Source organism: Dromaius novaehollandiae, chromosome W (assembly GCF_036370855.1).
Source record: "Dromaius novaehollandiae isolate bDroNov1 chromosome W, bDroNov1.hap1, whole genome shotgun sequence".
NCBI lineage: Eukaryota > Metazoa > Chordata > Aves > Casuariiformes > Dromaiidae > Dromaius > Dromaius novaehollandiae.
Window position 1 is genome coordinate 64,475,427 of NC_088130.1, and position 144,179 is coordinate 64,619,605.

The following is a 144,179-nucleotide window of genomic DNA, read 5'->3' on the forward strand; positions in this document are numbered from 1 at the left end:
ATCATTTCTATAAGTAAATGCAGGCACCCATGACTGTATTTTTCCTATCAACACCATAATAAAATAAAATCTTACCCAGATACCACAACAATGGCTAGTATGATAGCATGACACCCAGCATGTTACAATGAACTAATCTTGGGCTAATAGAGAGCAGCTCCTACACTCCAGCCTCGGCTTTTAAAGGCAGCAGCTCCTCACTGATCTTGGAAAAATCATTTAACTCTTCTGCTTCTACACTTCGGGCCAGTTTAGGCCAGTAAGTCTATAAGAAATCATTTACCTCCATTTTGATTTCTGTACAGCATTTCTGTAGCCACTGTGATGGGAGGGGCAGTGAATAAATTCCTGGGTCTTCTAGCCAAATAGGGGTGCTTAAATCAAAAACCGAATCTGCTAGCTAGGCTTATAGGCATCTAATGGGTCACCTGGCCAGAGATCAAGATCTGATTACAGGAGCACTGACAGAGCAGCGGGTGTTTTATACAAAAAGTCAGAAGGATCTTTCCCTCTCTGACTAAATCACTATCGCACTTGTGCAAACGGGTGTGAGGGGCAAGGATTCATTATGGGTCAAGTGGAAACAGGGGTGGGTTTCACCTACTAGATGGGCCCCCGTGGACTACCGAAGAAGTGAGCAGAACTGCATGGATGTGTGCTCTTTTGTAAACATTCAGCATCATCCTTTTGTACTGCTAATGAGAGAACTGCATTTTGTATAGACTTGTTTTGCAAAGTGTTTCTTTGATTCAACTTCTACGTGTTCCTGAAAAGATTAATCATACATTTAAATGCCTGTGAGGCTGGAGTTCTGGGAAGGAGAGTAATTAATGTGCTGGACAATGCAAAAACTCAGGATTGAAGCATTTAACAGTAGGTATTTGTTTTCTAAAAGGTTGAGAATATTAAACTCTGCATGTACCCTAAGAATTCAGCATATAGAACCCCAAAATAGCATCGAGGTGACTTCCAAGGAAGGCTGTTTTTACCAGAGATGTAACACATCCTTGTTCTTGCTTTGCCTTCTCAGTGGGCTTGGTGAAGCCATTTAAAGTCCTCGCCTTAGCAATTCACTGATAAATCAGAAATGATAGTATTTCTCACCATCATAAGAAAATATAATAATGAAGAAGTCAATGTCTTTGTCAAAAATTCACCAGAATATAGCCATTCCCAATACAGCGGCTAGTCTGGGGAAGTGACACAAGACTTTAAACAGAATGAGACTCTAATCAAACTGCAGCAATATGGAAGTCATTTCTGTTTCTGGCTGAAGAGCTCTGTGCAGAAAGAGGGTCACAGTGAAATCATATTATCCCCATTATCGTGCTGACAGTCATATCCCAAATCCACAAGGCCAAGAGATGTGCGTGGTGGTGTTATTACAGTCATTACAAAGGGGTGATGCTGACAGAGAAATGGGTTTTGCCAATCAGAGCATAGGCATCCTTTGGACATAGGATTTTTTTCTCTGCAGCCGTCCTTGGCCAAGGGGGTTCATGAGCTGCAGATGACCAAATTTTTTCAGTATGAAGTATAAAACCTCATATTTGACTGTCATGAATAACAAACAGAAGAGCAAATATCCCTCTTCTCTCTTTCCACTCTCTGTATGCACAACTTGCAAGTCATCTGATTTGGTACCAGAGCCCATTAAAACAAAAAAGGAATCTGCACTTAAAAAACAAGCCAAAAACCCCCAAATAATTGCTTTTCATCCTGTGTCATGTTTTAATTAAAGATAGCAGCACCACAATCTACGATATATCTGGAAATTATTAGAAACCTTTTCCAGAGGCAAAAAGGATCAATACCTCTTTGTCTCAGTGGCATAAAACATCAGTGTGTTACTTCTTTCCTGCTGGCGAGAGAGAAAGTGGAAAGAGTCTGAGATGGGAATAACAGCAGTGCCAAAGTGGGGAGCCATGTGCCAGGTCAAATGAGCACACTTTTCCTTTTCTTTTTATTTAAAAAAATAAGCAGAGTGGTTTGCATTATCCGCTTCCACCCCTGTGATCAGCTTTGCTCCTTTTTTGTCAGGGGCATGAGCCAGCATGCAGAACTGCTTGCTTTGTTGATGAGCTGGAAAGAGTTAAGTCACTGAAGAAAGGAAATGTGACTGAGAGGTTAGAAGAGGAACCTGAGAGTCGAGTCCTGGCTTCCCTTCTTGACTTCACCATGGATGTGCTGCATGACACCGCTCAACTTGGAGGTGAAAAGATGGAGGTCTTGCACCCTGCACAATGATGCTTATGTCCTCCTGAGAGTAGTTTCTTGTTGACAGTACTTGTTTGCACAAACTGACACTGACTTTCACTGTATTGCCTTTCGAAGAACAACCTGACAACAGTGGCACTCAAAGCTAGCTGTGCCTCATTTGACAGAGAGTGGTACTTTGGCCTCTCTCGACCTATATGTATCAGGGCTGAGAGTCATCTGATGTGGTCATCTGTTTTTCTTCAGTTGTCAGTGGACACAAACAGGCATATCTAGGCTGAGACTGCAAATGAATCATGACCTAGAAACACATGATCTTTTCTCCTTATTATAAAAGGAGACAGCTGATGAGCTCAGATGTTTGCGTTGCACTAACCTGGAATTAGATAACAGGAAACCGTGCCTCAGTTACCTCATGTATCAACTGTAATAATGGAACAATACCACATCTAGTCAGCCCACTCTCACCCTCTCGCCTATGTGAGTGTGGAGCACCTGCTTGGGCAGGAGAACTTCTGTGAACATACAGCATGAGGGAAATGCTATTCACATATTGTACGTTGCCCCTTTCAGGCAGGGTTTCTTTACGGAAGTCGTTGAGTTTCCTTTCTCTGCTTAGGCTGCAAGACAAGGAGCAGACAGGACAGAACTAGATACAGTCCCTGGCATAGTTCCCCAGCTACACTAGTGTATTTCTGAACTGAAATGTAATTAAAAGCTAATGCTGTTTTGAAAATCATTAATTTCTAGAAGGCCCCCACCAAATACATGAGTGAGTAGTCTGAGGAGTGCCAGATCATTGACTGATAGATGTGAAGAGCAGAGGGGGCTGTTTTGACCATCAAGTTTGGTTTTCTGAGCAACACTGAATTCCCTTGCTTCACATTTGTTCAGCTGTCCTTCAGCTAGAACGTATATTTTAGAAGAAACCAAACCAGACTCTCAAATTCTTGGCTTCACAGCTCCACAAAAGACAATTTTCAGGAGTTCCCATCATTAATTAACTTTTGATTAAGAATGAAAATGTTAATATGTTTTGAAAAGATTTATCAACAAATAAATTCACTAGAGCAGCTGACCTTGCCATGGTGTATTTGGAGTCACCTTTCTCCTTGAATCATCCCTGGGCCTGAAGGTCTCAGGAAATTTCTCTCAAAGTCCCAGCTGGTGAATTTTCTATCCCCTCTCATTCATGGGGTGTGATAGGATAACAGCAGCAATACAGTTCTTATTGTCTGAATGTGCGGACAGCGTAGTAAGTGTAAAGTGTTATTATTATTGTAAGGAAATAATAATACTAATAAAACAAAATGAATCTAAGTCTTGTCTTCAGATGGTTATTTTAGCAATCCAGAAATCTAAAGCCCATGAAATAGACAATTAAGAGGGGTTAGATACTTAATATCAGTCGTTGTGTTTTGGTAGAATTTTGCAGTAACGCAGCTGCTATAATAATACGGATTTTTATTTCTCCTTACAGAAAGGAAGCACTTATGTTTTCCGAGAAGCCTCGAAGTCCTGCTGCAGAATGCGGAGCTCGGTGTTTGTGTGAGTGCCTCTGTATGTGCCTGAACCGTCTGCTCTCTCCTTTTGCAACAGCTCCATCTTTGGGAGACAGGGAGAGAAACCGGTTCTTTCCTTTAGCTGGCTTTGCAAACAAAAGAAACCTTGGAAAGCCTAACTCACCCTGGAATATCCTTCTTCCCTCCCCCCTACCCCAATCTTCCTCTCCAGCTCTTGATCAGTTGAGGAATTAAAAAAAAAAAAGGAAGAAACAAGACAATATCCCCTTTCTCTCATTTCTGACATAACTAAGGGCCAGGGACTCATTTAATTAGTCTCTCTCGTGTGGGTTACAGCCCTGTTCAAGGCAAACATTTACCCCTGGGTTTCAGCACTGTTGCTTAGCCACTGAATTTTCCCTTTTAATTTTTTGTCAGGAAAATGTGGTATCATGTTAATGGCTATTGGGGATCCTACGGCTAAATCATAATCATAATTGTCTACACTAATCATAATTGTCTTGCTGTTGCGGTGTGCGTCCCTCCCCCCCATCAGTTTGCAGTCTCTTCCTGCACACTTTGATTGCACGCTTAGATTGCATATGAGCGCTTCCACATCGGGGTTGACACTTCAGTCATTTTTGTCTATTTAAAAGCTGGGCCTGGGACACTGGGACTTAGAGACCCTATAGCAAAGCACTCTCTGTCTTCTCAGGATCCTCGTCCCAGAGCTCTCTCATGACAACAGTCACTTCTGTATATATTTAATAAGGCTCACTTTTTCCTTTTAAAGTGATGCTAGCTGAGGAAGAGGATTATAGAGACTCAGAACTAAGGACGTCTCTCAGCCACAAGCTGCTTTTAATCACTAAACTACATTTTACACTCTCATTTTCTAGTGTCATGAACCTTTCATTCCCTTCCTCGCAGTGGCCCATCTCCAGCAGCAGATAAAACAACTCCCCCTCACTGCCCCATAAACCTGAAGGACAGTGCAGGATCTGGGGAAGTGGGAGCTGTAGGTTTCAAAGCCTTTGCTGGAGGTAGACCCAGAACACAAGTCTCCTACTTCCAGGACGAATTGTCTCATCACTAGGCCAGTATGCAAAGAAGGGGCAGTCAGTCGTGAACGTCCCTTTCTGTCCTGGCTTCAGTGGTTATGAAAAGGAAAGTAACCTTACCACTGTTTTTGTGAAGGACCTGATCCAGTCAGCATGTGGTGGGCCAACTAGGTGAAGTCCTTCAAGGGACACAAAGCAGTACCTCGGATCCTGATTAGGCATTGACAGGGATTAAATGTCAAGGGCTTTCAGGCTGAGATGCCTGTGAGAAAGTCAGAGGAACTAGAGAACTTGCAGGTGAAAAAAGACGGGATTTGGTGTGTTCAGAGCCAGGTAATCACACAGTGAGGTTTAACTACGTGTGAGTGGGGTTAAATTACAAGTAATTCTTGAATTGTCAAGCCCAGGGTCACTTCTTTTGTGAAGACGGGGAGCAGTAGAGACCAAGAATACTGAAAGAAAGGGAAATGTCGATCCTAATAACTATGCAAAGGCATGGATAGAGATCTCAGAGTGCCCCTGTGTAACCTGTTCAAGACCAAGACAGCTCGGGGCAAAAAACAGGAAGCCAAAGCAATCATGGAAGAAGACAGGGTCCACAATAAGCTGGGAACAAGACTAGAGTGGGGTCAAGCAGATGTATCGCAAGAAAGGGTAAACACTGGAGCTTTTAGAGGCAAGTTCATAGCTGACAGAAACTAGATCCTTAATAATTTAGTACAGCTCAAGAAGTCTGGTACTGGCAACTCTGTTGGCTGTTGGCTGCTAGATGGATGTGGGGCAGGATTAGTGTGTAAAGCAGGACAGAGACCTTTTAACAATTTAATCCTATAGTTGATTAAGTTTCAATGTCCAGAAAATTTCCCCAGCCTTGTTAAACTTAGTAGTATAGATGTAATCATTATGATGTAGCCTGAAGTCACAGGGAAATCTTTAAATACAGATCTTCTGAAGGCCAAACTAGCTTTAGCACTCTTTGGTGTAAAGAAAATCATGAGTATTCAGAGTTCAATTCACCACATGGGTTTTGTGTTCTGAGACCCTGACTTTAATTTCACTGGAACAGCGACACGTGTTGTCCTATCCCCACTGCTATGCTGCATCCTAAGCACTTCATCTCCTCCAAATTCATGCTGATAAAATCTCATTACAGTTCTATAATGTACTTCTGATACACTTCCCACTTGCACTCTCATCTGCAGTCCCTGGCATTGACTGGGATTTGAAGAGAGAGTGTAAAAACAGCTGTGTGGAAAGATGGTATTTTTTTTTCCTTGCAGTATTTTAGTCACAGCTAGAAACAAAAGTTTCCAGAAATCTCCTGAGACAGCCTGTTCTTAAGAGAATCCATTGCTAAAACTAATTCACAGAAGTTTTATCTCCATTCATAGTGTTCCATAAAGAAATAATTAAGATTTCTTCAGTTCCAGGGTTTCTTTGCCTGTTAACTGCTGGGACTGCAGTAAGGTTCCAATATCTGAAACCAGTGCTTCGGGCTCACCTCTAAGCAGGGAGTCAGACTGACCATCAGCTATTCCCCACATTGACCTTCAAATTCTCACATTATATAGGACTGCCATGGGAGCACCATTTCAACTCCTCAAGAGCTACATCTAAGTCAGTCCAATTCTTAGACATTTCATAATAAATAAAAATATATATCCATAGTTAATTGCACCTTTCATTGGCAGGCCTCACAGTGAGCCTGTGGCACATCAGCTCAATCATAAGCTAGATATAGATTTGAGGTGACAATTCATAATTTAGGCCCTCTGATACAGTAAGAGGGAGAGTTAGCTACATATGCTGCTTAATATAGTAGAAATAACAGGGAAAGAGATGGTGGAGCATAGATATCTGTTCTTAGGGTGGAATGGGGTGTTTTGGGTGTTTGTGTCTAGTGAAAAGGCACAGATACGGATCTTCTGCTAGAATTGAGTACCTGAGCTAAGTTTGTCCTTTCTCTCAGAAAGCACCAAGGGTAGATTAAAAGTTTCTTCCTGAAGGTCTTTACTCAGTAGCTTAAAGATTTGAACACTCATCTGATCCATAAGAAACCCAGGGTCAAGTACCTTCTGCTTCAGTCTTGGTTTCCCACCTTTCTAACCATGGGACTATAAATTATCCTGAAATAATATTTGATCCTAAAATGATATGTGGCTTCAGTCTCCTCTGCATATTAGTAGGCAAAACAAGTCTCGTACATATTTGTAAAGAGTTTTAAAATGTAGATATGAGCCTTGATCTACATCTTTATCATTCTTTTTTTTTAGCTCAACATATTCCTCTGAGTAAACTATATCAAATAACGTTGAGTTACTGTAAACCACACTTTCCCTTCTCCTCCCTTTCAAAAGCCCTTCTGGGACTGTAAATATAAAATATGATTACCTGAATATTGTTTACATCCATCAATTCCTCATTCTTCAGAATGTCCCTGAGAGAAAAGTAGAAAATATAAACTGTGGTCTTGTCATGATAGGGGCTGTCCTCATTTCAGCCTCTGTTTACCAGTGTCACTGTGAGATATAGTCAGACAAGTGTTATCAAAAAGCTATCACACTGAATGGTTTAATTTTACCTCTTGGTGATATTATATGAAGATGTTTTAAGTTAGCTGTTAACTTTGCACTGCACCAGACTAGCAGTGATCCTGTTACTAGTTATCATACTGCACCCAAAGGGGAGGCAGCAGCTGGCTGCGGTCTGGTAATTATTAAACCCTTGCAATGGCTGTTCATTACGTCCATGGGATCATGCAGTGAACCTAAGGAAGGCTTTCATGTGCAACCATGAGTTGTACTTCAGTGTGGAACCAAGGTGGGTTGGGTTATCACTGTGCAAATCACCCTGCTTTCTCCGTGCACTGATTTGCACTGACCTGGTCATGTCCTTTAATGGTCACTAGCACTTGGAATCCCAGGAGGATACAGCACTGTCTGGGGACTGAAAAGACCTGCTGTTCTCAGACACTGTGTGGACCAGGGTGAATGACGCTGGCTGCCCAAACCGTGCTCCTCCTCTATATCTCCGTCTGGTTTGACTATAAGCTCTTTGAGATGCTGCACATTCCTCATCTACTCTGTGCTTGAAGAGCCAAGACTATGCTTACCCCTGTTGCATTTGATAGGTGGTACTTTAATGTACACAATAATCGGAATAAATCTTTGCAGGAACAGAAAATGGAATAAGAAATATTCTGTCGTCAGATTTTGTTCTCAAATATAGTCTGAAATTTCCAATTAATTTTTTTTGGGGGTGGGGAGAATATTTGTTACAGTCAATGAAACATTTTATTTAATTTCTATCGTTAACTAACTTTTAACTTTATGGTTAAATATAGCAAATCTATTTCTAAATTAAAAGGTTTTTAAAAAATTCTAAGGTATTAACAATTTCCATTTGATTTCACCTGCTTTTTTTTGTTACCAAAGTGAAATTTTACCCTAATTGACACATTCTCATGGAACTGACTTCCAGAAATCATCATTTCTAATAGTTAAAATGTTCTTTTGTAAACTTTGTAATTGGTCTTGCAGCAGAACGTCTTCCCCAGGCCTATCTCTAGACAAACCCAACATTAAAGGTGCTCTGCATTTATACATACCCTCGGTATGTATAAATTACCCTCGGTAATTTTGAAATGCTTGTCAGCAGCATCCTTTATACTTTTCAGAAATACAGTTGCACCTGGACTTCCACCTTAATGCCTCTAAAATGTTTGGTGCTTTCTTCCAAGAGGTGACTGAGACTTTAAGAACATAAGAGGCTGGGTAAGTATCATCAACCAAACATCCTGACAGGGGATGTGATGGCCCTCTTTTGTTCACATTGCTGATTCAGGCTGTGGGTAAGGAGGGAGAAGGAAAGCTTCTCATTTTGTGAATAAACTGTTTATTTTATGGCTCATATTTCCCAAGTAGATACCAGACTATGGTACAAGTTTAATGATCCAAGTCAACTCCACCCCTACCTTCTCTCCTAGCTGCTCTTCACCTTGCCCTGGCTTGTAATGCACCCACCTTTGCTGCACAAAGAAAGTTGAGATGGGTTTCCATGCACAGTTTAATACCAGGATCCATAACTGATGACATCTATAAACTTCAAAGTTGTCTTGGGGGCAGGAGGGAGAGAAAGAAAGAGGATGAAACAGAGAGAAAAGGGAAACCCTATTTGCAGTGGCCAGTTGGGATAAGGAGCTACAGTCTACCCAGGCGAGACTCCTCCTCTGGGCAGCCCCTCCAGTGCAGCAGGTGATGACAACAACCAAGTCAACAACAATGAAAAAACCTTTTTTTTTTTTGCTTTCTCCCTAGTACAATTATACTTTTCATCAAGACTTGCTCAATCTCCCCATTGGTAGTTACTGTTTATGACACTGTTAGTGCTGATTGGAGGATGCCTGATTAGCTGCAGGTGTTGCCCACTAATTGGTCATTAAGTTTTGGCATGTATATTATTGATAATATTTACTGGCTATTAAAATTGCTATTATTTGTTATCTAGTAGGCTCTGTTTGTTCTAATATGAAGCTACAGAGTAAAAGCTACAGGGTGAAGTGTGAAGAGATCTTAGCATGAAAGTAGAGACTAATAGCTGCAAGGTGAAACGGTGAAGAGGCAGAGGAGGAACAATATGCTTTAAACATCAGTGGCAATCATTTTTCAGGAGAAAGCCAACATAACAATGGGTCAGAGTCCACCAGTGCAAGACAGGATAAGGGCACCTGATATTCTGTGGTAAAGGCACTGCCACAGCAGCCTGAGGGGGTATAGAGAAAAGGTTACTGGGTTGCAAGTGAAAGGCAGGTTGCAGTATTGCAGCTGGATGGTCTTTAGCGTTGCAAGGATTGGGGCACCCGAGGCACCATGCAACATTTCGTCTATTAGGTTCCCTGATTTTTCTCATGCCAAGAACTGTTGTGGGGAGACACCATCAGGAGAAGAATTGGCAGCTTTCCTCAAGATGGGTGCTCAGGGAAATGAGGCAGCGAACGTGAAGCATTTTGGCTGCTGAGACTTATGAGACTCTGAGAAGATAAAAGTGTTCTGTTTCATTTTTGTAAGGGAAGAGTTTTAGGAGAGAAGAAGATCTTTAGTACTGCAGAAATTAGGGCCACTGTGTTGGAGTTTGCAGAGCATAGCTAAATACAGTGGAAATAGGTACAGATCACCAAAATTTCTACAGGTTATTGAAGATCATTTGGTACTTAGGGTCACCAAAGAATTGAATTATCCATGGGAGATCCCTACTTCTCTCCATTCACTATAGAGAAACTTTTGCCACTGAGTTTCTAAACTTATCACTGCAGTTAAATGTCCAAACTTATTCGGGATAATTCCAGGTATTTTTAAGCTGGGAAAATGAGTCACAGTGCAAATAAATGACTCATGAAAAGTCACACAAGAAGCTTACAGTCTGACCTGTTAAACCAGGAAAAATGAACTGGCATCTCTCAAATGTTAGAAGACACAAAAAGTGCTGAGCAAGACTTCCACCCTCTTTGCAACTCCCTAGGTTTAGTATGGTAGTTCCTAGCACAAGACAAAGCAGCTGAAGGGAATCTAAGTTTTTGCAAACATCACAGCTGATTTTTTTTTTCTTTTTAGTTGCTCTGTATCCTCCCACACTAGCAGTGATCATCTAAAACCTTCCAAAAATGGAAAATAATATCATTTTCCTTACTCTTCCTTATGGATTTTCTAGTTAAAAGGAGCCTTTTTCTGTAGCACCAAATGCAGTATGCAGCACAGGAGAACCCTCATCAGAATGGACATCTTGTAAAGTATACTATTTTTCTAGTGACCTTTCTCCTACCTTTCTCTCCTGCTTCCTTTTCTGAGAGCATTTTTTTGTTCTTCCTTTCTGACCTTTTTTGGCTTCTGTCTATTTTCACTTGATTCCCCCCTCCCCTTTCTCCTTCTACATCCTCCCCACAGGAATCTTTCACTATTGAAAAGGGAATCCCCAAATCCTTAATATAAATGTTTAAATTCACCATGTTCTAGTAAGTTCAACATGAACACTCTCTTATTTTGCTTTTACACTGCCCTGTCTTGCAGGAAGTTGTTTTTTCCTCTATGTGATAAGAGACAGCATATGTCCAGAATTGCAAATTGTCTTAATAAAGAATAAAAACTTATACTCCACAGCAAATCCAGAGCAGTAGAAACACGATTTACAGGGCGATCTTCTGTCACTAGTCCTCTTCTGCTCACTGTCAACAGACATCTGAGAAGCCATGTGTCACACAGATGTGTCTCCAAGGTGCTGATTTATGTTATGGGGACACACAGGCACATTGGGTGACCTGAAAGTTGTATAGGACAAGGAGTTGTGCAGGAGTCCTAAATGATCAGCATCCTTCTTCCAGTGAGATTCCTTTTAGCATGAGGTACATTAAGGCTGCTGGTCTCCTTGGTGTCTCAGTTCCCCTGCTCAAGAAATAGGAGGTCAGCAGAGTGTAGCCCTGTCAGGCAGCTATGGCTAGCATCTCTGGTCTGGGAGCAGCAGAAGTTGCATCTATGCTTTTCTATGAAAGCATAAGAAATTCAAGCTTCATAGTGGAAAAATATAAGGGGAGGACACATCTCAGGGGATTTGGTGACTTCTCAGGTCCGTACATACTGTGTCCATGTGGTCTTTCTTAGCAGTATCTTAGGTTCTCTTTTTTTCTGTAGAGATAGTATTCCACTGTTTGTGTTTGCTTATTCAAAATATCTATATATTTGCAGAAGTTATGTATTTCTGTGGTGACCCACAGCAGAATCCAAATCTCCATTTCCTTCCAACTCACACTGCCCTTGCATATCCTGTGAGCAAAATGCTCTCTCTCCAATTTCATGACGTAATCCTCATCATAACCTAGATGCCCACTGCAGGATCAGGGTTTGTATTAGTTTCCCTCTCAGTTTGTATCTGTATACTTCTGCTTAGCTTGGGGGAGCACTGTGGGGCCATTTGTGAAATGACAGTGCTATCTGCCGGGAAGATCATTACAGGCAGAATGCATTCCAGTGTGCAAATTACAGTCCTGCTTATAGGGAATTTGTTCTGCTTAATACAAAAAGGCTTTACAAAAGGAAGGTCTCGCCACACTTTCCCCTAATTTGGAGCTGCAAAGCTAACTTCCATGCTGTGCAGAAATGCACAAGGAGGGTTAAGTCAGTTTTAAAAGAGCATCAGTTGGGTGAAAATGTGTTTGACCTTCACAGGGTTCTTCAGTCATTCTTCAGCTTGAGTGGCTGAGTGAAGAGTGTGTCATTCTGTCATATAAAAAAAAAAAACAAAGAGAAAAAAAAATTAAAAATCGATCCTGTCTACCCCGAAAGCCTTAGTTTTCATTGGCATCTAACTGACATAAATAATATTTGGTCGGGTTTTCATTGCTATTTTTATTTAAATGTTCTGAGGTATGCCAGCTAGCAGCAAGGTCCATTTTTATAGCACAGTGAATTCCCACAGTTCTGGTAAATATAATCAGATAAGGGGAAGTTGAACTTAAACCTTCTGTTGCAGTCAATAAAAGTAAACTTCATAACCCAAGACTATATCCCTATTTATAATTGCTAATTATAGAAATCTATTCAAGGACACTTTAAAAACAGGATTTTAAATCCGTCTAATAAAAAAGCAGAAGAACAGAAAGTTAGAACAGGAGACAGGCAGTGAGAGCTTAGAAATGAAAAACCAGGAGAATGCAAAGTAATGTATTTACTTGAGCTTCTCAGGAGGCAAAATATTCCCCAGATACATTCTCATTTTTCATCAGTATCATAATTTCTCCATGACAGCGATCTTGCATTCCTGTGAGAGCCTGCTAGCCAAATGGATCTAGACTGGATATCCATTGGATAGATCATAGAAATGATGGGAAGCACAGTGTCTTCCAAGGAAAGACATACCAGAAGGAGGAAAACCATATGTTCCTTACAGTGCATTTAAGTTTTGAAGACAGAAGACAATGCCTGTTTTACTCTATTTGCTTCGCCAAATTATGCAGCGGGTATAAATACTACCAAATGTTAAGCATTAACTCTATATGGCAAGAGAAAAGTCCCCAGAGAGCAGTTCAGGAGCGGAACCTAAATGTTGTACTCTGAGCCATCCTCTGTATGCAACTGTTTTAAGCCCTCATGCATCAAAGTTAAATGCTTAAAATCAGTCACATGAACAAATCCCATTGTCTTCTTGAGTTTGTTTTCTTTAACCTATTTAGTATATAACTTGGAAGGAAAAATTTCTATATGCTAGGACAGTGCCAACTTCAAAACTAGGCATCTACCTTTCACAATACAAGGCGGAGAGATGCCTCAAAGTGCACCAGGAAAGTCACTGGCCCAGTATGTTCTGGATCATCACCTCTGCCAAATTTTGTAAAGATTGAGGTGTACGTTTCCTAGTAGTGTAGCTTCAGAGTAGAAGGCAGGATAGCTAAACAGCTACATCCTAGAGATACCAACAAGTTTTATTAATCATGGACAAAAAGATCCTTCCAAAGAAGCAAGAATATGAATGGCTTGACTATCCTCTACAGACAAAGACATGAATCTGATAATGGGGAATTGTTAAAAATGAAGATTTTCAGCTGGACTGTTTTAAATAGCCTAAAGTTGACGGACTGAAAACAAAAGCATAATAAAATATGTCATCTCTGTGGCAGAAGACAACACGCATGACTCGTAACCCTTTCTGCACTCTTGAGTGGGTGCCTCACAGCACTGTCTCACATCAGGCCATATGCAAATATCCTCTCTTTACCAACAGAATTCATGCTGCAGGTGCTCCTTGATGTGGGGTGTAGTGAAAAATTTGGTCTCAACAAGCAATAAAAGAGTATCAGGAAAAATGGGCATGATCCCAGCCCCAAAGCATGGTGCCACCCACCGAACTGTCCCCTGGAGCACCCAGATGAGCTGCCCCCAGCTGCGGGAACTCCAGAGAGCAGTGGGATCCCAGCTGGAGGAAGTGCAGCTGCAACCTCATACGATACAGCGTGGCTTAGTGATGTGACCCCTTCTCTTCTGGTAGGCTTTGGGTCAGATTTCCTATAGCTTAAAAGTGTCTTTAAATGCTTATAGTGCATCTCTTCTTCCCTGACATCAGTGATGAAGGGTTATACTCTGCAAGAGCCTTCTGGTTGCACTACTGCGATGCAGTGAACACTTACTCCTCGGGTGTCCTTTTATATCAACCCTTACTATATGTTATGGCTCTGAAAGAACTGAAAGCCAAGACAGCAGAATATATTGTGTTTCCTTTGTAATTACTCAACGCTATTTTGACGTCAAGGGAACTGATGGGTAATATTTGTGGTTTCGTTTTTTAAACTCATAGCTTAATGATTTTTAGGGCAGTCACACTGAAACACCGTAATATTTTTAAAAAATACATTCCCATCTTATTGGCTAAAAAAAAGAAAAGAATGCAGATAAGAACAGAACAAAAAAGATGGCTAAATAAAACCATAATCACTCATACTGTGTTTAAGATCACTTTTAGAGATTTTTTTTTTCTTTAATGCATACATTTTTTTCAGGAAAAAGAAAAAGAGAAAGAAAATAAAGTATGTTTAAGACCTGCTTGAAGACATCCGGAGCTAATAATGATATATACTATAGAAAGAACAACTGTGAGATTGGTGCAAAGTGCTGCAGACCCAGCTAATTAAAAATGAGGTTATTAGTTTTTAGTTACAAAGCAGTTACAGATACTGCTACAGAGAGCCTGAGTAAAAGCACATTTTATATTGTAGCAGGAATTGAATTTTATGTGGCATTTTATTTTATTTTAAAGGGTGCTTCTATTTAGAGACAGGCAGATTTCAATTATGAGTTAAAATGGACTCACTGGCTTTCCTGTATCTTTTTGGGGGGGATGGGGGTGTGTGAAAATTTTCCTTAAAGTTTGGCATTCTACCAAAAATAACTTTAAAACCAGAAACTTTAAAACCGTAAAACAGAGTTGCCAAGATGCCCAAAACTTTTGGAGATGACTGACATCTCCAGACTTTGTTTTCCAGGGTGATCAATAGAAATTATTCACCTGTTTTCAATTTGAAGATCCAAATATCATTCTCAATCTGATGCTAAGTGTTTTCCAGTAAATTTATGTCAAGATTAAAAAACAGCTCAGTTCCTATTTAAGGAAAGAAAATTGGCTTCATGTTTAAAAGTATTTAGCATGCTGAATGCTTTTAGAAATCTGGCTGTTATTTAAATTCTTAAATGGCTGCTGAGACCTTTGAACAAGTTCGTACTAAATCATATATACTGATAAATGAGTCTCTACATCTGAAGCTCTTTGCTGGGTATAGTTTTAACACTGAAAACTCTATGTAAGAATCATGAGTGAAATACTCTTGCCACTGAAGTCACTGATTGATTAAAAATTTCTTTGATTTCACTAGGATCACTCTAAGCATTTTGTCTGTTTGTAGAGCTTCAATCACACCGGGGATCCTGTATTATTTATAGTAAGAGACAATGTGAAAAGTAACTTTTTCTTAATGTTTCTTCAAAATATCCTTGGCTGAAACACCATTTTTTGCTAAGGGAGAAGGCTTCTTGAACAGCAAACAAAGGAAGATTTGAAAAATTCAACCAAACATATCAGAAGCTACTTTGAAATGCACTGATAACCCATCCCCTGAAAAACATCATTCAAAAAAGTATATAATCCATGAATTATAATTTCTATCTCCCCATTTATCTATTTATCCATTCACTTGTCGGGGGGCCTGCAGTGACATGCCATAAGATGCAGTGCTCCTGCCATAAGATCCAAACTAAAAATAATCATCTGATATAAAGGTTAATCTATTGAACCTAGCCTTTTGTCTAATGGCAGAGGTAAAGTGGTTTTACTTGTGCATAATATCAAGCAGAGTCCTTACATCTCAGTCACAAAGAGTCATTCTGGGAATTCACAAATGCATACTGCTTTTGAGCTGTATTGCTTGACAACATGTATATTTTTTCGAGCTGTAATTTTTGTTTAGGGAGAACAGTGTAGGGGACAAGTGTGGGACCACCTTCCTTCTACCTGGAGCTGTCAGCCAACAGGGCAAATACTAAATAAATACTAATACCTTAGGCTAATCTGAGGATAAGCCAGGGAGATGTTTCTCAGTGTGAAGCACAATAAGATCTACTTCCTTTTTTTAGTATTTGACCAAAATACGTGCAGTCCTGTTCCAAAGGACTATGCCTATACTTCTCAACTAAACACTGCCAGAAAATATTCCTGAGTCCTGCAGCATGATTGTCTATAAGGTTAAATTGTTAAAATTGCCCCTAGCAGTGTTTTGGCCTGGGCTGGACAATTTCTGGGAACAGTTCAGGAGGTAACACGGGCCAAAGACAATTCCCAATGGGCAGTTTGGATGTGGCCACCCAGTTTTGGAGGTTAAGAGAATTTCCTAGTGGGCAGGTAGGCCAGTCTGTGCCAATTGGCTTCTGTGTCAAAAAACAAGTATAATTTACTAGTGTAGATGTAGCTTTTCTTTCTGCATTGTACGTTATGTAATATCAAGGAACGAAACATGAACACGATATGAGAAGTAAATTAAAATGTGAATAAAAACTTCAATTAAATCAGGAATATTTTCTCCAGAATTTTGTTTTGTAACAAATTTAGAAGGGGAAACATTGTGTGCTTGGGTCCATTCTAGCTCAGGAAATATTTCAAAATTAAGAACTTAACTGTGAATTACAAAGTGTAACTCCATTCCAGTTCTAATTAGCAGAAACTCAGCAAGTTAGGAAAAACTAAGCATCTGTCAGTTGCTCACCACACAACACACATACATACACATACTCACACACATTATTCAATGAAAATAAACAACACCTAACACTTTGAAAAGGTCACTCAGTCTTTCTGGTGCAGACACTTTGCTCCCTTTGTGACCAGTTTCACAAAGAGCAGTCTTTCCAACTTCAGCAGTTTAAAAAGCTAACCTTTATGCTTTAGATTCCCCTCATCTCTGTTGACACACTCTCTTGTGCTGAGGGCTTTACTTTTCAGGAAAACATCTCCCGCTCCCTCCCACTCACCATGCTAATCTTGACACAAACATCAGAACCTTCATCTTCAGTTTAACATTTCAAATGGGAGTTTCTAAGCATCTAGTAGGAAAAAAGAAAGAATAAAAGAGAGAGAGAGAGAAAAAAAACAGCCTTGTGTCTATAAGCATAGCTAAACAGAACACAAAAACCTTTCCGCACAAGGGCAGTGTTCAAACATTTTATCAGTCCCAAGCGGATGGGCAGAGTGCTTGGCTTCCCTCAGGCAGGCATTCCCATCTGCAAGGTGGGGTTAAGCACAGGTACCCAGCGAAGGTACTACGCGTGTACGTTCCTGGGAGATGCCATAACTACCTAACCATCATGACGTAGGAAAAGAAAAAAACAAGCAATGGTAAGAGACCCAGCAGTTTATGCTCGGTATGACTGCAAAGATGATCTGGAGAGCATTAAGCAAGTCAGTGGAAGCTGCCTGAGTCTGCAGGCAGCCTGGGGTGCAGGCTGAGCACCAGTTATTCTTTTAGTCTGACTCAGATGATCACTCATACATTGATTGTACGGCTCGGTCATCTTTTCAATACAGGACACTCTGGAGGAGGAGAGGCAATGTGATCAGCCCTAGTCCTTTAAAACCACATCATATGTTTTATACTAAGAATGAGCATCCTCTCCCTCCGTTGCCTAATCTCTGGATAGGAGCCAAGCCAAGTGCTCCTCTGAAGGAGATATGAAGTCTCCTGGTTTTAGTCAAATGAGGAGAAGATAGTCTAATACTGTGGTGTACAACTTCTATGAAAAGAAAGGAGGCATACTTGGGGTGTGTTTATCTGGCTAATATGTAATGTAATACATCTCACAGAATCACAGAATGGTTGAGGTTGGAAGGGACTTCTGTAGATCATCTAGTCCAACCCCCTCTGCTCAGGCAGGGTCACCTAGGGCACGTTGCCCAGGATTGTGTCCGGACGGCTTTTGAACATCTCCGAGGTCCCTCTGCGTGGCAGCACAGTCCCCTTATTTTATGTAACACATAAAGACATATTTGTCTGTATGTTATGTCTCTGCTAATTTCCTTGGCTCCATTTAAAGTCAATGGAGAAAAAGAGGTACTTTGAGCATGGATTATCTCAACCTAAAGCATCCTAGGAAAGTGACTGCCTAGGATTTCCTGCTCCTCTCCACTGTCCATAAAGGAAGCCCTGGGTGACTGCAGATTTCCACACTGCTGCACCTTGTAACTTTGGTGAGATGAGTCTCACCATGGTCCTCCTGAAGGGCAGCTGTTAAGTATTATCTTTGAAATTGCACTAGGATATATTATCAATTGTTCATCAAGTGTTTACATGCAACTGTCCTGAGGTTTAAATCAGGGTAATACTTCCTGAAAAGTGCTGAAAAGACAATACTCTGGCCAGCAACTCATTGTAACAGAAGGTAGAAGAATGGGGTGGAATAAAGGTAAACCCAATATTTCTTCAGAGATCCTTGCAATCTACTGCATTAAGGCTGCAGAGTCTGTCAAGATTCATTCTGTAGTTTGGGGCCATACCATCTTTTAGGGAACTCTGCTTATCTTCACGGAGACTGGTTATTTCAGCACAGGATTTTGTACCTAAAACTGGTCAGAATATGCTCTACAACAGCATTTTTTTGTTCATTATAAACACTTTTTCTTTTCTTTCATACAAGAAATGTGTGGCAAAAAAATGACATCATTATTGTTGTAATCTTTCTATTTTATTTTAATTAATGTTTTCTTTGAAATTGTACACTTCTTTTTATCAAGTTCATTTTTAAGACCTTGCTTTTTCCTTATCTACTTAATGAAGTTCACCATATAATAAGAAAATGTGACTTCTGGTGATAAAAAATGATTTAAAAAGAAATTATTTTGTTACAAATATCTATTAAAAAGGACATGAATATCGACACAAAAAAATACCAATATAAACCCTGCAAAATGGATACAACTTCAAAACATAGTTCTCTTTTTTTTTACAGAGATGATTTCTTTGTTTATTTTTTTTTAAGCAGCTTCTTTGTCTTCTTGTTTTAGTATCAGAATGAAATGAGGGATGATGAATTGCAAAATAAATGAAGAAAGGTGCTTCATATATGGAACTTCATAAACCTCACCTATTTTGTTGTCTATTTTGTCTTTACTGTATTGGTTCAATACAAACATGAAACTTAAAGAAGCCCCTGAAGGTCATGAAATAGCACAACCAGTAAGATATACAACTTCCTTTCTTGAAGATAATGGAAGACTGACCCTTAAGAGGTCTCCTCCTAACATAGCTGCAATGAAAAATACCTATCAACCATACGTGAAAGCATCGGTTCCTCCTTTATGGAGCTGCACTGTGGCATGTTGGCAGAGCCATAGGAGATGTTGCCATTTCTAAAGATCAACAAAATTTGAACCACACTCTTTTCTGATACATTTCACCCTTGATTTATTACTTTTACTGAAAACTCAAACCACAATGGCTGCAAGCTAGAGGAAGTGAGAAGTGAAGACTGTGAAGCTGGTAGGTAGCATAGGGGCAGAAAAACAAAGATATTCCCTAATTCTATTTTTTTTTCCCCTCTGGAATCTGGGGAATTGCCTCAGTTCCATCCCCTCCTTCTTGGAAGCACTGTCTTTCAGCAGTATGTGTGGCATTGGAAATGAAGAGTTTTGCCCAAGATTAGAGCCCTGACAGAGGCAAGGAGAAGGGAGCATTGCTTGAGACCACATATATTATGTGTTATTGCAACCACTACATCCTTCAAAACCAACCTGTTCTTTGCAAGTCTCTAGTTTAAGCACTCATTCCTCACAAATCCGTTTAACTGATGAAATCTGACAGTATCACAGCTTGAGTTGGCCCAGCCTATTTAGCTTATGAGATCTGACAGGATCACAGCTAGAAGTGCCCCATGAGATCTGATGGGATCACAGCTTGAGAAGGTTTGCCTGTAGACACAGCATATGAAACTTAATCCGAAGATCTGCATAAAACAGATCACGTCCTAAAATTAATCTTTCCCCTCAGCTTCCAAAAAAACCCATATTCGAATATATCATTCCTCCTTCCCTGCCCCCCTCCCCTCCATATCCACACACACTCCCTCAGGCAAGGAAATAAAACTGCCAATGGACTACAGGATTCCGATGAGGTTTACAACCCAGTGTAGTGAACCTAAGGACCTGGAGAAACACAAAGGTTACTGACAGTTTATCCAGCCTTTAGAGTTTCTAAAATTTTTATAAGCCACTTTTGTGGGTGAGATAAAGCTCCCCCTTGCCAAAAAACAGATAAATCACATCTCAGGTCAGTTCTGGTAATCAGAGCAAAAGTGACTACTACTTTTTTGTTTCATTCAGTGTTTTTATCTCTTTTTTTTTAAAGTAGCATAAAAAGTAAACTTACTTAGACACTTCTTAGATTCATGACTAATGACTCCATTTGTATAGAGTGGAATGTAGGTGTTCACTGTAATAATATTGTCTTCCTCTTCTTCAGCATATTATTTTATTTTATTCCTAGACTGCCTAGAAACCTCCAAAGGTGGGACTTTATTGTGCAAAAGACCGTACAAACAGAACAAAAAGTATTTCCCTGACTTAGTGACCAGATCAGCTATTTTTCTCTCCATTTGGGCTCAAATTAACTCAGAAGGCTCCTTCCTCCTCAATACACCAAATTAATTTTCTTGATTTCATAAAAACTTTAGACTATTCTGATTCATCAACTACAAATAGCAATTCATGAAGTCTTCTTGAAGAATCCATATTAAAACAATCTCTTTTAGGACTTGTCTCACATGGAAAATATGGCTTGTAGAAATGCTGATTGGTTTGCTGATAGGTACTAAGGAAGTTTCTTCAAGTTAGCTTGTTTTCTACCATAAACTAAAATACCTCCTCAGCACTTGAAACTCAGCTAAAGTTCATGGAAATCAGGTCAAAAAGACTATCCTTGTCCCTTTATCTAAAGCAGTGTTCTTCAACCTTTTCAGGTTACTGACCCACCTTATTCAAAGTAAAAATTTTCTCTGACCCTCTTACATTAACTATGAAAATAGGTGTACATAATGTATTTATGATAACAATGATATGCCTGTATAATTTAGTGGTGTGCATGTTTCAAGAGGTCGATGGAGAATGCTTGACCTTGAAGAGGAAGGGTGTGTATAGAAGATTTTTCTTTGCCTTTGGCAATATAAAAATTTTCACTGCCTCATGACATTGCTTTTCTTCTGTGACCATTATGTCACAGCCCGGGAGGTAAGAAGCAACCTAGGGTGGTTAGAAAGTATTCCTCAGTAGTACAAGATATAAGCTGTTTGGGAAATGGTTTTCCTGTTCTATGACATATCTGAAAAATTTGGAAAAAAAATGTCCTTTTCAGTTGTGATAAAGTTTTTTTTTTTTTCCAACTCCCTTTGTTTTTTAGCCATACATTACTTAATGTTCAGATCCCAACCACTCTCCGAACAGCATCCTTTTAAGCCATGTTGTGAGGGAAGGGGAAAAAGGATTTAGCGAATGCAGTTTGGACATACAGAACACCAGCTGGTGATTAGATCAGATTAGAGGATCCAAGGGCAGGAAGGGTATTTAGATACAAGCCTTAACAGTGCCCTAAAGCCCGTATCTCCCTAACCCTGTCTATGTGTTGTAAAGCCTCTGAGTTGACCATAAGAGACTGTTAGGTCCTCCTCTGAAAATTCTGCTGAATATTAGGCCTGTCACATTCCTGCCCTGTGTACCATGTATTGCATTTGGAATATATAGTTGTGTTTGAATGTTTGCACAGAGAAAGATTATGAAAATCAGTCCCATAATTTCTTGTTTCTGATGTCCAGCTTTTCCAGATCACTATTCTCTCTTTACTGGGAAAGAAAAGCTGTCTGCAGATTTCTAGACTATTTCACAGACGAGAAGGATGAGATGGATGGTTTGCTTGCGCTGCACCTTTAGATTTCCAAGGGGGCCCAAGTGGCTTAGGTTCCTCAACTTCCTTGACTTGCGTACATACAGCCCAGGAAGTACCATAGTCAGCTAGATTAAAAAATAAATAGATAAATAAAGGAAAGAGAAGTAACTTAGCAGAATGGTAATTTTGAAGGCTAAAGATATTCAGGGGTTGATTAATGTCTTCTAACTTAGACATTCATAATGTAGGTGTTGATGTCTCAGTTAAACTCCTTAGGCTCTTTCGAGGTGCGATATATGTCAGCTAAAATACACAGCTAAAGTAGATCAGATGAATTGCTCCCTAAAAGTACTCAGCACCCCTGTTAACTACAAAGAGTGACTACAGAGCCTGAGGTGATGAGCTCAGACGTAGAGGTCTGAAGTTAGATGAGATGAATCCCGGACTGAGTTAGCCTACGAGAAAATATGGTTCAACTCCCAGCTCTGCTACTGACTTCCTGCTTTCACCTGCCAGTAAAAATGTCACCTACAGAAAATAACAGCTGGACTTCATCCCTCCTAATGTCTCGCATAGCAACGAAGGCCGCTGGAGTGGCCAGAACAAGGGTGGTCTGAACATCGCTTGCACAGGAGCCGCGCGAGTTCTTGAAGTGTATTGTTTGAAAAATGATGGTGCATAAGTTAGTGAGGCTCCAGGGCAGTAGCTTACCCAGTGTTAGCATAGCTGACATGCTGACAGTTTATATGGAATTTATGTGCCCATTTACTCTGCTTTTTATGGGAAAACATGTTGTTACCTTACAGCTGTCACATCACATGCTACTTATCCTGCCTCAGAGCTACAGAGCACCTTCCTCAAGGAAATATACATACATCAAGAGGTTATGTATTTTTTAACAACATTGTAAGGGGGAAATAATAAAATGTGCATTATTCTGCACACTTGCAGCTTTTAATTTTTCTATATAATTTATTTAGCAGATTTAACTTATTCCATAACCATTTGTAATTGTTCCTTCCCTTCTCATTCACATAGTGGAAGGAGATAAAGATGGGAGGAAGGAGATATTTTCAGTGGGAGAAAGGAACAGGATGAGGATCTGTTGAGATTCTACAATAGTACTGAAATAGCAAGAATCAATGCATGAAGCCTAGGTCATAAAGGAAGCACAACAACTTTGACTATGAGAGTATATCAAATGGTAACTGAGATAGTATAAGACTGGGCTTAGTGACACGAGTTACAATCCAGTCCTTGTATTCCAAAAAATGTCCCAAAAAGATAAAGAAATAATCCTACCACCATCGTAAAGTTATCTTACTGAAATCCTTCTTTACTCATCCCCTGTTCCTGCCTGGAAATATTCTATTTCCTCATTTCAGTAGGTGACTAAAAAATAGATTCCTGAATGTCCTGTTGTAAATTCTTGAAAAAGTTATTTTCTTTGTCCTACAGTAGTGTAGAGCAGCCTTAAAACCGGTTTCAGTAATGATATGGGTAATTCCTTGTCACCAATCTCAGCATGAAGAATAGCCAAAAAAGTTGCTGGTGCACTATTCCATTTTATTGAGTTGATGTTGGTGAAATTAGAACAGCTGGTGTAATTTAATATTAACCCCAACATAACTTTTATGTTTTGCAAGGGGCTGAACCAACACTTCATTTAGCTGAGACCTGGAAAGTGTAAATGAAAGTGCATCTTCCTGTCTCTTCCACGGCTCCACAAGATGAGAAGCCAAGAGCAACTTTTATATTTTGACTGGAAAATCATCTTACAATTCAGTTAAAACACAGAACCCAGGATTTCCCATGTGCCCAGCACCAACTGTTGGTACAGAAGCCTTTTATATGAGGATTGTTTGAACTGAGTTGGCTAGAAGGTTCCCTTTCTTTTTCTCTACCTTGACAAGAATGCAAAGCTATGTTAGTGTTTACAACTTCTGGTTGAGGAAAGTGAAAGTATAAAGCTGAGTTACACATTTGGATTTGAAAGTGGCAGTGGTTACTAGCTACGTGAAACAGCACACTTAGCTGCTTTCCGTGTAACAGCACTAGGCTTTTCTGGAGAAAACGGCCAGTGCTGGGTCACCCTCACTGACAACAATGCTGAGTCCTAAGGGATCATGTCCACATCAGTTGGACCCACACAGACAGAAGATCATCAGCCCTTACTGTAGTTTGAAAATGGAGACTGCAGAAAATTCATACACCTGGACACAATCCAGTTTCTAAGAGTGGCAAAAATCTACAAAAGTTTCAACAAAGTGGGGGAGGAGGGGAGGAAAAAAAATTGCTGGGAGGATGACATTGTCACTATTTCAAGGTAGCTCCAGCTGTGCCCATGTCTCTGCCTAGGTGCACATCTTCCTCAAGCCCTCAGGACTGTATCGCTCTGAAAAACACCTACTTTACCAAGGAAAATCCAGAATTTAGGAAGGCATCTAAATTTATGTCAGGCTGGGGACTCGAAGGCCTGTTTTTCCTCTGTGGTAAGGATTGTGTTCTCCCACCTCCTGGAGCTCCTTCTCCTTTTTTTCTAGTAGGGTTTTCTAGTAGGGTTTTCTAGTATGTAATCTGGTCTCTGTCTCTCAAGAGAACAGAACTTTTGATGACAGTGTGTATATTCCTCTGCAGTCACTGCTGTAGATGTTTCCTCAGCTAAGTGTTTTAGGATTTAGGACTTCACCCTACATAAGTTCCAGAGGGCAACCAGAGAGACAGATGACAGACTGAGAGCAGCCATGCGAGGTGTAAATATAACCTATGTTAATATACAGCCTATTTCACACAAATACCTTTGTTTGTCTTCTGCTGCTTGGGGCAACTGACTTGATTTTTCAAGTGAAACATCAGTGGCATTTTTTTATATATATTATTATTTTTAAGTGCAGAAATTCCATAGTTCTAACCATGCTCTCAGAACAACCAGGCAGCAGGTCGCAAATGACTCTAACATATGTTTCATTTTTCATAAACTTTTAAAAGTCTATCATCTGTGAGATACTAGAGAACAGTAAGGATGTTTAAGTCCATAATTAATTTATTCCTGACTCAGAGTGGAGAAAGGCTACATAATCTCTGATTCCCAGGACCGAAGGTGGGAATGGGTGGGAATGTTGAGAATCAACTTTATGAGGGACAGTAAGTAATCTAGTTATTAGAGTCCCTCTAAATCAGAGGGAACTTAGGAGGGAGACTGTTGTTGATAGAGCAGATGAGGTTCTTCAAACCAAAACCTCACATAAAACCCTGAAGCATAAAGGTGAAGCAGAAAGGCAGGACAAAATGGAGCAAGGACAGGTAAAATAGATATTACTACAGGTGGTATCATGAACCCTAAGGAAAAGGTAAAGAAAGCAGATGAGACTATGGTTTAAACTTGTCTTTAGATTCTTGAACTCTACGCATTGCCTGCCAAGGGTGACCAGTTCCCTTCAGCTTCAGAAAAAGATGATTTGTCACACACACCCTTTTCTCCCAATTTGCAAGTCTTTATCTTGTCTGCTTAATGATGCAGGGACTTTTCTTCATCTCAGGACTCAAGCAATGAAGTACCACTGATGTTTGTCCTGCAGGTCAGAAATTCGTTATGAACCTTCCCAACATCCGATGAATTTTGCCATCCAGCCTCTAGTCAGCTATTAATTATACACCCCTTCCCTCTCACAACAGCTCCTGCTGCAGGAACATCATGACATCCATTTCACAGACAGAGCTTAAGCACAGGGAGATTACATGTCTTATCTCAAGCCAAAAGTTGAGTGTATGTGTGACACATCTCTGCCCAGCCCATAGGTCTTAAGATTTGTCATCCCTTGCTTTACACTGGTGTCCATTAGCACTCCACTAACCAATAGGCCAGGACAGATAAATCAAAAAGCCAGTGCAATTCTGTCACATCCCTCTCTGTGCCTTGGCAGGGGCCCAGCACAATATCTGTGTCAAGAGCAAGCAAAAGCACTGACAGAAGCACCTTGCTGAACCCAAACCAAGCATAATGCTCTTTGGCTACTCATGGAAGCTTTCTGGGAGGTCCCACCACCTAGTCAGGTAACTGCTGCTAATAATGACACCTTTGTGGAGAATCTGTATTGCTGTCCCAGTTCTGTGTGACTGACTCTGGTTAAGTGTTAGAAAAAGGAGGTAATACAGAACTGGTGAAGAACATAATTCTATACTGGTGAAGGACATAATTCTATACAGGTTTATTTTGTTTTGTTTCCCTGAGAAAATAAATTGCATAAGAGCAAAGACTTCCATGTCACAAGAAGACTGTTTAAATGAGATCAGATTCATTTTACATCACTAGAAACTGAATTTTAAGGATTCACAACACCTGGGAGAGAGACCAAGGGAATAGAAGGGCAGTTCCAGGTCTGGGGAGGCCCAAATGAAGAGGTGGAGGCTTAGGCTAACATGCTGCAGGCTGGCGGAAGAGAGCTCCAGACTGAGCTGAAGTCACAGTCTCAAAATAAGCCGTGATGGTGGAGCATATCTGGCTGAAATCCAGGACTTCCAGTGTTTTGTTACCCCAGAGAGGCAGAGTCCCATTTGCTTCCCATTTAAGCTGGAAGGAGAAATTGTCCCTTTAAGGGGATCAAAGTTTAAATGGAGCCGTATGCACACTGCAAAAGATAAGCATGCTTTCATTAACTTTTCTAGCATAAATGAGATTCCTCAATGAAAAAGTGATAATAAAATAGCTCCGTTTAAAGTTTTTTGTTGTCCTTGTTTTATTTAGCCTATGAGATGCAACATATCACACGAGAGTCTTTTTAATCAACATGTACCCAAAATTGCCAATGTTAAAACAAAACCATTTGTGAGAAATGCATGAAGAAGGTTGAGTCATCCGTAAAATTTCCCAAATGAGTCATTTTTAACTCCTTCAAACTCTTGAATGGATTCACTTGCAACTTTCCAGACAGTTAAATCTTCACCTTAAGATTAAGTGATCTGACTTGCATTAAGTATGACCTGAATTTTGAAAAAATGAATAGTAATTTGAAATACTTCATTTTTTTTTCACTTGCATATATTCCCATGTGGTGAAAATCTGGCTCATTTAAGTAGTCTTGACTATCTACCTAGAAATGAAAACAGCAAAAATCAGTAGCCCATTTTCAAAATTTAGGTCTAAGCTTGCTTATACTTTTTTAAAAAAGAACTGAATATATTTCATTAAGGTTTTTTACTGAAAACTGAATTGAATCTTTACTTGGAGGCTATAACAACATTCTTGGTTCATAGATGTTATCTTGTCATTTCCTCGTCTGCGTCTGTCAGACTGTTACTCGTTAAATTCATTCTCTACACCATTTGAGAAGGGCCTGCCTTTTGTTCCCTGTTGTACACTTCCTGCAGCGGAATTGTGACTTGTGAATAGAGCCCATAGATGCAAAAAGTAATCAACACTCCTAATGCTATAATGATAAGGGTGATAATACTTTTCTAAAAGGAGCAACTTATATATGAGGTTAACCAAAAAATGAAAGACTGAATCCTGGCCAACTTGGATTATAAATAGACCATGATGACCTGTTTGCTCAAGTTAATTAGTCACTGCATGATATGTGTTACAGGAGCTAGTATTTCCTATAGAATAGGGAAAAAAATGGCTATCTTAATTTCAAGAAGACCTGTGTTATGTTTTCAGAGATCTCCAATGTTTAAAGAAACTTAAAGCATAATCCATGCTGAGTCCCTGAACATTAATGGACATTTTATGATTTTTTAGAGTCATAATATAATATATTCTTTGTTCAATAACTTAGGAGAAAGCAATCAATATATGGACACTACAGAATCCTGGAGTCAGGGCTCCCCAAGGGGCTTTTGGCTTTTTCTGTAATGGGCTGTGTTGTTTTTAGTGCTGCAGTGGCATTGTTTAACTTAACATGACACTTCCTTCACTCATCTGCTGCGAGGATGCTTGCCAGTCAAGAGGAGAAACATTAAACGGAATAAAACTAGAAGAGTTAAGATGGAAAGCATTTCCCAAAGGCACAAGGAGAGGTTTCTAAGAATACAGCAGACTAAGATTTAGGGGGATAGTCAGCCTGTATCCAGATTAACCTGAGGAAAACAAAACAAAAGACAAAATGAGTTCAAATGTAACTTGCATAAAGCTCCATTTGTGCTTCTCAACAGGACAAAATAAGCAAGAGGCCTGAGAGTTGCTTCATTTCTTTTGGGGCCTTTCCAATCAGTGGAAACCTAGATTAAGAGCTTAACCTCCCCTTCAGTGTCAACCTCTGGCGAAGGGATTACAGAAAAGGGGAGGACGGCAGAGGAAAAGGACAGGAGGGTAGGGCAGAACACATGCACAGTAAGAGTGGGAAACTTATTCCCCTGAAACCAGTTAATTCATCCTTACTGTCTACAGTCCATAAGGAATGCATTAGAGAAAGGGATTGGAACAATTTATCAATACCAGAAGTTAAAGAACTCTCAATTGGCAGATACTCAAGCAGTGAGATGATTTGGTCTGTGCAATTAATTTTTAAGTGATGGTTATGAAGGCTGAGGGACTTAGCATCAGTAATTTGCATTTCAATAAACACCAGTTCAGAAATTCTTAAGTGTTGCTGGAGAGCAATTGATGGCTTAACAAACTTTATTAATTTTCAGTCAAATGTTCAGTGTGGTTCCACTCTGAAATAGGATATAGATCAGTGCTTACTTGGAAATGGTCAGAACTAAAAATGTTGGATTCATATAACTACAGAAGCTTGAATATGTGTCCAAAGCCTATTTGACAGTCTGGTTCTGATTCTGATGTCCCTGGTTCTGTTAAACTGGGCTGTAATCATTATTATCTCACTATTCTCTATTTACAGATACTTCTTAGGCGTTGCCATGCATTTTCCTATTGGTTATCTTCTGATATGTGCCTATTATAGATTATTGATGTGTGAGCTTGTTAGCTATGCACCAAACACATATGCAGACTCCCATCAGCATTAGGCACCTGCTTTAGCCATTAAGCCATATTTCCATAAATGCTACATTTGGACATTTTCCAGGCTACATGTTTTCATTTTAAGATATCCTTTATGGCTAAATCAAACTACAAATGTACGGATCAACCCATAGGTATCATCTATAGATATGAATGTCTTTTTGATAGGTTGTGGGCATCTTGTACATTACTCTGTTGTGCAGCTTCTTGTTCCTTAAGATCCTTAAGAGCTGCACAGGTGATTTAGGCAGGCTCCCTATTTCTCTGTAAAACATTTCTCCAGCAAGCCTGTGGACCACTTCTTTCAGCTGCATGTAGGTACAGTTACCCTATGCACCAACATGGCCAGTACTGGCCTTTGAAGGTAAAGACTAATCCCATAGTTAAAACTCAGGAACCCCAGTTCCATTTCTTTAGGGTGTATTTCTCCATTGCTGCTATGAACTTGCATTTTTCAAATCACGTTTATATGCCAGAAGCAATTAAGCAAGCATTCGTTTCATACATGGTACCCATAAAATCTCCAGCATCACTGAACTGCATTATTATTTCCCCCAGGAAACAATTCTTGAAAAATATACAAATGAAAACCACAATCTATATATTTACATTATTTATAAGTTCTCAAGGATTATTTCCCTGTACTAAAAAGAATGGAAATAGTGCTACATGGGAAATCTCAGAAACTTTCTTTTCTTTTATCCAATTTCTGAAAAAAGAAACAGCACTCTCTAGTAATGCACAACTATAAGCTGTGTATTGGTGGAGTGGGGAAACATGATGGTTCTTTCATTTTTTATAGATTTTTTTTCCACCTATAGAGTAAGATTTAATTTTGATCATATTTGGCAAATATAAAACTACATTTTCAAAAGACTTCAACTCTTAATATGATAAACTTTTAAAAAGAGCTGACCGTCATTGCATGAACTGATTTTGGGGAAAAGAGGAGAGATGAGAGGGTATGAATATGAAAATACATAATCACATGTACAAATATAGTTCATGCATAAACAGGTATATATATGTATATGTATATATGCACACTATCTTGAAAGTCTCTTTTAATACATATATATATGTATGAAGTATACATACATGCATACACTAAGTTGTCAGATGCATTTTTTATTTGTGATGAAGATTTCATCTCAATATAATCAAAGTGTGACTTAAAGTAATGACGTTCCTTTTCATTCAGAAAAAAATATAAACGCTTCATCTTTGTTCTGTACTGCAGAGGTTCATGAGAATCAAACTATGGTAATCTGCTGTTACAATATGCCTTAAAGGCAGAATATAAACAAACATCCTAATGGGTAAATTGAAAATTAGAGTTCTATTTTTTCCCCGTTAATGAATGCAATTTCACCGGTAGGTATTCAGCTTCATATTCAGATTCAGCTCAGTGAAAACAGAACCGGAACATCGGATAGACAGATGACTATTTTGCCTTACGCTATGGATGGTGCAGAGGACTGTGTTGCTGGGAGAGAAGCTTCCCTCATGGAGTATGGACAGGTACTGCCAACTCCTTTCGAAGGCTACGCAGAGGCAGTGTCTTCTAGACAAGACTCACAGCACCATGAACCATCACAATCCACTGCCACTGCAGGAGTATGAGAAAAAACACAGCATTAGTACTGCAGAATTTTTCATTTGACCCAAAGAAAGAGAGAGGGGCAGCGATGAGAAGGCAGAGAACAGGACTGGGCAAAACAGCTGAAGTGGTGCCATGTCTGTGTCCTTGTCCCTCATCCTGGGCCATCTGCCTGACACGTCACAGCCAGCCACCTGGGAGGGATGATGCAGTGTGAGTGAGGTGTGGGAGACTTTAAAGAGTCTGAGCTCCAGAAACGTCTGTCTGCTTTCTGGGTGGGATCCTAGAACGAGCATTAGTGTGGGCAATAGTAACAGCCATTCTAGCTTAACCTGCAAGGAGGGTCTCTCATGAGATGGTAATGAACCCAGATTTCAGTTTGCCTGTGTAAACAGATTACCTGGGCCAAATAACCAAGGCAATGCCAGAGTGCTTGTGCAATCCATTGCCACAGCTGAGTGAGACCACAGTGAACAGCTCCTGGATATCAGAGGGAGATCTGGAAGACCTTCATGCTCTAAGATACCTTCTTAGACTTAGGACCAAGAGGAATGAGTTCAGTGCAGATATATAAAGTGGAACCTGATGGTGGGCATGCAACACGAGTGACTCCAAAAGACTCACTGCCCAATAACTTCTGTCCTCAACATTGCTTGTTGTTTCAAATACGGTTTGTTATGTTATATGATTTACAAACTTTCCTGAGTATTAAATGCTTCCTTTTAATTAGGAAGCTCATTTTAAAAAACAAGTGGGAACTATCAGCAGTTACTTATCCAGGACTCCACACTATGCTAAGGCTCAACTCTGGAACCTAGTCTGGAAAAGCAAAGCCCTGTCTTGTACTTCAACATAGTGTTAATACAGGGGCAGGAGGAAGAGAAGAGTAAGAAAGTATACTATCTCAGTATTGCATGGACCTGCTGCAATCCCTGTTTCCATGAAGAAATTATAAATGCTGGCAAATATTTTACTATAAATAAGAGACACTGTAGCTCTTTTCAAACCATGCAACTCAGATAATGCTTCGATTGTCCCATCACACCATTTTTAACAAGATAGAGAAGCAATCTTACTTAAACGGAGTGTTAAATTTTCAGACTCCGCCTTCTGCATGAGAGCTGTCTAGCTTAAAAAGTCCATCCTTTTTTTCTGGGGCTGCTGCCATCCTGAACGAATGAGGCAGAAGGAAATAACTGGCTTGATCATGTCAGGCAGTGAGTAATGCTGATGTCAGACACTGGCCCCGAAAGATGCTGAAATTGTAAGTCTCGGTGGTTTTCTGGTTTGAAATGCTGAGTAGAGGGATAGTGGATTATGTAGCTGAAGAACTGCTGAAAACGAGTTGTCTTCGTTGTGTCAAAATCTCCTCTATGATGAGCCTGGAAACCTCATCATGAGTCTCAAGAAAGCCATTTCTTATGCTAATTATTTCCCTCAACTGTGCATCCAATTTAATGTGTCATTTGAGATTCAGATACTCTGCACATGCACAAGATTTGAATAACTGATTGAATATACACAGAGGGTCATAGAGACTTGCTCCTTTAAAAAAAAAAAAACTTTTTCTGCCTGTTTTACCAACTCCTTATGAAGGAAAATGTTTCACACCACAGCTAGAAAAATTCAAAATACCTGAAGGTCTGGGTCAGAACTGCACTAGACAGCTAAGGCCCATCTCTGACAGCCTGTACGGGTTTTCTCTTCACTGTCAACGCGTGCCTTGATTCGGAAAGGATTGCAGTATTCAGTCCATCACCACTTGAATTAACAAAGCTAAAAACAATGAAAGTGAAAGTTCGTGTTAAGTTTTAACAACAAACCTGAGCAAACTTTTCTGCTTCAGCGTTCCTTCATCTTAGTTTCCTGAAAGAGGCTGAACTCTATGGAAACATATTAAAAATGTCCTGAGAATTCTGTCTAATCAAGCCCCCATATGAAAAAAAATCAGAAAGCTTGAACTTATTTGTCATATGGAAAATTGGGAATACATTTTGTTAAGTTGAATTATCATCTTTTTTTTCAACAGTTACTGTACTGAATACTGATCTTGTCCACACATTCATTTTCCCTTACTTGTAAAAAGTATGATAATTATCTCTTCTCTTGAAGTTAGAAGTTGAAATTACAGTTACAAACTATAAGGATCCCTTCGCTGCAGATTTCAATATCTTATAAAGATCCCTGAGCTAGCATCTACTAGAAGTTAGACCAGAAGTCTCACCAGGAACCAGGTCTGCACAGTAATCTCCCATTTCTCAGTAAAGCAAGTTCGTGAAGAGCAGCGTGCTGTCCTTCCATATCTGGATAGTTCATAAAACCTGTAAAATTTTCTTCCTTGTTATCATATCCAGTTCACTTGTCATCTTTTGTATTTGTTGTCTTTTTTTACTATCCAAAACAATGGGGAGATAGAGGTGTAATCTCCCCAGTGCAACTCTAAATCAGACTTTCAATGCAAGATAGTATGTTAATGTAAAATACTATTTTAATAGCAACTGCTTATTGAGATCTAATTTGTTATCGGCTGTGCTAAAGGGACTTAAACTTCTACAAATAAAAGTTGGTTTAATCCCTGATTTATACCCATGCAGTGACATTGTATAGGAATCTACTCTACCAGCGAACCCACAGGTACTCAGAGAAGTAGAAGCAGTTTGCACTGGAGAACCATCCCGCCCCTGAAGCGATTTAGTTAAGTTTTACACAATAAACAATAGAGTTGAAAAAGTAGAGACAACAAGCTGACAGCGGCAGCTGATTTTGAGGCATCGCTTAGGCCCTTTCCCTAAGGTAGACCCTGGAGCCCGAGGACGCGTTCCGTTTATGGCAGAGCAGAGCGGTGGCGGCAGCAGCTGACTTTCAAAGTAATTATTGCTGTTAAACTGAAGTGGGCCTTAAACATTTCATTCAGATCGATTTATTCAAAAGTGTTTAAGGCTTAGCCAAGTTTACTGCTGGTGTGGTCATGGGACACTTTACGGTTTATCATAATGTTTGATCAGTTGCAGTGGGACAGGAACAGAAGTGAAATGCAAAGGCGGTGGGAAAAATCTGTTGGGTGTTTTTTTGTTGTTGTTGTCGATATTTCCATCTGTGAAGCCATTTTTGTGGTTGACAAGAGATGGAGGAGGCTGGGGGGAGTGTGGGGTGTAAGGCCGAATTAACTGTTGAACGTCTTTCTATTCTCCAGCGGGGGGTTAAAGTTTATGAGAGATTTTAAATCTTTTTTCCTTATTTTGAATCTTCTCTTTACTCTTTCTTTTTTTTTCTTTTTCTTTTTTTTCCTTTTCTTTTTTTTTCCCCAGCCCTGACTCCAAAGAAAGCAATAAGCCTGTCAAAGAAGGAATTAATTAAGCAAATCAATCAGTCAGTTTTATTAAGGAATTACAAAGCCCATGTGCAGCATTAATTATTCAGATAATGGGACATCTCTAAGCCTTTCTTTTCAATTATTGATAAGCCGCTATCTATCATCCTGACTGTTTTAGTACTGATTTAGTTGTGAATGAAGCCAGGTCATTCAGCCATAGCATATGCCAGTTATGAGAGTTGCTAGATGAGTAGGGGCGGGAGAGAGAGAAAGATGAGAGGTATCGTTTATTTCCGTCCACAGTGATTGCAAACATTAAATATTTCAGGGCACGTGCCTTCTTCTGAGCTGCAGATGAAAGGGAAACTGTCCTTCCTCGCTGATATCATCTGGGTGATCACCTCTGTTCAATGAGGCAATATATGCCTATTTTTCCCCCCTGCAATATCCGCACAACTTTTCTGTTGACTTTATGTGAGGTTCCCCACTAGTTCATAAGGCCTGGAAAAATGAGATACCTTTCCATTGTCACAAGAAAGTTATCATTTTGCATCTGCTGATCAAGGTAACTGTTCTCATTTTTCTCTTTCCTAGGAATTTCATGACAACTGCTTTAATAGAGAGCCCTTCTTCAGCCCTAGACTTATTTTTCATGCCCACCTCATTAGATATAGTATACAGGGAAGTGTTCTCTTACCTGCTTTTGTAAGCATGGAGCAAAAGGCATTGACCTCATAATGTTGAAGCTCAAGGAATCTAACAACATCTTCTTCATCTCCTGGAAAGACAAGTACATACACATAGTAACTGATGGGAAAAAAGGTCTTGTAGTATAGGAAACTGATTTTCAATAAAATTATATCATAATTAAGAAAACACACCTTCCACTTGAATGCGGCTGCATTTTGGGCTAAGCTAAGCCCAAAAGTACGAGGGGTGGCAATTTGTCTCCCCCACCAACCACCCTGCTTTCTGCATGGCGTTTACAGGTGCACTGCAAAGAGCCAGACGCAGGTGCTGTGTCTGCACCTGGCACAGGAGGCTGGGCACCGTGCAGCAGCCGGGCTCCTCTGCCTTGTCCTTGCTATCTCCGAACTACACACCGGACAGGTATAACACCATCTGTTCCTATCTTTCCTGCAATGTCGAGACAAGAGCTATACTTCAGGGCGTAAGCTTATCTCCAGCTGAGGTCAGGAAGACATTTGTTGAACTAAATAACTGGCTTTGTTAAATTGACTGTGTGCCTCTCTGTAAACACCCAGCTTTGGTCAGTGTGTGATACTTTTCAGGATTAGAAGTGCTAATGGACCCCTTGCAGAGCAAAGATTGCTCATTAGATGCTAGTGCTTTCTTCTGGTCCTTCTACCTTTGCCACTGCTAGAACAACATGAAAATCTGTACCACTGTGGCATATTTTGGTCCTTTTCTTTTACTATATCAGCCTGGGTTAGAAATGCAATGAATATTTGCTGCTGTCTTGCTATGTGAGTTATTTTGCTTCAGTTCTCAGCTAGAAGTCATGAAAGAGATATTAAGAAAATTAATGACAAAGTTAAAATTGAGAACTCTTTCTCACTTCAAAAAGTTCAGCATTGGCACAAAACTTGACCTTGAATATGAAGGTGCCATCCAAACCTGCTTCTCATTTTCATGTAGAAACCTAAAGGTGTAGTTAGCAGCCTAAAGAAATGTTGCTTAGACAGTTATAGATTCAATTTTACTAATAAGAAGCAATTAAGGTTTGGAAAAGAACTGGATGAAATCTGTGAATTAAAAGCCGGGGGGTTAGGGAACTAAGCTTCACAGTTTCTGGCCATTTTTATTTGTTACTATATGCAAGAAATGTGCCACTTCTTGTAAATGTGTGGGTTTTCTGTCTTCCAATGGTATCTATTACTCGTCCACTGACAGCTGCTTTCTGGCTGTAGCCTAAGGCTCAGCACATACTGCTATCACTTTGCCTCAACAATGCTGTCCTGCTTTGACTTCTTCTGCCAAATTGTGTGTCATATATGCTAAAATATCTCTGCAGTTAAGGAAGAAGAAGTAAAAAAAAAAAAAAACAAAAAACCTAAAGAGTAACTGTTCAGTATGGTAATGTAGAAATAACAATAACTTTAACATATATAGATGGACATATGTGTATATATAACTTCTGCATAATATTATAGCCAACTCCAGTAGCTCACTCCAGAAGTAACCCTAGTGCAGCAAGGAGAATAACAAGGCAATGCCCTCTGAGGTAATACAAACGCCCCTGTTCACCCAGTCTTCATCATTTCACAAGGATGTGTGTTACCACCAGGTTGGCAACTTTGAGAGATCACATTTGAGTGACCACGTGTTTTAAAGGAAGACAAAGAAGTATGCCATCTTCAACCTGTTTCAGGTTAGGTATCTGACATACTACATGGGGCCAGAAGCATGTCAGTGTGGGTCAGAAGACACCCATGCCTGCACTGGGATTTCTTTCTTTCATTCCTCTTCTGCTGACACAAAAATGAATAAGGTCCCAGTTCTGGGACTGGAGAAGTGGAGGACAGGACATGCCTTGTGCTCAAGAGGAAAAAGTGGATCCAGGCAGGATGAAGACATTTTTCGGAAAAGCAGGCAGTTCTGCTCGCCCAGGCTAGGCTGCATGCTCTGCAGACACTCTGCCCTGCCTTCAGAAAGGATGCACTGGGAAATGGGGTAAATCCTGTGCAGTGTGGAGGGAACACCAACAGTCTGTGCTAAAAGAAGATGGTGCTGAGTGATCCCCTTCCCAGCAATTATTGTGCAGTATGAGCAATAGTATAATGCCTGTACACAACCAAAACAGCAGAGACAGACAGATTCTCTGGTGATGTTACCTATATGACATTTCAGAAAATATTTCATGAAGTGGTCAAATCATAAAGGCTAATGTCTCCAATTCTTGCAGTAAGAGTACTATTAACTGTCTGAAATCAAGTGCTCAAGGCTTTCTCTAATATGAAAGATTTAAATTCCCATGTTAAACTGGCTGTCTAGTGCTGTGCTGGGGTTTGACTCAGCAGTCGATCGGATAAGAAAACCCTCATCACTTTTCTTCATTGTTCGTGGTTTAACTGAATGCCTGTATAAGTTAGTGAAATTCCTACAGAGAGCAATGACTCCTATCCTTATTTATACATAGTTTGAATTTCGCTTGATCTAGATGCAGGGCTTTGTTAATGAATGTAATTCTTCACATTCCTTAATAAGAGAAAATATTTCCATAGTTCAGTGAAGAAAAATTATCTTCTAAAATGTGATTTTTGATGGTCTGATATTCAACAAATGTATATAAAAAATGATTAAAAATTAAGTGAATGAATTGAATATTCATAGCTATATCCCCCAGGTGGATCTGCCCTGATTACTGAGTTGCAAGACTGAAGCTCTAAGGAAGATCGCTGCTTCCCCCGGCTTACTCAGTAATCAGAAGTATCCAGGCAATAACTTCAGTTGGGCAATATCTCAGTCAGTGATTTGTGTTTCTTTAGATGCAATACATGGTTTTGTCTCCATTCCTTTAGGAGAACCCTGTAATTTCAGTGATCACATAGCGTGTTCATGTCTGTGAACATTATATCAAGTTTACCCCAATATTGATAGAAGGGAAAGACATGATTTGACCAACCACTGCAGTCTTCATCATTATTTAATGAGTCCTCATTATTATTTAATAAGTTCATTATTATTTCTTCTACGGGCAGACTTGGACATACTAGTTATAGAAGGACCTTATTGTGCTAGATACTTTACAAGCATGGAATGAAAATAATGGTCCCTGCTCCCAAAGGACAAGCCAAGAGAAATGGTAAACCTAAACAGATCTTTAGGAATATGAGCAGCAATGAAACACTGCTGGTTACTACTCTTGTTAATGTATTAACAGGCCTTCCATCGAGGTGTTACAGCAAGCAAGCTTTAAGGAGGAGTTTGAAGGAGACTGCAGAGATGATACGACTCTTCTTTATAGGAAAGTCCAATAAAACCCCTTGAGGGTAAGTACAGTGGAAAGCACAGAGTGAAAATTTCACAGGCTGTTGATGGAGGTTAAACTTCATATACTAACTGGAAGTCAGAATCAACCTTGTGACAGCAAATGAGAAATTACGTACGGAAGAGATCCTCAGCTATGGCTGTCTTTGAAAACCAAAGACAAGCATTTTGTACTTGATGTGGGAAACAACAAGGAGATAGCAAAGAGGTGAAGGAAGAGGGGAGACAAGCCCAGGCTGTCTGTCAAGGAAGATGTTGTAGCCCTCAATCTGAACAGAGACATGGGGTGCAAGATTGCATTTTCCCACCCAGATAAAAAGAATGTTATAATAATTGAGAAGCAAGGTAGTAAGAACTGAGGTGAGAGTTTAGCCACATGGGTGGATGTGAAAGTCCAGGTCTTAGAGATGTTCTGAAGAAAGAGTCAATCATACTTGATCACCAGCTGGATGCCAAGCACCAGGGCAGACCTCCGAATCACAGACACCACGTAAGTTTGCTGGCATTGATGTGACTGGTGACTCCCTGGAGACTCACTTTGCAGAGCAGGAGGTGGGAGGAAGGCTCACAGCAAGAGAAGCAGCACACACACTCACCTTGAGGAGCACAGAGCAGGGTCAGAGCTCCTCCTCAAGAAAATGTCTGAGATCAAGGCTGGGGAGAGAAGCAGGGTAGGGGTAGCCAGGAAAAAGATGCAGAAGCTGAATTTGTGTTTTGGATTAGAATCTCCAGAAACAGTTTTGACTACTGAATTTATGCCCACTACAGTTGAAACAGCAGATTAAAGTCGTCTATATCAGTTACCAGCTCACCAACTTTTCAGACCTCAGCATATTGCCATTTTAACTCTTTCTTTGTAACCTTTTTTTTCTTAAAAGGGAATAGCATGTTAGTAAATCAGAACTCTTATGTTCTTCAGTTTTCCTTTGAATGATGTCTTCTATCCCTTTTTTGAATCTTTTATATATATATATTTTTGCTAGTTCTTGTTTTATCTATTTATGCAGTATCCTCTCGATTGTCTTGTCCAGATGATTCGCTAACAACTGGACTAATGGCCCTCTTGCTCCTTAGCAGCTGAGAGGGTGAGAGAATGAAGGGGTCAGACCATCAGCTGCTGCAAATTGGTGCCGCACCATTGGTTTAATTGAAACAGTGCCAGTTTACACTAGCCGAGTATCTGAGCCTGGGGCTCAGTTCATCCTCAGCACAAGGAAAGCAGATCTCCAATCTGTTCACCCACCTAAAGTTTGCTATGTAAAATATGCTAAAACTAAAGTTTGTTACCTGCAATTTTTTTTTCCAAATGAGCAGCATGCAGTTAAGAAAAAAGGAAAGCGATCGCTTTCCAAATATTTGCTTTCTCCCAAAGCCATCAGCGTCTTTACCCTTTCTATACGTATATTTGCTTCTGATTAAAAAAATCAAAATAAATAAGTCATCTAGCTTTCTTCTGCACTTCAGTTTCCTGGTGGTAACAATGCTGTTGGTGCATATCACTTATGTTTGGTATTAGCGCTTTTACAGACTAATAGATTCTGACTGTAACCATATACTGACTTTGGTAACTTGGCTCTGGGTTGCAAACTTGAGGGTTTAGAATCACAGACATCAGACTTCCCTCCCCCCCCCCCCCCCCCCCAATAAACTGCTAGAAGGAGCAGATAAAATTCTTGATACCGAATCCTTTGGTCCAATCTTTCCTTTTCAGTTTCTACTGAAGTGCTACCACATTCCAAAATACCCAGTCAGAAAAACAGTAGTATCCTCTAGATAAAATAGACCACTGACTTTTCTTTTCCTTGTGGCATAGACTTTGTTTATTCCCATTGACTCAGTGAGTTAAAGAAATTCTGTAATATTAGTTTATAATTATAAGCTTTTTGGGTTTTTTTTTTTTTTAACTAGAAAAATTACTTCCCTATGTTCAATGCAAGCCCATCTTTTTGAAAGTTTTCAGGATTTGCCCGCGGACTGCAAGATGGTAGTGACTTGGATTTTGACATCTGCATTGAGAAAGGGGAAAGAATACTACAAATTAGAGAGAAGGAGGAGGGAGAACAACAACAGGAAAAAAAATGAGGGTCTGTTTCCTTTTTTTTCTTTTTTGGCAAGAAACCTGCTATAGAAACAAATGTAGATGAGGGGGGCACTGAGCCATATAGAAGTGAGTAATTATCTACTGTTACAGGCCTTATTATCTCTCCAAATGTTTGCTAAAAATTCTATTGGGCAACCATCTGGACCCTGAGCTTTAACAGTGGATACAGAGTGGATTGTTGCTTTAACTTTTATATAGGAAATTTTCTTCCTTTAATTCTTTCCTGTCATCCTGTGTTAAATAATTTAGTTGAATGTCTACTAGATAGGTCTCTGAGTCCTCAGAGTGAGTATATTCTAGGTGATATTCTGATATAAAATATTCTTTGAAAGTTTTTTTTTTTTTGTTTGGGTTTGTTTTGTTTTACCACTAAAGGATCTGAGGACACTTTACCATCTGTTGTAAGGGTTTTGCTAATGCACCTATTTTCTCCCTTCTCCTTCTCTTTCTCTCTCTCTTTTTAAATTACTAGGCTTAATAATTTGCCTAATTGGTAGCCTCCCCACACATCTCAAATTATGTACAATACGTATTGCCTCAACATCGTATCCTTGTATGAAACCTAGCACTTCTCCTCTAAGAAATTCCACTGTTGCTGTATCACTGTAGTTTTGAACAGCAAATATAATTTCCTTCATTCAGGCTGTGATAAATAATTCAATAACATGTCATCAATAACTATAGACCCGTTGCTTAGCTTGAAACGTGTCTGTAGTTTGCAGTGAAGGTCATTGCTATCAATTATGCACCTATCTTCCATGGAGTGTTTCAATTTAGTGTTATAATAACAACAACAAATTATCTTTGTTCTTATGCAGGTTCTTTCGCTGACAGAGGTTTGCAACTGTTATTCGTTTTCCTGATTTCCAGATAGGCAGAGTAAGACACTGAGTTTTAAGTGTCTTGCCCAAAGTCTTGATAGTGCATCAGCAGCACAACCAGAAATACAATCAGTTGCCTAATGTTCTGCACTTGCCTTTGGATATTTTCGATGAAACAATGCAATGACCAAGCAGTGGGGCTTCTCCCGTGACAGTGAATCTGCATAGCCTTGCCCCTGCCAACGGGTGGCATTCAACTCTGTTCAAGTGGGACTGCATCAAATCTGACTTTATCTTTTGAAGTACAGCCCTGCAGCAGTCTTTCCATTCCTCTAGCTGAGCAGAGGTATGGGTAAAGCAAGTCCATGATTTAGCTGCCAGTTAATGTCCAAAGCTCTTCCTGACGGACAGCTCATGGAAATGTGACTCAGTCACCGCTCTGTCGCTGATGGTGTCCCCCTGGTGTGTCCCCACAGCCTCATTTTGGGAAGGCAGTGGCCTGCTCTCACCCTGCTGTAGGACACCTCCAGCTCTGTCCATCACCTTGGGGGAACTGAGACCATCTGGTTCCTGCTGGTGGCTCTTACCCCATGCCTAAAAACTGGGGAAGAGGAAACTCAGATAAGGTGCATACAGACTCTTCTGTCCTCTGCTTGGTCACTGGTCACAGATCTGTTACAAAGTGATAGAAGATGGTAATGTTCCAGTTATAATATGATTTTCCTATTCTTCTCCCACTGTGGTTTTCTCTGCCTTCCAAATTTCCAACCCGTTCTTTGAGTCCATTTTCTCATGTTCCTTTTGGCCAGGCAGACTCTTCCGATTATCTTATTTCTTGGAATTGGTTGTTATTATAATATTTTTCCCTTTCATGGCTTTAGTATTTCATAAACTTGGATTATTCTAGCTTATCTGAGATCTTTTGGTTACAGTATGTAAATAAAAATAGCATTTCGGGAAAAGGTTAACATTTTGAAACTGGCTTTTGCTTTTCCTAATCTTGTTTAGGATCAGATCCTTGAAGTTATGGAGCATCTCTCACTAACTTAATTTGAAATAGCTGAATGTTTGGAAGTTATGAAGCCAGAAACAAAATCTCGATCTGAAACCTCCAAAAAGGAAAAGGTCAGGCGAAGAGGGGAGATGAAGATGAAGATATTTGCAGGGGAGCCTCCCAGGGGATGCGGTGAAACTATCATTGTGCAAACTTTGTGAAAAAAAGGGAAAAAAGTATGGGGAAAAAGAAAAATCACTCTATGATAAACAGTCCTGAATGGGTAAAGAAACCAAAGGCATAACTTAGTGGCTTTTAATTTCTGTGCTTCTAAGGCTTCATTAAGACCCTTCCATCTGTCACACTATGGAAAATGAGTGCTTCTTGTCTCCCAGACCCCCCGCCCCAAGCCAGTCTTGGAAACCACTAGTGGGGCCTCAGACCAGCATTTTGCAAAAGGACTGATTTCCTGCAACAGTAATGACATTAATGTGAACAACTGGGAATGGACTTCAGATGGCTCTGCTAGCACTCACGGCTGGCCTTACAGAGCATGGGAACACATTATAAATAGTAGCCACAGGGAGGAAACGGAAAAAAATTTCAGGGTAGCAGCTGAAGGGACTCTGCCTACAATACAGAGCAGAGCCAAAATTATCATAGCAGATCAAAATTTTGATCCATCTAACTCTGTCTTGCAGCAGCTACTATCAGGAGATTCAGCCTAGGAAACCCAAAAATTACTTTTATTCCTTGAAGCTCTTTGGATCACAGCCCTTTCAGGCTGCCTGTTTATAACTCCCACAGATTTTTCCTTGCCCGTAAATAACCTCCTCCCCGCCCCTTTTTTTTTTCTTCCGTGTAAGTCCTGACAGCCCCATCATATCATCTGGCAGTGAGTTTCATAGATTAATACAAAAACACTGAGGTTCAGTGAAAGTAACACACTAGTGTGCACAAAGGAAGACTTCCTCAGGTATCTTGGTGTGCATATATCTACATATATATGTATATAACAGTCCAAATACCAAGAATGACAGAGCAAAAAGAGACTGAGCAGCCTGAGGACAGGTAACTTGTCATATGGTCACACACGCTGTGTTTTCCAGGAAGACTGAATGCTAAGCACTTCTGGCAACAAATAGTTTGCCTAAAAATAAGCATTATCATTTAAACTTAACCTCTCCTCAATCTCATCATTATGTGCTTGGGAATTTCTGATTGCAAGCTTCCCTTTCTCAACGCTGTCTTGTTACTTGGAAATAAAATGAATGTGCTTATTACAAGGAAAGCTTTGGAGCTCTGGCTTATTGCAAACCCAGAATCCATCCATTGATTTGTCCGTTTTTTTCCCTCTTTCTCGCTCTCTTGTCTCCCTGCACTCGATGTCCGCTCAGAAATGCAGATATGGCCTGCCCAAGGCATCAGCATAAAGGACACACAGGCTGAATGAGGGAAGCTCAGCACATTTTTAAATGAAAAAGAACATCTGCAGTTTTGCTAGCTGGGATAAAAATGACAAGAGCTGTGTATTCTCATGCTTCAGGGCATAAACTGATCAGTACCTTGGGTCAGGTACACCCCAATCTGTCACAATTAGGAACATTCATAGAGTTTTAAACTTTCTGTGGGAGCAGCTGGCTTGGGCTGCTGCTGCTGACAGACGTAGGAGGTTGGGTGGTCCCTTGGCTGGCTGAGGTATGGCAAGGGCCGATGTTCTGCTACGATATAGTTTATAGAGCTAGCTTGGGGCAGTCACCCAAAATTACACTTGATGAGAACATTTACTTCCTTCTTCCTTTTATTTTTAAGGTAGAAATCCCCTCTCCTCTTTTTTTTTTTTCTTTTTTTTTTTTTTAAATCTAGCAGTATATTTTAACCGTAGAGGCCTCTCCCTAATAGTCTTTCTCATGACATTTTGGAGCAGCTTATCTAGCTTCTTTCTGCTCAGTTTAGCCAAGCCCAGGGGTATTTTTCTTGCTTTTAGCCCTAAAAACAATTCCAGAAGGATTATATTCCCATGTCCCTTTAACTTTAGGTGCGATGGACAGCAGACAGAAGGAAGGAAGATGTGACCTGAGAGTTTGCTTTTCCTGCCCTTTCTGGGTGTGAGGGAATGGCCTCTGCAGGTAGCTGTCCTCCTAAGCGATGCCGTCTGGAGAGCCTAAACAACGGCCTGTTGAAATTTCATATGAAGCCAAACGCTTTCCGTATCAGCAGATCCTCTTCAGTGGCATTAGTTATGCTAATAAAATGGTGTGACTTTCCTGGCAGTGCTTGAGGCAGCTGCCAGGCTGTGACTGAAGACTCTATCTGGGGAAATAACTCAGCAAGTGCAATTCAGATGGCCAGCAACCTGCTCGGGCTCCTGTTCCTCATCCAGAGCTGTGTCTGAGCTCTATTGTTGAGTGTATAATAATCCGTGCCGAGCTCAGGCACAGCCCTGCTGGCACCTCAGACATTACTTTGCAGAGCTCTTCAGGACACCCCAAGTGTTTGCATAATTTATGTGCTGATGGGCATTTCTGTGTCTTCCATCGCCAGCGTGTGGGAAAAGGGTTGGCAAAGTTATTAGGGGGAGCAAGGGGAAAACAAAAGAGAGCGTCAGTTTGCACATTGCACCAGATGAGCCCACCAGCTGCTGGAGGGAGAGGCATGTGCCACGCCGATAGAAAAAGGAGACAGGAGGAATGCAAGATGAATCTGGGTATGAGATTGCACCCTTTCTCTGCACAGTGCTACGGCCATTCGGAGCCAGGCTGAGAGCGACGACAAGGGTGAAGCGTGGACTTCAAATTCAGCCCCTTATCCCTGACGAAGAACCCCTGGAAACGGGCCGTACTCTAAAAACCAAAGGGAACAGAGTTGTGCCCGTGTCAGAAATTCCTCCCTACAGATGTGGGCTACACCACAACCCTGCTGGATGCAATGTCCTTTTTCAGGAGCCAGGCTTACCTGATTATGTTTTACAGGTTTCTACTTGCTTAGATCCAGTGTTTAAGCGAGGAAGTCTAAAGAAGAAACCATGCTCTACTCCTGTTTCCTTTAAAGGTTTTGTTCACACGAATCTGGCCCGAGAACATTCCTAGAGAATGTTCTCTCCTTTAAGAAACAGACTCAAGGAAAGGTCAAATAAAAAGCTGGGATATTTGTATATGTTTATTAAACATTACTTTATTCTTCTTTCATTCATGTACTCACAAGAATCATTATTTTCCTGCTCAGGCTGGTTTATAGAGAGCTCAGCTAACTCATGATGCTTTCTTGGTGCCCAAGACGAGTCGTCTTTCTTCCCTGACAATATGCAGGAACATGGATGAAACAGTCTTGGGATGTCCCTGCTGAGTGTCCTAGCCGTTGGGCCAAGAAATCATGTTCTTCTTTCCTTCTAGTCTTCTTGGCCTCATGGTTTTGCAGCTTGATCAGGCATAGGAGAAAATGATTTTCGACGTACCACCTTCTTCACTTCCAGCAGTCATCTTTTAAGAAGAAAGCTACTATGATTCATTTTCCAAGGCCTGCAAATACAGTGGTGGGCACTAAACCCTCTTGCAGATCTCGGTGGAGCAGCTTAAGAGACTCTGTTCTAATTCCCAGACATCCAAGGCACTGAGGTGGGTGCTAAGCACATTTGCCAGTCAAAGACATATTGGGGTATATGTGAAAGCAGAACTGTTTGTGCCAAAAAAGCTGTCAGGCACTTAGTGAATTTTAAACATTTCTGGAGCAAGCTGGGTGTAGAAATCTTTCTCCAAAAGGATAAAATAGTGCAAGATTTTCCTGTCCTTCCCCCTTCCCAGCTGGTGGCACCTACTTGTAACCCCGCAGCCCTGTAACACCATATTGGCGTTGCTAGTAGCAGGTCACAGGCTTTGCACTGAGTTTGCAGAGCCTCAGGAACGAAGCTTGCTCTGTCTGAATTTTTTCTTACCTGCCTACGGCTTTGTTTTACTTGGATTAGCTGTAACTGCAATTTTACTAATGACTAGATGGCTATGGCTAATTTGTTTTACTTTTGTTTATCTCTATATGGTACCACCATGGTTTTACAGCTCTAATATAATAGTGTAGTATAGAGAAATACAGGCCAGGGACTCGAAAGAGCAGCGGAAGGGTGAGCATGACAGCAGGAAAAGGGCAAGAAACGCAGAAATGTGTGTATAGCAATCTTAAGTGTATTATTAACTATATTATTATTATTGTTGAAACTTTTTCTGCATAAAAGTCTTCTTTCTCTTTATGTACTAATTAGATCTGGACCAATAATGAATAGACAGTTAAGATTTCAATTACACTAACAATAAACTCTTGGCTTTATATATAAGGTGTATTTCCTCTTTGCCCATAAGCATGATTTTGAATAAAATCTTCTTTCACATCCAACATTTACTATAGTTTATTGCTGCCTAAGAGACCAGTTTCACAACCAGTTTAAGCTGATGGAAGAGACAATAAAAAGGATGGTCCCACTCCCCTTTGCCTAGTACTCCTGGCTGGATATTTCCTCATCATCAGTTGTGCCATTTTTCACTTTCATGTACACCCACAGCACCTGATACAGCTGAAAATGCCTCTTTGTTATGAGACTGGCTTTCAGCTGTGTTATGCTCAAAATCTGGTTTATTGGCAAAGAGGAAAAACACCTTATATACATATAAAGCCAAGAATTTATCGTTATTATAACTGAAAACTTAACAGTCTAATCCAAGAATCGTTATTAGCCCAGATCTAATTGCATGACAGGTGAGTTGTTCATAGCCATGGGGTCTGCACTGCCAGCCTGCGCCCCATCTCTTATCACCCCACGCTTGTGTCTCCTGCACGCCGCGTCCCGTCTCTCTGCTTCCCAGGGCCCCTGCTGTCCGCTATTTCTCTACACTGCACTATCATGTTAGAGCTGCAAATATCTCATTCTGCACAGAATAACTACATGTTGCGACTATCCGCGTAGAGGGGTGGTGGTACCGTACAGCAATAAGCAAAGTGAAACAAATTAGCCATAGCCATCTGGTCATTATAAAATTGCAGTTACAGCTAAACCAAGTAAAACAAAGCTGCAGGCAGGTCAAGAAAAAAATCAGGCAGAGCAAGCCTGACAAGCCTCATTCCCGAGACCTTACAAACTCAGTACAATGCTTAAGGCCTGCTACTAGCAATGGCAATAGGATATTAGAGGGCTGCAGAGTTACAGCCGCCTTTGTTTCTTATGCACAGTCAGAATTGCAGGTATTAGCCCCTAATGGGCTAAAGGGCTGACACTGAAGCCTTGCAGAGGCAACTGCACTTGAAGTAACCTTAAGCCAATTGCAAAATTTTAGCTCGCAAATCACATGGAAATGTAATTAATCTAGGTGCCTGTGGAGGGTAAAGACAAGGAGTCAGGATGAGCAGAGGGGAGAAGCCTCTCCGGTGGGCTTTGCCGCCCAAGGAGTGAGTGTGCCGCTGCACCCTGGGCTCGCTGCGTTTTGCACGTTATTCCCCTTTTCCGAAGATTTCAGTTATCCGCTCAGGGAGCAGAGCAGCGCAGTCTTTTAGTCATCCAATCGGGACATGCATAATTTCAGGGAGACGATGCATTTCAAAGAAAAACAGAGAGGGAGCAGCCAGAGGGAATAATTCACAAACTATCCATAGGCTGCAATTTGTTTGTGTAAACTCTTTGGTAAATACTTAAGCGTAACCATCACATTCAGAGTGATCAGGAGCGGTTTGGGAACAAAGGCTAAATCTCTTGAATAATTTATTCCCTGGGAATAATTCAGATAGGTCTTGTGTGCTCTTCGGAGCCTCCCTCGGCAGCGCATTCCCCAAAGGTGCTGATCATTAAGTGCAAGCCAGTGGCGTCCCAGGCAGTGCCGCTCACCAGCCTTCGGAGAACCACCCGCGATGCCGGGAGAAACGCGGTGCCCCTCTCCGCCAGGCTGCGGAGACCACAGCGCAGACGCGCGGTGAGCACGGCTCCGGCATGGCACGCTGCGCTCTGCAACCGGGAGCTGATGAAATCAATGCTGGAGCATCTGTGGCAGACAGAAAAGTCAAAAAAAGAGAAAGAAATAACAGTCAAGAAAGTAAAGAAGCCTGGAAAAGACACAGCTTTAAAAACAATACACAATTTTTCTTTGATTAACTAATACCAGCAATGCTTGACCTCCGTAGCCGGACTGCAAAAGAAAAAACTACTCCTGTTGTTTATTGCTTCACCTAATGAAGAAGAGCGAAACACTTTCTTTTATTCTTTTTCTTTGTGTTATTTTAAAGTTCCTGCTGGCTCTTTTCTGGAGATTGTTAGTGTGTTTCTGTTCGTATTAGCATTTCAGATCTGATCTTCCCTGCTTCCCATGAGGACCCTATGGATGGCAAGGGAATGGTAGCAAACAAACTTTGAAATCTAAAGGGCTGATGGAGAGAGGCATGACTCATGAGAGGAAGGATTTTAGTCCAGCATTACGAAAAGATGCCCTAATTTTCGAAGTTGTTTGGTTCTCATGGTATAACTTATTTACTAGCTTGCAGTCAAGTGCGTGCGTGGAAGCACACACTGAAACTTTCCTTTTCTCCATAGTTTAATCTTATCGTAATAAATACCTTTCAAATTCTCCTGACCAAGAGCAGTTTGGGTAAGCATCTTCTTGATTGCAGCTGCTGGCAGAAGAGTTATTCTTCCCTCAGTGCAACTGCAGCAGTTTTATCATTGATTTAAATGCATTGATTTTTTTTCTTTGTACAACAGGTGCTTAATTTCAGTTGGATTTTTCAGGTTTTGAGTATGGACAAGAAAACGATAATAAAGTTTCCCCAGTCCCAACAGTTTCTTTAGGGAGCATTTTCTCCCCCATCTACAACCATAAAGGTGGTTATTTTCCTTTGCTCAAGCTTTCCTGAATAAAAAGCCAGCCTTGGCTACACACACACAAAAAACCCCCTCCCATCTAAGTAACATTTCCTCCCAATCAGTCTATTGAAATGCACCTTGCACCCTCACCAAAGGGGAGCTCTGAAGCATGATGAATAGGTCTTGATTTTGCAGGGCAAAGTAATAACTGAGCCACGGCCATTCCCAACTTGCTTGTTTTGCAGTGGGGATGTCGCTGCCCAGCTTCCTGCAACGCGGGCTCGGGGCGGCCAGAAACATCTTTCACAAGTAGAGTCATTGCACTATCTAAATTTTAGAGACAACACGGGAAAACAAACATCTACTTTGCATCAAAATAAATATTTCCTGTCAGTTAATGGATGCATTTGCTTTTATCTTCATCGGGAATGAGTTTGGGGAGCTTGTTGGACTTTCCTATTTTGGATGCTTCGTTTTTTTTCCTTTGCAAAGTAATAATAGAGCCAAATTCCGTCATGAAATGTCATTTCAGAGTGGAGCAAAGCTTTTGAACATTTTAAAATAATATATTTTGATTACTGTAGTTCGGAGGGAGGAAATATTTGTCTCTTCCAGGAGAGCTTGAAGCTGCTAGCTGATGTTAGCCAAATTCACAAATTAACCTGTTTGCCTGAAAGTGTGTTCCTGATTTTTTTCAACCTGGTTCTATTTGCAAATCCCTCCAGTTCAAGGTGTTGACCCTCACTAAGTTCAAAGAAAATAAGGATATCCATGGTGTTCAAAGGAAATTTTCCATAAGAAGCAGTTTTCTAAGCCCTATTAATTAACTTCAGTGATCTGGGGGGGGGGGGGGAGGTTTGAAGAAGAAAACATCTATTTTTTTTTTAATTTGTTATTTTGTTAAGTGAGCATCGCTGAAGAACTGAAGAAATGTCATCATCAGGCAGAACTGCCAGAGCATGTTATTACCAGAAACATAATTTTTGAAAGAAGTTCACATCTTTCTCTAAGCCCCTTCATAATACAAAATCTCTGCAGGTTTTTAGAAGTGTTTAAGAAAAAAAGGGGGGATTCATTGTGATTTATGGGCAACATTCTTAAATCATATCAAATGGAAATTTGATGTTATGGATTTCTTCAGTATAATAAGTGATGTTATCTGTTAAGAGGGATGGTATCAGTCCAACCTTAGGATAAAGGAGCTGTTATTTCCTCTTGCCCTGTATATAAACTTCCCGGGATTTTTACAAACTTCTTGCTTAGCCTCAAGGCATCGGCAGGCTTTGGCACAGCAAGATCAAAATGGGCTTGAAGCAAGGGCTAAAATGGGAGCGTTTGCTGGCAGGAGCGCTGGGACATGCAGGTGGGGACGCTGCAGGTCGGGGCGCGGAGCAAAACGCGTTGCAGAAGTTCCCAGGAGAGTCAGATGATAAATCGCAGGTAGGTCAGGGGGAAGTGCCCCGGCACGGCTGACTTGGAAGAGGTTTCTCTATCATTAACCATCCACTTTTCTGAGCAGTCGCAAATTAAAATCATGACTGGTTTTGGGGGCATAGTTCTCCATCAGTAAAACTCCGTCTTGCTGACCACAGCCATATGCAGCTATTGCTGAATTAAATGCTTTGAAAACAGTAGAAGCCTGATTTACCTGTCAGAACGCATTAAAACCCTTGGCAGAGCCAAAATTAGAAGTTAAAGAGGTCCATTTTACTCCTCCTTCTGCAGTAGTGCTGTACCTTTAATTTTCATAATGTGTGCAGCTTTAAATTCAACATTTATTTTTAACACATATATTTTAATGAAACATGAAATATAAAACGAAACTCCAGTCTGCCTCCTATGAGCATGGAGAGAAATCCTAATTACCTGTTTCAAAAGTGTGAAGCTCTTTCTAATTTTCCAGCAGCCAGGTTCCTTAGACAGCACTCAGTATTATAACTATTTATGCCAATTGTGCTATTTCATGCATAAAATTACCGCATTATTGTTGGAATAGATGCTGGAGAGATATCTAAGCAGGGTGTAATCACTTCACTTTCTATCAAATTGTGCTTCTGAAAGGTATCATAAATTTTATTAGAAGGCAAGAGGCTAATGGAAGCCAATCAGTGTTAATGCTGATAAAATTGCCTGTATTTTACATTATAAAATGGGGAGATATTTTTATCGGAAGGTTCCCTTTTGTTTTATTAAGAACGTATCATGGAAACTAGGGTACATTGGAACGACGGAGGGTAGTCAGTAAACCTCTCCCGTCTCTCCTGCTGGCTCGGCTTACAAAAAAGTTAGCGCCACAAGATGCTTTCTGATCTTTGATTGCTGGTGCGAGGCGAGCGCTAAACGGATCCTGCAAACACTCAGGTGTGCTGCCTTGCACAGGTCTTTGCAATGATGGAGTGCTTTTTATTTATTTCTTTATTTATTTGCTAAAAAATATTAATGCCCCAAATGTTATTGGATCTTTTTAATGTTCAAGATAATTGTTTTCTATTAGGCTGCCTATTGAATCTGTGGAGAGGGACAGTTTTTTATGACTCCCCAGCTTATTTTTAATGCTCTGCAGTAAAAGAATGAGAGTGGATTTTCATATGGGAAGGATGAGGATCCGGAGATGGGGATGGAAAAAAGGAGCTTTACCCATCAAGAAGTAATTGAATGCGATTTAAAGAGATTGGCCTACTTTGATGGTAAATTAAAAGTTCTTTTTTTTCCTGTTAATAAGATTTTGTACTTAACAGAAACACATTCATGCAGTCATTTGCAAAGCACCTGGCAGAAATTAATTTCTTTTTCTGTGTCTCCATCAGGCAAGCGTGGTTATGTCTATCTTACCGATGGGGAAACTGAGGCACAAAGGGGTAATGGGCCGAGCCCTGCAGGGGATTTGTGATAGAGCTGAGACTGGAGAGGAAGGTAGGGATTTACAGCTAGCAGCATCCAGCGAATTCACGGGATATTTACAAACTCTGTGCAGTTTGTCCTGACCCGGCGCTGTGGGCACCTTTCCACGCTCTGAAAATCCCCGTTCAAACACCCGCTTTGCCTGACACAGACGCTCAGCTTTGTCGGTTACACACGGCCGCCGCCGGTTGTACAGTAAATATTTACACCGCCGCTTTTCAGGCTGCTATTAGTCGCACTATTAATATTATTAGCTTTATTTACATGGTGAAGCTCCCTCCGAGACAGGGCACACTGTGCAAACACGCGGCGAAGGACAGCCCCGGTGCCACCGGATTAGCAGTCTAAATAGACCAGACAAACAGCGGCAGGAGAAACTCTGCTGGGTATCAAGGGAGTAGACAGGTTTTGCTGTGTAGGAGGAGGCAGATGACAGGTAGGCAAGCTCGGATCAGTTCACAACTTTGCCGCAGATTTTCCATGCGACACACTGCCTAATTGCTCCACGTTTCCTCGGGTTTCCTCAGGAGCGCTGCCAATTTATTCCAGCTTTCTTTCAGGTCTACAGTTGCTAGTCCCTAGACCCGGCTTGCAAAAAAAAAAAAAAAAAAAGACTCACTGACAGGATTTGGCCCGTTGCAGAATTTATATTGCTGCTTCTGTTGCTGTTATGCATATTCCTGTCAAAGTCCATATAGTGTAATGCTTGGTGTTAATGGAGTCACCGAAAGGATGGATTTGTTCTCGTCCGGCTACATGTTTTAATTCAGATACCACATTAGTGTGCAAGTGATAGATTAGATAAGGGCAAAAACTGTTTATTCCTTTTAACTCCAATTATGTTTTAAAATTCTGTTTTTGGTTGGCTGTTATTTACTCCACCTTACTATTTTATTTTATTTTATTATTAAATTGCCTCTCTCTAACTTTTTGTTTTCTAATTTAATCCTTCATTTTTAAAAATAGTTTTCCTCATCACCCACCAGTAGCTGCATGACTGATTTTACTGAATGGAATTTATAACAATGACAGAACAAAAGGGAATTTACTCTGAATCGAAACCAAAGTTATGTTAACAATATATTCTATTTTATAGCCTCAATTTCAGTGAAGCACCCAAGTCCCTCTGAAGTCAACAGTCTATTCTCATATCCCGACCTTGAGGATGCTGTTGTGTATCTGAAATTAGGATAACATTGGTTAACTTATCTGACTTTGCCCTTTGAAATCGCTGCCTTTAAAATACTTGTCCCAGGAAGGCCTCATACAAGGATAGAGCGATGTTTCAAAATTTCAGACAAAAAATTTGTAAAGTGAAGTTCAAACTGAACTGAACTTCTGCCACTCTGCACATGCATGATGAGTCTTTCTGCAGGTTCCTGACCATGCTGAGCCATCTAATGCTCCCGTCCCACCGAGACCCACACCTCCCTTCCTATCACTACCTTCCCAGCCTGCGGGGCCTCAGGCAGAAAAAATAGATACTGCCAGAAGAAGTGATACTGGTTCCACTGCTTTACTGTTCTAGGCAGCAGCCCAGTGGTTATAATAATGCGACTGGGATGTCAAGAATATTGTTTCCCAGATAAGGCAGAGAGTTAGATACAACCCAGAAGCATCCTGAAGCACCCATTTCTCCTGCTGAAGCACTCCACTTCACGTAAACAGCTGAAACGTTGAGTAGGTGGGAGACTGGACAGGGTGATTGTACCACCCAGTGGCAGTACACTTCTCAGTGACACAAGAAAGTCCATATTTCAAAATCAGCAAAGACAAACTGAGACCTGGGGTGTTTCCTCCTGCCCTCATGCTAGGTTGATGTCCAGTATCTGTTTTAAAGCAGGACACCTGGAAGAGAGCAGCAGGAGAGTCTTTTCTTGTCTGCTTGCCTTAGGAGGACAGGGAAGGATTGCTCCAGGTGAGGCACCTTCTGCAGGATGGTCCACGCTCGTGTCCCTCACCTCTGAGTGCCAGGACTCATCCTCACTTGCATTTCCTACAAGTTGATAAGGTCACTCTGTTCTTTGGTTTTCACTGCGTGCGTGTGTGCGTGCGTGTGCGTATTAATAACCTGATCCTTTTTTCAAGAGCTACTTTCTCCATGGCAATCTAATCCAACGAAACCCAAACTCAAGTGAAAAAAACCATATGCGCATCTTCAGCATTTCTCCCTGCACCTAGACCCTCCTGGAATCTGCTACAGGCGAAGAGAGAGTTTGCTGTGAAGGTCACTCACTGGTGATGGTTATCATACATCTTTCAAATAGCCTGGACTCTGGATCTTCTGCTGTGAGGTGGGAAGCTCCTGGCACACGAGTAGCTGCAGTGATTCCTATTTAGAGCTGTACAGATTCCTGCCTATATAGATCTAATAATAAGGAGTGAAGTTTGGGCTTCATTCATAGTCAAGAAACATTAAAATTCCACCTTCCTTTGGAGGTTAACTCCATTGTAGTGCAAGGGTGTCCTGTTTCAGGGGGAGAAATAAAAGTGAACCTGTCCAGGTTTTGTATTGTCTTAAGGCGCCAGGAGTGTTGAAAGTTTATTCAATCTCTATATGAATAGCAGCACCTCTGTGATAATGACTCACAAATATAAACATCAAGTAATTATGCTGACGCAGGTCTACACTCTAAAAATTTCTCAGGCTGATGATGGAAAATATGAATTATAAGTGGCAGATATTCTGTATTTTCATCCACATTCTGTTAACATTGCTGTTCTGCAGTGTCCCTGAGATGGATATCAGCAGAAATACTCAATTGATTTACAACCTTGTAATTCGTTTGTTGCCATTTATTTTCCTTTGTATAAAACGAGACATAACTGCAAGATTGTTAGAATTTTAAAGCACTGGATTAAGAGGATTCTAGCTTGTCGATGCCCTTTTATGGAGAAAAAACAAAGGAGCTTATGCAAGGTAATGTTCTGGCTAGGTATATGAAACAGTTTATAATAAAACTTCATACTTTGTAATAGAGGGATAGAGCAGTTCATATTCTGTCCTTGAATACACCATCGCTGCCTAAGCCTTTGCATTTCAGACCTTGAAAAAGAAAAAGTGCTGGCAAATGTATCCAAAAATATGAAGGCAGGTGATAAATCTCTGAATACATATTGGACCATGCAAAGACTTCAAGAGTGTGTGTGGGTTTTCCCCCCTTTCTGCTCTCAGTGGGATGTATGCACAGGTCCTTTGTGATGCCAAAGTGATAAATACACACCACCACACTAAGTTAGCATTATGGTGACCTGTTAGGCACATGAAATGCAGAGCATTCCCAAATCTGGGGAAGTTGGTCAGATTTAATGAATTTTATCATTCATCCAATAAATATTGTCTCTGATTTCTGTACTAAATAATGAGCATCTAGTAAAGAGGATAATAAAAGTGCTCAAGTTGGATTAGTGAAAATGTGCTGTATCCAATATGCAAAATCAGAGTTCAGCTTTATAATGCCATAGCAGTAGACTGAATAAAATAGATTGATTTTTTTCTTTAAAAAATTTCATCTTGAGCTGTATATCAAAACTGGAGTTACAGGCTTTGTACAGGGGATGACAGTTTTGTGTTGGAGACATTGAATCAGGATTCTGGATAAAAAGATTGAAGTTCAGACTTCCTTAGGCAAGCTGCTTATTTTCAATCTCCCATTTATTATGTAGGGATAATATTTTCTTTTTCCATTTATCTGGCTTGTTTGGACCGTAAGCTCTCTACGGCATTATTTATCTCCAACGATATGAAAGTTGAATCCTTGTAGAAAGGACCTATATATTTGAATAAGTCAACATAAAGAGCTGGGCAAGAAACAGCTTTCTGCCCTAAAGATATTTTCAACATTTTTACCAGGGAAATACAAGCTGTCTTGAAGATTTTTTGTGAAGAAAGACACAAACCACAATGTGGAAGAAGCTAAAGTATCTCAAATTCCCACTGACCCCACAGTTGGTGGAATGTGGGAAATGGAAATTCAGGGTCTTGACTCGAATAGGGCAAAGTGAAACTTTTTTGAAACTTTACATGGTTTCTTACAAAAAGGTTCCATTTCAAATTTTTAAACCAGCCATACATATTTGGGCTAAAACTACTATTAATCTCATAAATGCTCTGTTCTTTATACCTCTTTTGATGTTTTTTAAACACTTAGAACATTTTTAGTACATTCTTCCAGTTTCTTTTTAAAATTTTTTGCAGATGTTCTCCTTCATAATATTCGTTGATGTATATATCAAGCCTAAAATGCAAAACTCAGACTATTTTCTATTATTTATGTTGGAAAGTAATGCAGCAATAACTGTCTACAATTGAGAAAAGTATGTTTTTCCCCTACTCACTTGTTTTGTAAAGCTGCCTGAAAGCTGTAGAACCACATCCTAAAAATACTGCATCTCAAAAAAGACTTGTGATCCAATGACAGCAAGTGAATATAAGTAGGGAACAACATCTGTGTTTTAAGAATCAATCAGAGATGCTAATAAATATCGTATTTAGAGTGCATATAGCTCCTTTTGCTGGCTATTTATACATATAAACAGAAACTTTTCCCAATTACAGACAAATTTTGCCAGATCATTTTCCCACATAAATGATTGAAAATAGTTTTCCATTTTAGACTTAACATACACATAAATAAATAGTGCATGTAGTCATAGTAATAGAAATAATATATGTATTCATTTAAAAAGATGAAAGAAAGTAATCCTCAGTGGAACTAATCTGACCATATATACTTTGGTACCTAGTCCAAGCATAAATTTCATTTTAGCATTAATATTGATTTCAGATACACCTCTCTATTAGCATTTTTTCCTACCCCACCATCATGATGTATTGTCCTATTAATTATGTTGGCTTGAGTATTTGCTAATCAGAGAACTGATTCATCTGAAAAATACATTAGAAACCACACCCCAGCAGAAAACTCCTGTTTTTGTTGTTGTTGTTGTTCATTTTTCAGCCAGATCAGCTTTCTGATCAGCACAGCCTCAGGAATATTTGTATAACTAGCACTGACATGCCAATACAGAAATGGGAGCAAATAGTTAGGACCACTGGGTAGCAGAGGAGGCATTTATGCTCGTAGAGTCAGCTCAAAAAAGCAAACATGGAATCGCAGGCTAATCTGGTCACTTGGGATGTCTCTAGAGTCAATGGACAAAGGTCAGTACCTCCAGAAGGAGTTCATCCCACCCTAAGGCAAGTAATAGAAATCACCATCTTTTTTTGGCAGCTTACATGGATTTCTAGTTTGGAGTAGGGAGGCTGCTACTGAAAGCTAAAATTAAAGACATATTCTCATTGTTTCCTGTCTTCACAAGAATCCCAGCTGCAGAGTCTAAATTCCCAGTCCCATCAATTAGAATCAAATTAATAAAACTTTCACTATGATTTCAGTGACAAAATCTCCAGTGACAAAACCAAAAGCTCAGTTACATTCACTCCCTTCCATAATCATGATGTTCTTCCTTTTAATTTCAACACCCTTCCCTTCATTTTTCATACCAAAACAATGGTTTTGCAGAAAGAGAATTAAGGGTCAAACAGTTTGTGGAGTTTTCAAAATCATCTGGGTGCAGAGCAACACCTAGTGAAGTTCAAAGCAGCATGCTGCTGCCTGCACTGAGTGGTGACCCAAGGTCTCCCCATGGAACCTCCAAAGCATCAGCCCTGCTTTCACTGCTGCGGGATCAAGGTTAAAGCAACACTGTGTTTTCTCTTAAATCCTACCTGGAAGCTCCTCTTCAACTCAGAATTAAGTGTCTGCTTAAGAGCAGCATTGAATGGGGTAGACTTACTCTGGGGCGACGCAGGTAGGCAGATAGACTTTGAAAGATCCATCCAATGTTGTCCTAAGGAAGCGTCAAGGAGTTGCGCAAAGCTTTCTGCAGAAGAATGAGTATAATTGTTCAGGAAACTGGACAAGGATGTTGTGGTAGGATGTTATCAATATTGTCACAGAGCGTTATTAGCATTATTAGGATGTTATCAACTGAAAAGGTTCATTTGTAAGTATTTGACGTGATAGAAGCATTTGAAATGGATACAAGCAACATCCACACGTTTAAGGGCTTTCCTGGAAAGCAAAACTAAATCCTGAAGGATATAATGATTTTAACATTAAAGGAAAAAAAAGTTACTGCTTTGATAAGTACCCTCAGGATTCGCAAAATGGCAGCAAAGTGAGAAGTGTGCCAAATAAAATTTGGCTTTGGCCCTAACTTGTTAGTCTGTCAAGGACTTCTCTTGCCAATTGGTGGAAAATGGATTACTGTCATTTTTCAAGGGACTGCACATCATTTTCCATTGATTGGCATGCCAAATCCTTCACAAAGTAATGAGTCAGGCATGATGCAAATCATCATTGAACTGTCACTTTGATTGCATAGCCCTCTATCAATGTGATTAAACTGGTGTGGCATCCGAAAGGTAATGAACGACTCTGCTTGGCTTCAAAGGTTGAAAGTAAAATTGTGATGCTAGGCAGAGAAAGCAGCAGGCAAACAATACATCTGTGAGTGACATCAGTCCGTTGCATGTTGCCATGCTTGCGAGTCACTTTTGAATTGAAATAATAAAATGCTGACCATGGCTCATGATGAAACAAGATTAACCTGGAAAATTTACCATCACCATCATACATGCCTGTCTGTCTGTCATAGCCATTTTAATGCAATTACCAGAACTGTGTCTGGAGGTAAGATATAGACTTGATTATTAATTAACCAGTAGTAATAAAAAGTATCTATTATACACCAGGGAGTAGACATGGATTGCATAACTGCCCCTATTTTGCTTAGGATATTGTTCTTATTTTATTCTTTATGACTATTGATTAATCATACTAGATGGAATCTTTTTATTTAAATTACAGGGGTATGAGAGAAATAGAATGATCTTGTGATTAAATGAGCTGGCCCTGGGACAGGGTACAGGAGGAGCTATGTGACTTCCTTCCCGCTGTAGACTGAAGTAATTGACTTTGTTTAATGTGGATTCAGGAAACTAATTTGAGGTTCTGCTGAAAATCTTTGTCATTAATGTGCATATGGGCAGAGCATGTGTAGGGCCAACCTTTTTAAGTGTCCTGTTCTTCATTTTCACAATGAAATCCTAATTAAGCACCCAAACAGGTCTGCACTCAGGAAACGCTGGGCACCCGTGAAAGCCCGGGAACTTGCAGCAGCAAAGCGTAAAGGTCCCATCTTCAAACCCCTTTGCCTGTCAGGGTGCTTCTGACACTCACTGACGTGGTTTATTTGCTGCTGCATTGATGGACTAATGCACGTTCCGTTTGTGACTTTACATTTGCTCAAGATATTTGTATTAGTTTTCTCTCTGTGGATTCTCTGATTTCTGGAAAGGCTGAAGATACACTGTGTTCTGTCCTTTACCAAGGGAATTAATATATTCTCTCTCCCCTCTACACCAGCTATTTTCATTAATGTTTTCAAACTATCCTCTCTTACCAGATTTGGATAAAATTGGCTAATGAGCAGGAAATGGGGTCCGACAGATATTTGTGCACCTGTGTGTACATGTATAAATATTGTGGCCATATAAGCTACACTTTTTCATGGAAATAGGCTAAAAAGGGAAAGTAAAGTCATGTTAGGTCTGTTTGCTGAGGAAGTACAATTTTTAATTGTAATTTTTACAGTTGAGCAAAATATTCTCTCCTTATTTATCACAGTGGCGCAGCTGAGAAGGCAGATTTAGGTGTCAGCTTGTGAACTGAACCATTCTCAGAACTTCCTGACAGTTCTGAAAAGTGGATTGACATTCGGTTTTCATTTCTCCAGCATCTTTGAGGAGCCTCTAAGTGGCCTCCCTGCTACAATGCTTTTTGAAGAAAAAGTAAATAAAATGGCATCTTTATTAATTCGCATCTAAGTATTTCTACTCTTTCCAAAGAATTACTCATTCTGTTTATGGTAGTTGGGAGGATGTTTGCTTTGATTTTGGTTAAAAGCTGGAGATTCATCTTTAAGTTGAAATCACTAGAAATGTGAGAGCCTGCGTCAAATCAGAAGTTTGTTCAATCAGTTTGTTCAATCTTCTAAAAAGTTCACAGTTTTTTCCAATAGAACCAAGCCTCTGAATTGCACCGTTGATGGATAGAGAAGACTTTATTTTATTTTATTCTATTTTATTTTATTTTATTTTATTTTATTTTATTCCTTTCTTAGTTCAGCTGAGAAAGTTATCAAGAAATAAAAAATAAAATCTTTAAAGTATCTATGCCACCAGTGTTACTCCTGTGAAGGATAACTAAAGCTCTTAGCCTTAACTTTTTTATTACTTTGATGGTACTTTAATATCCTGTTTGTGATCACAGTAGGTTTAGGATGCCGTCAGATTAGAAAAGCTGGCATTTTGCAACCAGTTTCCATAGGCATAAATGACTTTAAACCACAGAAAATTGTAAAAAGTAAAGCTTTCTGAGACAGGATCATTTATAAATAAGAGATTCACAAGCCTCAAGTACATGCCAGCACTCCCAAGCTTACAAAAATATTTGGTTCCAGACAGATGCAGAAATGTGTTTTGTATGTAAGAGTGATCTTGATTGTTCTTAGTTCAATTTGAAAAAAAAGAAAAGAAAAAATTCTTGTAATTCAAAATAATGTATCTTTGAGTGTGTTAATATCTATATGAGGATTTGCATCCTGGAGATTTGTATATAGACAAAGCCTTGGAAATTCTACAACATTTAGGTAACCAGTTAAAATGAAATTTTCAATTTTTTTCATAACATTCTATCAACACGAAATTCAAGTAAACTCATGTAGTTTTAAATTTCACTCTCTAGCTGATTTTTAGACAAAAAGATATTGGTGGGACAAATTCTTCATCTTGTTGCTTATGTAAAGGAAGCACTGCTTCTTTGTATGATTTTTTTAATTCATCAGTGACTGCGACTCACTGTCACATGAAAATGCGACAGTGGAAAGCCCTCTGACTGCCTCCTAGTGCCAAAACCAGAGCCTTTATTTTTCTTTTTAGCTATAAAGTTTGTTCATAGCCAGGTGTCTACAATAAAGACTGTTCAAAAGTAGAGGTCTGAGAACAAATGTCATGCAGTGCATTTTTTTCTGACTGAGCTTTGGTCTTCATCAAGGTCTGACAAATATTGGCATTATATGTCACTGAGAAGTAAAAGAGCATGCTCTGACCTTCAAGAATCCTCACAATATGTACATTATGTTGATGTGCCCTTTGTTTTGTCTCTCTTAGTTTGCTTTGGCGGCTTTAGCGATTTGGTCTAAAGCGAGATTGTTTTGCCGAGCTTTATCTGCCTCTTTTAACCATGAACTGGACGACTGACTCAGTCTGACTTTTATGACTCAGTGTTTTCCTTACCTGTACCTCAGCGGTTATCAAGGCATCCAGGAAAGATTGGGGTCAAGTACATTGTCAATACTGATGAGCCTCCTCAAATGTTTTGCAGATTTCTTTGGGGAAAATAATCATGATGTTTGACTATCTTCCTGAAGTTTTTCTGTCTTTGTCTGAATTGCTCTGAATAGGAAATCAAGCTGAAAGTTTCATAAGGTGAGTCTTTCTCACCGGCCTTTCTGAAGCTGCTGAATTAATTGCTGCAGCTGATATTGTAGAGGGAGTGAAAACTTGTGCAGTCCAGATGCCTTTGGGGGAATCTCAATTTGCTCCATTTCCAGGTGTAAATGACGCTGCGTCGCTACTGGTTTGCAGTTCAGTAGTCTCAACTGGATGCAGTGTCAGTGGCTTTTGCACCAAGGAGGTCCAAAATACTGGGGACATGCCATCCAAAATGATGAAAAGTAGTTACGCTGGAATGTGGAGAAAAAAAAGGGTTATTACTTCATCATCCTGCAGGAGACTGGTGTAGCTTGTATCTAGAAGCCAAGTAATTGATCAGGCTGATCATAATTGTATTAGTTTTAGGGCAGACTCTGATGGCTCAGTCATAAGATCTTTATAACCACTTTGATGTCTTGAATCATTAACTGTTCTTTAAGGTTATAAAACTGTTTGGGTTTGGTCCTCAGTAAGTGTCAGGTACACTTTACATCAGCTGAGTCTATCATCTTAAAATAGATCACAGAATATTTTTTTAAATATATGTATATCAGGAAGAAGCAAAATGTATCTTACTGATTTTAACCTGCTATTGAAGTATAATCATATACAGTGAAAAGTTATCATTCTTTTAATATTTGACTATCTAGGTTCAGGGAACATATATCAAGTGTTGCCATTTGACAGTCTGAACTATCACGCATGTCAGGAGCAAGGTACAGCTCAGTAGCTCTACTCAGCTTTCACTTTTCAAGTTTTCAATGAAAAAATGAAAAAGAAAAAGTAAAAGAAAGGATATTCAAGTAGGTGTCATAGCCTCTGAAAGAATCTCGGTCATTACCACAAATACACACACACTTTAACTTATATTAATCTTTTTAATTCTTTGTCCTGGTGGAAAATTTCAGTTCATTGATCTTAAATGCCTTCAGAAACATTAATTGATTAAGGGCAGGATTTTTAAAAGCTCTCGTCAGCAGCCTTTCTTGGCGTCCATTGAACTCAGTGGTAAAACTCTAACAGAGACTCAGAAAAATGAGAAGCGGCAAGAATTAATGTTATAAGTAGAAAAAAAGCACAGTAGACTGACTCAGTTACAATGCATTGTGAGAAATTGGTCTACAAAGAAATTGCAAAACTGAGAAGACATTTACAACAGAAATCGGCTGATCAATGATAGTAGTTATGTAGCATTTCCCCCTAATATTGATTTATTTTTCATAGATTCATATATTCATAGATTGATGCCAGAGAAGCATTAGAGCAGTTAGTCTGACCTCCTGTATATCATAGACCAGAACATTTTATCATATTATACTTGTATTAAACCCATTGTTTGTAACTAAAACGTATTTTAGACTGTCATTCAAATGCAATCTGAAGATTTACAGATGCTGTATCCATACATCCCCACAGTTGCACCATTGAGTTCTTTACTATTGATTTTGGGGGTCCTTAGTTTTTGTAAAATTTGTTTTGTTTCAATGATGTTGTCCTAAAATCAATATTCATGCTATTTTACAGATTTTAATCACCAGCCCTGGGACCAGTTGCCACTACTGGAAGCCAGTGAGTGCGGCGTGGAGCCTGACCGCAGGGACGGAGGCTCATGTAGAAACACACTCACACTTGCTCTTTCTCCAGTCGATGGAGAGAAATTGGCCCCTCCAGGGGTCAAATCCTTCCACCTAAGATCTGAATCGCTCTGTGGAGACACTGGTCCTTCACAGATCCTTTTCATTATACGTTAGGAGAGGTATAAAATTAGCAGGGCTGAATCTAATCCTCAGAGTCTCTGACCTATAGTTTGGTATCTGCAGCAATATCAAGGTGTGCCAATGACTTCTCAAGGACAAAAGAACATAATTTACTTTTCCTGAATATCTTCAAAAGCTCTGTTAAGCCACAGATCATCTGACATGGCAGTTTCTTCCATGTATGTTCTCCAGAAATATCTACTACAAAACTCAGTATCTATACCTGTAGGTATATCTATATCATCTTTATCTAGCTATACCTTATAGCTATACCTTCTATATCTATTTCAGTACTTATACCTCTATCTACCTGTTGTCTCCATATGTTTTATAAAATGGATAGAAATTTCTATAGTGTTTCATATGAAGTGAGTGCAGTGTCGAACTTTACTTCTGGATTTTTTAATATAACGGCTCCTTTGATCTCAGGCTCTAGCTATATCTGCCGCAGTGGATTTCAGTCCCCTGTGTGTCTGCAGAAGTTTTAAGCCTCTGGAATACACCTAGAGTAGCCACGGAAAGCTACCTGCTGTGATTAGATTTCAGTGTATTAGACACAGTTATGCACATCACTGGACTTCTGTTTCAGCAAGAAAGAAAGTTTCTTTTTGTTTCAAATTAAATAGATCTCCACTTATCTATAGAATCAATTTCTTGTCTGATGAATGTGTGTGTGTGTGTGTGTGTGTGTGCATGTGTGTAAATGTGTGCAGCTGTATGTATACATACATGTGTATTTTCATAAATTCTTTTATTTTGTATATACAGAATAGATTATATCCAATGTACGGAGGGAGAAAAAAGCAGACACACTTGCTCAATAACCTGATGGCCTTTCTTAGATATGAAATTTCCCTCTACTTCTGCCTCTTCTATGTTGGTTAAGTCATTTCCCTCGGAAAAAAATGTGGATTTGTACCTTTGAAAGTGAGGAGACCTTAATACCTTGCTCTCCTACTCCCCACATAACTGTCATTACGTTTATTTTAGAAAAGGTGGCACTTCTTAGATTTCTTTATTTTTAGTGAAATTGGCTGCGGACACTCTAGCTTGTGCTGAATTTAGTACTTTTCTGGTATACCGTATGTGATATGAATATCTGATTAAGTCCCTCAGCTAAGAAAGGCATAGATTTGCTTAGCATCCAGGATCCAAATGAGTTTAGGCCCCTAAGATGCTTGGGTTAGCCAAGATGCTGATATCTCTTGGCATATGCAGTGGCAGAACGTCAGATGCCAGTGATGCCTTTGGAGCTTTTTATCAGTGAAAAACTTCCTCGCTTAGATTTTCACACAGGTTAGGTAGTATATGTTATCATTTGAATGTAGGTTAAATGTAGGTTCTTAAATGTCACTTTTCTGAGATAATCGTTACCATTCAGGTAGGAGACCTAGGGGTTATGATGGGAAGTTTTATGAAAATGTCAGCTCAGTGGTCAGTAGCATTCAAAAAAAGCAAATCAAATGCTAGATATCATTAGGAAATAATAGAGAATGAAACAGGAGACATATTTATGCCTTTGGATGCAACCATGGCTCACCCACATCTTGAACACTATGTGTTCCTGAACCTGAACACTAGTGCCGATATCATAATAAGGATAAGAACGGGTTAAAAAGTTCATAGGATGGTAACAAGGATGGTAAAAGGTATGGTGCATTTTCTACCGGAGGGATGGTGGATTGAGCTGACACTCTTCATTTTGAAAAAGGGATGATGTAGAGGGGATATGACAGAGCCCTACAAAGTCATGAAACTTCTGATGATAGTAAACAAAGGTTGATTGTTCATTGTCTCTTCCAAAACAAGAGCTAGGGACAATCAAAGAAAGATAGCAAGGCCGGGACTGAAGACATGCAAAAGAAGGTCATTCGTCACACACACGTGGAATTCCTCTCCAGAGGAGGTTCTGGATAATGAAAATTTCAACACATTCAAGGAGATAGTGTTCAAAGCAATGGGAAGAAAAAAACATAGATGGTTACTAAACACACAGAAGCCACATCCACTTTAGGAAGTCCCTAATCTAAAAGTAGGTGGAGTTGGAATAGTATTAGAGCAAAATGTTCTTCTTCTTCCTAAGGCATCTGTTTGTGGCCTGGGGACGTGAAAATGAGAAGTAGTACTGTGTGGTTGTTCTTGGTCTTAAAAATTTTTGTGAATTTGAGATCTCAACAAGATTCCAAAATTTTGAGGATTTAGCATCTTTTCCTCAGCGATTTGTCTCTAAAATGGAATTGCCCTCTTTAAAACAAAGTAATAAAACAACATAGTGAAAGACTGCTAGTCACACTGATTCCACGGTGTCCATGATTATGTAGGCATCATAGAGAAAACCTCTAAACTGGGCTCTCTTTCTTGTCATTTAAAAGAAATATATAAAATTTCTCTTGGGACACAAATTCCTGGCAGGCATTGTTTTGATAAAGTATTACAATAATACACCACTGAAGCAGTAGCAATCCTGGATATTACAAAAAAACATGTCAAAAGAGTAAGCTGTTCTTTCAGTGTGTTGAAATGCATCACTAGAGAAACAGTTGCCAGAGGAAAAAGGATTGGTACAGGCCAGAACACTTTAGAGGTTCAGAGAACACCGTGAGTGAAGTTTATTGTTATTTATTTTTTCTTGTTTTTTTTATTATTATTATTTATTGTATGGTTACCACATAGTGGGCTCTGTACAAATCTATAAAAAAACAAGACAATGTCATGAGTCATTTCAAAATGAAGTTTTTACAGTATATGATTCCTAATACATCAGCAAAATCATTCCTGAAACACATTGCACAACTAAAGCAAAGCATTTTCAAAATCAAAATGTCAAGTATGTATTTAAAAGAAAACATATACTGTAAAAATATAATTAAAATTATCTTCTTCATCTTTTAATAATTTTAAGACAACTTTTATCTAAAGCCATGAAAAAACTTTGAAAGTGAGTATGTAGAGATAGTTCAGTGTTTACTGTAGCTTGTGCAATTTGGTGTTTTTCCTGAAGTTTTAGCTCTTGGAATCACATGAGTTTGCAAAAATCTCTATTTCATTTTTAAGTCATCTCTTAGCCCTCGTTGTTGAGAATAATCACTTCAAAATATGCCTGAAGTACCTCTTTAAGATTTAGAAATCAGAAGGCAAGAGCTTCACAAAACTTGAAGCTGAATATCCATTGCTCTCCTGCTCCTGGCAGCAGCAGAGTAACTGAAGCCCTCACCCACAATAACAAAGAACTAGAGTCAGATTTGATTTTCTCTTGCAGGCTCTTTGTGACCATCATTTTGGCCATAAAGGCCTGCTAAAACATAGAACAAAATCCTCAGTCATCTTTCCTATTACTGTTCCACCTGTGTGAATAAACATTTGCATGAGGAAGTGTCCTATCTCCTGAGATAGTGCTAAAACTATCAGTGTCACTCTGCATAAATGAATACAAGTATTTTAAAATTTTCTACAAAACTCCAGTAACTGAAACGTGTGTCACATCCCTCCACCTGCACGTATCCCATAGATCAAGACATGCTGTTAGCCTGCAAAACGGACAGACCTTTGTTCAAATCCCCACTTAGCCACAGCTATCTGATGGAACAACCAGAGTGGCATTTGTGATGTGTTTTTTTTTTTTTCCTATTCACTTTTTGGTACCACCTAAGGGTTATTTTTGAGGATGATACAAAGGGGCTTCAGCAGACAGAATAAAGTGCCCTGGTGTTCCTAGATACTGTGAAGCCAGAAAAAATCCTCCTCATTCCTTTATTGCATACACAGCCAACGCTCTGGCACTGCATCTGAGAGAATGCAGGCACTTCTTTCCAGTTGCCTTGTCAAGAAATGTAATATATAATAATACCTCTTCCTTCCTGCAGAAAAACCTTTTTGTTAGAATTGGCATCTCTGTCTTGTGGCCTTGAGAGCCTGAAATACAGGGTGCAACTTAATCAGCTAGAACAGTGCTGCGCTTGCTGTATTGAGAGCTCCAAAGGTTTCCACGGCGTAACGGATGGTCAGACGGTGTGTGGACTGACTCACTGCTCCCCGGGAAAACAATATTTTGCCAGCATCTGCATTATATTGTGTCCACAATTACAATATTTCAGAGTTGCTGCTTTCTTTTTATCTCCTGAATCCATCCATTTAACCGTTCTCGTGTCAGAATATACCACAGTGTAACTATTTCCATTAGCTCGGTGTTATCCCATCATTTTTCTTTTGTAGACTCGGCTGCAGTTCTCCCACAAGTTAACAAAGTCTTCTGCTCCATTCCTCCTGCTGCCAGAGCCAGCACTGCCTTGAAACGGGGCTGTGCACACCTCAGCAGTGCACCCTCCCAGGAAAGCGCTATTGGGAAAGGACTGCACATATTGTTCTGAGGATGCTCATTATTTTATCTCGGACTGAGGTGGGTCCTTGCCTTGAGCTGACAGGAGCATAATGGCAAGAGTGTGTACAACTGTATATAGCAGAGTAAGTTTGCTGAATCTCAGAATGGGCTGTTTTCTTTTCTTTTTTATCACAATGAAGTTATTCCATATATGTGCAGAAAACACAATTCTGCTTGCAAACTGGGTGGAACCGCAAATAGATCCAGCAATGTGGTACAAGAGGGGCTATATCGTGGGACTTGCACTTTGGCAAGCTGCCAAATCAGGAAATCACTGCTGCCACATACAAACAAATTATTCCAATATAAATGCAACTGTACTGCCCTGCGGTATACATGGCAGGGTTACTGGCTTCATTAAAAGGAAACAGCCCCTTTTGTGCAGCTAGGACTGGAGATTAGCCCATGCAAAGGGTTTGCACGCAAAACAGACATGATAAACATGGAGCGATAAAAAAAGAAAATTGTTACCCTAACTTCTGGGGTTGTAAAACTAAAGGACAAAGAATTTAAAGCACAACATGACTAGGTCTACTAGACTCAACAGTAATACAAATAATAAAAGAGTGGGATGAGGAAGCTGTGGCCGAGTGGGCAATTAAACCTGTATTCCCTAAGTCCCAGGGGAGACTGGTAACCTCCAGACCATCTTTCTTTTCAACTTAATATTGCCTGTGATACAACACAAGTGTTGAAAAGACTGTGTTTTCATTATTAAGTGCAGTTCATATTCATAATCGGGGACTGATGACTGTTTCATTAATAAGAACTAATGTAATTTTCCAAAACCACTGCCAGGCATCATTTCTTGATAATTTTCTTTGTGTCTTTGTGGTTACCCCCCTTCTATTTATATACTTATACTCAGTATTTGGTAACTTCGTAGCAGTAGGGGAGTCTGTCAGCTCAGCCATTTGGGGCTTGATTCAGTTGCTTTTACAGGTGTCTGGCACCATGTGAGCTGCCCTAGAAAACGTCACCCGGCCATCAGCCACCACTCCAGAAAGTCATGAGCCTCTCATAGGTCCTTCGTCATGTTTGTCACATATACTTGAGAGGATGCTACAGATATCCCAGGGCTTCTCAAACAGCACAAGATGCCTATGTTTAGGCAACTTAATTTAGCCCTGTATCTTATAGGTTAGACTTTAAAGAGGTGGATTTCAGGTCGTCGGTTAGGGAAGCTAAATTTAGTTTTTGTCAATGTAGGAGTCTACCTATATGCATTTTACGTCTCCAAGAACCTGTTATAGTCAGTGAAGATCTAGTCAGTGCAGTCAGTGGGGTCAAGAGTGGTCCAGCTTATTCTGTAGCAGACACCTATGTTTTTCACCTAAATGCCTTTCTAGTTCTCCATAACTACAGTCACAGTTTAGACAGTCCACAAGAGATTATAAGGACCAAGATGTAGGATCATTTGTTTGCGTTTGTTTTGTTGTCTTTGTATGTGACATGAAACACCTCAATTAGATATCAGCTGAAGAGCTGAGTCTCAGGCTGAAACATAGATATATAGCTGCCACTGATAGCTTATGTTATCCAAAACATTTACATATGACTGGTGGATATAACAGAGCATTTATGGGAGATTAGTATCTTCTAGAATGGCTGCTGGAGACCAGCTGGGGTAAGCTGGGGTATGTCAAATGGCATCAGATGTCTGTGTGGACAATTGAATTCAGGCCTTCATCTCCACATGATGCACTCGTTCATGTAGTATGTCATACATCAACACTTTCCTTCCCATATTTGAACACAGTTGCATCATCACTGATTTCTAGTGTATTTATCTAAAGATGTTCATCTGAGTCAGGCTATTGTGTTTTCCAAGTTTTGATTAGTGGAGGGCAATTTCAGTCTGCTGACAGAGGTTTCCATCTCTCTTTTCCACTTCCTCAATGTTTATCATACTTCGGAATCCTTGAAAAGTCTAGTGGAAATAAAGAATGTGGAAGCAAGGTGGGAAAAATCACATCTGATAGTGTGCTGCTTCTACCATCAGAATCATTTTGAGGAGGAAAATATCACAAGACAAGCAAGGGGAATGCTCATAGATATTAATCTTTTCTATTATCTTGTCCTTTCATATTCTTTTTCATATGAAAGGAAAATTTCAGCAATATGTGGGTATATATATATATACACACACACATATATATACACACACTTTGGAATCTCAAATACAAATAAAGGAATCCTCAGAGAGACTAAGAGATGATAAGGACTAAGATGTAGGATCATTTGTTTGCATGTTCGTTGTCTTTGGAGGTATATTTAGCACTTTCCCAAGCTGAAAAAACGACTAAATAATGACTTTTCTCCTGGTGCACAATCCCTAACTTTCCCTACTGGAGCTAGCTGTGACACGTACCACTGAACCATCTTACTTACTAAGAACAATTTTTCTCCTGTTTCTTTTTTTTAAGGCCACACCTGCTTTGTGCCTGCTTCATATGTGGACTCAAGCTTTCCTGCCACTCTCCCCTGAACTTTCTGTTTATATTCGTTATCTATTCTTTCTATATACTGCATGTAGACACCATATGCACTGTCTGTCCTTTCCATTTCACCCACCTGTAGGCCCAAAACCTGCTTTTAAGTCTCCATGACTCTGCTTGTTTGCACTGACCCTGCTCTACCTGTCTCTTTTAGCAGAGTTAACACACTGTGCTGTAACTTCCTTCTCCACAGGCCCCCCTCTTCTGTCCAGGACTGTGGCCTCCTTTTGCATACCTGTACATCTAAAAGGCTTCTTTTCATTCTTCTCTTCCTTACATCAAAACGCAGACCCATCTCAAGATGCCATGCATTCTCAATGGCGCTTATCTGTAGGAGAGGTAGGAGTAGCCCGAACAGCCAAACACCCAGGATAGAGCCAATTAAAACAGTTCGCGAAGCTGAGATGTCTGGAGGCAGGTGAGTTCTCCCAGAAACTTTGAATGGGTTCAAACTACAGAGAAACTTTAAGCATTTTCCCTGTCATTTGAATTCTAATCTACAGGGAACTAACCTCTTTAGATTAGATGCAAAATACAGTTCTTTCTGAGAAACCAACACACACACACGCACACAAAGCCCTGAAGAACTGAGCTGAGATCAAAACACTTGTTACTTTGAGATTCCTCTGGTGAACTTGAATCCTAGTCTTGAAGGTGAAATCCATCTTCTGAGTCCACAGAGCTTTCTGTTCCCCTGGAACTTCTTACAATGTCTATAAAGATTTCTGCTCTTAACCTTTCTTGTGTTATAAAAAGCACAGCCACATTCCTCATAACTATTTGATGTCTTATATAAAACCCTTTAAAAAAAAATCCCAAGATAGCATCAAAAGAAAAAGTTGCCCACAGTTGTCTTTAAATGCCATGCTTATTTAATATCGACATGAATATAGAGTCACTGCTCTTTGAATCCTGGACTCCCAGACTTGCAATGGAGGTGCACAACTTAAAATCTGCCAGTTGTTTAAAAATATAATAAAAAAATCTTTCACTCCATGGGGAAAATGTGTCAAGAGTAAAAGGTAGTGAGGGTGAATTTTGGACAGAGTCCAAAAACAATTGTTGAGAAGAAGCTGCTTTTTTTTCCGACAGCCTCCTGACTTGCTTTCTTCAGTTTTGCCACAAAGTTGAAGTCTTTTCTCAGGAGAAATATGTGTATGTGCATATGTGTGTATGTGTGAGCAATGGTAGACCCAGAAATTTTAGACACAGGCAAACCTGACATGAGGGGAAGGGGGAGATGTAGGACCTCTGAGCTGCCTTGTCAAAAAATAAGCTATTTCAAATAGTTTATCTTTGAAATACGTCAACTACCAGTTCCTTCCAATTCTAATTTTATTTTATTTTATTGTTCCCAGCACACACACATGCCCACACATGCTCTTATGCACTCAACATATAATGTGCATGTATATTCCAAGGAATGATTTATTTTGATTTGTTCTAGTCAATGCATAATTATACAACAGGTCTGATCTTCAAGATGAATCATTTTTTCATTTGTTGTATGGTAAGTATGTCATAACACATTAACATCCTACTGACAGCTGGAAAATATAGAGAGACAATCAAAAGAGCAGGACAAAAAGGCAAGATAAAATAACAAGAAAAACTTCAGTAACTATCAGATGTTGCGTTCTCTCGATTCCCGTTGATTTTAGTGGTGCTAAAAGATCATGCAGAAAACAGTCAAAGATTTCTTCATGCTTATCTTTCTCAATAGGATACCAAGAAAACTTTCTTTTGACACTCCACTGAAGTGAAAGTATATTTACTGCCTCATTAGTTAATGCTTTTTTGATAATAGTGCTAAGCAATCTATCTGCCTGATGTTGTGCGTATCTTACGAGGTAACTCCAGTCCTGAAAGGCTCTGTATTCACATATAAAATGTAGAAAGAGCAGAGTGGGAAGAGATTCTGTGAAAGGTTTACAGCCAAACCCCCTCTTTTTCCATGTATATCATTCTTTGTTGGTAGCACAAATATCAGTTGGTAACCTCTAGGCCTACAATAGGATAAGCAGCTAGGAATTGCTGTTTACAGTTAAGCCTGGTGGGCTAAATCAGGACTGGAGTCAAATCATGCAGTCTTCGAATGTGTGAGTCTTCAGAGAACTTACCATCTAATTAGGAATGTCATTTGCATAGCAAACGACCCTAGCATTAAGAATAATCTTGTTAATTTTTCTTTTTCTTATGTAGTGGGGAACAGAATGGAATTAATTTATAGAAATATGAAAGCAGCAAAAGGACAAAAACGATGGGAAATGTAAGGAAGGAGAAAAAGTAGGAGAATCAGAATATGAACCTTCAGAGGCAACAACAGGAGAGAGAGGGAGGAATAAAATAAAACAAACAAATGCAGTCCAGAAACACACTGAAACGAGGTCATTGAGCTGAATGGGAAATCACCAGCAAATGTTTTCTCAATGGAAATGTAATTTTTTTCTTGCTTATTTTCCCTCTGTGGAAGTCTTGGCAAAAAAGCACTGGCTTTAAACTGCTTCTGTCTGAGCTGCTAATGTTTTTCACTGGGTGTTCGGTATCTTATGCAGATGAAGTAACTGATGCCTTCATATTCGTGTGAGATCAAATTGGTATTCACGAAAGCTAAATCCAAAAGAAGTTAATTTCTTAGGCCACTTCTCTATCAGTGGAGAGAGGCAGGCTCCTTACAGAGGATGATTCACAGCAGCCACCGGTTTAGGTGCTCTGAAACACAACCTGAGATAGTCTCTCTATTCTCTGCTGGCTACAGGGAAGATTAGTCTTTGTGTATACTCCCCTAAGACCCTCATGATACACTACAATGTCATTTCTGGAGGAGCTGTTGCAGCTAACTCACTGTGTTGATAAAACTCATCCTTGAGGGCAGATTATTCGAATGCATCCCAGTTAAGAGAATGCCAATGTAATTCGTTGCTCAGCGTATATTAGGTGATGTTGCCAGCTCAGATGGTTTTGTCACCAGTTTTCTCTACAGCTCCCACCTGAAGAAATTAGTCATTTAGTTCAAGCCCTAAGAATCTTTTTTTTTTTTTTTTTTTGCTTTCCGTATGCCTAATTCAGCGATTAGACATGCTTATTGTAGCATTGTGTATGTTACTTTGCAGTGTTGTAAGCACTGCTAGGATATTATGCAGATCTTTTTAAAGGCAGTGGGCAGTTTGCATACAAGCTCACATATAATCTTTCAGAAAGCTTCTTTATTGACTAACATTTACCTAGCTAAGAAGTCTGTCCTCAAAAATACTATGTCAAATATTCACAGTGTTAATGAGAAAATCCATCTTTCTCATAGTCACTGAACTTTTGCCCATTCTTAAGAAGTAAAATTCATTTAAAGAGCAAAAATGTTTAAATAAGCTTAATTTTACTTGCTAAAATCTTTTTCTTTTCCCTTGTGGTGGATTAAAACAGCAACTGAATATTTGTCAAAATTCAGAATTTCTGTACCAGTGATTATGAAGAAGAATATAAAAAGAAATAGAATGAATACAGGGACTTTTAAAGGGATACTGCCAAGGTAGAAATTGGATCTTGAATTAAATAAAGTTTCTTTTCCTGTTGTATATCCTCTCTAGGATGCAATCATATTATCATACAGAAGTCTTACTAGGTTAAATCTTGTCGACTCCATTTTAGCAAGGTACACCCTCTCTTTGGATTGCTTTTTTATAAGACATGGAGGAATATATGCTTTTGTATGGATTGTAAGTCCTGTTGTCATCTTCAGTGATGAAAAAGTTATGGAAAAAATATGATACAAACCTCTTTCGGGGCTTTGTTTTTGTTTTTAATTTGGGGATTTTGAGTTTCTTGTTCTTTTGCACTTCACTCATCTTTTCCAATTAAATTGGGCTCTTCATAAATGACAAAGGGAGATGGCTACTCCAAGTTTTCCTGCTTGATACTTATGGGTACGTTTATCAAACTTTCAGGAGAGATGAGTCAAGCTACTTTTATACAACCCTGTGAACAGGCTTATAAACTGGAGACAGTAATATCACTCCCAACTGTAAGAAAATATCTTCTGACAAAAGTGTGTAAAGGCCAAGGTTGGAATATGGTCAGATAGTCCTCTTCGATTGCAGGCGTCTCTTAATCACTTTATTACCACATGAAATATCCTTCCTTTTTCTTTCTCTGCCTTCCTTTTCTCTGCCTCATACTCTTTCCTTTGTCTTGGTATAGCTTCTTTTTCTTGGCATTCTACTAGTTTCAGAGATTTCCATTTTTTTTCCCCATCTCACCTTTCATCAGTGAAACAGCTAATATTGACATTAACAGGTGTTTCAATGCAGCAGTGAGAGCATATTCATCTCAGAATATGTATGTGCAGCTCATCTCCCCCTATACTAGATGTCTATGCTGGCTTCGAAATGGAGCAAGGAGCAGGATGACGATATTAGCACATTGCCTGGACTAATTAACCGCATTGAAAGGCAGGTTAGATCCAGGCAAGATGCTTCAGTAATACAGGCTTTCTGGAGATCACCTAGTTCAACCCCCCTGCTCAAGCAGGGTCACCTAGAGCAGGTTGCCCAGGACCACGTCCAGTCAGATTTTGAATATCTTCAGAGATGGAGACTCCACAACCTCTCTGTGCAACCTGTTCCAGTGCTCAGCCCCCCTCACAGTAAAGACATTTTTTTTCTAATGTTCAGATGGAATTTCCTGTGTTTCAGTTTGTGACCATTGCCTCTTGTCCTGTCACTGGCCATCACTGAAAAGCATCTGGCTCTTTAAATCCTCCCATCAGATATTTATACACATTGTTAAGACCCCCCTGAGCCTTCTCTTCTCCAGGCAAAAAAGTCACAGCTCTCAGCATCTCCTTGTATGAGAGATGCTCCTGTCCCTTAATCATCTTTGTGGCCCTTCACTGGACTGATCCCAGTAGATCCATGTCTTTAATGCTGTTAAACTATAATTCCATCTTCCCATCTCTGTTGATGACTGTTCAGGCAAAGTAAGGCTGTACTTCTGAGTGTCCGGTATCCAGTAGATGGTTAGGAGATTTAGACTCTGATTTGCAGTGGAATTAGTCCGTACTCGTTTGCTGGGAGAGAGGACTCAACATTTAAGGGATCATCTTCAAAGAAAGAGATCTAAATAATATTAGTCTTTTATGAGCAGAAGAGAAATAAGGGTTATGATCACTAGAAATTGTAATTCACTTGAAAATAACATTCTATTTCCCAAGATGTTACTGTTCATGAACCCTCCTTTTAATAAGTAACTGAAATGAGGAGTTTCTATGGAACAGATTCCTCATTTGGTGTATTTTCTATACCTCCTCCTAACTTTTGTGCATATATGGACACAGATCTGATCTCAGTGAATGAAGGTTTAAAATCGGAGTTATTTCCATGAAGAAATTGGATTCAGTGTGACCTCCTAATATTGGAAACTGGGATCAAAAAGTAGTATTACTGGTACAGCTGGATTTAGTGGCCAAGACTTAATGTGCCAGTTTAATTGTGTCTTGGATTGTCCTTGATGTCACCTTGGTCTTTACAGAACTGATACACTGCTATTACAAATGTGTTCTCCTTAAGTTGGTGTAAACTTACTTACTTGAGTACTTAGGCTGTTTGCTGAAGAGGAAACCAATGGTTTATAGACTCCTTCACTTAAACAACCTTTGTGTTTTTCATTTCTCAGTCCTAGTATTTGGCAGTTCTTTGTTTACATGATTACTACTCTATCTGTGATAAAGATCGATTCAGACAATCAATAAGGGCTTTGAGGGAGAGGTGTTGTCATACCAACAGGTTTTTAATACGCAGGAAGGCCCCATACAGCAAAGTACTTAAGCACTTGTCAAAATTTAAGCCACAATTACTTCCATTGACTTTACTCTCACTCTTCATATGCTTAAAGTTGGGCACATATTTAAGTATCTTGCTGAGTCAAGATTGTTCTATATTATAAAATAAGACAGTTAACACAAAAAAATATCAATGCTGTCTGAGCTGCTGAGCACGCAAATCTTTAGTGAGGAGCAGGAAGTAAGGCCTGAATCCACAAAATAGAAAGAAAAGAAAAACCGAGGATGATAATGGAAAAAACAGCATTGAAAAGATGTGACAGCTGTGACATTCATCCATAAAAATGTAAAGAAATCCAAAACGCTGAGGTCACTGATCCATCCTTTCTTCATCAATTGTGCCGCAGTAATGCAGCTCACGGCCTATTGAATGTAAAGATCCCCTGCTGTTCTCAAACGCCCGGTAGAGAAATACAATGCATGATCGACAACTTTTAGGCCCCAGTAGGGTGAATCGAGGACAAAGTGTTCCTGAGTACTGAGTTTCTCCACCTTCTGGGGTGAAATTAAGCCCCTTGTAGAGTCAGCACACAGTTCCCCATAGCAGGGGCCACTCCTGCTGTGGCGGAAGCCAAGAGTGCACCAGCGCTTTAATGAAAGCTTGATCAGGGATTCGGTTTTGATCCCATTTACCCTGACCTTGTAAAACTGGAATAACTTTGCTGAGGGCAGAGTGATCAATTTGTATAGAGAACACACTACTGGAAGCAACACGCGCCTACAGTCTTTGTCTGCTTTCAGTGTGTAAATGCCTTGAGAAAAACAGAAAAATAAAACATCATTGTGCATGAGATGCCATCCTCACCAAAATGCATATGAAACCCCCATAGAAGGGAAGGTTTTCCCATTTAATCAGCTGCTTTAAAAATATATATATATGCTCCAACTGAATTGTTAAAAAAATTATTGCATCCAACCTGAGTACCTGCTCTAAGCGGTAGGCTAGGTTATGCCTGCTGATCTTTTCAACTGGAAAATTCTCCCTAAAGGGCAGAATGCAACATTATGGATCAGAGTCTACCAAAGGGGAAGAAGAAAAAAAAAAGGGAAAAAAGAAAGGAGAAAGAAAAAAAGGGAGAAAATTGCCCTGCAAGCTGATAAAAGCCCATCTGCCTGCTTTTGACAAGGCACTGTCATTCTTCACAGCTTCGCATCCTGTAGACATTTAGAGGGTCATAATTTCCAGTTCAGTTTTCTTTTTTTTCCCCCTCTCTTCTGAGTGGAGCAACATGCTGAGGAGTAGGCTAAGACGGCCTGAACTAATTCATCTTGTGACCTTTTAGTGCCTTCAGAGCAAAGTGATTTAATAGCACTTAATCTGTCAAAAAACTGAAGCTTTGTAATAACTGTATATTAAGCCAGTTTTTATGGAGCATTAGCCGAAGTCTTTCCAGTTTACAAAATGGGGTGGTACCTTGTCTCTTTTTTGTTGGTTTTTTTTTTTTTTTTACCCTTCCATGAAACCCTGTTACTGAGCATAACCGTTTTGTATTTAAGAGAGACAAGGAAATACTCGAGACAGGTAACTCCACGCATTACTGGGTCCATAGGAAAGGTCTCTTCCCACCCCCATGTGATTTATGCCCAAGGGCTCTTCGGAGCTGAAGGGGGACTGAACAGGCAGTACATTCAGGCCCCACTGGTAATGGAGGGATCTGCTCAGCCCTGGCTGTGTGCCACAAATGCTAACTTAGATTTAAAAGGGATTATTTGAACACAGAGCACTGAGCAGAATTTGTGAGAACTGGTTCCTGCCTCTGCCACAGCTTTGCTTTTGGATTGCTTTATCTAAATTAAATTGCTGAATCTAATTTCCTTATCAGTAATCCAGGTAATAACAATATTTCTGTGGGGGTTTTTTCCATATTTTTAGTCACTGAGGTTAAAGAAATTCTGGGCAGAGACAGTCTCCTTGTCTGTTTGCATAGTGAAACCACTGAGGAACTTCATCTTTCTACACATAGTAGTAACACAATTACTTAAGAATTAATATAAAAGAGCACTAAGAAAAAGAGCTTGTCAAAACCCAGAATTTTTAGTCCAGCAGAAAGTCTGACGTTTTGGCATTCATTTTCATCCCAAAACAAGGGGAAAAAAAGTCAAAACATCAGAATTTCTTTGCCAAATCAATGCTTCATTAAAACAAATGTTTACCTATTTAAAGATGTTTTTGCCGTGCCTATGTTAGAGACTAAGCTGTCTGTTATGAACGCTTTGTGAGAAGTTTGTTCTGGAGATATCTTATGGAGGTTTTGCAAGAGGAATTCGTCTTCCAAAATGGTCTGTGGTGAAAAGATGCCATAGTGCACTGTAGTGTTTCAGTCAGGGGAGCTAATTCAGATGTTTCCAGTCTCCCGGTCTCAGTTTTTCTTCTCCAGACATTTGGGACAGCCAATACTTTGCAAATATCATCCATAGGGAATTTTATTTTAACAAATTTAGATATCTGAAGTTGCGCCTCCTGTTTTAACAGTTTGTTTCTCCCAAAATATCACTAGTTAGTAATAAAACCTTTAGCTGAAGTTGAAACTTGTCCAGGACTATGCTGTTCCCACCCCTGCCAACACCAGCCAACTTGATGTCCTCCAATTGGCTCCCATCTTGCTGTTACTCAAACATTTTCTTTCAGGAGGGAACATGTAAAGCAGAGTTATTCAGAAAGAAATTGCTATAACCATAGATGAGTATTTTCTCTTTCTGCCTGTCCCTTGGCTCTCAAGCTAATCCTCTGTCATCCGCTGTATTTCCTTCCTATTTTCTCTGAAGGTATCTGATCAACTGGATGACATCCCCTGCTTGGCCCTGTTCTAGCCCTTGCGCTCATTGTGCTGAAATGGTGAGAATTAGGATCACAAAGGGGGTATAAACTGTTTTGGATAACACTAAACCCACAGGCAGCCACTTAGTACTCTGAAGTAATAAGCTGAGAGTGCCAGACATCACCAAATCTTAGATTTGCATGGAGAGTTCAAGTTTTTTGGATGCTGGACGGGATAAGTGAGTGTTAGGAGCATATGTACAAAGCAAGTTTAAGTTGCTGCATTCATATGTCCCAGTCACTTTATCTAATCTGCATCAGTTTTGTCCAAGAAACAAAATAAAAAAGGAAACAAAAAAGGAAACAAAAATACTCTTTAGTTTAGTGGAAGTTCACACCTGAGATACTTCAGTGAACTTATTTTTCTCTGGCAGTAGCAGATAGGGGATCATTATTAAAGCTATAATGAAAGGCTAGTTTCAACCATAATGATACAGAGCAGCATCTCTTCATAACAGACGGAGCAACAAACCACAAAATAATTGCTTTTTTAGATCTGAAAATGTTGGTTTTCATTAAAAAGTGAGCAAACAAGCAAAATAAGCCCAGCATCTTTGTAACTACTGTTTGGCAACTCTTTCCTCTTGCTACATCTCTCTGTCTCTGCATGCATCTCAGATTATTGTTATTATTACTACTATTTTTATTATTATCTTAATGTAGTGCTTAAATTAGTCCTTTGTAAATTTTTTATCAATACACAGAATTAAAAACTTCCACCACCCAAGTAAACCCCTCAGAGAATGCAAGTTAGGAGAGATGAAGCACAGATAACTACAGGGCATGATTTAAGACAGACAGCTCCAACTCTAAATTTTCCCAGTCAGCATTAGAGTCTCTTAATATTTTATGTAGTATTCCTTGCTTATATGTGACATTCTGAGCATCTAATAAAGATGCAGGCCTGGGCTTTTTTTCCACTCCGCTCCCATCCTTTTCTGAGATTTGCGAATATTAAGTAACTAGTTTGGGATTTTTCTTTCTTTTCTGCTTTATTTTTGTTTTGTTTTGTTTTGTTTTGTTTCCCCTGGTGTTTTCTATCATCATTCCTCAATAGTTCCAGAGGTTCCCTATTGCAACACCATAATAATCATTCTGGGCACAATTGCTTTTTTTTTTTCTTGAAAACTGAGTGGAAAATTGGTGTGAAATATCCTAGAGTGTTTGTTTTTATATGCTTTGCATCTTCTGTGAAGTTTTTGTTATGTTTAATGTCAGAAATTGTTAAAAGCAAATCGATGGATTTTGGCTGTTTTTAATATTTTAATATTTTATTTTATTTTTGTCAATATAATTACCTGTTATGTTCATATATTCAAACCATGGGTTAAAGGTAGCAATTCCAAACATTAGCCATCTGTCCTCCACAGTAAAACACCTCCAATTTCTCACTGTGTCCTCTGCTACCACTACAGTGTACCTCCAGCTCCTCCTTGTGCTCATTCCCTTCCTGGCCCTTTTATTGCCATATCCCTGGTTCTCTTGAGCTGCCATCGGACCAACACTCAGTCCATGGTGGTCAGCCCCTGAAGTGCCCATAGATTTTTTTGGTCAGCCTGCTGGTTAGCAGAGAGGCAGAAGTACCTCCATGCTGACCACCCAACTAAACAAATAGTTTCTCAGGCTCATGGTTGGTATGACAGCACTGTGGCAATGGTTGTCTCTCACTATGTAGACACAGTACCTAGAAGGAGGAATCCTAGCCATGGTTAGTATCACTCACTGGTACTGAAATTTCCCTAAGAGTGAGGGAAATTAATAAATAAATTAAAATTATTAATAACAAAGGAATCCCACAGCAGCACCATATGAATGTCATGCAAACCTTCCCATGCATTTGGTGATATGTGCCCTAAATGGTAATGTATTTCTACAGCTTGGACACTGAACCAAGACATTAGCTTTCTGCAAGGTCTGGCCACTAATCTGGGACAGGTCACTTCATCTCCATTTATCTTTGTTTATCTTCTATTAGGATGTCACTTTTTCTCAACAGAGATGATCTCCCATTATTCTTGAGGATGGTGGCCATACAGTGGAGCCCGGATCTCAATTAGGACCTGCAGGTACTATGATAACAGTAAAACTGGTAAAGCATCTTGGGATTCATGCAACTAAATGATAAATGTTCAGAGGACCAACATCTACATTTCACCTACTCTCCTCTTTTCTCTTTAGGGACAATGGAAGGAATAGGCACTCGTAGAGAGTGGTCCATCTGGGCAACTTCTAAGGAATGGATATCTACATCACAGGGCTCTGAAGTTACGTGAGAGCAGTACCACTCTTCAAGTCTTTCCAGACTCCTTTTTCTTCCATTGTCATTCAAAAACCAAAAATAAGTCCCATCATAGTCCTGATGATAAAAAATTGTTAAGCAGCATGAAAAGAATATTATTCTAAATGGCGGCAAGATTCAACATGACAGCAGGTCACATTTTAACATTGGAAATTCAAGCACATAGGCATTTGAAAGAAAGGCTGCACAATCCAAGCTAAGTTTATTTCATATTTTGCAAAGCAATAAGCAAATATATATGTCTTCCTTTATTTTTAATTGAAATCGAGTGGCACAGTGTTTAGAACCTGGGAACAGATCAAATTATTCACTTTGTTTTCTGTCTCTCTCTCTTACCCAAGAAGGGTCCAAACCAGAAAGCAAACATCATTTTAAACAAGCAGAGCTGACAATATCCTTTTAATAACTAACTGCCCATGGATGAAAGTTAATAAAGTCATTGGGCCAAATATATGCATGTTTAATTCCAATTATACCACAGCCATGTTTAATATAAAACCATCAACTTTGTATTCAGGCTGAGAACCAACTCTGCTGACTTCAGTGGAGTCACAGAAAGGATGAATTAGATGGATGGTGCATTTTACAATATTTCTGTATAGTTAGAACATCCTTGCCCTTTCCTTATTACAGACAAGATTTAATTAAAATTAAATTAAAATAAAAATTAAATTAAGATAATATTTTTCAGGTAATAAATAATGTTTGAACATTCCCTTCATGTTTGTTGTGAAAACGGTGAATAAGTGCAAGATTTCTTTTTTTGGACAAATGAATTTACTTGACAATCATTAAGTCTTATTCAAAAAAGGGAAAAAATCTGTGGGTTTTTTTTTAGCTTTTGTGGATTAATATTTATAAGGAATTTATTAGTATAGAGTTACTGTGAATGAAACCTTTTGAAAAAAAAAATTTTTTCCTCCACAGTATCCTGAGGATTTGGCCTTTTTTAAATAAAACACAATATTACACTTTTTTTCTTCAGTTTGTCTAACAAGAAGTCATCATTTCCAAACACAATTGCCCAAAGTTAGGTGCACACACTTCTACATGGGCACCTACATGAAACTGGGTTTCTTTTCAGAACTCGCAAATCCCATCCAAAGACCTCTGGACTCCATTTCAGAAAACTGGACTACTTGTTTTGATACTTAACTATGGGAAACCAAATCTGGAAATTTGGGATATTCCTTAAACTCATCTGTTGAGCTATTCCCAAGATGAACAGAATCTGGGGGCACATCCTGTTCGGGTCGCAGGATGACAGCATTGTCTGCTGTCTGGAACAGCTTGCGTGCGAAGTAGAAACTCCAGATTCTTTTCTTAGAGGTATCCTGCAGCTGAAATATAATTATTGACATGCCACCTTCACTTCTCGGTGTTCCTACCTAAACTTTACATGCCTTGCTAATTCATTCCAGGAGAGGACTTGTCTCTTGCCACGTACTGTATAGGACCTGGTAAAATGGGATTCTCAGGCTCAGTGAGAGCTATAAGAGTTGTCATGGAACAGGTCATTTCTTAGTACTGGTTCCCAGGGTGCTAGGATAAATAAAGATAATTCTCTAATGTACAGCTTTGGCTGCATCAGCTTTCTTCTTGTATTTCTTTCCCTATTGCATCAAGCTTACAATTAATTACACAGCTCTATCCCTTTCCTGCATATTGTGAGGTGAGCACCCTCGGGCTAGAGTTCAAAAACTAAATGTTATTAGCAATAACCATGATAATAATGAGATCAAAAATAGAAGAATATTAACTTTCTTTTTGAAAGAATTAAAATTCTGTGCACCAAACAGACTAACTTGGGCAGTCAGGTACATACCTCGTGGCTTCTCAAATGCAACTTGAAAATGCTACAATGCTGGCTTTAAATTTACATGGCACTAACTTTTCCAGAACAAGTTCAGAATTCATAATTTATTTATATTGTTTTTTTTTCTTGATTTAACCTTTATTTTACAAGGAAGCCTCTTGAAATATTAATTGCCTTTTTTCCTACAGAGACCTAACAAAGGTAGACAGCAAGGTAGTACTCACACACAGCAGGAAGAGACAGGAAGGGAGGGGATGTTTTCTGGGGAAAAAGAAAAAAAATAAATAAATAGGAAACAAAATAACCTTAAATAATACAGCTTCCCTTGATATTCTGAATGAAATGTTTTCTTCTAGGTAATCTCAAAAAATTATCTTCCATCTTTGCATCATTTTATAGTCATCTTTTAGGACCTCAGTTTGCATTTAAGGATTTAAAATAGCATAAAAATAAATAAATAAAGTCACTGCAGTCATCTAAGGTAAATGTTATATTCCCTTTTTGTCTGTGAGAAAAAAGTGAGACTGAGGGCTAGATCCAACAAAAGGTTTAGGTGATTAGAAGTAGGATCTTCATCTCCAGGGTGAAAAAAGTTAGATTAAACACATAGCCTCCTTATGTAATATTTTTGAAGACTAAAGTGAATCATAAAAGGTATTCAGAGATACCATTATCCACTAGGAACTGTGCCATAAATTTCCATTCTCCCTGGAGTTTAGCATCTGAAAGAGGCAATCTATTTCATAAAACAGTGGACAACGACACTATGGGATGTTGCTGTGGAGAACAGCTCGGTCCTTTCATGGTGAACTAGCTGTATTTTGAACCTGGCTGCCAAAAAGGGAGATGCCTGGATGGTTTGAACTCTTGGATGGCTCCAGGTTGGCTGAGGAAGGGGGAAAGTCTGCAGGTTCAGAAACACAGAATTGTAGAAAAACTTTGGTTGGATGGGACCTCTGCAGGACGTCTGGACCAGTCCCCTGCTCAAATGACGTCCCTTTTATTTCAGTTACATTAGGTTGCTCAAAGGCTTACCTCGAGATTTTTAAATATCTCCAAGGATGGAGATTTCCTAACCCTCTGGGATCCTGCTCCAGTGTTTGGTCACCCTTGCTGCAAAGAATTTTTTTTCTTATATCTAACTGGAATTTGTCTTGCTACAACTTGTTTCCATTGCACTCATCCTTCTGCTGTGCAAAGGAAACCACTATTTAAAATGCTAAAAATCCATCTTAAAACTGACTCTAAGTGTTAGTCACACACAAAAGCTATGGCAAATCACAGTGTCTCCTAAAAACCCTTGTCACCAAGTTAGCACCCACTCTTTAATCTCTCCTCATAACTACAAATTATTTCCATCCTGCCTTATTTAGGAAAGAATTGCTCAAAGGTCAATGAAAGCTTTAGAACTGCTGAAGACAAAAAAAAAAAAAAAAAAAAAAAAAAAAATCTTACCAACTTGTGATTACATAGAGATTTTGAGAGACAGGGTAATTAATGTCATTTAGCTGATGGCCAGGAGTACTCCAACATCCGTACTACTGCAAAAGTGCCATGACATCACTAAGACCACATCTGGTCAGCACTGCAATTTTATTTTGCAAGTGAATGATGGTATATCCAGGAGCACAATTACCCTTACAGCAGGATTGGTCATCTATGTGTCAGACGAGCTACATTAATATTGTGCTCTATTATATCTTTAATAACATTCTTTCTGACAACGTTCCTTGGCCCTTTTATCAGTTGACCAACTCTAATGGTGTTTAAGAGATGATAATATCTTTCAAATTCACAGAATAATATGTTTTGACTGTTATTAGCTTTTTAATGAAAACAGTTATTGTTTAACTTATTTACTGAGAAATCTCAAAGGGAACTGCAAGGAAAAGTAGTGAAACTATCTAAAATTGTATGGATTTACATTTCCTGATAAAAGGAACAGAAATGAACCTCAGTCGGATAAATTATTGTCTGTATGACAAGACTTCCTGTTTCATGCCTATTTTATGTTCTACAGAGGAGCATTATTTTGGTTTCAGAACACAACAGGACTAGTTCAAATCCATACTTATTAAAATTTTGATAGGCTGATCAGCAATTCCAAGATAAGTTAATGTTGCCTCGCATCTGGCTTGCACTTCTCACTGATGTCTTTTGAAGTTGGACTCATGATTACAGTTTTTCTGACCATCAGTCATGTTATACTAAGTGCTGCTGAATGTGCTTCAGCTGGATGCTTGTTTTCCTTGCAGTATGAAGAATATGAACATTTAGAAAGAGCGAATAGAAAGTTTAAACCCAGTCTGCGTTTCAATAGATTTGTGTATTGATAGGATTATCTATATAATCCTTAAGAATGTAGCAGTCAGAGAGAAACAAGTAAAATGAACCAGAAGTTAAATGCATCTCGGTTTACCCATGCTCAGCATTTCACTCAAGAAGTATGCCCAGCTTCTGAAGATGGGAATAAACACCTCTAAGCCTGGTGGTTAGAGGACTTTTGAAGATGTAGGACCTCATTTCAGGTTAAGAAAGGCCTCAGGAAAGGAAGTGCCTTTCTTTCTCTTGGGGCATGGGTGGAATTATTTCACCCCTTTCCTATGGAAGGTGGCACCTCACCTTCTTTTGGCTTTCTACTGTCACTGACCCATGCCTTGCAGTTGCTGCAACACCATTAACAGCCCCCTCACATTTGAATGGCAAGCCTTTCAAGCACAAAACCAGCCCAGATTCTGAGTTGTCCTTCCACAGAAGTTGTTTAACTACAGGCCTAAATGTGATGCCTAAATCCAAGTGAGAGAAACAATTTCAGCTGGGTTTTCCTACTCGACTTTTCCAATTAGCTGGCTAGCCTTAGGGATTATTGTGATTCCCAGTCCAAGGTTTCTGTTTCTCCTTCTTTCAAGTACATTGATATTGTAGGAATCTAAGTAACCCTTACTATGAAAATTCATCCCCGAAGACAGGTAACTTCCTTGCAGTGCTGACCATTACACGCACTAACTCCCTTTTCTACCTGGCCCTTTGAGCTTTCCTTCCACCACACTGCTGGTAATTTCCATTTCCTTAACTTCACCCCAGAAGCCATGCTGGGTTTAAATTCAACATCAGCCTCAATGAAAAGTGAAGAAAAGAATATGTTTTGTTTGGAGGACAATATTTCTAATCTCTACTAAGTATTATGGCACTGGACCTCCATTTCATCCATACTCTGTGTTCAGTTATATTGCTGAAGAGCCTTGAGTGCCTTGTTTTATCAAATGTCTAAACTACAGCAGAAGCTCTCACCTTGCTGAATTCAAGACTCTCTGCTTCAGCTTTCTTTGCTGAATAGCTTTCTGTCTTTCTCCCTCTTTAATTTCCCCTCCCAGGGGAAAGGCTTTTTATTCTTTTCTTTCTTTTTTTTTTTTTTTTTTTTTTTTGTCTTTAGAGATATTTTTCTATCCAGCTAAGTTTGAAGACCTTTTCCTTAAGAATATTACATCCTCATTGCTTGGATAAGTGATTATGTACCTTCATATGTTTATTTTTGAAATAATTCTTTTTCAGGTAAGGAATTACTATCTAGTCTTTTTCTGAAAATGAGAACTGAGGAATAAGATTGAATTACTTAGCCAACATAATTTTGTTGGTGAAATTAGGGGTGAAACAAGAGGCAGAAACAACGTTATTTAAATTTCAGGCTTAATCCCCAGCTGCAGGAGCAACGCTGGGCTTAGGAGTTGTATTGTCACATCACGTATGATCAACTAAAGTGATGACAGCAGTTTCTTAAGATATTGAGTCATCACCATGGAAATGCATTTGCCACAGTGCTTAAGGATAATACAGGTTCCACAGTTTTGCTTCCATTTGCTTAAATCAGCCAGTTTTCCTTTCCTTTCCCTTTCCCTTTCCTTTTCTTCCTTCCTTCCTTTTCTTCCTCTCTTCCTCTCTCTCCCTTCCTTTCCCTCTTTCTCTCTTTTTCTCTCTTTCCCTCTTTCCCTTTTGCTTTCTCTGTGCTTTCAGTAAAGACAAAATGCACTCTATCCAATAAAAATGTCTTTTAAAAGTGTGTAAAAGCAACATATGCATTCCCTTCCACTGTCATATTGCCCATAACACTGTCAATAACATGCTCCAGTGCTCCATAAGGCTTTCACTTCCCTCTCCGACAGATGCCCAAAAGCAATACACACCCCAGCTTCATCAAACTTACAGTCTAGTAAAAAACTCTAACAGCAATCTCCCACACTTTTACATCAGCACCTTTGCCTCCAACACATTCCCTAACTTCCATTTGGGAAGTTATTCTGCCTTAATGCAGTTAAGGACTCTGACACACAAACAAGTCACTGCACGGTAATAACTTATAAAGTATCAGAAGTTCCCTGGCAACTGCATGCACATTCTTATCCTAAGATAATTTCAGTAGGCATGAGGTAACTTAACCACTGTCTCTTAAAGGGTGCAAATTAACAGTTGTGGTAAAGCTGGTACTTTATTTGTTTTTATTTGTTTTCCCCATGGTGCTGGTGCCTTACTATATACATTAACAGTCCCTTAAGGACTGTTAGAATATGCATATGCATAAAAATTCTTGTGCCACCTGCTCTCTCCTGTGAAGGCGGATAAGCGAAAATGATGCTAAATCATGAGGAAGCATTTCTTTTCTCAATCGCTATGTGCAGGACATTCAGCAGAACTGTATGGCCAGCATCATTTAGCAATACATATTAACTGGATAAGAAGGAGAAAAACCCACATCAGGTAGAGATTAGCCGCAAACGTGTACACAAATACTCTCCTGTGAAGAAGGTTAGCACAAGGTCCCATATGCAGGGGTAAGTGCTACTCACCCAGGGCAGTACCAGAAGCAGCAGCCTTACCTGCCGTGGCAGATAAGCACGGCTTTTCTTCTCCAACAGGAGTGCAGCATTACCATCCCCACAAGTTTAATATGAGGAGCCAGGCCCTAGGAAAATCATGGATCTGACTTAAAAATACAAAAATAAAATAATGACACTCGGAAAAAATGTATTTATGTTGGTATCTCAGTCTTCCCACCAACTTTTAATAAGGATGACTTCACAGTATGAAATATAATGGGAGTTTTATCATCAGGATGTATAAAAATATGTGTCACATCCATTTCATCATTATTCTGCTCCCAAAATGCTTCTTGCTCCTGGTATGGCTATGAACTCAATGCAGCACAGTCCTGTGAGTCCTGTGGGTATGTAGGAATGGGGACTGAAAAGCCTCCTGCTCTCTACTGGAAAGAAGGCAACACAGATGAGATCTGTGAAACAAAAGACCTGATATTTGCTTTAGCTACAATGCTAAAAAAAAAAAAAATAAAAAATAAAAAAGAAAGTTTGTTTCACATTATCTCTTCCTGGAAGATTTCATCTTAAACTCTAGGCCTGCAGGTCTGTGTGGTGAAAACAAGATGTTCCTCCTGACGTGCCCCTGCTCTTCTCCAGTGAGCACAAAACTTTGGAAGCAGCCTGCCACAGTGTCAGCTCAGTCCAGTCAAGCAAGGTCAGCACTGCTGTAATAAGTGTCTATATATTTATTCAGTGCACTTTCACAGTTCTCTTCCATCAGAAGGAGCAAGTTCAGCCTCATCTGAATTCACAGCAGTGAAAGCTGTTGCCAAAGGTGGGGTGCCTGTCTGTAAAAATCAAATCCAACCAGCATGATGTGCCTGACAGGGAAAGCTTCACCAAGGCAATATAATGTGGGAGTTATCTGACCAGACCTTCCCAAGACAGATGGGAGAGAAATACACTTCTGGTTACACTCAGCTTAGAGGCTTTCCAGTGCAAACAGCCCCAGTGCAACCAGAACATCCCTCCCAGATACTGAACTGTTTGCCAGTCAGTAAACATACTTTCCTGTTGTCGTTGCTTAAAGCAGCTGTGGTAATATTGTCTCATCTGAGCTCTGTGCATTGCAACAGCTCATTGTGTTTCAACAGGTAATAAGTGACATCCTGCAATCTTACAATCCTGTTTTATTCTGCCCCTCTGCCTCAATTTTCTTCATAAACAGAGAAGCTTTGGTGGTTAAGGTGCAACCGTTTCAGTGGTGAAGGATGCACAACAAAAGTGTTGTGGCTGGTATCATGTTGGCATCAGACTTGTCTATTTTACAAAACACGTCGAAGCAGAAGGCTCTGAGAGAGTGGAAGCCTGAACTGTTTGTTCACCCAGCACCATGTGGCACCAGATGGACTTAAGCATAGCTGTGAGTGGAAGGACTTATTAGTTTGAGTTCAGTTCCAGACAACACACAGACCAAAAAGATGTGTCTATACTGGTAAATTAAATGTTCCTGGGCTCTCAGGCCAACTGGCATGGAACAGCTTGCTTTTATGCTGGTAAACTCTATCACCTCTCAACCCAAAGAGGCTGCATGCACACAGCCTATTAAGAAAGATCCTTGGAGCCTGCAACTCCTGAACTGTACCAGGGAATTTTTGGGAAGATCACAAATTGAAACAGGCCACATTCATGCCAGGAAATGTTCCAGGCACTCCAGAATGATCGTGATTCAGTACCCAGGAACGCTTGAATTTACTGGTATAAACGCAGCCAACCTGTCTCACCTGGATGGATTCAGGTATCCCTCATCTCCATTTCTTTGTCTTTCTTTTTTTTTTTTTTTTTTTTTTTTTCCAAAGCTAATAGAGGGAGAGCTGACTCTAAGTTAGCTGCACCAAGAAGTTAGGAACGCTTTTTTCCCCAGCCCATATGACTGGGTACAGCTGGGTTGACTGGGAGTCAGAATGGAAAGAGGTATCAGCCAACATCAGCGCTAGATAATGGCTGAGCTATCAGCTCCAGACCAGCAGGGACGTAATTTGGTTATTCCGTCACCACACAGTAAGAACAGAGGGTTGCTGATTGCCATGGCATTATTTCCAATGCAGTTGTAAATTCCTCCTGCTGCAGCATAATTCTTCCGACAGTCCAGCTCAAGTTGAAATGTTATGACATTACGAATGTCCTACATAGAAGTGCATATTATATTACCTCCAGAGTGGTTGGATTCTCTGAGGAATCAACCTAAAAAGTACACATCTATGAAAGTGGAGGAACTGTGTGTATGCATGTGTTCTTATGACACTCATTCTGGGAATAAGTCCCCTTGCTGTGCTGCAGGGCATAGATCATGATACTTTACTTCAGTTTCCATAGGAAAATGAGGAGGATATCATTTATTTCCATGCTTCTGAAATGGTAAGGATTGTTATTATTCTGGTCAGTCATAAAGGACAGTCACCGTAGAAATGAAACAGGAAATTCTTAACAGAACAAAGCTGAAATTCAAGACAGATTGAATTGCTTCAGCTGAAGACAGAGGATAGGGTAATTTTCAAGTGCTCATTCCCATTTTAAAATTGATTTATGTATGGTCGCATTTGCACTTGTTTCAGAGTTACTTTCAGCTTTCCCAGGCAAGCAACCCAAGCTAAAATTTGGTAGCAATACAAAACTTTAACAAACTTAGTTGATCTTCCAAAAAATAGTGTGACATTCTTGAAGTTTAGAAGTGTATCCAGTTTCCATGCACACTATAACATATTTCTGAAACTTGACCTGGAATGTGTGTTCAGGTCTACAAACACCAAATAAAATAGCTTTTTTACCCCCCCCCCAACACCCTTTGGAAAATAAAACCCAAACAAATAAATTAATAAAATCCAATAAAATATTTCAAAATGTGAAAACAAACTTTGGCGAAAACATTTCTTGGTGTTACTGCTATATTTATTTATTTTAAAATGTTTTCTGTGAATAATTATTCTGATAATACCACTATAGTATTTCACCAAAACATTAAAAATTAAAAATCCTATTTCTTTTTCATGCTGGATTGACACTTTGTCAATAATAACAGTAATAATCAAAACACCTTTGCAATCTCTGTAGTTTAGATAGTTCTCAGCACATCTCACCTTTTCCCCTGTTTCTCCATTGGGTTTTAATCTGCCATTTTAAAAGCTGTTCCTGATTTTCAGCAATAGCTGAAATTTCACCGATCATAAGAAATCCTGTCGCTGTGAGACAGGGGAACACTCTCACCAAGTGAGAATGAAGTAAATGAGACGGATTTGCATCTACATCTCCAGAGGGTTAGCTATAAAATGAAATTCTTTCTTGTCTGTTTTTTGTTTGGGGGATGGAGGGAGAATTTTTTTTTTTTTCTTTCACCATTGTGAATCAAATGACATGCACAGCACCACATGGTCCTTTCCATGTCCTTTTCTTTCCTGTTCACCAAAAAATAATGTCCAGTCCAGTGAGACTGTCTCTAATTAAATAAAGAGCAAAAGTCAGTGAAACTTCAGGAAGTCCTCAGGGCACTTTGTTCTTTCCATTGATTTCACCTGGAAGATACTCTGAAATTTCACTGATGGATGGTAGCACGCAACTGTAAGGAGAACAGTCTGCTTACATATTTGACTTCAGAGAATAAAGAAGGGCAACTACAGAGGAGAACACAGCTCATATTACAACCTTTCGGCACCCTTTGCAAGATAGCAAGGAGCAGAGCAGAGAATTCTGCAAAAGGAGGAGGAGGAAGTGAGGTAGCGTACAGCGCAAAGCAAAGTTGGAAAGCTGGCACTAAGTTCTGAGCCACTATGCCCAGCATAACTGAGATGCCTCAAAATAATACAAATTAGTCACACATACATTGTTCTGCAGGTGGTAACGGAGGCAGAGTTAAAAAGAATCTTTCAAATTCTGCACTTCAATTTTAAAAGAGTTCCTACACCAAGAAATCAAGCCAATAAAGACTCCACAATCATACAGTATGACCAATGATATTTATAGGCAATGAGAAGCCCAGCATTCAGCAATTTCCTAGGTCAACAAGGAACAAATGGAGAAAGCAAATCCATGAAATAAGAAAAGGAAAGACCATCCTGTGACTTAAAACCAGCAGGTAGATGTTAGAGCCAATACAGTACTCATGGATAAGATAGAGTTTTAATTAAATTGCAAACACTCTAAAGAGAAGGTGTAGAAGCTGAACATTGCAATTGCCTTCCTCTATTGCCACTTGAAAAGCACGTATTTGTATTAGAAGCATGTATCAAATCTTCCTTAACCCTCTGCTGTCATCTGGGGAAAGGAGGGGAAGGGGAATATGGAATAATATCATGAAACCAAAGCACTTAAACATGCCTTATCCTATCCATCCTTTATTCGTCTGTGGTAATATTAGATTCAGGCAGCCCATGCAACAGAGTCTGTGCAGGTATTTTGTCCTGTTAAATCCTGCAAGTAAGGTGAGAGCAACTGAGTTGATGATTTACAGATGCAAGGAATACGTACGTATACGTGGTCTTAGAAATCCTACATGATAGGGTCATAAACCCCATCATTAAGAGCTTTAGAGCTCCTAGATGCAAATTGATTCTGGTCTAAACTACAGACAGACACAACTGGTTCACTGCATGTGAGGTGGAATCAGGAAAAACAGACAAAAGACACCCATAAGAAGTCTAACCAAGATGCAGAAGCTATGGAGATCCATAGGCCTTCACCTAATAACAGAGCCCTGGCCACTTTATGACACCCCTATTTTGTCTTTTTAATTTCTCTTGTCTTTAACCACTTTTTTTCCTCAGCAAATATTTCACTGGGACCCCAATTATAAACTGCCAAATAAATAAAACCTCATGCCAAAATTATGTAATAAATAAACAAAATATCACACAAGAACTATGATGCTTGGAAGATATTATGTAGATATGCTGTGCTTGCCTGCATTTCTTGTTTCTTTTACAGAAACTGCAAGTTTCATAAGGTGCAGACCAACTCTTATATTACACTGCTTTTGCTACGTTGGGACTCAAAACTCAGCCACAGCCTCTTGATGCAACGATATATAGAATAATCCTTTTCCTTGCAAATTGTATCATTGCACAACACAGATGTCATGTATACATATGTATTATATATACATATAATATGCATACGTACATATATATCATTTCTGTGTCATAGATAACACAATGCACTACAACTTCATATTGACATTTTGCTACCCATGTAATGTCTTTGCATGTGTTTGTGGCATGGGAAATACAGGAGGCATATGCTTTATTTTGTTTTATTCTTTAAATAAATATTGCTGGGAATAACGTGCAAATATAGAAGGTTTCCCAGAGAAAAAGAAATAAGTATTTCCTATAAAGAATATTTTCTTACTAAAATCACTAAGAATCCTCTTTAATTCTTTCTTCATTCATTTACAGACCTTTACCCCCAAAATAAGTCAGTTGTGTGTCCAGTTAAACCGAACTTGATACACCTTTAATATCCCAGGGAAATTGTTTCCATAATTATGATCAAGTTTATTATGGTTCAGGGGGTTTTTTTGTTTTACTTTTTTCTTCCTTTTTTTTTTCCATAATTACAATTCAGTTTACAATAACCTAACATGATCCTACGCTCACTGAATTCTTTCCAGGTTTTACTTTGAGACCACTGCATGATGGAAAGGGACAATGAGAGTTTAGTGAGTGTTTTGTTGGTATTCGTGTACCACAGACACGATCAATAAAGCTCACGGTCATGTATCTTAAGATACAAATTATCTTTACTACGTTGGATCTATAACTTAAAGTGCTTGAGAATCATGTATGTCTGGAGCAGGGAGTTCAGTATGGAGAAGCATGGACCATGGAGTGACACGGGAGGTGACAATACTAGGTAGATGCCCCTACCTTTATGAAACAGTGTAGGACTGAGATCACATGTCCAACTTTGGCCTTCTGCTACTGAATTTAGCACTGTCCCTAGACAGGAGGCTGGGCAGTGGGAGTTTATTTCTCTCACATCTCTGCTAAAAAGGGAAAAGGAAAAGAAAGGCTACGTACATCTAGATAAACTCCAGTGGGGCTGCAGAAGACATTTCAGAAAGTCTTCCTTGCATCAGTATGTACAATCCTGAAGCATGGCTCAAATTTATAGAAATTTTAAAATCAATTAACATGTTAAGTTCTGAAGAGATATTGTAAACTGTCCAAAGTAATAAAATCAGCAATGCATGGCATTACTTTCCTCTGTGAAGAGCTTGAATAAATAAGACATTTATAAAAATGAGGAGAAAATATGAAATGAGTATCCCAAGAACCATGAAAAAATATAAGCTCAAAGAGAAATTGAATTTTCCTCTGAGTTTCTAAGAGAGAATGCAGTTGTGGATTTTATACATAATTTATAAGGGAAATTGGCCAGTTCACTCAGGTATACACCATATCAACTTTTAGGAAAGATTAAGCAAGCTGTCTTCTTTTAATTGAAATCAAATATAGGCACGGAAGAAAATGACTTCTGCCCATGGAAGAATATGGTGCTGTCACATGGCCAACAGCATTTACAGTTTACATGGGGTTTTCTTCTACAAAGTAAACTTCTGCTTCAGTTCTTGAACAGCCACAAAATGGTGCGAGAGTTGACAGCTTCCCCTGTCTCTGAGCCAGTGCTCCCTCACCACAGGCAGTACGTACACATCTATTTGACTTTGTGTACAATAAGGAAAACCTATGCCCTACATACTGTTTGCATCTCTAAGAGCATAAAAATTCACATAATAGATCAAACTAGTGATCCATTTAGTTCAATATCCTATCTCTGAATTAAGCGTCGGATGCTTTGGAGGAAGGCGTAAGAAAGTCTTTAGTGGGCAATAATAGAATGACCTGTCATAGGGAAAATTTGGTAGGGACCTCCAAAACCATTGAATTCAATTTCCTGCTGTGTCAGGCACCACATCCTAAAATGCTCTTCCTAAATATATAAAGCTCAGTCTTAACTTGTTCCATAAAATATAATCTTTCACCTTTCCTGGAGTGTTTCAAATGATTAGAAAAGGTGACCACCACTCCCAGGTTCTGTTATTGGCTCTGTCACTGTCTTGCCATATTTTCTTTAGTAGGACACTTAAACTCCCCGTGATTCATTTTTCCAATCTGTAATTAGGCTTCCCTATTTCACTGGAAGAGGTTTCTGATGACTACAGAGATCCTCAGCTAAAAGCTTGTAGAGATGTAAGTGCTTATTCTAACAATAAAAATAAAGACTCTATTATGGTCAACTTTTCATTAACCGGCATAATGCAAGGTGAGGATACCCTGGTGATGGAAAGATACTGACAATGCAGGTATTACTGCTAGTGGACAAGAGGAAGTTTGGCTGTCACTACAAGAGGACTGCTTGATTTCTGTCCTCTGAGCTGGCTGTGGCTGTCCCCCGCCTACCAGGGGGAGCTCTGCTTCCTAAAGGCCCTTCTGAGATGCTCTACAAGCTGGTCTAATTGTCCTGGTGTCAGTAATCCAGCATTGGTAAACAGAGGAGATGGGAAACATCTCCCATGTCAAGGCAGATATACCTGGGGCCCCTAGCAGCTCCACATTTCAGCCATCCTCCTGCCAGACTTTCTGCCCTGCATCCCTGGCTGAACGTCGGGAAGACCATACAGAGTGGCAGTTGAGTAGGATGAGTCCTTTCCTCTGGCAGACATAGTCAGTTCCCCAACATACCGGAGAACTGGTGCTCTCACAGCTGGGCTGGATGAAGACCAGGCAGATCCTCAGTTTCCGTCACTATCCCAGCAATTTCCTCTTTTGAGAGTGCAATCCAGTGACACTTCAGCCGGGCCACCCCGGAAACAACAAGACTTACTTGTGCAGACCTGAAGGAAGTCTACGGTCGTCATCAGTTTGCCATTTGACAGAGCCATGCAACAACACGGGACAACTGCGACCAAGCTTCCCATACAGGACCTGTAATACTTTTTATATGCCGCCTGAAAAATAAGCCAGGAGGTAAACGAACACTTGACTAAATCCTGAGCTTCACATCAACCTAAGCAAAGCAATCAGATAATATACTTCCACACAAGTTAAACAAGTGCTATTCAGCAGTCTTTTCTAATCCTTCTTCCAAAAAGGCTTAGAAGTGAATTGTTCCTTAGATCAAGTAAAATGAGCTTTTACTTTTGCAGCAGTGATATCTATGTTCTGTCCCCCATAGGTCCTTCAATTATCAAATGAAAGGGCATGTTAGCTTCAAGACAAATATATATTCTTAAAGGTTAATAAACAAAAATGTATTATTTCTTGTTCAGGAAGAGAGTATATCATAGGGTGCCTTTTTGTATTAGGTCTCTCTGGATGTAATCTAGATGGACACAGTTGCTTTACCATAGGTTTGTGTAAATTAGGAATATAAAAGATGCTAAAAGTCTTTTATTCCATCCCTAGATCAAAACACATTTCCAAAATCAGAGTAGTGCCCTATAGTATATTCCCTAATGCCTCTCCAGTTTGACTTTAAAAAATTCAGTAAAAAGCTGGTCCATCGAAAGACTGTCTACTAGCATAATATTCTCACTCCTGGGAAATTCCTGCTAAGGCTTCCAAATATTGTGTGTATGTGAGGAAAAATGCATGGACACCCAGGAGGTTGAAAAGAGTTCTGCGGTGTTTGGAGGGTCAGCAAAACAGCAGATTTAGTGTCACACCTGAGCATGGGAAAACACTGCAGTCTGTAGTGTTAATGAGCGGGAGATAGTTGAGGGACCTGGGCAGAGGCAGTGAGAAAATTTTGTGGGAGAGAAGTAAAGATTCATGCAGAAAGACTGGAAAATAATTAAAAGGACCAGGCAAGAAGAAGTGCTAGCACAGAAGCAGAAAGGAAGATAAGTACTTTAGCTAAACGGAGAAAATAAATCAGCACAGACAGAAAAGTAATTTTCAGTCAGTTTGGTAAGAGAGAGAAGCAGCAGAGTTTAGAGACAGGAGTTTAAAGCTCCTACTAGAAGGCAGTTAGAGCAGTAACATACTTGGAAAGAAAGCAAGCTGCTGGATGGGTAGAGATTTTGTTGTTTAAAGACAAGCTTTAGATTAAGCAGAAGCCATCAGGAGCTGGAAGCACAGCAGATAGGTTGCAGAAGCAGCCAGGTACCATTTTTATCCTTCTCCAACACTTCAGTTCACATCTAAAAGCAATTATCAACATTACTGGGACTCTTTCCACTGACTTCAGTGTGCTTTTGAGCAGGCCTTGACAGAGTACAAATCTGCAGTGCCATTAAGGTGACTTGGCAGAAGTATCACGCTCTTCTACCGCTGCCCTTCATCCCAGCCCTTGGCTGTATCTGATCCATATTCCTTTTAAAGAGCTTTTGTTTTACGGATTAATTTTAACTCCTGCTTCTGAGGATGAATAACTATAACCGCTGGCTTGAACTATCTCATGAACAGTTAGAAAAGAGTAACTCTGGCAGAGCAACATGGTCCAGGCAACCTTAGTGTTTATCAGTTGGGCTATTCAATGCACAGTTTTGCAAGTACTGAGACCCAAATGACTCTGTCAAAGATGAAAATAATGCTACACATTAATAATAAAGAATGGGGAAAAGCACAAAGAAGGCAGCCCAAAGGAAAGATGCAATTAGGATTAATTTCTCTTTTTTGAGGGGAAATAAAAGCTTTAAATAGCTGTATAAATCAGATAACTGTAGGTCTTAGAGACAAGAAAGTTGACATATATTCAGGGAAGTCTTCTCTCTATAGAAAAGTATTTAACTATTAAACAACTGTAATGTAAAAGTAAGCAATACATAGGGTGATCATATTGTCCAGTTTTTCAGGTCCAAATCTGAGATCAAAATGGTTCAGTATATTGCATTATATCTGTACTTCCTAAATGTTTACTGGCTCTTCTCTGAAGACTGTGGAAAATGCTATATGTTCCTCCCTAGACTTCTGCATTTCTACAACAGGACTTCCAGCCCTCCATTTTCACTATCGCCCAAACGCTTTGATAGTAATTGAATAAGAAATAATTTATGGCTGGTGATTATCACATTATCAGAGAAATTTGTCCCTCGTTTGTGAGGAGGCATGTCCTCCAAGGCCCCATTTCACTGACCATCCAGCACACAAACCATCAGTGGTAGATGAGTTTGCACATCATCTTGTTCTGTATCTTACACTGGTTTTTAGCTATCTCACAAGCTAAAAAAAAAGTAGATGAGAAAAATGGGGGAGCTTGGAAGGGCAATTTAAGAAACCTAAGGGTGGCTCTGAGAAAATGCACAGATGCTGAAAGAAATTGAGGCAAGGAGTTCTAAAGAAACGGGGAGAAGTGAAGGTGGTGGTGTTTAGCCCAAGACACAGAGGCACAGAGAAGCAGACTCTACACAACTCCTTTTTTTCCTCTCCTCATTAGCATTTGTAGCACATTAGCATTCCCTAAAATCATGAATGTGGTGTTTACACCTTTTTCTAAATCATTAACGAGACTGCCAAATGAGAGCACACCAAACACAAATCCCTTTTATAAACACTTTCCCCTTGGCTTGCTACATTGTTATTTATTACCATCCCTTGTTTATATACCTAGGGCACTCTTTAGTCCATCTGACAGCATTGAAATTCATGTCAGTTTGGATTAATTTTCTTCATCAGCTAATTTTACAATTAATTTTAACAAGTCAAGATTGTCTGATTGTCTTGGTTCCCATTCTGTTTATTTTTTTCTAGGTTTCATTTTTTCTTTTTTTTTTCTTTTTTTTCTTCTTCTCTTTTTCTTTGTTATTTTTTTCCTCTCCTTTTATACCTAGACTTTGGTGTCAGGACACCCATATTATTGATAATGAACATGATACCCAAATGTATTAAATGATTTTCAGATGCTGCCCCAGACACAATGTATTTACTTCGTGAAATTAGTGAAATAATTGTAATAGTTGTCCTTCACTGAGAATGACTGTACTTACCAATTGTGTTATTAAACTAATAACTTTACCAGTATTTAAGATCCATCTGTTGCTGGAAAAAAAAATCAGATATTAAAACCTGGAAAGGAAGAGGAATCTCAAAGAAGACAGGACACTGAATTAATAAGTAAGGGTTAGACAGATGTTCATGTGCTTAAATAATGGTGTTCTTCTCAAATTTGTGATGGAATATTTATCTAGTTAATACTGCCTGTTTCTTAGAAACCTTTTTCCAACATGCCCCTGTAACATCTGAGAAGTTCTCATTATAAGAAATATCTCTCTTTCTGTCTCTCTCTCTGTATATATATGTGTGTATACATATATGTATATATATGTATTTTCTTTTTTCTGGAAATAGAATATTTTTGCGTAGTCCTTGATACTTGATAACTTTGTATCACTAGGCATGCCATTGCCTTGGGAGTGTGGAAGGTACGTTCCCATGAAACATCGGGTTGTCTCAGCTAACAAACTAGCAGGTGTCTGAGATGGGTTGCTCCAACATCTCAGTTGGAGATGTTCCATGTGCTACACCATGGAACAACCTCTGGAGAAGGAGGCTAAGCCTAAAATTGAGTGTCCTAACTAGGAGAGATTTCCTGTTCGGAGTCTTTCTCTCTCACACACAGATATTCATCACTTTTTCCAACATTTTGGTTTTTTTTTAAAAAAAACACCAGTCCAATCATGGGAAGGGAAGACTTGAAGGGCTCCCTTCATAGATCACAGCTGCATTCCTAGCAGTTTCCCCACTCCCCCAAAAAAATTTTTTTAAAAAAAGAAAACTTTATTTTTGAGGAAATAAGCCAATATAGAGAGAGACTCAATGAATTTTCCAAGAGAACCTAGAGGCAAACAGCAGAACTCAAAACCCAGCCTAGAAATTCACTGCTCTGTACCCTGACAATTGTGTTTCTTCCACTCCCCATATTTCAGATTTCTCCTTTCCTCCCACCCCAAGAGGAAGTTTTTGAGCTGTAGGAGTGTAAGGTGTTCCTTCCTGACACGTTTTCCAGCGCAATGTTGAATGACTGTTGCTATCCTGAGATTTCCTACATAAAGAACAAGCTTCTACACAGACCTGCTCCCCAACGGTTTTTTCAATAAACCCCAACAAATCCCTGTGGATCCCTAAGTATCTTATTGTCAGAAACACAATAAATTTCTCCACAAAAAAGGTAATACTTTGAATTATTGTCTGCCCAGATACTTCTTATCTGCCAGCAAAAATGATAAAATAATCAATACTTCTCATTTTCAAACAGTCTTAGCAATAAAGAGATGTAGTTCTTTTGTTTTGTTTTGTTTTGATTTGATTTATTTTGTTTTGTTTTGGTTTTATTTTATTTTATTTTATTTTATATTTTAGGCAAAAACTGTTGGCCTCAAATAATGCCACAATAGCAATTCTTCACACTTGGATGCCAAAAGTACTGTAGAAACAAGGAGCCAGATACCTGCTCTGGTACAAATCTGCAACTCTGTGGACTTCCGTACTATGTGACCACATATCACTTCAGGCAGAATATGGTTGGACATCATGGACAGCCTGCCTGAAAATCTGAGTTTCACCACAAATGTCCACTTTAGGCCCTTAAAGATGTACTGACACATAATTCCCATACAGTGAGGATACAGCCTTAGCTCTTCTGTCCTTAAATCTGTGAAACAGTGAGAAAAGTACTCTTTTTCTTTTTTTTTTTCTTTCTTTTTAACCTTATCAGAGTTTTCTGGCAATGCTTTAGCTTATAGTAACTGTTTGCAGGTTAAGATAGTTAACCACTGGGAAGAAGGTTCAGTTGCCTATGCATAAACACCTAGAGCCACATCATACACCCCTTAATCTCTGAGATACATGTATTTCACCAATGACAAAAGACCTAGAAGGTAGGAGGTAGGTGCCCTTCTGGAGAGGCAGCAGAAGGGTCTGAAAGTGTCACTAGGTGCCCACCCTTTGGTAAATGACCTGTACCTTCAGAGTACACGTGGACGCAGTGGCATGAATTAGACACCAAAATGTGGGGGTTTTAATCTAGAGCTAAATACCTCCCTGGAATATCAATTAACCCCATTAGGAAACCATTTAGCTTGCTAAATATCAATGTACCCACTTTGCGATGGATGAGCCAAATTCACACATCAGCATCAGATCAGCAGCATAGAATCAATAGCATAAGAAGAAATAGATTTTGGAACTCCTGGCTCCCTTTCTTGAGTACTTTTGTCTGCCAGTGTTCAATGTGGTGAAAACCCAGACTCTTGTCACTCTGAGAAACAGCTGGGTATTGGGCAGAAGTGTTTTTAACTGATTTGTTCTGGTCTTCCTCCAAAAAACAGTGGGCATTGGAGTCCAACCTTAAAGATGAATGAAGATTGCTTTATCTTCTTCTTTTACATCAGTGTTTAATGACCACAAATGAATAAATGTTTCCAAAACAGCGATGAGTATTTCTCTGACTTTATCTTTAGGTAGTTGAAGGTTTTTGGCTGTTTTGGACATCATTTAGTTTGATTTTAACAGGCAATCTAAGAAAATCCATTCCCCACCCTAGGTGTTACCCATTGAGCAGGTCAAAAGAACTTGCCAACACAGTATTTTTCAACACAAAATGCTGATTTGTTAAAAAGAGAGAGAGAGAGAGAGAGAGAGAGAAAGATAGCAAATGAGAAGTTAGAAACCTGAAGTCCAAGTCCATAACAAACAGCACAGGGATTTGATAATGTGCAGAGATCTGGGACTGAGTCTTCTGCATCCAAGTAATTACTCTGATTATTGGATTATTTCAGATTGGACAGCAGTGTTTCTGTTTTGTTTTGTTTTGTTTTTAATTCTTACGAGGAATCTCTAATAAGCCTGGCCTCACTATTACATCTACATGAAACCACAGTTTGAGATTATCTCCCCATATTATTTCTTGCTGCCCTCCGTACAATAAACCATGATTTTTATTCATAGAAATTTAAAGAAAATGTGTAGAAAAAAGTGCCTTTGCTAAGTCTGCCTTCAGTGGATTTCATCCAGTATATTTTGAAAATACAGCCTTGCAGTCATTCCACTCCTAGATAAAACAGAACAAAGCTTATTGTATTTCTTGTGCTGCCCATCAACAGTGAGAAGGCTCAGACATAGATAAGTATTTACAAGTCACTTCCCCTGAGAAGCTTTTCTATGTATGATTCATGACCGTCAAAAACATGTGCCTCCATGACAGCATGGGTATTTGATTTAGACCACGAAGCTAATCCAACCCTAGGGCTGTATCCTTGGCTACGACAGCCCCAGCTTGCCAGCTGAATGTCTGTCACTCTTCTGCATTTCTCATTTTCTCTTTTGTATATCAGTTTGTCCTTATTTTCCCCTTGGGAAGATTGGACAAACAGTCAGTGCCAATCAATCACTAAGGGAGCTATCAGTGCAATTTTGAGTATACTCAGCACGACTTGAAGTTCTGGATTTTGTTGGTGCTTTGGTAACCCACACACATTGGGGATGTGGAAACATGATACTCAGGGAGAGGGAGGTAATACATCAGTAGTGCACAAAGTATTTTCCTCTATATGTTATTATAGAATTTGTCTGCAGTCAGCTGATCAGTGCTTCAGCTCTAGAAATAGTGGCTAACACTTTTAGATTGAAGGTCCTCATCTAATCCCAATGTCTCATCCGAACTGTTGTCGCTCATGGATTTCAGGTTTAAGCTTAGCCTAAGAAAAAGTATCCAGCTATGAAATGCAGAGCTAAATATCCAGAAATGGGTTTTTTGTTTATGCCACTACTGGCTCTGTGATTGATACTGCATGCAAGACAGACATGACTTTATTCTTCAGTGTTAGGGACATCAGTGAAATAGCAAGCCAGTGTTCACCTTCATTCTGACTTGCAGAAGACCAGTTTGGCATTAGGAGAATAGAAACACAATTTAGTTTCATGATTCTTACAAAAATACATGATAGTATTTCACAGCATTTTTTTCAAAATAATATGCTTATTGAACACTTATTAAGTTTCCCTTTCTCAGAAGTGATCCACATTGCTGATTCTTACTGACTTCATCGCTAGCTTTCAGTAGTAAAAGTCAACTGGATGGGTGGGTTTTACCGATGATTTAGATGAAGGTTTTGTGAGCCCTACATCAGTCCTGTGGACTGACAGAAAATAACTCAACTTGTAATCTGTGAATGACTGATGTTTCATCCAAAATCAGAGGGTGATTTGTGAAACATTATAAAATATTTGTTTGAATACATGCAAAGTCATATACATGGTTGACCAGTGCATGTCAGCACTTGCAGGAAGGTGTAGTCCCAATTTTTGTTAGTTCTTGCAGTCAGAAAGACTTAGGAGACACCTATGAGCTTCTGTCAGTGCCTAAGTGAAATGCTTGTAATTCTAATAGTGAAAGGAGCATCTCATAAAATGATAAATAATGTTTACTGAAATCTTTTTCCCCTTTTTCTAATCTTCTCTAGTCTAACCTAGAGGATAATCAATAATCTCCTCTCCTCTCCTCTCCTCTCCTCTCTTCTCTTCTCTTCCCTGCATGTTGGCTTATATAAGGAAACATTAAAGTGACAAACTGAATATTTCATATTCCTAACTTTAGAGCTTACTTGAAATCCTTTTAGTCTGCTTATGCAGGGACTACACAAATATAACCTATCTATCTTTTTTAATGATACTTTTTCTGAGCCATATGCCACCTTTTTGTCCTCTCTGAAATGAAGCCTAATGAGGGGAAATTCAAGATATTGTAGAGGATTAGAAAGGGGGAAAAAATTCTCAAATGCTCTGGATGAGAATTTTTAAAGTTGGCTGCAAATATCATTGCATAGCCCCTAACCGTTATTTTTAATCTCTCATTGACAAGGAAAAGCTTGCTGGGAGTTGGGACTTGTTATCTTGGTTTTATGGGCCACTGCTCTCGGAATAACAGGGCTGATAAAGCTCTGGTGGTAAGTCAGTGGGGAAGAAGAAATGGACAACAGAGCCACACAAAGCACAGAGAGTGAGGAGGAGAGAGAAAAGTGCTATTAATGTTTCTGGCAATGCATAGTGATTTTTTCATTAGTGGAAGGAGTCCTTGCAAAATAAAAACATCCTTGGATTTATTTATTTATTTATTTTTATGTTGACCTAATTCAGAGTGAGATGTGTATTTCTCTTCTTTACAACACTTCTATTATATAAGATAGTGGATTGTTCTGAGACAAGATGGGGAGTTTTGAAATGGCTTTCTAGGAGAAGGTTGGTGTTTTTTTCCTTTTTCTTTTACATGTATTACCATGACTGGTTTTAGTAGTGATATCTGAATATCTCAGTCTTTGATGTATTCATCTATATAACTCCTCTGCCACCCCAGCTCCATCACTTTCTCTAAAGAAAAAAGCACTGGAGATGATAAAGAAAAATGAGGATGGAGCTAATCTGCCTTTCAGATGCTTCACATGTAAACCGCCTGGGTTTGCAGGGCTGGGCTTTTAGTGATTCTGGAGTATGGAGTGGGGATTAAAGCTTCAGGTCATGCTACCCTTTACTGAGGGTACAAATGTTTTGTGGGCTCAGTGAAGAGCACTCCAAACGCAGTAATGGCAATAGTATGTAACATACAGGTTATTCAGGTTTCATCCCTCTTTCTGAGTTCTCTTGTCTTAAACAAATATCCTTTCACTGAAACTATTTTATTTGCTATTCATTTCCCTGACATTAGGAACAAAGCCTAACTTCTTTCATCTACTGCTTGACACTGATGGTAAAACTTCCATCAGTCTTAAAAAATTAAAGTTGTTGGAAGATGATGGAAGTCAAATTCTACTTCTGCCTGGAGAATTCCAGTTCTCCATTCTCACTTAATGCTTGGGTTTGGTCTCTTCACAGTGACTTCTTTCACAGAAATGAAGCAAATATATATATATATATATATATTTTAATTGGAAGCAAGCTAATTACCTCGGATCAGTTATGAGAAGAGCAAGCACAAGTTTTGTTGAGAAGTTGATATGCAAGGTGAGCATTAAACTCCATTACTTTACCTCACAGTGAAAATCTAGTGTCTGAAATCCACTGAGATTTTACAGAGTTTTAAAGTATATTAACTATCCCATAGTAAGGATTTACAGAAAAGACCAAAGTGAAAACAGCAAATGGGATAGGAAGGTGACATTTTACTCAGTGCACAGAAGCAAAAGGGCCTCTAGTTCATAGAATTGTCAACATTTTTGACACAGATAATTCTGAAAACATGCACCAGTTTGATATCCATCTGGACCTAATGAGATTCGACACAGCAGACCCCCTTGAACTTCCATCCCCAGAATGCTTTCACCTTGCCTTTTGGATGTGCTCACAAGGGAGATGTGTTGGTGCTTTCATGTCAGACTTTAATTGGAGCATATATTCCCTTCCTCACTGCATCTGTTTCACTAGGGACTTTCATCAGACAAAGTAAAGGGCTTTTTCACTCTTTCAGCCCCCTTTTATTCAGAGCATTCAGCTCCTTCTACAAAGTTTCTTCTTTTTTTCCCTGGTTTTTTTTGGGGGGTATCCCACTCATTCTGCTATTGAAATGTTGTCTTTGTGCTGTCTGTCCTCTGTATTAGCTTCTCCTCATGCATGACTCTATGTGTTCCTACGTGTGTTCGTGTTGGAGTAAAGAGTGAGGGCTCAGGCTTCCTTCTGTGGTTCATTTTGACTTTCTATATTTACAACCTTATTTTCCATTGGTATTGTATAATGTGGGAGATTTCACTATTTCTTCTTTTTCTTTTTCTCCACATCTCCTTCTGATCCTTCCTCTCTGTTACAATTTTCAGACCCAGAAAGCTACCCTTTTTTATTACCCCAAATCTTTTCCATCCTGCACACCATCTCACCTTTGCTTTGTGAGTCCATTTCAATGAGTACTCTATCTTTTCCCTGTACCCTTTGTTCTCTTCCTTTCTTTTGTCCCTTGTTAACTGCCACACAAAGTCATCTTTCAGTAGACAGAACGGTCCCTGTCGTGCTGATAATTGTGTTGTCTGTACTCATAAAAATACTGTTAGGATCTGGAAGATTTGACCTTGCTTGGTGCTTCTCAGTCACTGTTGTGACTCAGATTTTGGATCTCAGCTAAACAAATCATGTAAACATCTGCTGTTTTCTGCAGTGAGACTGCTTTTCTATTTGATTTGATTCAATTCGATTTGATCCAATTCGATTCTAGGCAGACCGGTGTAATTCCCACAGAACCACAGTGTTTGAGTGCCTTCCAATACTGCAGAGCCCAACTAACATCTGTTTCCTAAGGCTAATCCCACCTCTCAACTTCACTGATGTCAATGGAAACTCAAAAAGTGCTTTGTGTTGGTCAAATCTTGTGCTGAATTACGAGCTTGCTCTTTGGCTTCTGTGCAACCATATATGTCTGCAAACTGTATCCAGAAACAACTGTACATGCATTACAGGCTAGTTTTATCAACTGCTTTTGTACAAATAGTTTAAGAATTCAGCTGCATGAAACCAAAATAATAATATGATGACAATGTCAAGGATAAATCTATCATCTACAAGCCTAAAGCGTTTGCCTTATCCATATTTCTCCAGTGTTCAGACTGTAATATATGATTTTGAACTTAGCCATGTCATTGTAAGTCATTATATAAAGTACATGATCATGTCTAGAATACAGTTTGAATTTCAGTTATGTTCTTTTTCAAAATGTAGCTCCTAAGTGACTGTTTCAAATACTAGAAGAAACAGTTTTTAATGATCAGACTTCAGAATAAAGACTTTATTCACACTGTAACACTAAGAGACAATCTGATTTCACCAGGTTTTACCATGCCTTCTAGGAAAATCACTTTCAAATTCATAAAATGAATGAATTTCATAAAATTCATAGAAAATTTGCTTCAGATGTATAATTTAACAGACATTTGAAGAGATTCAAAGAGTTACTTGTAGGAAAGAGAAGCAGAAAAGACTCAATTCTAAAACCATGTTCAGCATTTATCTCAGAAGAAAGACAGCCAAAATAGAGGCCACTACCCTTGAGACTCTAAGATAGCTAGATAGATCTTACTATTCATTTAGATTGTATTAGAGATGGAAGCATACCTTCCAAACTGTGAGCAAAAACCAGTTCCCACTACAAGAGGGTGCAGTCTGATAATAAAATTTAATAATTACTTTTCTAAAGCATCTTCCTCACCCAATTAACAGGCCGTTACTGTCAAGCGCTCAGGACTTAGCAGGTTACGTAGTATAGTGTAGTGGACAAGGTAAAAAGCAAAGTGCAAGATTTTTTTGAAGTTTTCAGGCCAGCCTAATATTCACTGGGTGTGATTTCAAGAGTGCTTTGTGGTGTCAGTAGTACCCTGCACATTTATGGCTGTAGAGCTTGTGCTGCCCGAGGTGGTATGGACCTAAATTCCAGATGCAGGTTGAGATGAGCCCAACCTCCAAAATGAATTGACCAGGGCTGTTTGAAGAGATTCTGCATTATATGCAAAGACAACCTGGTGTCACTGCACAAATACCATTGTCCTTCTGCACATGTAGGAGGTTCAATTTCTTTATTTTTGGAAGCACGGGTATAGTAACTATATTTTCAGTGTTTATTGAGATGGGTTTGTAGAGATTCTTCCACCCAAGTGTAGATATCTGAATTAGTCTCTAGGCTCCCTTTAGAGTCAATGGAGAAAAATACGTTCCCTACAATGCAGTTCCTGTCATCTTGAGGTAAAGGACTATGACTGACCAGAAGAATCACTACCTGGAAGTTCTTGTTTTCAATAGTTCATCTGTACAAAACTGCATTATTAATGACCAAAGTTAGGCGAGATGAATGCTGTGCTACATACTCTGTACCCTGACACAGACCCTATTACAGTTTTCAGGTACTGCACAACCTTATGATAGACTAACATAGATCCGCATTTATTTAAGAGGTTTTTATTTTGGGAAAGAGAGAGAGAAGGGGAGGGGCAGGCAACAATTAGACAGAAAGGCACCAAAACGGAAATATTTTGTCTGAGATTTTCAAAGTGGCCCAGAAAATTAGAACTCACAATTTCTTCCTTTCTGTGACTTTCTAATCAACAAGCAAGCTTTGAGGTTTTCAGTCTTTCCTGTAAAAGTATTGATGAGGTTATCAGAAATGTTTTGTTGTTATCATACAGAACATGCTTTCAAAAAACTCTGCACCCAGTTGCTCCCACTGAAAACATAGCTATTTTTCAAAAAAATTGAACTTATATGTCATGATAACAAACAAAAAGTCCAATCAAACTTTACATAAAATTTATTTCATTTGATATGAAAACTTTGTGTCAAATATTATGAACAATAATTACCACAAAAAATCTCTAACATGAGTGACTTTTCAATACTAGGCATTTTTTAAAAGCTAGGAAAATGCCCAGCTTTCTCAGATTTGTCTCTCCAATCCATTATCCATTGTGTAGTCTCTGACAGATATGCATTCCAGATCCTAACCACTATCCAATTTGAATCATCTGGTCATTTATGGCAACACTAGCAATTTTCACCCCCTTGCAGAAAAATAAGTATCCACCCAAGGTATAAGCTCAGTCTGAGGTGGAGCTCAGCTTTTGTGCAAATAACAGAGCCTCTTTCATTTTGTGGAGAGACCAAGGAGAATGGGTAGCCTGAGAAAGAGCCCAGTGGAAAGTCACATTTTTCTGAGTAAGATTTTTTAGCTGGAATCAAAAAAAAACCCAAAAAACAAGAAAACCAGACGTGTGTAAACCAGCTTGGATGGGCATTGGAAACACTCCCTAAGAAGCCAAAAAGCAGTTTTTGTATGGCTTAGTTAGTTCCTCACTTGCTTTTTAAAAACAAAATGCCTAAGTTACTTAAAAAAAAAAAAAAAAACCTCCTTTTGTTTCAGCACCTTCTGCCTGAGCACTTCAGCATATTGCATTATGCACACTGTGAAATTTGGGTGTGTAAATCTTCCCTCTGCACCAAGTCCTTGTTTTTTGTTTATAAAAAATAGAGTGTAAGGGGACATAAAACGTAAGTGAATCAAGCCCTCAGCTAGCATTTAATTGATAAGAACTAAAGCTAATATTAGATAACAAATAAATGGTCTGTTGCACAGGCATTTAATTAAACACCAAATTAATGCAGTAATGACCTACTGGAACTAACAGCCAGAAATGCTTTACTGCAGGCAAGCATCTGGAATGTTTCACCTTTTTTTTTTTCCCTCCTGTACAAATACATTGAAAAGACATACATTCATTTTTAATACTTAGTCTGGAGGGCTTCTGTTCTGTCCTTTACCCTGTCTTATATCCTGACCTTGGTGGACACCGAATGATCCTGGCTTGCGCCTCTTTTCTGGTAGGCATAGAGAACAAACAGTAAGTTGGTGTTCCCCTCTCTTTCCCCTCTGCGCCCCCCTTCTGTATCATTATCTAGCTGAAACTCAGCCCTGTACACCTTGGGTGATTACACACTGCCCGGAAGATTAATTGCAGACAGTACTTTGGATAATGGTCTCAGGTAAGAAGCACACCACATTGTGGGGAAGGCACAGGAATCAATACATTTCTTTATCTGTACAAGTCCGTGTCTATGAAAGTGCTTTCAATCATACCCCAGAATATCTGAGACATGTGGGAGATTAACTCTGCTCAGACCCACTCAGAGGGCTTTCAGTCAGTCTTCTCACCAAGCCAAAATATACAAGTCTCTAAGTGAGCCTTGGTCATACATGGTCACCATTTGCCATGCTATTACATGATGTTAACCCTGCACTGGAAACCAAGCTTGTGGGGTTATTAGTTGGTCTCTGAGTTACTGGGCTGGGATTCACCCCACCTGGCTCTGGGAACTTAACCGAGATCCTAAGCCTCTCCTTGGCTTCCTCAGCAGTCAGCGAGGGGAGATGCTCTCCCCCCTCCAGAAGCCGACTCAAATGCTGGATGAGCATCGCATGTTTGTGGCTGAGAGGGCAGAAGGAGCCAGGTATGGCCACGTTCCTTCCCCAGCTAAACACCTGCAGTTAGACTGGATGTGTCTGGGCCTCAGTGTTTCTGAAACAACCCAATGTTATCTTTGTGGTTATGAAAGTGGATTTGTCCTCTAGAAATCAAACTTCTGGGCTCGTCTCATCCTAGTTTCAAGCCATTCTAGTTTCTATGCTTAAAGAAAAGAGTTCCGCATGTAGAACAGACACGTTCATCTGCCCCCTTAGAATATTATTTGAATTCAAATGTCTATATGTGTGTATGAGGTAAGAAGTGAGGCAATACCACTGTCTCAGCTGCTATTTTGCTAATTATGGTCTGAACAATAGAGGAAGTGAGGGACAAGTCTTCAGTAGTATTCCCCTGGTTCTCATAGGACTTAATGAAAGTTAGGTGCATAAATGATTTTAAGGATTTGGAGCTAAGCTGAATGTCTCATAGGACATGTGCAGTATAGAAAGATGTGAACAACATCTACCTAAACACACTGCTCATTAGACTGCACTTTTTACGAGCTTTATCTATCTATGGCTAACACAGGCTGGGAGAGGAACAGAATCAATTTAATATTCAGCATCTCTGAAATTCTCATCTTCAGGTTTCAAATCCATCAGACTGCACTTCAAAAAATGTTCATATAATGCATACTGCAATGTGCTCCCGATCTGGAGGATAGCCACTTTGGGGATGAGACTGTAACCATCTGTTACATTACAAATCCACATTTGACCAGGTGATAAAGAGTTGCTTTATTATCAGTAATGTTCTAATCAAAACAGTCAATAAAGTCTAGAACACCTTTTTTTTTTCTTTGCCTTAAAATAGACAGTTGTGTTTGAAGAGCAGAATAATGCCCCAGACTCCATCCACTATATTGACTAGATCTTCACTGCATATGGCTCAGGTTAGAAACCTAAAGCTAGGTGTACTAAATCCCACTCTTAGTACTAGCCTGATAGTTATCCTAGTAATAACAACAGTAATAATAACAACAACAACAAGGGGTTCTATGTATATTATTGTGAGAGAACAGCAAAGAAATTGTGGAAGTTTGTAATGGTGCTGATGATTCAGTAGATGGCTGAATGCCGAATGAATTTTCCAGATTGTGGCTGGGCATTAGATGCCACTGGAGACCTCATTTTTCAGTTGAGGAATAAATCTGAGACCTTTGCAGACCCCATAACATTTTAAAAGAAGTAGGGATTGACCTTAGGGTCTTTGCCAAATTCCAATGGGAATGATCGTCTAGTTACTTAAATTCCTCTTGCAGCTTCCAGTACAGACCTTCCGTATCTTTTTCCATCCTCCACATTTGAGGGTTTGCAAAATCCATTGAAAAAACAGTTCTTAAGTTCTGTACAGAAAACAGTAATATTTCAAGACTGGGTGACAATACTTTCATATACGGCTAAATATATACACACAAACACATCCATGCAAATTTATGATTACATACATGCTCTTCAGGCAAATTCTATTCCCCTTTAGAGTCACTGACTCTTATGATGATCATTTTGATGCTTGGCATCATAGCGTTTATACAGATATGAGTAACGGAAAAACTCCTGAATGAGGTGCAAATTCTCCTTTTCTTTTCTTTCTTTCTTTTTTTTTTCTTTTTTTTTTTTTTTTTTGTAAGCAATAGATAGCATGCTAGCTATACCTGCTCTCAACAAAAATACAGGTAACACCTCCCGTCAGAGCACTGAACAGTACTAATTAGTTCATTAAGCATCTCAGCATCCCTGTGGGGTAGGTATGTATTTTATTATCCCCAAGTTAGCAGGCAGGTAGAGCTGACTAGCTCAAAGACACACTTATGGTAAATGAAGGAACTCTAACGCCTACTCCTTTGTTCTAGTGAATAAACAGGCAATAGTTCAAGACAGCTTTAGTTCCAGGTCCCATTATCTTTGTTATTTTCTGTGTCACGTGACAATGAGACAATAATGGAAGAAGTCACTTTTTTAGCAGGAAGGGAAGGGAACACAAGGGAATTGTTAAAATAAGGTAGTTTCCTGCTATAATAAGGGAAGTATTGTTAATAAAAACTGTGTTCTCTCTCTTTCTTCTTGACTACATAGAGCTCCTATTAAGAGTTCCCCTTGCTCCCCACACACATGCAACTTTCCTTGTAAGGCTTGCAAATACCATTTTAAAGAGAGCACAGTGTGACATTGAGAGCGAACCTGAGCCTTTCTGATGCAGTCTGTGCCGTACACATGTGTACTCAGTATATAAGCTGGTACTACTAGGGGATAAGGCATCTGGAATTTCAAGTTCAGATGGCTCAGAACCAGATTGAGCTCATAAAATGAACATTACCACGGCCACAAAACTAACCGAGGTAATCATGTACTATTTAGACAAGCAACAGCATTGCCCTTTGTGAAGGGCTTTGGAATGTGCGAGTCAAGTGTATGGTGGCATAAAGACTGGGGATATTACACCCAGAGAAATCCTCTAACGGCAACAGCATCATTAACTATTTACATCCTGACTCTACCCCTTACCACGTTTAAGAAATAGTTTAATTTCAAAGAGGAAAAAAAAAAGTAAAAAATAAAACAAACACGCAAATACATAAACAGGGAAAGAGTGTTGCACTGTCAACGGAAACAGTTCAGAAAGGAAAAGCAGACAAGACGTCAAGTCCCTCCGAGGAGCCAGGTGAGAAACAAAAGGAAAAGCTTCTGCCGCTTTCCCTCTTGGCACACTCTGATTTAGGCTGAATCTTCCTTGTGCATCGAGTTTAGGATTTAATACAGCTTGGAAAGAGCACAGAAGGGGAGCAGTAGCAGCTTTCAAAGAAACCCATTAGCGGTAATTTCAAGCCATGCATACAGAAACAAAGAGCATTTACTGTCTGCCCCATTCCTCATTGTGAGGGGAATGGTTATTCGTAACACGGCAATGGTCAGTTTTGCTCATCTATGATCAGGTGTATTTCAGACCCAAAGTATCCAAGTAATGATAAGGCTGAGAGTTTGTGGTATACAAAATTAGCCCAAAGGATAATTTGGTCTCTGTGTGACTCAGCTCCTGTTTTCTTAGAGCAGACAAGGCTCATAATGTAGCAATTGTTAGAAAAAGCAGAGGCTACTGAAAGCCAATATGTTTTTTCCTGTGTTTAAACAGACTTGGGAATATGTACCGAACAACTGACAAGACATAATGCACGAAACACAAAATGCTTGAGTAATTCTAGCCATTTCGGTTAAGGTCAGAAGACGCTTGAGGAAAAACAGCTTTCTTAAACATGAGCTGTAGTGAGTGGGGGCAATTCATTGTGTTCCTTTCCATCAGATTAAGGTGAGAACAATTTTTTACCTAAGCAATCGTTCGAGCTGCCCAGACGATCTGCTAGCTGGCTCAAATCCCGACGTAGAGCTGTCATGTGAGTTCAGCCTGCGTTTCAGCCTTAGCGAGCCATTAGTAAAGCTGAGGAGCAAGTTTCTCCAAAGAGATGAGGACGCTCAAGTGGGCTTAAGCAGAACAGTGGCCAAGGAGAAGGCCTTTTCCTTTCTAATTAACTCAACAAAATACTTTGCCACTGATCCAAATATGATTTCCTCACACAGGGAATAAAGGCTTGGTATAATGACAGGTTTCTTGGGTTCCTCTAAGAAATAATGTACTCACCATGGGAGAGGAACAACAACCGAAAAAACAAATGAGAGGAAAAGTTAGGAGCTACCTAGCTTTTAGGTAAGCCCCATCTTTTAGGCTTCTGCTGTATTCAGTAGTTCACAGAAGCCTTTCACACATGTCAAATTACATAATGTCTTCATTTACATCAATTGGGGAAAATATGGAAACATCGACGTATTCATATTTTAAGGTTGCAGGTATGAATAAACACGTAAGTCTGGACTTCAGTCTGTTTGTAAATATGTTGCATACACACAGAGGAATTAAGGCAGACCGTTTTAGTACGTTATTAATAATTTCCTGCTGTCTTTCTCAGTGCTAAAAGGACAATACTTGCTTGGTGAACACATTAAATGTTCTCTTTTTTCTTCGTACAGCAAGGAATGGCATCATAATATGTTTACTACATATTATTCAACTTTTATTTTGAAGACAGAATCATTTGTTTCTTCCCAAGCTTTTCAGCAGTTCTCATCAATATGCCATCTGTCTGCTTTGTAGGCATGAATATATTTATCTTCACAATGAGACTTACAAGGTTTGGGTAGTGTATACATGGGGATATTGAGGCACAAGGACATCAAGGTAAAACTGTCATTGAATTTTATGGGAGCAGGCCCAGGGGTGCCCAGGGTATGGCGACCCATGGCGCAGGCCTGGGGGTGCCCAGGTAATAAGCTCCAAATTTAATATCTAGGATAAACAAAATATGAAATTTTCATACATTACATGATATGTGGCCCCCGCAGTTATATTTAGGCCAGCAAATTATCTTAATCTGGATTTTCACATTAAGAAACTAAAACTCTAGAAGATTATGTTCAGGATTTTCCTGTATTCATGCATAAATTTAGATATCTAAATCAGTGTTTAAACAGCTAAAATACATGCCTGGTTTTCAAGAGTTCTGAGCATACCATGTCCCCACTCTTCTCTGCAGAATTTATGGATAAGGTAGATTCATTATGATGATGATGATGATGATGATGATTAGTTAATAACAAATTCTCAGGAAATACAGTTTTATGAAGGCTGGAGCTATTTATTAAGTCAAAATAAATTCAATGAACTGTTTCAGCCCCAAAATGGAGCAGAAATCAAACCATTTTTGACAAAGTTAACTTTTTTTGAATGGCTTTTGAAATTCAATATTGACCCATTGTGAGGATGAAGTAAAAAGATGTTTTTTTAAAAAAGTCATATTTTACCACAACAAAATTTCTTATAGCCCAAATAGTTGGGGGGGGGGGGAGGGGGAGAGTCATCTTTTCTTTTTTCTTTTTCAATAAAAAGCATGTATTTCTCTATTCGTAACATAATCTTTCCCCTCCGATTATTTAGTTCATCCAGCAAATGAAATTTTCCTTACTTCCATAATTCTCTCGCAATTCATCTGAAAATCAGGTGTTTTTTTTTTTTAAAGGACATTTTCAGAAGCATGCCAGTATTTAAAATGGTGCTGTTTATATATTTTTATCTGCAGGAAATTGCATGGTAGGGGCAATTGCCTGAATTCGATCATCTGCATAGCTATTGCTATTGCATTTTTCTGTGTGGCTGCTGGTCACAGTGCCCTCACTGTACCCTGTGAAATGTCCTGTTATAATAATATAAATTTGTGGCAATTTAGTAAAATGCAGACGAGGATTTGGCTTGCCATTATTCTGTGGATTCTAATCAACAAAATCTGAAGGGTGACTGTCAATTGAAAAGATTTTCATGCTCTGCAGAACAAAGAAAACACAGAATCAGGTAGGCAGTTTGTTTCCAGAAAACATCTTAGAGTAGATGAGTCTTTAGAATAAGGGGAGCATCTTAATTCAAGAAGCAAAAGAAAGAAAAAAGGACAAAATTTTTCAATAAGTAGCCACCAGTTTATTTATTTATTTTCTGAATTGATGCCTTGAGTTTGCTTCCTGACATGATGCTGCAGTGTCTTTTCTCCTGCTTGACTAGACAGATAGGCCATGTCTCGTCTACTACAACTGCTGCTGTATGGTATTTACTTTGCTGCCACTACACATGATCTGGTTTAATCTCTGTGGGCAGCGCTGAATTCTATTAATCCACCTCTCCAGATGCAGAAAGGTACTGATTCACCTGAGCACTTATATTCCAAGCCTACAGTCACTGAAGCTGTTTACAAGGAAGACAGAAAAAAAAAAAAAAAAGAGTATCAGAATTTTCATAGAATGAATTCAAAGATTTCAGGCAGAGAATCCTGGAGAAACAGTTCAAAGCCTATTGGATTGGCTGCCACTATACTTAATTTAACACAGCCGTAAATCTAAGCACAATTCCTGTGTATTCCTTCAAAAGAATTTCCAGTGGGTCAAAGTTTCAAGCAAAGTAAACCTTATATTTCTTAAATATTTTCTCTCCCTCTTTTGGGATATTTTTCTTCCTAGCTGATAAGCAGCAGAAATTCATAACTTCTGGATAAGCCAGGAAAACAGCCAAAATACCCCAACTTGATTATGTATGAAATGCCATCTGGGTTCCACATTCAGGGTAATCGAAGAAAGTCACTAGAACTTGCTGTGCCTCTGTATCCATCTATAAAGCTAGACAATAGTAATAAAAATGACCTTCCAGTAAGATCTGCTTTTTTTTTCTTTTTTTTTTTTTTTCTTTTAAGGTGAGTAATATTTCTAAACCTCTGCTAGAACCTAGGACAAATAATGTCATACTTCCACTCATTATATGGCTGTCTTTTGTAGTGAGCACTGATTGGACCAGGTGCTTTAGTTGAGCTGTCTTGCTATTTTCTCATATAGCTTGCTATTCTCTGACTTCTCACAAACTATTTTTTTTACAAAGCATTTTTATGTTAAAGTATAAATTTAATTCCCTTTGTTGAAAAGTCCTTATCTTTATTCCTGTGGTCAGACTTTCTATGTTATTACTGTGTCTCATTTCACCTTGCAAGAGCTGCAAATGGCCCCCTAAACTTTTTCAAACACACCACAGTATTTTCTTGCAGGAACACTTTTATCCTTTCTCTGTATATGCTTGAATATCCACTTCTTAAGATTCCCTTTCAGTGCACACTAGAAGACGTTCTTGAACTTGTCCACAGCTATTTCTAATTTGTCTGATCTTCATCAGTCAGTTTAAAGGAGCATAAAATGTCATCTGCCTCATCCGTCACCATGTGTGTATTAATGTATTTATCTGATTCACTTCCTCTTGCTCATCTAGGCTTGATGCAATTCTGAATCTTTCAGATCTCCTAATTTATTTCAGTCACTCTTCGGGCTTACTGAAGTTGAATTTCTCAGGTGGACTAGTCTGAAATGATGCCATGCTCTAGCAGTTCTATATGCAATTATCATCTTAATAGCCTGTAAGCCCTGTTTTGTATACTCTCTTTTGGTCTGCAGCCAGGCAGAGAAGTCTATTTACCCCCAAAACTCTTTCCTTTCTTAATGGAAGCAAGAAAAAAAGCAAAACAAAAAACTTCAAAAGAGAAACCACTTCTGGTTCCCTGGAGTGGGTTGGCATATCCACCGTGTTAGATCAACGTAAATGTTGATGTTTCAGCCATGATACTTTGCTTTGAACACACTTACTTATACCTGTGACTGTGATCAATTGTAACCAATGAATTGTATTTCAGATCACCCAAGTAGTATGTCTGTTTTAAACAGTTAGCAAATGACCTAGCTCTTTCTCTCATAGTCAAGTCCAAGACGAGTTCAACCTTGTCTGAAGTTACAAGACAACTTTTCTGGACTTCTTTTCTTTCATTATTTGACATTTAGAGTGCTCCTGAACTAGAAATTGAAATACTGAAAAAGTACAAGAATAAATTTTGCAATATAGATAATTGGGTCACAAATATGAAGTACAAGAATCACATGAAGGACACTGTTCCAATTAATTTCCAAGTTAATTTCTGCAGCAAAGAACTCTGGCTTGGGTCAAAGGACCTGGTTTAATAAGAGGACATTTCATCTCATCTAAATTAAGTAGTCTAAGAGATAGGTACCAAGCCTTCACCACTACTGAGACTATTTTTAGTCAGCAGAAATGGATCTCACCACCTTCAGAGAATGATTCAATCTATCCCTAAAAAGAGGGAGCCTCAGCAGCTAGCTCTGTGTAAGTAAGGTTAGGGTTAATCTGATTAAATGTGTGTTTCTACAGTATAGGTGTCTATATCTGAACAAATCTCCATAGGTTCTCTTTATGTTCAGGACTAGCTAATACACTCGCTATGTGGTTTAGGGAGTTCTTCATCTCATCTTCAGCTGAAAACCTACACTCAGTCACCTGACCTGTACTCTAATTTCTACCGACTATATTGACCAAATCTCCATTTATTCACTCATATATAAAGACTTCACACTAAGTGAGATGGGTCCTCTCTTTGTTGAATTGAGCAAGTGAAAGGAGTATTTAAACTTTTAGAGCCACAACCCTGGATTCTTGATATAATGTAGATGGAAAACTAAGAAAGGATGGATGTGATTTCCAGTATTAAAATCTCTGAGAACTTCTGTATTTTCACCAGCAATTAAATAATGCTAAACAATGCTTGAAGACTTAAACACTATGGGTTTCCTCACCCCTGGAGGTGCCCAAGCTGTCTTGCAATATATTGTTCTCTTTCTTGCTTAGCTGAGCTTGGATTGTCTCCCTGAGAAAGACACATTTTCAGTAGGATAGCATTTTCTCCCCTCTTCCCACACTGGACATCTGTAGGGACAAATAGAGATGGGAGTTTCAATGCAATCATCAAGACAAAGCAGAGCTTGCCTTTTCTAAGATGCTATAAAGAAATGGTCACCATCTGCACTTCCACTTCCTCTGAGAATGTCGACTAGAATGGGCTCCGTAGGGAAATTTGACGAAGTTGAGTCATCTCACCTAACTGAAAACATTTGCAATGTAGACACTGAGAGCTGAACTGAACAGAAGGACTACCTTTATAGCCAATGGAAAGTAAAGGGACTTTTCAGGGGCAACTCATGTGACCTTTTATTAGCTGTATGCATGAGGACGAGAACAAATTGTTCCCCAGAAGTTCCTACTTTTCTGCGTTAATGTTAAATGGAAACTGAGAGGGTAACCAGCTCCCACTTAGACATATAATTTTCAAATCTAAATTAGGACAGACAAATCCAGGCTCTGCATCCAGACAGGGTTTGCTGTGAAGTGGTCACCAAACTGCCCCGACCCCCAGGGCATTTCTGGCTGAGGGCAGACACAGGTTTCCTGTGCTTAGAGAAACTGCAAGGCAAGCGTGGTGCTTTGTCAGGTGGCAGGGAAGAGGGCTTTTGGGATGGAAATTTAAGGCAGAGATACCTGTATTGCTCTAGGCACCTCCATTGGATGGAGGCTATGTAAGCCCAAGCTAAACATTACAGCACACTCATAATTACCAAACACAATTACCATCTGAGGGCTGTTTGCTGGTGCCAGTGAAATGGACTTAAGGTGTCATTCCAGTTCTCCATGACCAGATGTCCCCAGCACCAACACTACCACATGGAGAGCTAAATAGGATAGCAGAGGCAGACCAAGAATGTGAAGGGTCTGAATTATTTTCTGATCTTTACAAGCTTTTCTGTCTTGTCAGGATTACAGTACATCAGTGAGGAGCTGTTGAGGAAGAATATCCTGCTGCTGGTGCTGTATCTGCTCAGGGGATAGACCAGAATTCATTCTCTGGAAGTGAAATGTGGTATGAGCAATTATTTTCAAACTGTTTTGCAGAGTTTATGAAGAAGCACTGACAAACATCAGGTTTCGTAGATGAAGCTGAGGCATGTTCTATTCCAAAAAAAGATCTGTTTGCTTCCTATCTTACTTATTCTTATAACTTCCCTCCAAAACAAACCATGAAGATGTTTTAGTAGTCGGAATCTGCTTACAGAGATCATCACTAAATTATATGAGCCCAGGTACTTATCTGGTATATTTTTCTAACAGGCAAATAATCACACAGCGATGGAAACTGCAAAAGCTAATTCTACTCTCTTTGTTTGTCTTTCTATTCCTATGGGCTTTTTTGTAAAAAGAAAAAGAAAAAATACCACCATGGTGCATTGAATACCTCTTAGGTTCTGGACAGCTGGCTTCTAGCCCTGATATTTTGATTTAGTCCACTGTAATTTCCAGGTTAGTCAGTTCATTCCTCTGTTTCTCTGTTCCCCTTTATGTATCCTATGTATTTGGCTATTTCACCATTTGGGCTAGGATAGAGAGTTTACACAGTCTCTGTCACATCTTGATGATGATATTAAGACACATACAAATAATAAAGAAGACTGTTATTTACATTTATTGGAGATTTTGTTGTTGGCAATAGCACATGTTCCTTCCCTTTCATGTTAACATGTCCCTCTTTCTGTTATTTTTTATAATGATATTACAGTGGTGCATCAGCTAAACCTGACCTGGGAGTCTCTGTGATACAAGCACAGCCCCTTGTGTGAAGCAGTGAGTTTTATTTATAGTGACAGGATACTCTTTGTGCTTGTTTCTATTTCTGTGTTACACACACAGATTTATTTACAAGTGGAAATACAGCAGTGACTACCCTTTGCTGCAGACAGCAGATGAGCTCTGCACTTTATTTAACTGACTTTGTGTCAGCTTCAATTTCTTGACTGCTTGGAGTGCAGGTTCTTTTGGTCCTTCCAAAGTATCCTTTGATCTTGCTCTGTGCCTGGTTTCCTGCCTTACCTCTTGGGCCTGTGGTTCACTAGAGGAGTCCTTCCCCCACCTCCTTCCTTCGTGTCTTAAAAGAAAACAAGTTCCACTTTCACATGTATTATTATTTTACAGCTTCCTTTGGTCATAGAGGAAAAGGAATTAAGCTCTTTTGTCCTTACCAGTACTGCTCCAACCACTGTAGTTCCACCAGTGCAGTCATATCACCAGCCAACAGCATTCCACCTTTGCCGCTATAACAGAGTAGAGACCAGGACTTTTTCATTACAAAGAGAAGAACCATCCAATTTTCTGTTATATTACTTAATTCCTGATTATATTATTTAATTCCACTGGGCAAAACTAAATGAAGGTTATGGGGGCTGAATTCACATCAGCTTGACCATCTCTGTTCTGGAATTCCTTTATTTCTCAGTTGCTGGCAAACATTAGGTTAGACTTAGGCCTATTCTCTTTCATACTCCAAAAGTCCTGAGAAAGGAGAATTGTCCTAGTTCTGTGCTGTTTGATCAGCTCCTGGCATGTTCCCTTACCTTCTCCAGGGACAGGGTTAACAATAGGGCAGTCTGTAACTGTTTACTAGTTTCCAATGATCATGGAAACTCTTTGCTCAAGGAATGTTCTCCAGTTGCTTCTTCCACATTCTTCAGGGGCCCATCTATGCTGCCAAAGTGACAGAAAAATGATTTAAGTGGATTTCAGAAAAAGTCTGTAGTAATAGAAGTGTCAAAAATGGTGTGAGAAAATTACTCTTCTAGTTCTTGGTTCTTCCCTAACCATTGAATCTAAGTGACAAAAAAAGATGTTCACTTAAAAAAAAGGGCAGGGGATGGGGGCTTCCTTTGCTATTAATTCCTAAAGTAGGGACAGATTTAACAATGTAGATAGATGACCCATAATAATCCCCATCTTCTGCTGACCAACGTTGATTTTGGCACTTTGGCGCCTTCCACACCCAGCAAGGCTGTATCTCTCCTTACTACTGCGTGCAGAGCCTGACCCATGTTTTTGATGGCTATATCAAGCTACTTTTTGTTTATCCTATGCATGAACAAATGAAAAGGTTTATGGATATTGGATCTGATGATTGCATGTAAAACCAAAGCCAGTAGTCATTCATTGAGACTGTAGAGAGCCAAGAATGGAAGAAGTGATTAGCTTTTGTCCTGTCATGGTGGATCAGTGGTCAGCAAAAAATAAATCAGTGCTTTCAGTTCAGTTCACAGGGAATATATATGTAAAACATAAAATACCATGTGAATCTTAATAGACATGCTCAAAACTGCAGCTCATATTTTTAAGCAATGACATTTTATGTCTTTATGTTTTATAAATAGATAAGAAGATAATTTGCCTATAGATGATGAGACAGACTGAGTGGCATACAAGTGCTTCCTGTTTTTTACAGCTTAAGGTATATCCCAGCCACACCTTAACATACTGCTCTTCTCTTTCTATCCCTCATAAAAGAAAACCTGGGTAGACAGATGGACAGAAGCTGTAGAATGATTCATCCAGGTTCTTGACCTGCATAATCAGAGCACCAGGTCTGCCAGGAACATCACTGAGCTCAGCAGCTATTGGGAACAACCTGAGTTAAGGAAATTTGGGAGTTCTCAGATACTCCAGAAAACAAATGCAGAAAGTAATCACTGAGTGATGTCTCAGCAGCTTGGAAAATCATATTTGGAGAAGATAGTCAAATAAAGAGATGCGTTGTAAAATTGTATTTATGTACTGCAAAATGTAAGAAAACAAGTCCTAAGGAGGTATGGTGCAAAAACACGAAAGGTAAGATCTTTTTCTGTTTGAAGGCAATGACTAAACTCAGAAAGATTTATGGTTCAATCATTCCTTAAACTTGGCAACTTTTCAGTCTATCCGAAAAAGAACTTCTCATAATAGCCTATATTACCTTTTCTTTTTCATGCTTTAATTGATTTTTAAAGTACATGTCAAAGTAGGTACAATTGTCAGTTCATGTGTTAATGCAACAATACAGGGAAGCTGTACAGCACTCACATTTAATCAAAATTTAATCAACTCTAATAAAAGTGAACTCGATAAGGAAAGATAAAGAAGAATTTCACATATGCTTCCAAAGATGTTCTATGTCTCCAGGAAGTCAGTATCCAATCTACCTACTTTTCTGTATTTAATTATTTAATTGAGAGTTTCTTTCTGGAAGGGCAAAGCTGGGAAATTTTTCTTTCTTATGACAAACTCTTCCAAAGCCTGAAGTACAAGCTGGAACAGCATAAGCTAATACTCATTATATAGGGTAGTGTGACATATCTATACATCCTGGCCAGCGGTGTGTGCTTGGAGTTCACATCCCCGAGTGGCTTTGAAGGACCTTGGTTGTCTTCATGGCAGTTTTCAAGACAAGTTGCAAAACCTGTCTGAGAATTTGGGTAAGTTCTTGGACCACTAACCTCCTTTGGCTACGGTCCTCTGTAGCCTGCCTATTCAAACCACAGTTACACTTCAAACTGCAGAGTAGGCATCCTCCACATACTGAAGTATGTGTCACTGCTGTTGCCTTCTCCTCTGCACTCCCATGCCAGCTGCCTCCCTAGCTTCTTTTCCTTCTCTCAGATACTTCCTTCATTCCTGCCTATGCAGTGCTTCCCACTCAGACAGTCTCATTTCCAAAGGCAATCAAAAATTTTATCTTTCTGAAATATTGTTTAGCTTTCACATCTAGTTCATATACCATCACCCAGGAGACATGATTCCTCAGAGTTTATATAAATTTCACTTATCCATACTCATGGATAAACAAATTGGTGTGACCAATTTTCTTCAGTAGCTATATTAACTTGCAAACCCTATAATGAAGAGGAGCTCATTTTCTGTTCAAAGCCTTAGGTTCCTACCCTTCTCTGTGCACAACAGACACACTGCCTTCCTTTTAGGTATTTTCAGTCTTTGTGGACTTAGGCAAAATACTTTTAATCCCTATAGATATAACAACTTCATCCAAAAGGCTGAACTCAGTTTACCTCTATTTAGTTTCTATTATCCATGCAGTCCTTCATCATGCTTCTAACAAATTCTCACTGCATTTTCAGGTTCTTATGCAGAATTTTTGCTCTTTTCTGTTCATGTTTCACATATTGATAACAGTTAATGTCATTCTCTTGTTTTCTCTCCAAAACTTGAATTTTTGTCTAGATACTCTCTTTAACTTGATAGATTTTAATGGCTTTTTCTACATTTAGGTCAGAGTGCTCCAGGGCTCTTGTCTCAGTTTTTGGTCTTTGATTTCTATTGTTATCAGATCTCCCACTGGAGATTCAATGAACTCTCTGAAATGCATTCACCCACTCGTGCATTTTTGCCTAGGTTTTGTTACAGGGATCCAATGTTTCTCTTCAAAGTTTCTCAATTCTACTGTGAAATTAATCTCGCTTAAAAATGTCATTCCTTCAAAGATCACAAGAGTCTTCAAATTTCTTTATCATATTCTGAGACATAACTTACTCTTATTCATTTACATGTAGGGTATTCAATAAAACTTCCAATAGTGCTCAAATTTGTACCTGATATTTTCTGGCCTTTATCAACCTAATTTTTTTTTCTACTCTTCAGTTTCCAGATGCAGTTATCCATGTGTAACCCCACCTATATAAAGTGTAGGCTTGTTACGTGGTGATTAGTACAGAATAATCAGCTCTGGCAACTCTGAGTAAAAGTAGGTAATTTATAAAATATAATTACAGTTAAGCTAATATATTCACCTGTTAGCCAAAGGAGGGGCTTGTGAAAAAGGCAGAAACTTTTATACATAACTTTGTTTGCTGGCCCAACAAACTGTCTGCAATTAATCTTAATCAGAATATTTAATGAATGAAAGGCTTCAGTTCAAGTCTTCGAAAGGGCCAAACACCCTCTGAAATTTAAGTATTCTTGCCCTCATGATATCTTAATATCTGGGACATCTTTGTCTGGGGAAAGCATTTTAACCACTAGACTGCTGTATTTCTGATACATGATATCCTGTTTAATCAACAAAGTCTGTGTCATTTAGTTTTGGACATACCAGAAAATCAAATTTCTCTAGCATTTAGTTACTAGAATATCTGTTTTCTCCATCCCAAATAGAAGAGGTAAATGACTTGGCATTTAGCTTAGGGCAGACAAGAAATGTGCCCAGTATTGCACATTAAGTGTCCTGGGAAGTATCCACCTCCAACCATGGACTTATATGGAGAGATATTTGGATTATCTGAATGGCTATTATTGAGCTATTCTTATGTCCTGCTTAAATTATTCCTGCTTAAATTTTAAAGTTGATATCTAATTGGCTTTCTTGCAAATCTACCTTGTTTTCTGTAGAAAATCTGATGCTTTTACCTTTAAAAAAAAAAACATAGAGGAAGGACATCTGCTACCACAATCTGCATGAGTTCCTCTAAAGCCAGTGCAAAAATACCACTTTACAGAAGCTGTTTCCTTAAAAGAAAATACTTTTACCACACTGCTCTCAGTTTACTTCTTATTGATTTAATGCTCTGCAGGAACCTCCTCTCAGACCCATGGTTGGACATTTTCAAACAGGAAAGAATATGAATTCATAACTAGAGCTCCTTGTCACTACAGCATTCAAATACTCATGATTAAAATAAAACAAAATAAATAAAAACTATTCCAATTGTTCCATCTGTTGTATAGTACTCTTTCATTAATGAATAACAGTCAACAAGGATTTATCAAGAATCAATTGTAACAAAGCAATCTAAGTTGCAGGGGGTGGGTGGGACTGGGTAATAGACCTTGCAGATAGAAGGGAAACAGTAGATGTCATATATCTAGACTTTAATAAGCTTTTGACACTGTCTTACATGGCATTCTTATAAGCAAGCTAGAGAATCTTTTTCTAAGGAAAAGTCTCCTAAGAAGGACATAAACCCAGCTAGATAAGTGTACCAAGGGAACAGTTATCAATGGCTCACTTTCAAAATGAAAGGGTGTAAGTTTCTGAAGGAGACTTAAAGATTGCTTGGTTATGGTCTAAATTTTCATGAATGCTTTGGATAATGGCAAACAGCATATACCTAATAAATTTGAGAATGATGCAAAGCTGGATGGGATTCAAAGCTGGATTCAAGTACTTTGGGGGACAAGACTAGAATTAACAATGGTTCTAATCTTTGGAATCAGCTTGACAAATTGAAATTCAACAGAGACAACTACAAATTAGTATTCATGGGCAGGAATAAACAAAACTGCCTAGTGAGGAACAGCAAGTTAATCATCTGCTCTTCAGAAAGGGTTCTATAGGTTACAGTGCATTAAAAGCTAAGAACATAGTAACAGTATCATGTGCTCATAAACTCATGAAAAAGAGCGACCATCAGACCTCAATATAGTTTGAAAGACACATGAAGTCATTCTTCTACTCTACTTGGTTGTTATGTTCTGTGCTGAAATATTGTGTTCAAGAAAGCTGTAAGCCAACTGGAGGGAGTCCAAGGGACAGCAACAAGAATGATCAGAGGTCTGGAAAACATGACCTATGAGAAAAGATCGAAAGATTTAGAGTTGTTTAGCTTAAAAAAAGGAGACGACTGAGAGGAACATGATAACAATCTCCAAGTACATGAAAAGCTGTTGCAAAGGGGAAAGGGAAGCTTTGTTCTTCTTACCCATGGAGTAGAAATAATGAGCTTAAGTTTCAGAAAGATTAAATTTCCTAATAGCAGAGACAGTAAAGCACTACTGCAGATTGCCTAGTAAAGTTGTAGAGTCTCCATCACTGGAGATTTTTAAGAACAGTTAGATAAGTATCTGTGAGGAAAAGTATGAGTATATTAAATTCTGGCTCTAGGTTATTAGTTTTTAACATTTTTGGACCTTTTGAAAATTTTCAAGGGAAGTATAGACATCTGAGTAGCCAGTTTAAGCCAGATGACAATACAGCTTTTCATAAGCAGGACCTACTTCGCAAAAGGTTTGCACCCCAGGGAGTGCTCACTGGCTTCCAGAACAAGCAGAGCAGCCTTAAGTCTGATTCCTGGTGGAATGATTTCATAGGCCGGGATCTGATCTTGGGGATATAAAAAGTTGTAGCCATGCTTTCCCTCTCTTCTGGGGCCTGTTCATTGGCTTTACTGAAGGAAGCAAAAAAAGAACCCAGCAAAGAACCCAAAGCAAAAAATCTACCCAAAATTTGGGTAGATTTCAAGGCTGTCATGCAAAAACAATGTAGAGGATAATGTGTATTTTAGAGCATCATCATCATTAATATGGGTCCCTATATTGTGTTTTATACTAGCTACTCAGAAATCATGGTGAATTCAGTGCAAATGCTGAGAAAAAATGTCCGCAGGCTTCAACTAGTCTCACTGAAAGTGAATGGGTGCCTGATTTTTCTACTCCAAGGCTGATTGAAGTCAATCCCTTTTTTCAAAATAACTCAGTCACTTCACCGCAGTTTAAGCAGGCACTTCCTAGTGTTTCCACTGGACTCACCATGTGGTGATGGCTTGGTTCTTACAATGCGCAGCACTGCATGAAGGCGTGCTGACCATGTTCCTTTTATCCCCGTACATCAACATTGATTTGTGGCAAACTTTCCCCCATTGCCCTTAGAAAAGGTGAAGGCAGCAGCATGTTCTGTCCCACGTTGAATCCAGCTGCTCTTATTCAGGGTGTGAGTGCTCCTTTGTAATGATCATAACAAACAGAGAATCCCCTGCTAACATTTCCAATGCACCATACAGCTTGGCATTTTCAATATATATTTAAAACAACAAACCAAGACAAGCAGGTGCCTTTCCCAGAAATTGCCAACGTATGCTCCAAGATCTCTTGCATTTTGCATTGTGTCAGTCTGTGTCAGAGGCTTCAGGAAAGGTAATATAGAAGATGAATGGAAGTCTATCATCGTAGTGCCAAGATGAAAAAGTGACAGCTCATAATGAAAAGAAAAATAGTTTCCATTTTGGGCCTCTGTAAGTAAGAAAGTGACAGAGCCATGGGAGCTGTGAGGCTGAAAAATGGTCCCTTTGACAGACATGCCTGTAAGTGAAAGTGCATGGGATATAATACTAGCCATAATATAGGGAATAATGATTATTTTAGGGATCACATGATTTTGAATAAATCCTTGACTACTCCATAGAAAATGGAACCAAAAGAAAACTAGGAAAAACTGTAGTTTCATTTATGGAATAAATGACCTAAGGATGTTTTTTGGTCTCTATATATGTGATTGAAGCCTGTGAAATGACTTCAAATATACACAGGGTAACCAAAATGAGAATCAAGAGCTTCTTGTAAACCTGAAATGGGATACATTGCTCATTTTTTAGAAAGGACAAAAAACAAATGCTGTAGAGAAAGGCTCAATGTGATGAGGGTGAAGATTCTGGTCATAAAATCTTTCATAAAGCTTCTTTTTATTAAATCCACATATGACATTTGCTTTCAGGTGAGGTGAGATAAGAGATCTTTCCTGTTCTCAAAATTGCCAACTCAGACAATATCTGTAGGGGGTCATACCCACGTAACTTAAGGCTTAGATTCAAAGCGGTGCAAAACCCTGTATGACATTCTTATTTTCAGTTTAAAGAAGCATTTAAAGTCAGCATAAGGTAACTTGAAACTGTTAAGTGCAAATATGTCAACATAAGGCTTTGCGTAGGTTTAAATGTGTATGTTTTAGAACTGACTTTGGTTAAACCAGTGTAACTTCTGCTAATAGAGAAGGCCTTAGGGCAAAATTCACCCCAGCGCAGAGGACCAGCAATATAGAGCTTAAAAGGGAATTACATGGTGCATGAATTTCACCCTAAAGCATATTTAAACTGGTTTTCCCTGCATGGCTTCTTTCTTCGCTGGCATTCCTTAGGAGGAAAGGTTAATAAGGATAATACTTTCTCCTTCCACATGAATCTCAGTGAATTCTGAAGTTCTTAAAAAAGCATTCACAGACTTCTATGAGATGGTGTGTTCATTTCTCTTTTTAGGCTCTTTCAGAAAGTCAAATGGTAATGAGGAAACTAAAATAGAAAAAGAGTATATAAAACTATTTCTTTGTTTTCTTTCATTTTGTTTTTTTTCCAGACAGGGAACTAGAGACAGAGAAACCGAGGACCCAGTTGGATCTGTGCTGGGAATATCTTGTACTCATCTAGCGCCTTGTCAACTTCATGTTAAAATTAGAACTTACATTACCCATCTTGCGTCAGTTAAAATCAACAGGAAAACTCTATTCATTGCTTTGGGAATAAAATTAGGGTCTAAGTAGCTTGCTGAAAGTCACACAAGACACAGTTAACTGTTTGAGGATTAGAAGACACTTCTCTGCCATCACCACAATTGCCTTTCCAGTTTTAAGTGACCTTTAATAGGGCTAAATGGGGAAGGAACAGGCTTACTACTGTCTAGCTTTGGAAGGATTTCAACTTTAAGCAGGAAAAGGAATTTTAAGCTACTCAAAGAGAATATAACTAGGACAAATGGGATGAATTTAAGGAAAGAAAAGGCTGACAGTTAGGGAAAAAAGCCTTTCCTAGCAGCGAGGTCTATTAGACTGCAGAATAGTCTCCCAAGGGAAGTGGTGAAAGCCTAGTTTCTTGAGTCATTTAAAACTGGACTAGACAAAGCACTCTGGAATATACTCCAGGGAGCAATCCTGCCTTGGCAAAGGGATGCACAAAATAACCTAATAGATCTCTCCCATCTTTCCTTCCTACGATTCCCCTATTTCATAAACTTCTGTGTCTGAACAGAGACCAGAAAACTTTAACCCCTTTTTCAGAAACAGAAAGCATGTTTGACAAGATATTATGAGATAAAATTTTCTAGCAAGAACAGAAAAAGCTGCATTTTCCATAGCTAGTTTTCAGCTTTTCTCTGTCTATGCTGAAGAACTGAAAAGGATGTTTTGAAGCTGTCTACTGGATGGTTGCCATTTTGAGTACAAGTCAGTGTTTTGTTTCTTAATTTCCCTCAAAGCCCCAGTGGTTTAGATGCTACTCAGTGTTATAGGTTTGTTTTCCTTTTTTCCCCCCAAACGATGCAACTAAATCTCTGATAAGTGAATCTTTTTCTTTTGGTCTTTTTAAACCAAAACCGACTGGTTACTCGCAGCAGATTAGACTGTGATTATACTACCTCCCTGTCCAGACTCATACTGAGAGGGAACCAGCAGCCCTACCTTTGTGTGACCCAGGCCTTGAATCAATGTGCCCAGGAGTTAGCAGGTATCGTGCTCCGCTATTCCCCTTCTCCCCAGAGCAGCTGGGCGAGGAATGGCCTTGGCTTCGGCCTCGCAAGACACCAGCCAACGGAGCAGAGCAGGTGCAGGTGATGGTGTGATCTGCTGCTGCTAAGAGCATATTTTTGCCACACCTCCCAGAGCAAGGAGAAAGTGGATGGTTTTGCAGGGAGGAATGGAAGTCAGGCTCTGAAAAAAATATTTCAGATGAGACCAGATTTTTGCATAACTTCTCAGGGCTATTCACGGAGCTCGAATAAAACATTTTCCCAGTCCTGTTTAAGAGCTGCCAAGGCATTCAATAAAACGCAGGTGTTGTCCACGAAGTCCTGCTGCTGTTGCTGCTGCCCCAGATCCAACACTGGAAAACTTACTAGGAAGATCAGAACAGCTTTACAAGCCTGAAGGAGGCAGCTGGCATGGAAAGTACTCTGAGAAGAGAAATGACTAGGAGAGGCCCACCAACCTTTGAGGAAAAATAAATATATTTATTGTATCAAAATCTATTAATTTTGTTTTACTTTACTGTTATCCTTCTCTGACACCTCTGGTTTGAGATTTTCCCTGCACCAGAAGCTAATACCGAATTGACTTTACACATACATACATTCAGACAGCACGAACATGCAAGTGGCTGTCCTGGATCAGATTAAGAATCCATCTAGCACAGTATCAGATGATATAGGATAATAGGATAGGATAACAGGATGACATTGGATAATAGCAGATGCCTGGGAAAAAATAAAGAAATAGAGAAAGCATATAGTGATAATTCCTAAAGTACTTCACTAGCCTCCAGCAATTGGCTATTGAGTTTACACTTATTAATACTTGTTGGATTTTTCTTCTAGAAATGTTTCAGTATTTTTTTGGAACCAGGTATACTTTTAGCATCCATAATACCCTCGGAGTTCTACAGATTAAATGCATATTATATTAAGAAGCACCTCCCCTTGGATGGTTTTGAAGCTCCCAGTGGCTAACTTCCTTTGATTCTTGCCCTCCTAACTCTTGCACAGTGAAGCATGTGATGATGGATGTAGCAGTATGTCAGCTGTAACTGCCTGAAATTGCATCATTTCTTATTTATGAACAGAAACTTTCTTAAGCCTGGAATTGTAAAAATGGCTGATTTGAGGAGGGCATTCTGTAGTTTATGATTCCCATAACTAAAATAAGATGACCAAACCCTGAGTGTATCTACATTTGCAGATGTAGCTATCAAAAATGCATGTGACTGAGGAAAAAGTCATGTTAGTTATTGAGGTGCCAGAAGTGACTGCCAAAGTGCTGAGGAAGCAAACACGGCAGGGTCTTGTTTTCTTTGAGAAGACTATCAGGGATGCAGTTGAAAATGTCCATATGGGTTTTACTACAGAATTTGTGAATGGTTAGACTCGTTACTGAATGCACTTTCAACATTTTTTCAGCCCAATCTCAGCCTAATCCAGCAACCTGTTCACCCAGCAATCTATAGGAGGTAGGGCTGAGTGCTAACCAGCGACAGACTCCTGATCTGGATTTTAAAAGTGTAAGAATTGGGAATTTTTTTTTTTTACTTTTTTAATAAAAAGGCAGAAGGATAATTCTCATTCCTTTTCACCCAGATGGAGCTCAGTGGCTTTGGACCACACCTGAGAACTGCTTGAACTTTCATGTTCCTTCCTAGTCAATGGGAGGTAAGGGGTCCCCAGCAGCTCAGGGTATCCTGTATATTGGAAATACTTTGACTGAAATGGAAATGTTTTCTCAAGAGGAATGGCAATTCTGAAAGCATTTTCAATGTCACCATGAGGATCAGCTTGCACTGACATTCACATTTCATTATTATTTAAAAATAGTAAATGATAGAGTCTAAGATGTCACTCGTCAGACTGACTGTTTGAGAAACATGCACCGTAGCTCGTTCTCTGTTGATCCTCGCTGTTCTGACAAAACACAGCAAATCTGCAGCACTCTGTTTGCAAAGATTAGCCAAATGTTGCCCAGAACTCAAATTGATAATTTACCAGGAACTGGAGCTCTTCATTAGATTTGCACAAACAGTGCACACATCTGTTACGGAAACCTAGAACTCTTCTTGTCTTCAAGGCACTTTGCAAATATTGAACTGTACCAAATTTTGAAATCGAAAAAATGTTTGGCAGCTTCACTGACACTGGTATGTTAAGGCAGCTTTGTGTTTGTGAAGTGCTTGAGTTGTTTAATCACTGACAATTTCAATGTCTGAAGGAAAACTAATATTACACCTGATTTCCAAAGTGACTCAAAATATTTAAAGGATTTAGTAAGATAACCAAAAAGAAAGGCCATTTAAGTGAGATTAGAGTAACTCAGAAAGCCACCCTTCCCAGTTGCAGACTGGACTACCAAAATGCAGTTTGCCAACCTTGGCCCAGAGACACAGCTACAGACATCAAAGGGTGCTATCTCCAAGGAGGTCTCCTGTCAGCTGCTAGGATCTTTCAGGCCTGGTACTTCTGTCAGCTATCTCCCCAAATATGCTGTGATTCTTTGTAACCACTCTCAAAAGTTGGCCAGGTTCCTGCAGTCTTGACAACCTAAAGCAATTTTCCGGTTAAGAGGAGGCTTACCAAGAAAGACACTAAGTTTACCATGTGGCTGTCACTGACCTAGGAGCGGCATGTTGGACATCACTAGTCTGCGTGTTCTGGATGAAAATCACTGTTCCTAAACCTTGCAGTAGAAAATAGATTCCATGCCACTTGTGGCAGCTGCAGTTAGTATGGACGATTGGTTAGAATGGATAAAAACAGATTTCCCAAACCAACTGTATTCAATGCAACATATTTTTCATATGTTTAATGGAACAGAAATTTTTATTTTAAGAGGCATTTATGAGCACTGCTATCACTCTGCCTAGGGATTGGAGACCTGGTAGGGGGGAAAGCTAGCAGGTGTAAGAATAAAATGAGTTTTATCATAAAATTGGAAAGGAACTGAGATTTTCTCTCCCTACTTTTGCCCTTAACCACTGATGGAACATAGTCATTACGCACAAAAGATCCTCCTGTGCACAGCTACATTTCAGTTTAACCCTTTGCTGGGGAGAAACCATGCAAAAGCACTTCACTTCAGTGGCTGGCACTAGTAACGCAACACTGTTGGCATTGCAGCCTTTGGTTTAAGCCAATGCCATTAAAAAGAACAATTCTTCATTATCAGTCCTGGAAGCTTCCTCAGTAACAATCAGTGCTTCAGCGAGTCAGACTGCGTTCAGCACAGCTACAGGAGTCAGCAGCCTTCACAGCCCCTCAAAGTAGGAGGTGAGCCATTGTCTCTTCTGTCCTCACACACTGGTTCCCACTTTAAAGAAGGCTTTACAACGTTGTTTGCCTTGATACTGCATTTCAATCTAAAAAGTCCCTCGCCTCATTCTCTTGTTTAACTGATGGCATATGCACCAGAGCCTCTGTCACTGATGGGAGAGAGAAAAAAAAGGTCTAAAAATGGCTTTGCTGTAACTACGTTCTTCTTCTTCAGTACCACGAAGCAAAAGGAGGTTAGCAGAGCTCCCAGCCTAGTCTGGGTCCAAGCCTTACCTCAGATGTAACCTTGTCTCAGATGCTTTCAAACATCACCTTTGAACCTTGCAGTTTGAACCTTCTTGCACATCATGTGCTTGCAAGGAAGTTGAATGCCTGATTTTCATGAAAAATGAAGTTCAGCATTAATTACAGACTTGTAAGCCTGTCTGACATGATATTCAGACATATTGGAACCAATTTGGTCAAAAATATCAGGCAAGGGATCTTATTAATACAGCCTATTTCAGAATTCCTTCTAATTGGTGGTTTTGGCAAGCTTAGAGTAGTGGTAAGTGTTTGTTCTCCTGGAAGAACCAAGAAATCTTGCATCTTGGCCAAACTGGGACAAGAACATAAGCATGTTTTATAGTCGAAGCAACTTTTCAGTTCTCCAAACAAAAGGGAGAGGCAAAAAAAGAAATAACTTGTTCTTCAGTCCTTTCTCAGGCAAAAGTTCAGGTTAGGTTAAAAAAAAAAGTCTTTTTCTTTATAAATTCAATTAATTTTATGTGCTAAAAAAATATACAACCCGGTTCAGAAAAATGGAGAAGCAATTTATAACCAAATAAGAGAATAAGCACATCAAGAGCGGGAAAAATGATGCCTCCAAGCAAGAGGAGTAGGAAGGAAGAAGATGAGTAAAGCTCCCTGAAAATAAAAGAGCAGATAGATAGAAATTGAGAGTCGTAGGAGATGGATAAATAAACAACAAGGTTACAAGTTCACAAGCCCACCCAGCAGGCACTATTAGGGCTTTAATTTGCTACAATCACCAGTGTACGTGGTATGTGTTTACTTCAAAGGGAAGGAAGAGTCGATTTTCTGCTTCTGACTAAATATGCTACCAACATATCATGATGCCTGGCCGAATTCACCAAAGCATGTCTTTGCTGCTCTTCATTGGATTGTGTTCAGAGACAGTTGTGGTACCTGTTAAAATACTTTAATGAATCTGATACTCATGAATGGTGCTGTAATGACAGCCTTGGAAATTGAAGTCTTCTATCAAACTACAGAACTTACACAGTATGGATGAAAATAGTGCAAACTTGTGCCATGCTATCCGCTTAAAGTGTCTCAAATCTAACCCAGAAAAATTATTTCTGGTGGTAACAGCACTTCAGCCTGAATGCCTGGTCATTTCTTACTACTTCAGATATAATTGCTAGCAAGTGTATGGATTATCTGGGTGATTTTATACTGTGGACAGGAGCTGGGCAAAACATTTTCAATAGAACCATTTCTTATCAGAAAAAAGAAAAAGTTTCACTGAAAGCATAAGTGTTCTGAGAAAGTGTAAAAACTGCAGCATCCTCAAAATGCAGGTTCTGAAACAAAACTTGTGGATACGTGTTTCATTTAGATTTGTGTAGAATTACATATTGTAGTAACTATATTGTTATGTTCTCTGTAGTATAGCTTGCATCATATATGAGAGCTTGGTATTCCTGAAATGAAGTATTTTTATCTTATCAAGTTTAAGCATTTCAGTGCTTCTATACTGAGGGGTTTCTGAATTGTCATTTTCAAAATGGGAAGTTTTGTTTTGACTGAATAATAAAAATTAAAGAATTCCCCTAGTTAAAACCAGTTTTCTCTTCCATCTTTGGACTGTCTTTGGTATCACATGACAGTATACAGTGACAGGAAAGACAGTAGTCCTCCTTCTACAGACTTGCATTTCAGGCAGTAAGGACCTGGGAAACTGGGAGGAAAGAGACTTTGGGGCATATTTAAAAAAACTGAGGCGTTTAAGAGAATATTGGTACTAGATAGCAGAGATGTGTCCAGGCAATTGTTTGGGGATCCAAGTCATGATTGAAGGACAGTAGCCCTAGTTAGTATTAGAAGGTGTTTATCTGCTATTTATCTACTTTGCCTCTGTCCTGAACACTCACGTCTGAGCCAGCTCCCATGGTGGATATGGAGAGCTGTGAGGGAGAGGAAGAGCTGTGAGTTCTCGGGGCGGAGAAGATACTTGAATTTCTGATTTCCAAGGAAGATTATAGAGGGAGAGGAGGAGACGGCGGAAGACAGATCCTTTCGGAGCAGTCACAAAGATGAGGACGGGGAATAAGGCTCTCTTGAAGGCAACACAGAATGAGCTATTAGAAAGGTGAGAAGAGTCTGAAAAGACCAGACTGCTGTTTGTGCAGCTTGCTCCTTGAAAAACGGCGATGTCGGCTTAAATGATAGGTTGAAAAAAGAAACTGAAGAAATAACCCCTTAAGGAGGTGTCCTAGAGTGGATACAGCAGACCTTTACACAGAAAAACAATGTTCGTTGTGCCTACCAGCTGATAGCTGCTCTCTGTTATGACCTTTATCTTCATGTCTGAGGCTGTCCTGATAACTCAGTCATGGCCCTTCCATTCAAGAGTTATCTTTCCCTTCCACTTATAAGATGAATATAAAACAGTCCTCAACCATTACATTCCCCACTATAAAAATATTATTATATGCCCAGTACTCATTATATATAATTTCTTCACGCCCTCTTACTTACATGATTTATTACACTAGTTTTTTTAATCCTTATTCAAACCTGTGGCCCTGCTAGCCATTATCCCATCTTACTGGTTTCCAGAATGGCCTGTTTTGTGAAGAGCTGTGCAGTCTTCAAAGTAAGCATAATTCTTGCCTTATGGATTTCAGAAAATAAATAAACCAGTGAGCAATTAGGGCTAAGATAAAAGTGGCATAACGTGACTGACCATATGTACTTATTTTAATTATGTAAACTATCCCACTACTCTCTTCTTCTTCAGTGCCCACATCAGTCACTGTGGGTATCACAGTTTGAGCAGGGTGCAAAAATGGAAAACAGAGTAGCTTAGAAGGCCAGCTCTGGAACTGGGTTTATTACACAGTATTGCTAAACTCAGGTGTTCAAAAATCATTTGTTAGCATCACGCCCCCCGAAATAGATTTTGAAAAATCTGGTCTTTTTGTGAGACACAGACATGGCTGCCAGCACGATAATGTTGTGGGGCCTAGTACCATCTGGATGGCTAGATGCCGTGGTCCATTCCCAGCTAATCTCCTAGTGTCAGCTGTGAACAACTGAAACTCTGTAATTAGGAGCATACCCAGGTTTGTTCTTCCACTCTTCCAGGCTTCTACGACCCAGTCACCCGAGCAGCCTCCTCTATTAGTTCACTTCTGTCTGGAAGTGCAATGGCTGCTCAGAAGCAAGGTCATAGGTCCTGCCCGTCTTCTGTCACCTAGCCAGATCCCATTCCTACATAGGGTGAGTTTTCTTGATGATTCATTTTTGTTTAATTCGGTGGTTATTTTTTTAAATTTGAACAATTAATGTAAAACTAGAGTCCATGTCATGGTTCCTGAGATCATGAATAAGCTCCAGCACCGTCCTCTGAGGGCCTGAGGACTGAAGGATCTCTCCTATCTTACAAAACATTGTTTCAGACAAGCTTCTTATTGGGTAGCTGTGCCTATGATTCTTCTAGCCCAAATCAACTCAGTTTTCTGGCAATTTGTGGAAATAGCACAATTAAAATGGAAGAGTTAGACATCCCTGATAAGACTCAATCCACTTAGAAGAGCAACACACACTGCATAAGGAAAGACAATCCCTGGGATGGGGCAGTCTGCTTATAAAGGGTTCTTATATAAATAAAAGATATTCCCTTGACTTGTCTGTCTGCTAGGGGCTAAACTCCTTCAAAATCTGTTCTTTTTCGGTTAGGGATTCATGGATGGGATTGAAGAATAGTGCATGCATAACTGACACAGCCTTCTTGTGCTAGATCAGCTCAGCCTCTGCAAGACAACAAACAGTAATAGACTCTGGTCTAGTGAGGCTGTGCCCATATACACTGCCTTGGTGTCTCCCAAGGTCCAAACCATCTCTCCTGTTTTCAGTGATGTTCGTATGCACAGAAAATTGACTGAACGCTGGCATCCAATACTTGCCGCCAAGGGTATCCAGAGCTGGTATGGCCCTCCTGGTTCAGTCCACCCATTTGCCTGGTCAAACTATTCTGCCAAAGTTCCTGCCTTAGACAAGTTTTCTCTCAGTTAAACCCTCTGCTGAAGCTCCCAAGCCAACACAGTGTAGAGGACCGGTTCTCTACATGCGGTTTTGTCTCGACATTGCTGCCGCTGCTGCAAAGCCGCTGCTGCCAAGGCGTGTCAGGCAATGCCGCGCCGGCGCCCCCGGGAGCCGTCCGTGAGGTAAACAACCTCATGCACCTGCACGAGGTAAAAAGGGCGTGAAAAGGGCAGAAGGTCATCTCTAGGGCACGAACCGCACGTAGTCATTTGCCATCTGTGCATGAGCAGGAGACCCCCAGATGCCCCAGCCCGTTTCTGGAAGGTTCCGAGAGGGCGGACTGCGCGTGACAGTTCATCTGCATGGGAAGCGAGGAAGCACCTCCCAGAGGTGGGGCAAGAACCTATAAAAACTGCAGACTGTGTGACTGGGGGTGGGGGGGATTGCTTGCGATGACTGAAGATCTCGAGTGGAGTCAGCAGAACCAGACGGGAGCTTCCCGCCTCTGCCCCCCCCGCCACCGAGACTCCCAAGAGAAGAGGACCAACAGGACGCCGCTGGATCCCCGGGTGGTGATACCTATCTTCCTCTCTCTCTCTCTCTCTCTCTCTCTCTCTGTCTTCCCCTTTTCCTCTCTTTTTCCTAAACGTGTGACGCGAGATGTGTCTAGTTAGTTGATTCCATTTTGCCTTAATAAATCTTAAAACTGGTTGGCTGGTGTCGTTTCACCTTAATTCAGTCCAAGGGCATCACAAACGTGGTCGTTTGGACCCAAGGGGAGGGAGGTCGTCCTGAACGACTCCCTTCGGGCCGCGACACACAGCTGCTCTGAGGATTGGCTCCTCTGCCGTGCACTGGCCCGGCCATGCTCGAGCACTGCCCATTAGACAGTCCCACCAGTTTCCTTTCCATTCTGCTGGCTGCTGTGTCCATGTGGGACTTCTGATCTTCCGGGATCTTCTGACTCACTAAGCATCATGCAGATGGCATGAATTTCAAACTAAACAGAACTTTTCCCCCTCCCAAATTAAGCTCAGGTCATTGCCAATCATTTTTTTACTTTTGAGGGGGAGTGACATTCCTCCTCCATTAAAGACTGGAAACCATCCTCTGCCACACCTGGAGAGTGATGACAATCTTTAGATCAAGGTCCTCCACAGCATAGTGTTTGGAGTCTGGCCTATGCCAGGCTGCACATAATGGATTTTTTCTCTGTTTTGAAGCTATTTGTAGACTCTCACTTCATTGATCTATAATTAGAGTTGTGTTAGACCTCAATTCAATTCAAAACCAACTAGTAAGCAAGTTGGTTGGTACAGGTATTGGATGCATGCAGGTATCTATAATTATGTAGAAGTGTGTGAAATGCATATGTATTTAAATGTACGGCAGTGGAGATCATGTTACTCCTTTCAGAACTCAGGTTAGCTGAGAAATGGCTGAGTTAACATTACCAGGTTATTCAGGAGCAACTAGATTATTTTGCTGCATTGTTATGTTTCTTAACTTGCTGTGGTTGTTTTCTTTTTCCCTTTGTCTATTGCTTGTTGCTGATGAAACTCATGCAGATCTGAAAAGCTGCAGAACTGCATTGTCTGCATATTCCTTTCGCTGTTTCTCATCTGAAAACAGTACCTCCTGGCACCTGGAAAACCATCACAGATGCAGAACAGGTGATCTTTACAGAATGCTATTCAAAGTGAACAGTCTGCCAGGCCCATAGACAACAAAACACACTGCTGACTCCAGCTGGAGCGAGCGATTACTTTGATAACAAATTAAAACAGGCTCAGAAATTGGAAATGAAGGAGCTATGCAAGGATGAATAAACTCCTCAGATGGCCCCAATTTCGTGCAAGTCTTTCCAACACATGTGCTGTAAATTGGTGTTCTTCATTAATAGCTACTGTTTAGCCACTAACATCCTTCAAGGGAACGAATCAGGATCTGGCTCCTCACGCAATACTAACTTCTATCCTGATTGAGGAGACCATTTTCTCTTAACACGTTCAGAGCGCTTCCTTGGGATCTTAAAAATTCTTTATGTGTCATTTTGTTTCTTGCATATGCAGACAATTGTAATGCTCAATTTAAAAATGTCCATATATTTTCTGTCTATGGGATTTTTACAGCACTGGATAATTCCTGGATGATTACTGTTTTTAATAACCACATAATTACTGTATTAATCAGAACTGTCCTATTGGCTTCTATGTGACACAGAAGGGCAGAAGCAAGATAGAGATAAAGATACGCCATATTTAAAAGAGCCCTACAACATTTTCTGTGTTTGCTTCACAGTCTGGTACACACAGAGGTCAAAACACAGGAGCGGCCTTATCAGATCAGACTGGAAGTCCATCGAGTCCAATGTCTTTCAGCAATAAACAATGTATGAGAATCAGAAGAAGGTATGATGTATGATGCTATCACATTTGACAGCTAGTTTTTGCTGCTTTTTTGTTGTAATCCTTGTTATAATAGGTCAACACCTGGAGGCAGGACACAGTGCTAATACGGGAATATCCAAGACTTCAGCCATGTGCACAGGGCCTTGTGGTGTGAGGGGACACACAAACACAAATGAGAACCATCCTTCCCCAAGAATTAACATTTTCATCAACTCTGAAATGTTGTCAAGACCTGGGAACAAAAGGGAAGGTCAAGACATTGCTACAGATTCTGTGAGATGACAATAGGTGAGTAGCATAGGACAAAAAGGAACAAAAGTAGCAAAAAGTAAAATATTGTAAAATATGACGTTTACATGACCTGGTGCCTCAAGCAAAAAACTTGCCTTAAGTTAGGTGCACTTATTCCAAAATGCCTGGGGAGGATGGTTATGCCCACAAAGGGCAATGCATTAATATATAAAGATACTCAAGCTCTCTCTAAGTGAGGTAGCTCTTCAGTAAGTATCTTATGTCATGCCCTTACAGAGCTTGGTAGATGTGAATTTGTGCACAGAACAGCACTGTTCTTACTGGGCTATAGTGCTTCTGTGATGCTGCAGCACCAGCACGTTTGGAGCTGGGCTGGGGATGCCCAACGTCGTGACAAGTTGCTGGTGGAGATGAACTATCAGGGATTGAGGTCTAGATTGGACAGAGACCACCTGCTCAGCACATATGCAGAGAAGAGATGTGGAGCCTAAGCCAAGCTCTTCAAAGTTGTTTTTCTCTTGCCCAGAAGGGGCCAGGGAGGAGCAGGAGGTGTCCACTGAGCTGTGCATGGGTGTGCAGCTCCAGGGAGCAGCAACGGCAGAAGCAGAGCTTGCCAGAAGCCACTTTCAACTGCCAGATTTAGTGAAGCAGTGAGGACTGACTGTGGGATAACTACAGTTGTAAAGTAGCTTGAGATTGTCAAATGCAAGGCCCGATAGTATTGTCAGTTATAATTAACAACATTAAGGAATCCTCTTTAAATATAAGAAGTAAAAAACAACCATAGTGTTTAATTCTAAGTCACTAACTTCACCAGTGACTCCCAAAGACTGAATATGTCTGGAGTGAAGACATATTTCCTTTCTGTTTTTGATAGCTGCTGGAGCCTTTTGTGTTTCTTCTTAGGATACTTGGCAATGCTTTTTTTCCAGCTGCTCAGTTTTCCTTTACTGCAAGCGTACACAAGCAGGAGAGATGCTCAGCTTTCAGGCTGTGCACCCCACACCCACAAGGCATCGTCTAATGGATGTGAACCCTGAAAGGAAAGTTGCTTTCCTTAGCGGGATTAGGAAAACATCCCCTACTTTGGTTTGATCATCCCCTGGTTGGGTCTGATTTTATAAAACCAAAAGGGAAAGCAACGTCTTTTTTTTTCCTTTTTTTTTTTTAACTGACTTTGATGGACAGTTCCGTTTTATAATGTACAAATAATCTTTGTGACCCTGATAAGCAGGTCTGATGATACTCAGCTGAGTAATGTACCAGAACTGAAATTTCCATCTACTTGATGTTTTGCACAGGGCTTTTGATGAAGTCACTGTCACCTGCTATTAACTTAATATCAAGTCTTAATAGGGTCCTTTTCTTTCCATCTTCACGCTGTTGGGGTCCGAATTAATTACTAAGGGGAAAAAAAAAAATCTTCACATAAATTCTTAAGCTTCACAGGAAGGAAAAAATTTCCAGTGCTAGTTGAGATCTAATGGCTCATTAGGAATGTCTGTCTCAACTAGACATCAGTGCTGTCCCACCCCTTTCATGTACCTTTCATAAAGACACTTGAAAATGTGCTTAACTTTAAGCTTGTGCATAGTTAAGTGCAAAAGGATATCTGATGTTTTTGAAGTTAAGCACATGCTTAAGCAATTTGCTCAATCAGAGCCATATCCTGGCAAGAGAAAACATCTTCTTAATGTTCCTTCATGATTTGGCTCCATCCACAGCCTGCCTGAATGCTTTCATCTTTGCTTTGCCTCCCGAACAGGAACTGGCAGCTTTAGAGAGATTATCAGGGAGATTGACTCAGAACTGAAGGGCACATGATAATGGAATCAGATTTACCTACAGATGCTAAAATCTTTATCCTTGGAGACTCTGCATGGGCAAAAGAAATTAGCAAGTGAAAACCCTCTTTTCTTCTTAAAAGGAGTAAAGCTCTAATGGTAAAACTATATATAATATATATTATATATATAAAAAATTATAGAAGGTCAAAACTTGTAGATATATTGATTTTACATGACTTATTTAACTCTAGAGGTTATTATTCTGTGAAGTGCCACATTTCTGACAGGGTCAGGCTATTAAAATTAGCATTAAAAATAAGATGAAAATCATTTTATTTTGCTTGTGGAGAAAGCATACTTAAAATACAAATTTGCACTGCAAAAGAATATTTTACTATTGTTCCCTCTCTTTCTCTCAATGCTCTAATGACCAGGAGTTTAAGACACTTACAAATAGCTATAGTATGTTCTATGCCTTTCTTTTTAGTGCATTTGCAGGTATGCTGCGTATCTAAAAAGGGAATGAATGACAGCACAGCCTGTAGCCTGTTGTGTAGGAATATGTGACAGGTTTCTATTACGAGGTATTTCCTGCTCCTCAATTCTGTGCTTTCTTTGGGGGTATGTTTGAATTACATACTACTTTGCTGTGGAGAGGGATAATTTCACTGCAGCTAGTGGAGTCAGGCTTGCTCCCAAACAGGCTGAACTTTATTTTCTGCTGTAGCCGGTGGTACTATTCATTTGGCATTTTGCAGATGGGGAAACAGAGACATCGCTATGCAAAAGGGCTTTGTCCAACTTTCCCTCACCACCCTTCTCGACACCCCTCATATTATAGCGAAGTAGGAAATTACATGTTTATAGCACTCGGTCTTTTCATTGACAAGTAATAGTCTTCCCAGCAAAGTCTGCTGAACGCAAGTCAAGACCAGTACATACACCACTTCCCATAGCTAGAAAAGCTCCGGCTCCTACAACAGTGGCTTCAAATCATTTTTAAACCTCTTATACCATGATGGGGCTACCGGATGTTACCGAGGTGTAAATAAGTGGTATTAAGGATTCCTACCCCTTAGAAGCACAGCTTCTCATGAAAATGGGGTTTACTACATGGAGCAGATGACTCCTGCACTTATTTTTAGGGTAGTCAGTTGGGACATATTCTTTGCTTCTGCACAGGAGCGCAACTCCCTCTAAAAACAGCTGCTTACCGGTGAAAATAAAGAGCAGAAGTTGCTCTGAAAGCAACCCTGCTGCCTTGGGGTAAGGCTGCGATCCCCATACCGAGGAGGCAGTTCAGGGAGGTCCATGGGACTGGACTGACCAGGGGGTAAGAAACAACCCTGCCTGAGTAAGAGTACCCAGCAATGCCCTCTGTAACCAGTTACAAGTGCACGGAGATTGCAAGTGTGCTGCTGCTTCCCTTTTAACTCGGGCTAAGCCGGAAATCTGTGCTGGTTTGGATGCGCAGAGAGTTCATAGTTTTTCAGATGCTCTCACAGAAAATTGCCTCTTCAGTTTTCCTGGGTTGTTGCAATGTCAGCTTGAGCCTGGTCCCATCCAGCCGCATCAGTCAAACTGAGTTCCACAACATGACATAACCTGACACAGCTGACACAGCCAGGTGTTACAAACCAGTGGACACCATGGTTCACAAACTATTCAAATTACTTTCAGATACATATCCTACCTCTCTGCTCAAATCCTTCCCAGCTGTCTCTTTTCTCAGCTCCATATGAATCAGGGTTGGAAGAAAGGGAAGGAGGGGGGAGCGATGGGGGAGGAAAGAAGGAGGTGGGAGAGAAAACATCCTGCCTGGCAAAATAAAAAATAAAGTGAATTCTTGCAAACCATATTGCCTGCAAAATTAACTCTTTGAAGGAGGCTCACCGCAGCCTCCAAGCTTGCTTCCAGCTTACTAGAGGAGGCTTGCAAATATCTCAGCTGTAAACGCACATCTCTATTAGAGAAAACATCCACAGTCTTGAGTGCTGTATATTTAAATAGCAATAATAATAAACAACTATCTCCTGTTTTTAAGATGCTATAAGCTGAAAGACTTGGAGCAATCCTACCAATCTGGAAATAATCAAGCCTGGCAGGACCAAAGAGGCGGATAGCTGTACAGCGCACCCAGCCACACCAGGCACATAAACTGGGTGTACCGAGATGTGTCCCACTGACACTGCTGGGACGACTGGTATGAGCACAAATCTGGGGTGAGACAGGTCTGGCAATCTCCGTTTTGCAGAACAGCAAATCTGGGGCATGGAGGTGAAGTGACTTGCTGAAGGTCATGCAACAGGTCTGTGCCAGGGTCAGAAACTCAGGCGTGAATTTAGCTAGCCGTGTGGCCATCAATCACCTTGGGAGAAGGGGGAGGTTCAGCTGCAGGAAGAGTGGCTAGATACCCAACTTTCAGCAAAGGTCAGTGAGCGCTGAACGCCTCATGTCTCCCATTACCTTGGGAAATCTCCCCCTCAGACTCTAAGTGCTAAAAAATGCCACCTCCCTCTGGAATATAAATCTCTCTGATTCCCTTCTGCTCTTAATTGTAATGGTCTGAAGCAGGAGAAACAGGCAATGGATTTACACCTCCTTAGTCAAAAGCAGAATTTGCTCCACAACCTTCATGTCTTTACTTTTATGTTTTCTCAAAAGTGAATAAAAATATGGGTGAAACCAGCAATATAGGCCATTAACCAGCATTTTTGACTGGTCTTTAATGCAGAGTGTGTAAGAGAGCCCACACTCCTCCCCCGAGGTTTGTACTCCTTTCATCTATTACAGATAATCTCTGGGATACATTTCTATCCTGATTTATTAAGAAAGAAAGAAAGAAAGAAAGAGAGAGAGAGAAAGAAAGAGAAAGAAAGAGAGAAAGAAAGAAAGGGAAAGAAAGAAGAAAGGAAGGGAAAGGAAGAAAGGGAAAGGAAAGAAAGGGAGGGATGGAAACAGAAATAGAGAAAAAGGGAGAGAAAGAGAAAGAGAACAAGAAAGAGAAAGAGAGAAAGAAAAAGAAAGACCGTAGTGAAACCCCCAAGTTTCCAAAATATCAGTTACTCTGATATTTCTATGTGTATCTGCTAAAGAAACACAAAAAAGAAAAGCAAGCAGACAAAAAACCCCAACCACAACATTGTTCGTGGAGCAGCTGAACTAGCAGAGTACAGCGAGCAGTGTACAGGTGTCTTGTGCTGCCTTTATTCGCTGTATAATAGGTGCCTACTGGAACGGGAGAAAGGGCATGAGAAGCTGTCCTTGTCTTTGCAGAGCATGAATAGCATTTATCTCAGTGCAGTGGGCATCGCCAAGTTGGGTTTTTGTCAACCTGTCAATTCTTTTTTTTTTCTTTCTTTTTTTTTTTTAAACAGAAAGCAGAGTTCAGTAAATAAAGATAAATGATTGTGCTCCTTGTCTGCAGACCCTGGAGCTAAACTGAACAGGCCTCTTATGGTTTGGACCTGCTTCATTGACTGTTCAGACAGCCCAGTAATACGACAGATGTACCCAGCCGTTCCCTCTTCCCCGCTGTCCATTAGATTATGTTCATTTTGTCTGAGATGCCATTATAAGTCTCAAGGTCAAATAAGTCACAG